This window comes from Trichechus manatus, unplaced genomic scaffold, assembly GCF_000243295.1.
Source record: "Trichechus manatus latirostris isolate Lorelei unplaced genomic scaffold, TriManLat1.0 scaffold00013, whole genome shotgun sequence".
Classification (NCBI taxonomy): Eukaryota; Metazoa; Chordata; class Mammalia; order Sirenia; family Trichechidae; genus Trichechus; species Trichechus manatus.
Window position 1 is genome coordinate 18,810,756 of NW_004443949.1, and position 144,179 is coordinate 18,954,934.

Genomic DNA, 144,179 nt, shown 5'->3' on the forward strand with positions numbered 1-144,179 from the left:
ACATTGTTGTCCAGTCGATTGCGATTCATAGCGACCCTATTAGGACAGAGTAGAACTGCCCCTTAGGGTTTCCAAGGAGCAGCTGGTGGATTTGAACCGCCAAACTTTTGATTAGCAGCTGAGCTCTTAACCACTGCGTCACCAGGCCTCCTTTTGTTACGTGGAACAAACCAATCTCTCTCTCCCTATTTCTCTCTCGTGTGTGTGTGTGTGTGTGTGTGTGTGTGTGTGTGTGTGTGTTAGCAAATTCAGTTCAAGGTAAAATAAATTTGATGTATTCCCAAAGGCTGGAAATAATCATAGTTTTAAGTGCTATTCTGGACCTCAAGATATGGTAGAGCTAAATATGTGAATTTTAGGGTATTTTTCGAATAGGGTATAGATGACATCATGAGAAAGGAAGAGATCTCCTAGAGAAAAGCCAGAGAAGAGGATGGAGAACAGAATCCTGAGGAACGCCCACATTTAATGAGGAGGTAGAGGAAGAAGAGCCAGTGGAGGGTAATGAAGAGAAATCAGAGAGGTGAGAAGATTACCAGGAGGAAATGCCGTCCCAGAGACCACAAGAGACACTCTCAGGATTAAAAAAAAAAAAAAAAAACCAAACCAAACCTGTTGCTGTTGCGTCAATTCCAACTCATAGTGACCCTATAGTACAGAGTAGAGTTGCCCCATAGGGTTTCCAAGGAGCGGCTGGTAGATTCGAACTGCTGACCTTTTGGTTAGCAGGTGAGCTCTTAATCACTATGTCCTCAGGGCTCTAGGATTAAAAGGAATGGAGGTAATTAACAGCATCATAGTTTCAAAGAAATTAAGCAATTATAAAAGCTACCATTTATAAGCAACCACTGTGCAGTACATTTAACAATATTATCTCTTTTAATCCTCACATAAACCCCATAAGGCAGTATTATCTTCATTTTGTTTATAAGGAAATATGAAGATTTGGAGAAGAACTTGCCCATGGTCACACAGTAGTTAGTGGCAGAGGGCTAGTCCGTGTGAATGCAAAACTCGTGTGGTATATGTACTATTTCCTTCCAGACTCATGGTTTCCATCTCTTTTTCGTCATCAGGATCACCAGAGAAGCTGTAGAAAAAATGCAGGTGCTGAGACCTCAGCACTGAGGATTCTGATTCTTTGGGTCTTAGTAACTGTGTGGGAGACCATGGTTGAGTCACCGTTTAACAACTGCTGATCTGTAAACCAAAGGGGTTGGACCAGATGATTAAATAAATTCAATGATGTATGACTAATGTAAGAATAGCCAATAGACTGTTTTAAAAGTACTCGTGAATTTTTTTCTTTAGAAAAATGACTTTGTAATTTCAGTAAGAGATTTCATATTCCTTTGTAGTACAGAGGCATTCATTTCAATTGTTGGAAAAGTGATATCACAGAGGAATTACTAAGTTTATTATTCTTAAACTTGAAAATCTGCAAAACATGACCTCTAGCAAATCATCTTATGTTAGCACTTTATAGTCTCAGCTAATTCACAACATAGCCCATCTCCTTTATTAATTTAGTCATTTGAATTATCATTTGCTGCAAACCACCATTTTTCTCGTCAGGAAAAGTATCTACTTCATTAAAGCAGTAAATAAGAGTAAAAACATGATCATTGGCTTTGAAATGAGTTTTCTTTTTAACTCTCTATTAAATGAAATTCTTATTCAATGTGATCTTGATTATCTTAGTGAGGTTCAAAAAATTATCTATATATACAAAACACTAATAATGTACTGCTAATTTTATTTGGAAGGAGTCCTGGTGGTTCAGTGGTTAAGTGCTTGGCTGTTGATTGAAATGTCAATGGTTCAAATCCACCAGCAGCTACGTGAGAAAAGACCTGGTGATCTACTCCCGTAAAGATTACAGCTTAGGAAACCCTATGGGGCTGTTCTACTCTGTCATATAGTGTCGCTATGAGTTGCAGTACACACAATAATAACAACGGTTTTATTTGGCATCAAGTACAATGTCTTGCGCAGAGTAGATGCTGATGCTTAGTATTATTCAATGTTTGTTCAATGACTATAGAGGAAAAGTGAAAATATTATAGTCATTATTTATATGGCATTAAAAATATTCTGACAAATTTGATTTCTGAAAATTATACTTATGATAATTATGGACAAAATATGAAATTATAATGGCACATAATGGTATTTTCCAAGTTATAGAAAAATATGAGACTTTAAATAATTTGTATTTTCCCTGTACCACCTATGAATCTCTATAACTTAATAATTTTTTTTAAAAACTACACATTTTAGTATAAGATTATGTTGTTTGTATCAATATTGCTTGTGCATGCCAACGAAACATCTTAATAATAGAATTACAAATGCTAATAATAAATACTGATTTTTCTGATAAAATGTATTATTACTTTTGGGATTGTTTTATTAAACCATGACACTTGGGATCTGTATATCTTTTACAGAAGGGACTCAAGCACTTTGCCAACACTGAATATTATTTGGGTACCAATTAGTACACATTACTAATTGACCTCCATAGCTGTACCCACCAGGCCACTTGCACTCCAGACCCCATGAGACAAAGACAGCCTTCTTGATTTCAATGACATTGAAAATAAAATCACTGTAGCTTTGCAGCGCAACTGCTACCATAAATTGACTCTTGTAGGAAAAATGAACAAAGTGTGGCCGCTGGAAAATTTAGCATCTAAAATGTACCTTTTGCGTCCAGAGTTAAGTCTAAATATTAATTATTGGGACAAGTCCTAAAATAACAGCATATTAATCACGAGAACTATCATTTACTGAGAGCTTACTGTTGTTTGACAATTTACATATATCTCATTCAATCCCTACAACAACCACTTAAGATGGGGTTTGTTAATCTTCTTTTACAGAGAGGCAGAGAGGTTAATGTTTTGTCCAAACTCATGGAGTTAACGGATGAAGTCAGAGTTTGAACCCAAATATTTCTGGCCCCAAAATCTGGCCTGTTAATCACTGTGACCTATAACTCTACAGTAATTAGTAGGACTGACTCCTATAGCTGTGAGTAGAGTGCTGTATGGAGTGATGAGAATCCCAGCCAGTTCTTCCGGCTGACCTGAGGCATCAAAAATCCTCCGGAGTAGTCTGCATTGATTTTTTTTAAATTTATTTACTTAAGGGTCTCTGGGTCATAAGATACTCTTCACATAATTGTTTTTAAAACTTAGAAGGTTCCAATCCATAAATTCTTTAATTCAACAGATGCAAATACAGACCGATTCACAGAAACGATGTTGTCTGGAAAGACATATGTTATAGATAACTGCTGAAAAGCTCTGACAGAGGTTTGAAATAAGGCATTCTTTGAGCTATTTTCTTTCAGCATTTTAAAGATGTCACTCCATTGTCTTCTGGCTTGCATAATTTCTGCTGAGCAGTGTGCTGTAATTCTTTTCTTTTTTCCTCTGTATGCGATGTGCCTTTTTCTCTCACTGCTTTCAATGATTTCCCTTTATATTTGATTTTCAGTAGTTTAAATATGATGTATTCAGATAAGTTTAAAAAAATTTTTTTTCTGCCTGTTTCTGGGAGCTTCTGTATTATTATTATTATTATTTTTTTGGTTTAATGTGTTTCATTTTTTGAAGAGTTCTTGCCCATTATCTCTTTAAATAATTGTTCTGCCCCATTCTGTCTCCCTTGTATGCCAGCCCCATCTTCCTCCCATGGACTAGTGAGCCAGGGGTAATGTCCAATCTCTTCTTGGAGACACCTGTTTTTCAGACTAGCTGGTTGACTGAAAATTCAACTCTCTGATAAACTTAAGAAAAGTTATAATTTTATAGATTATGTAGCTTTTCTTATAGGGGATGTCTTTCCAATTTTCCACATGCTAGGCTGAAGCCAATATCTCTTTGTTCTATTTTCAGAAGTTTATGAAAATTAAGATATTTCTCTTTCAGATAGGCTGGAAGACACTATGGCTATCTTATTACAACTTTTTGTTAACTCATGGAGAGGAAGTTTCAACTGGAATGTTATTCAGCATATATCATAGTTCTTTACAAATATTTCTTCAGCATAATTATTAATTTCATGTCACCAAACCTAATAGCTAGTTAAATTTTTTCTAAGAAAAACTCCAGATATTCTACATGCAGTATGGTCAAGAAAACATGATGATTGCCTTCTAGAACAACGATCTGATTTCCTCATAAAATATATTCTGTACGTAAGATCAACAAAAGTCAACAGTTAATGAGTAGTTTGATTTCCATTAGCAGTATTTTATTCCCTAACATAATACCTCCTATCAAAGGAAGAGACCACCCCTTAAGTACATCAGAAAGAAAGTTGGATTTATTACAATTATTAGTTACTATGCAAGAGAGTACAGAGTATTGTACTTATAGAATACAGTCTCTCTGAACAAAGCAAAGAACGATCTTATAGTTGCTTTTGAGGATGTGTGGAGATTAAGGATTGGCTGACTCTCAGAAGCAGAGGAGAAAACCTGAAATGCAGTGTCTTAAGATAGCAAAATGAACCCACTTTGGATTTTTGCTCATTGGCAGCTGCAGGAAAACCATTAGGCAGAGGTTTAAACGCCTGTAGGTCCAGTTCATTCTTTCCTCCCCTCACTTTCCCTGGAACAAATACCCCAAATAAATGTTACTTCACATGCTTATAGAATTGACTGATTCTACTGCTGGGCTAATTTCATTCTGAGCAAGTCACTTGGACGTGTTGCTGGGTGGATGAACACATCAACAATTGTCATGCTGTAAATGCATCATTATTTTGAAAACCAATTCAGAGTAATTATTATAATGAAAAAAATACCCTAAATGATTTTTAAAACCAGTTAAACAATTTATTTGAGGGAATTCTGTTTTTCAGACTAGGAAAAATAGTATTTTTTCCTAAATATTAATATATTAATTAATAAATAATAAATATTATTTACAAAATAGTGTTTGGAAAGAGATTGTATCTACAGGTTCAGAAGCCTTCCCTCTCAAAGAGTCATAAGGTTAAAGGGCACAGGGCTGCTAAACTAACCCGAAGAAGCCGGAGCATAAATGCAATTGCTGGTGAGAAGTTTGATAAATCAAACGCACACTAGCTGATGATGCTGTTGTTGCTGTTCGTTGCCATCAAGTCAATTCTGACTCATGGCGACCCCATGTATTACAGAGTATAACTGCTCCATAGGGTTTTCTTGGCTGTAATCTTAACAGAAGCCAATTGCCAGGACTTTGCTTCTGTGGTACCGCTAGGTGGATTCAAACCCCCAACCTTTAGGTTATTAGTCAGTGCAAACCATTTGCACCACCGAGGGACCTACTAGTCTCAAAAAATGCTCAGACTGAAATTTGTTTCAAATTTGTGTAAACACAATCACTATTTTAAATCAGAATAAAATTTATGATTGACCTATGGCTTTGTAGGACTACTTTATCAAAACAATATTGTATTATTAATAGGTTATATATATATATTATATATATATTTTTATGTGTATAACATATGTAATACATTTATAAATATATTTTCTGTTCTAAATGTTTTTTCTGTGTTCTATTTAATTTGTAAATTATCTTCTTAACACTAAATATGGAGTCCTCTTCCAGGCAAGCTACTTGAGACTTAACAGAAGATGGCTTCAACTTGATTTTGAAAAAAATGACTGTGTATAATGTTCCAGAAACAGAGGTGGCTAAGTGGCTCAGAGGTGTTTGGGCTAATATTCTGCCTAATGCAATCTGCCTGTTATCAGCACATGATCAGCTCATCTTCCTTTCAATAATGTAATATTAGTGGCTAACCCCCAGAGCTGATTGTATCACAAAGGGATTACCCCAGTCCCACTCTGGGAATTAAACCTATACACAAAGGGCAGACAGCTGGGCTTCCTGCATCAATTTGACATCAGTTATTTGCTACGTAGTTCAGTCCAATCTGCTGCCACAGGACAGAATTGTGGACGTTCTAGCTGTGTTCTAAGACCCCGTTTTTAAAATATTACAATCCCTTAGTAGGCTTTAAGTACTCAATAACATAGTTAAATGCAGAGCAACTGAGCATATACAAGGAACACATTATTTTATAAAGCTGGAAGGACTCTGGATTCTGCAAGACTTGTGTTTGTGAATCTGACAATTGCAGGCACTGAGTGGAACCTTGGCAAAGAGCTGAAATTGTCTATAATCATTCAACATGAATGCCTTTTCCCCATCTATTTCTTAACTTTTTCCATCCTGTTAATTACCTGCCAAAATTGATTCCATTTGACATCAAAATTGCAGTGAACAAAAGCCCTTATTTTTTGCTTTTACTTCCTGTTTATCTTGTAACCATTTGAACAAAAATTCATTTATGCTTTCGGTATATAATACTCAAGAAGGGAGGTTTACCAGATGTAATTCAACCTTATTTGACTTTATATACTTACATGCAAATATTAAGGCAGAGTTTTAAGATGTTTTTATTATTGCCCAGCATGAGAATCTGAACTTCTAAAATGATGCCCATTCCATAACTTTCCAAGATGCTGCATATATGCCCTTTAATCATTTTTTCAGTCCTAGTGCTTCCTTGTGAGAGCTCCTTGTCAAATGGGATTATGTATTAAAGGGGACTACATTTGAAACATCTTTCCCAAATAACATAATTTGATGATGTCTATGACGTGCCTGGCAGCTACATATGAATCTTATTTCAATTGAACTCTGCGTAAGCCTCAGAATCAGGAAATTACACAGTTTGACTTTAATCCAATCAGTCAAATTAGCCTAGTCCTAGAGGCCCAGGACCTGACAGATAATGGGTGAGACGTAAACTAAATTATGTGAAGGGTCACAACAATAATGAAAACAGAAAATTAGACTTAACAATTCTAGAAATACATGTTAAATTTAGCTTTAGATAAAAGGTAAACAGTGCATTTTTTAAAATCATAGATAAGCAAAGAAATAAATAGTGAAGAACATATAAGTCTAATAAAACTTTTTCTGGGCCTGAAAACCTTTTGAAGCTACATATCCCTAATGTTAATGTAAGCCCTGTATCAATAGAAAGACACTGAACATTTCATTTGAATTTTGTTGCAATTTTACTAACACAGGTGATGAATATGAAAATAAGTTTTTTTCTCTTAAGCTGGTTAAAAGTTTAATTTGATTTGTAATCAAGTTTGAAAGACATTCCAGAAAAAAACTCACAAATACGCCGCTCCATGACAACAACTGCATCCCACCCAGTAATATCAAGTGTGATTTGTCCTTTATTTCTCGGAATTCCTTTACTTTGTCTGGTTTGTAAGGGACGGTCCTCAATTAGTTGTGCTGTGTTTCCTCTTGCTTGGTAAGCATTTTTGGTCAAACAAGGAATGGCAGAGTTCCACAATTAGATCAAAAGATCAATCCTAATGTACCATTTTCTCCTCACCCCCCTGCTGTAATAAAGTGGCTGCAGTTCTCCAGGGGACAGCTCAAAATCCGAGGACTGATATTTCTAAATTAGCTGGCTTCCTGACCTTGCTGGTAATTGCGTTAGTTTATCAATGTTCAACACAATTTATTACTCTCCAATATATACCAAAGTGTTTATCTCTCAACACTAACAATATTAAAAAATCTAAACCATCTATTGCAGCACAAAGAGGCAACCTTTCATTAGGGAAAAACATAAATAAGTGGAAGATGTCACACAGTCTGCTTTGGCACCGGAGAGTGGCAACTCCTGAACGGAAGAGGGGAGGCTGTTTCCTTTGATTTGACAGCCTTATATTTTGTCAAGTCTGGAAGCAGAGAAATCATGTTTTGCTTCCATTCGTGTGTGATACAGGAATGAAACGATGCTCTCTGTATTACTAAAGCTATGGCTTCATTCCAAGAAAAATAAATGGCATTGATAAAGCCTCATCAAAGCATTTAAAATCATTTGAGTGCTGATAACGTCTCACTTTGAATTTAAATCTGGTGCATTTTGACTGAGAAAAGCATTAAATTCGTGAGTTCTATTTTGGGATGAAGAAAATCAACGGCACTCATCCACTACCTTCTTCTTAATCGCTCTATTACACATTCTTTAAACCTTCTGCTTGATTTGAGTAGTGACCAAGCTATGATAAAACTCAGCATATTAGATTGACTAAAAGTAATGTTGTATGAAAGTTTTGAAAAAGAAACGTTGTCTGGTTTAAACATACCGTGGACAAGGAAGTGTGCATGGCACGACCTGGCTATGAGCAATGTTATAACCTGCTCAGGGAGAAGCTGGTATGATAAAGATCGCACTGTCCAACTTTAAATAATGGGATGTCTTTTACCTATCTTACTCCGTTTTATTTTCCCCAGACCCACACTCTTCTCTAATGTTTCTTCCCAGATGATAAGAAGTTAGGAAGCATTTAGTACACATCCATTCACTCACCCATCTACGGTCTCCCATAAAACTGAGTCCCTGTGTTCTCTCCTCACCCATGAGGACTGAGTTTTGCAAGCAGCTGGTACTTGAATAAAACTGGCCTAAGCAGGGGCAGGTTAACCAGTAAGCAAAAGGTGAAACTGTGCACTACAAATCAGTAAGTAAACACAATTAAGCCCTTGCGTATCTTGCTTGTTGGGTAATCCATCCCTGGAAGGTTTGGAAGGCATTTGACGTTGTCTTCTTAAAATCTTAGAGTCTTTAAACTATAGCTCATATTATTGTTATTATTTTACTTTGTTGATAATAGGTTAATGCTCTTTCAAAAGCAGATGTATTTTAATTTCTTTTGTTCAACGGCTCATTTCAGTGTAAAGGATGAAGTTCCTTTGATAAAAGAACCATTAGATTTGGCCTCCTCTACGCAACTTACTCATGAGCTTCCCACAGCACTTTAAAATCCATATTTGGAAAACTTTATTGTTTTAATTACATACTGGAGTCATGGAAATTCTTAGTTTTTAAATGCCCTCAACTGCTCTGACATTTAGTGTTTGAATGCTATTTATGCTGCATTAACATTACCAACCTCAAATCAAGAAATCCCCAAAGTGTGCCCACTGTGTGTGTTGCTCAAGCTAAACTACACATGCAATTTATTGTATTTTAGATTCAGATTAAGCACTCATGGAGCACCTGTGATGAAACATATTCTGTTCTATGCATTTCACGTACACTCAGATCTTTTCTAATTACTTGGAAAATATAATTAATGAATTTTTATCCATGTTAATAAAACTTTACTTAGATGTTTCAATTAACGTCATATCATTTTGTTTCAAATGAATAATATTATTTTAATTCAGGTAAAAATAAAGGTTAAATCAGAGAGACATAATTTTGAGCAATAAAAATCACACATGCCACAATATAGATGGAGCTTGAAGACATTATGCTGAGTGAAATAAATCAATCACGAAGGGACAAATATTGTGTGACCTCACTTATATAAAAAGACAAGAAAAGGCAAATGTATAGAGACCAAAGTATATTAGTGGTGACCAGGGACAGGAGGGTGAGGGAAAAGGGGTGATGGAAAAATCACATTGATGCACAACCGATTATTGTAATTGCTGTCAATAAGTTGTACACCTGTAAAAAGCTGAATTGGCAAATGTTGTGTGATAGGTAGATTTACAACAAAAAAAAAAAAAAAAAAAAGTGTAGCTGCTGAGGCTGCTTATGTACAACCAAAGACCTCATGGGATTTGGTTCCTTGACGTGGAGGTTTAGGGTCATGGTTTCATGGGACATCCCAGTGTTTAGTACTTTTATTCTATCTCCTAGTTTGTTACATAGTGCCTGAGGCCTTAAAAGCTTGCAAGCGGCCATCCAAGGCGTAACAATTGGTCTCTGTTCACCTGGAGCAAAAGAGAAAGAAGAAAAGTCAGGGAATATGAGGAGGATACGGAGTATGTGGCTAATTGCCTCCATGAACAACTGCCTTCTTTGTCATGAGACCAGAAGAACTGAATGGCGCCTTGCTACCATTACTGAACATTTTGATCAAAGATTCCATAGAAGAATCCTGATCAAAAGGGGGAAAATGCAGAACAGAATTTAAATTCTCCTGGACTTCAGACTTTCTGGGGCCATGGAGGGTAGATGAACCCCTGAAACTATTGCCTGAGATTATCTTTAAACCTTAAACCAAAAATATCCCCTGAAGTTTTCTTAAAACCAACTAATAGTTTAGGTTAACTAGTAAAAAATGTCTGCTTTGAGCATTGTGCTTTTTAAAGAACCATCTATATGGTATCAGATTGGCCACAGCAACTTGAAAGATTAGGGAGCAGCGAGTGTATGTTAATGAAGAAGGGACAACTCAGAAAAGGAAGATGAGAATGGTTGCACAATCTGAAGAATGCAATCAATGTCACTAAATTGTACATGTAGAAACTGTTGAATTGGTGTATGTTTTGCTGTGTATATTCTTAACAACAACAAAATAAATAAAATTCAGAAAAAGAAAAAAGATACCTTAAAAAACTACGTATTCTATTAAAATACCAGTTTTTGTGAATATAAAAGACCTTCTGGGGAAAAAGAACATAAACATTTATTGGCTGCCTATTATATGTCCAGTGCTTTAGATGTGTTACCCACATTCCCAAAAAAGATATTAATTGAGCATTGATTTTGTGACAGGCAATGTGATATACAGGGAATATGAGGGCGACTAAGGTAACACTTCATGCATTCAAGGGGATATAGAGAAGTGAGAACACCTTTTAAAACTATGTTCTACTACATACGAAAGTAGTGAGAACATGAGTGTTACAGGAACACACCGAGGAGTTACCTGGTCCATCTTGGTTAGGAAAGTCTCCGCAGAAAAAGTAATGCTTATATGGAGGCTTCTATCTTCTATATGGAATCCATCCACTCCATTCCCTCCCTTTCTTCCTGCCTCTTCCTCCTTCCCTTTTCACTTTACTAGATTAAAAAAAATTACAAAAGTAGTATTTGATTTTTTTAAAACACATGTAACAGTATAGAGATACAGAAAGCAAAAGTTAATAAGCTCTCCATTATCTCCCCCACCAAAATAATGATAATTCCTTGCGATAACTAAAGAGAAGAGCTATTATATAATATATATAAGGAGAAGGATCTGATGATCTGTCACTATAAAAATGACAATCAAAAAAACCTTATGGGACAATTCTACCCTGTCACATGGAGTTGCTGAGTCCAAATCGACTCGATGGCCCCCAACAACAAGTATATAAATATTTCCCCTATACATATTATATATATAAGTAATATACATAGTACACATCCGTGTAAATGATACACATTGTATTTATATACAGTGAAACCTGTGAGAGTTGAAACTTGACAGGACTGCCTTGTTTTTCTGATCTTGCAAGTTTCCTGCCTTGACAGGGTGCAGTCTGACCACTTTTCTATTGCTTGTTTTAGTGGAAAATATTTGTGTTTTCCTTCTCTGACAGGTTTCTGCCTTACACAGGTTCCAGCTTTGGAAGCTTTTACTTTATATGTATGGTATCACACTATGTACATCATTTGGCCACTTATTTTTTCTGTCAAAGCTTTATCTATGAGACCACATAAAAATATTAGAAATACAAAGAAAAATTGCTTAAAATCCTGCACTGAAAACAGATCACTGTTTTCAGTTGTCCCTGTCATCTTCTTGTTCCTGCCCGATTTCTACATGATCAGTTATTATACCCTGTGAATTCCATTTTATTACTGTTTTCTTTTTACGCTCTCTCTTTTCTCCATCCTCCTTGCGATGATAACTAATGTTTACATCCTCCTCACCTTGAACACCTCCTCTACATTTTGATTCATTCTGAATCACGTTTTTCTCTGTGCTTATACTAATGAACTTATATGCATCCTAGCATATGTATTCAAACACACATATGTTGTTGTTGTTGTCAGGTGCTGTCAAGTCAGTTCTGACTCATAGCGACCCTATGTACCACAGAACGAAACACTGCCCGGTCCTACGCCATGCTCACCATCAAAACATATAGGTTTTCTTATTGTAATTTTTATTAAAATTGTATCATAATATTCTATAATGGATAAAATCAAATTCAGTCAACTATTTCTCTATGGTTGGACAATCTGGTTTCTTTTTGACACTACAAAAATATCCTACAACACACATCCTTCTACACGTGTTCTTATGTACTACAGGTTTTATTTCTGAAGAATACGTTCCCAAAATAAAGATCTTTGGCTCCAAGTATTGGTGTATTTTTTAGCTTTTATAGCAGTTGCGAGATTTCTTTAGGTTGTGGAAATATTTATCAGCAATGTATGAAGTTTCTGCTTTCTGATGTGTTCGTCAACCTTGGATGTTATTGCACTTTGTAATTTTTGTTAATATGATGGGTAAAAAGCAAGTATCTATCTCATTGTTTTAAATTTGAATTTCCTTAGCTAATGGTCAGGATAAGCATCTTTTCATATGCTTCTTATTAATTTATTTTTACAATTTGTCTATTTATAGCTGTCATGGATTGAATTGTGTCCCCCAAAAAAATGTGTGTAACAACTTGGCTAGGTCATGATTCCCAGTATTGTAAGATTGTGTAATCTGATGTGATTTCCTTATGTGTTGTAAACTCTATCACTATGATTAGATTGTATGTGATCTTCTTATGTGTTGTAAATTCTTTCACTGTGATGAGGTTATGCTGATGAGGTTTACAAGATTAGATAGTGTCTTGATCCAATCTCTTTTGAGATATAAAAGAGAGAAGTTAGCAGAGACACATGGGAACCTCACACTACCAAGAAAGCAGTGCTGGGAGCAGAGCGTGTCCTTTGGACCAGAAGTCCCTGTGCTGAGATGCTCCCAGTCCAAGGGAAGACTGATGACAAGGACATTCCTCCAGAGCCGACAGAGAGAGAGAGCCTTCTCCTGGAGCTGTTGCCCTGAATTTGGACTTGTAACCTACAGGACTGTGAGAGAATAAACTTCTCTTTGTTGAAGCCATCCACTTGTGGTATTTCTGTTACAGCAGCACAAAGTGACTAAGACAATACCCTTTGCCCATTTTTCCTTTTCTTTTATAAAATCAGTTGGTAGAAGCTCTTCCTATATCAAGGATGTTAATTTTTTCTATTGGTCAGGACTTTCAGCTGGTAACAATAGAATGCACCTAGCTGGTTTAAGCAGTCAGGAGTTTGTTGAAGGGTGTTGGGCAGTTCACAGAATCCATGAAAGATCTTGAGAAACAGGCTGGAGGCTGAGTTTCCAGAAACAGCACAAAAAATTGCATTGAAGAACTGGCCTGAGGAGAACATTCACCACTACCAACAATTGCGGCCTCTGCTGCTGCCCACCCCTGCAAAATCAGCAGCCCTCACAGAACCTGTTTCCTCAGGAGACTTACTTCTCAATCTTAAGCCTCATGCAGGTGCATATAGTTGACTGAACCCAGGTAACATGGCTGCACCCCATCTGCAGGGGAGGCTGGGAAAGTGAGTTTTCTGAGTTCTACTGTGCGAAGGCAGGATTCAGAATGTGGTAAGCTATCAAAATGCAGGGCAAGTTTTCAAGAAGAGTTTGAGCACCATGAAGACAGATATTCACTGCACCTTTTATCTGTCTTACAAGTTGTAAATATTTTCTGTACTTTCTATTTTGTCTCTTCTTATGATAATCAAAAATAGATAAACAAATTATGTTTCTCCCCCTTATGGTTTCTGGGTTTTCTATTTTGTTTAAGAAGTTCCCTCCCATTGCAAGGTGGAGATTTTAATAGTGGATTTTAATTTTAACAGTGGATTTATAGTATAGTAGAGGTTTTATTGTTGATTGTTATCACAAACTTTTTTTTACATAAACTTTAAAATAATTTTGATCAATTCTAAGAAAACAAATTGGAAGTATAGTTGAAATTGCATTAAATTTACAGGATTATTTGGTAAGGATTGACCATATTATGAGACTTGTCTTCCCTTCCAAGAATATGATGTTTCTCTATTTATTTAGTTCTTGTTTTACATCTTTATATAAGGCTTTGTGCCTCTCTTCAAACAAATCATAAGTTGCGTGTCTTTCTTGCTAAATTAATTCCTAGGTAGGTTATAGTTTTTATTGCTATTGTGAGTGGAATATTCTTCCACTTCAAATAATAATTGGTGAACAGTAGCATAGGCAAAAACAATTGACTTTTGTATATTTATCCTCTGTCAAGACACCTTTCCAATTTCTCTTATTATTATATCTTGATAGTAAGGTCTAATGGGCCAAGTAAAGACATTTCTGTGGCTCTCTTTCTAATATTTATACGAATTATTTGATATTTTTTATTTTATTAAGTGAAAATCTCCTGAACAATGCTGAATGTGGTGCAGGGTGATATAATCCTTCAGGTCTCTGCTTAACAAAAGCAACCAGAGCAATCATAGCAATGAAAACAATGATAATAATAGCAATCAGTAAGCTCACTATGTTCCAGGTACTCGCTAAATGCTTTAAACATATTATCCCATTTCACCCTCACAGTAACCCTATGAGGTAGGAACTATTATGAGGAATCTGAGGCTTAGAGAATTTAAGTAACTTTCCCAAGGTCATGGAGTCTGTATGTGGATGAGTTAGGATTTCAAACTAGGTCTTTCTGACACCAGAGCCGGTTCTCTTTAGATACCATTTGCTCTAGAAAACATTCCCAGCACAAGCATCCTTTCTCCTTTGTGTTCTTACGTACATCACACTGGGTCTATTCTAAGACCATTCTACAGTGTAACCACTTGTTCCATTCTTCATGTCCCCAAATAGTTTGTAAACTCTATAAAATTAAGGACTGTTTGTCCTTGTATTCCCAGTACCAGGCACAATACCTGGCACGTAGAAGGTATTCAATAAATACTTGATATATAACCCAGATGTTATTGGGGCCTCACTGTCCCTTGGCCATTCCTGGTCTTTGGAGGTCCAGCACTCTTTCTCTTATTCTTGTCATTAAATTAATTGGCTCTGACTCATGACAACTCCTTGAATAACAGTAAAATGCTATCAAATCCTATGTCGTTTCCATGGTTGCTAATAATTGGACAATATTGTGTTGTGCTCCATGGGGTTTTCAGTGGTTATTTTCAGAAGTAGATTGCAAAGCCTTTCTTCCTAGTCTGTCTTAGTCTGGAAGCATCACTGAAACCTGTCCACCATGGGCAACTCTGCTGGTACTTGAAATACTGGTGGCACAGCTTCCAGCATCATAGTAACACATAAGCCCCCACAGTATGACAAACTAACAGATGAGTGAAAAAAAAAAAAAAAAGAATGAACTTGTTGCCATCCAGTTAATTCCGACTCATAGCAACCCTATGAGTTGCTATGAGATGACAGATAGGCAGTGGCTTCTAATTGTAGCCCTTATTTACTCATGATCCTTTCTCTCCCTGCTCCTGCATTGTAGATTGCCATCTTGGTTAGTCCTATGTCTCATCCTTTACCATTTTCTTTCAAAAACTCCTATCTTATAATTTCAAGAGTTTATTAATTTTACTTAAGTTTTGAGGGTTTATAAGGAGGGAACATGCTACTGACTCACAGACTTCTGTCCTTTCTTTTTCCCCCTGGTTTTCCTTTTATGCTCTGCCGCCTTGAATCCTCAACTCGTGATCCTTCCTGCCATGCTCAGCATCCAAGTAGGTTTGCCTTCCTACAGCTTCATGGAATTCTGGCAATAAACATATTGCTATCCCATTAAAGTTGAATAAATGAAGGTGTAAATGAATTAATAAGTCCCCGCTGAAGGTCTGAGCTTCATCTACCTTATATTATTTCAAACCACCCCACAGAACTTTCTTTAAGGCTAAATCATTGAATATATTGATATACCACATCTGGTATAAAAATTTCTATTTTTATGGACAGTTTTGTTTAGCTATCTTTTGGGTACTGTATTATGAGAGAGAATTGTTTATTTTTTCAAAGCATATGTGTATCTGTTTTAGGCTCTGAGACTGGGGACTGTGTCCTATATGTCTTTTTTTCTGCCACATGTTTAGCAAAATGCCTTGTGCAGAGTAGGCATTCACTTAATAGCAAGTTGATTGATTGAATAATTATTCCATATATAAACACTTCTGCAGTACATTACCTGATGAGTGTCTATTTCAATATGACTATGGCTATGACCTTTGTGTAGTTCATTAGCAAATGAAAAGTATGCTCATTTCCATGGGAGGAAATGAGAATATAAAAAATGTGATTCTATTTGTAGTGCCATTACTGTCTTACTATTTGATGAAGAACAAATTCTTAACCTTTTAATGCTACCAGTTACCTATGAGTCTGAGCTCAAGGGCTACTGCATTACCAAAATCCTGGGGAGGGTAATACAATAACCCTGACCTATTTGAAGGGATAAAAATAGGCTGCAAATGGGGGAACTCATTGACCAGAATTACTCAGTAGTAGAGGAGAGGTGTTGTTTTTAGAACAAACAAGAAACGAAGCAAACAAGCCATTTTCACAGTAACATTTTGTAATCATAACAATTCCCAGTGAGAGTATCACCATTTTGCTGATAAAGACATTGAGGCTGAGAAATTTTAGGTAATTTGAGCTAAGTCATGTAAATAGTAAGAGATAGCTATTCCTGGTCTGGAGCCCGGGTGGTGCAGTGGTTAAGAGCTCGGCTGTTAACCAAAAGGTCGGCAGTTCAAATCCACCAGCTGTTCCTTGGAAACCCTATGGGGCAGTTATACTCTGTCCTATAGGGTCACTAGGAGTCTGAATTGACTCCACAGCAATGGGTTTGGTTTTTTTTGGTTTATTCCTAGTCCAATATTATGTCTCTTCCCTCCGCTCCCCATATCACCACACAATTCATTGTCACTTTCTCAGTTTTGAAATGTTTGTGGTAGGATGCCTGATGGCATGATATCCTAGTTGCTTGGGAAAAGGAAAGCAGAATTATACTGACCTGAAGTGACAGCAGAAATGGAGAAACTTGTTAAGATCATTGCACATTACTCGTTGTCTTGCATCTGATTATGTAGTTTTACTGAGCCCTTTCCGTGTGCCAGGGACTGAGCAGCCTCTTAAGGATGCAAAGATGAGAACAGCAAGCCCTCTGTCATTAAGAGGATTCCAGCTTGTGAAGGGGGAGAAGGGTCCCAGGTGGATAAGGAGAGGGACACTCCAGGTGGAGGGAAAAGCAGGCACAGAAATCACACAGGTCTTTTCATTTAGGGGCTGTGAGTGTTTCAATCAAGAGCCGTTATGAAAATGAAAGAAAGAAGAGTAAAAACGGAAATACAAGCAAAATCAAGGAGATTCTTGGTAAGTTGAGTTGAGAAATTTGGGCTTTATATATAGACAATGGCGAGAAAGGAAAGAATTTTAAGCAGGTGACTCTTGTTGTTAGTCGATTTTCGAGTCATGGCTACTTTATGTGACAGAGTAGAACTGTTCCATGGGGATTTCTTGGCTATAATCTTTACGAGATCAGATCTCCAAGTCTTTCTCCCATGGAACCACTAACTGTTGTGCCAGAGAGAGAGGAGACTCTTACAGTCAAGTTTGTGTTTTAGAAATAACTCACTGTGATATTGGAGAGGAAAAATGAATCAAGAGTAAAGAGTGGTGATGGAAGAAAGAATGGAAACAGTCTGGGTTTAGGAAGCTGTGGTTGTGAACTGGAAGCAGAAGCTACTTTAGCTTTGGCAGGTAAGCAGGGGATGGCACATTATTAGTTTTACTCAGTGATTTGGTTTGGGTTGTAGTTACGGGCAAGTTGATACATTTGATATTTTAAAGTTACTACCAGCGATTCTAGTTGTCTTCGCTTCAAAGATTAATTCAAAGCTTTCTCCAGTGATTTTTATGGCCTTCTTTGTGCTAAGGTGGTGATTTCTCTTTTTGCTAATGCCTTCTCCTTATTTGCTCCCATTGACTGTTTAAATCCTTTCCTGTCCATTTACCATTTACATCCTAACCTTCCTGTGCTTGATCCTAATGTGTTATAATTCATCATAATCTGGTCTTCACCTGGTCCTGAGTCCCTCTAATATTTCATTTTCCTCCCTTGAGGAAAGTACATCCATTTTTGGTTTCAAATGCTTATCACCTTTTGTAAATATTAAGGCAACAGTTCAATTTAATTTAAAAAAAATTATGTTTTTCTATTTCTCCTTCTGTCAGTAAATTACCTGTGTCATCTTTTAAAGCTGTATTGTCTCATAATTTTCTTCTGTGCTCCTGTTGTTCCATTTTGTTGTTCCCCAGAGGTTGTAGGGATATATATTGATATAATGAACAATGTGGAAATTAAAAAAGAAGAAGAATTTAGGGTCACAATCATACTCGATAGAGTTTACTAGTGATCTATTTCAAAATAAAACATATATTTCAGTCCTGATGAATCAAATATTTAAGAAACATCCTCTAAGTGGAGAAATATTCATGGAAAAAATCACTACTGACCCTAAGAGGCCTCTTTGAAAGATTCTAGCTGTCGATGATTTAACTTTAATTTCAGTCCCATTTCTTCTACCAGGGGTTATCATAGTGAACATTGCTCATGAGGGTTCTGGGAGTATAAATTGGGGTCAGAGATCAAAAAACATAAGAAATAATATTAGATAAAATATTAGCAGCCCTGGAAATATTCACAAAGTCATACATTATGTTAGAGCTGCCGTATTCCACGTAGGAAAATAAAAATGGGAAATTGCTCAAGCCCACTTTCTTTTTTATTACAGAAATTAAAGGACTAATTTAGAATTGTGAATTTATGTAAATAGCCATTAATACCGTTTTATTAGTTCAGGTACTCAGAGTATGAACATATAAATATAATGAGATTTTTATAGAGTCTAGTCTGCATTACTAATTTGTAATTCAGTATATGTATGTATGTGTGTATATGTATATGTGTGTGTGTGGTTAATTTTTAGAATTACAAAGATTCTCTGAGCAGCCCTTGAAGTTCATATTAAACCATGTTTATGAAAGTTACTTAGTAGATACTTTTTCTTCTTCTTCTGTACTAATCCCACCACCCATCAGTCAGTTTGTTTTACTGTGGTGGCTTGCGTGTTACTGTGAAGCTGGAATAGGCCACTGGTATTTCAAATACTAGCATCCATGGTGGATGAGTTTCAGCAGAGCTTCTAAACTGAGACAGAATAAGAAGAAAGACCTGCCAATCTGCTTACAAAAATCAGCCAAAGAAGACCTGATGGATTTCAATAGAACGTTGTCTGACTTGTTTGCTTTGGACACGTCATCAGGAGGCGTCAATCGTTGGAGGAGAACATCCTATGTGGTGAAGGAGAGGCCCAGTGAGAGTGAGGGAGACCCTCTGTGAGATGGAGTGGAACAATAATCACAATGATAGAGCTGAACATGCTGGCAATCGTGAGGATGACGCAGGAACTGACAACATTTAGTTCTGTTGTACATAAGGTGGCCAGGAGTCAGAATCAACTTGATAGCATCTATCTGTCATCTATCTATCTCTACTAATGACATCGTGGTGTAAGATAGTGCTGATGGTTACAACTATCTGTTATTTGTACCTAAGAAGCACTTTGGGACTTTCTACCATATATGCTTTGTGTTGCTTAATTTTCCCAGCTATGCAATTTAGACATTATTCCCATTTAATAGACAAGGAAAAGGAGGCTCAGGTATCTTGCCCAAGGTCACTTAAGTATGTAGTTGAAGTTGGAATAAAGTTAGTTCTGTCTGTTACTGAAGGCTGTACTCTTCTGTTAACCACAGGACGTCAGTCATAAGGAGCAGAGTGTAAACAGAGGTAGGGTATGGCCCCAATTAACTTGTTGTAAGATGGTAGCTTTTCTTACTGGGAGTATCCAAAGAATCCTGATGATAACCTGCATAGTTTCTCTCTCTATTATAACCCTGAGAATCATTATGTACATTACAAATATTTAAGATTTGGAAAAAATATAACAAACTTCGCTTTTTTGTTTTATCATCTTCTTTGAGCTTGCTTGAAAATGTTTGAGACAACTCTAGATTTGTGCCTTTACCGGTAAAAATGGAGAATAAAATCATTATTTATTCACTAAGCTTGATCAAACTGAATTGTTTAGAGAATATCCTTTTCTTATTATTTTTTAGCTTTAAAAGTTGATAAATATAATACATATATGCAAAATAGTGTAAATGAAACAATATTAGATTTAATAAAGTAAGAAAGACATTCCAACCCAGCTTACCAAAAGGGATAATACCAATCTGTTTGAAGCCCCCGTTTGCTCTTCTTCTCTTCTCCCTTCCCTAGAAGTAATCATTAGTCTGAATTTTAGATTAATCATTACCTTACTTTTCTTTATGCTTTTACCACATAAGTACGTATCCCTGTACAAATATTACATTGTTTTGTTTGTTTTTGAGCTAAACATTAGGCTTTTGAGATTCACCCACTTAAATGCTTGCAGTTACAGGGTTTTTATTTTTTATTTTTGCTGCATAGTATTTTATTAACACTATGTGTGGTATTGCTGTTGCTAACTGCTGTCATGTCGGTTCCGACTCATAGCGACCCGATGTACAACAGAAGGAAACACAACCCGGTCCTGTGCCATCCTCACAATTGTTGCTATGTTTGAGCCCGTTGTTGCAGCCATTGTGTCAATCCATTTCGTTGAGGGTTTTCCTCTTTTTTGATAACCCTCTACCTTAGCAAGTATGATGTCCTTCTCCAGAGACCAGCCCCTCCTGATAACGTGGCTAAATCTGTTCTACCTGGTGGCGCAGTGATTAAGAGCTTGGCTGTTAACCAAAAGGTCGGCAGTTTGAATCCACAGCTGCTCCTTGGAAACCCTATGGGGAGGTCTACTCTGTCCTATAGGATCTCTATGAGTCAGAATCGACTCGATGGCAATGGGTATATATTAATCAGGAGCCCTGGTTGCACAATGGTTAAACACTTAGCTGCTAACCAAAAGATCAGCAGTTAGAAGCCACCACCTGCTCTGTGGGAGAAAGATATGGCAGTCAGCTTCCCTAAAGATTGCAGCCTAGGAAACCCTATGGGCCAGTTCTACTCTGTCCTATAGGGTTGCTATGAGTCAGAATCGACTGGAAGGCAATGAATTTTTTTTAAATTATCAGTTGGCTTTTGGATTTTTTCCCAGAATTTTGCTGCTGAAAATACTACTGCTATCAACATTGTTGTACATGTCTCCTGTTGTACATATACAAGGGTTTTTCTAGAGTATTTGTGTAGGAATGGAGTTGATAGGTCACACAATATATAAATCTTCTAATTTAGTAGGTAATGCTGAATTATTTTCTAAAATGGTTGTACCAAGTTTCATTCCCACCAATCCAAGCCTTAGGTATTCTCATGTTCTTGCAGATACTTTATATTGTTATAATTCATAACTTTGCTATATGATGGATATAAGGTTATTCTCCTTGGGATTTTATTTTGTCCGACTTTGATCATCCTTATGTACCATCTACATTTCCTATTCTGGTAAAATGTCTGTCTATATCTGTTGCCCGTTTTTTTATTGAGTTGTTAATTTCCTGCTTATTATTCCTTTTATCAGCAAGTAGAAGACATGTATCTGGATACCAACGCTTTGTTACTTTGTTATTAATATACGTGTTGTCTTCCAGTTTTTGGCTTGTTTTTTCATCCTATAGTCTTTTGATAGTTCTTAATTTTCTTAACTTTAATATAGTCAAATTTATTAATATGTTTCTTTAAGCTTTGTCCATTTTGTATTCTCCTTAACCCATTTTAAATGAGCTTTAAAAAATAACAACTTTATTGAAATGCAATTCATACACCACAAAATTCATCCATTTAAAGTGTGCGATTCACTGATTTTTTGTTTATTCAGAGTTGTATAAACATCATCACTATCAAATTTTAAGATTTTTTTTCACCCTAAAAGAACCCCGGTATCCACTGGTTGTTATTCTCCAGTCCTCCCTTTTGCCAGCTCTTAGAAATCCCTAGTCTACTTTCTGTCTCTATGGATTTGCCTATTCTGGACACTTCCTATAAATGAATTCATACAGTATATGCATTTCTGCGTGTGCTTTCTTTTACTTAGCATTATCTTTTCAAGATTTATCCATATTGTATCATGACTAAATACTGAATTCCTTTTTATGGCTGAATAATATTTCATAGTATGGATATACCATATTTTGTTTTCCCATTCATCTGTTGATGGCCATTTGGGTTGGAATTGCTGGGTTATATGGTAACTCAATGAACTAACTTTTGAGGAACTGCCAAATTGTTTTCCAAGGTGGCTATGCCACTTTACATCTCTACTAGGAATGTGTAAAGGCTCCAATTTCTTCACATTCATATCAATGCTTGTTACTGCGAGTCTTTTGTCCAACTTTGATCATCCTTATGTCCTTGGTTCACCATCTACATTTCCTATTCTGATAAAATGGTTGCTATGGTCTAATACCTCAAGTATCTCAAGGCAACGAGTGGGCTGAACAGCGGTTAATAGACAGGTAGGGGAGAGGTGCAGTGCTGAGTGGCCTGCACTCTCAGAGTTTGTTACAACAAAAGATGCATGAATGTTTCCCATGGACCAGCTATGGCCTCATGTGTGAGAAAGAGATAGTTGGGTGAGAGTCTTCTTAGATCTTGTGCACTAGACCTCACTTATTGAAGCAAGAAAATATTTCAAAACTGGAGGTAGAGCTTTGGGTTCCTAGGGGCTGCTGAAGGGATTATGAATGATCAGCTAGACTAGAGATCCATCTGTCTGCATCAAGGAAAAAGTAGATGAGAGATAGGATGGAGAGAGGGAATGAAAGGAGTTTCCAAAGAATCCACAAAAATCTATGAGTGAAAGAGTCATTTTACTGAATAAGACCAATCCAATAAGAACATACTTGCTCCAATTCCCTCTCCTACCTCCCTGCAATGCATCCCCAGAGAGGTCAGCAAATCGGGAAAGAAGAAGCAGGGACAGAGAGAAGAAACTGACCACACCCCTTTCTTGCTTCCAAGCTTTCTCCCAGTAGCAGGCCCCAGTTGGAGAAGGTGAGGTGTAATGAAGATGGACGTTTTGGTGATTAAGTGGAGCGACACAATCTAAGTGCAGAACTGAGAGTACATTTAGTGACTTAAAGTGAGCAGGTTGTTGTGGTTAGTTGCCTTCAAGTCAGCTCCAACTGATGGCAACCTTATGCATAACAACAAAACATTACCTGATCCTGCACCAGCTTCATGATAGTTGGTATGCTTGAACTCATTGTTTTAGCATAGGACTTTGAATTTGCTAAGCGTGACGAGCATAGTCATAGGATTGCCCAAGTTTTTAACTAGGGGAGGGGAAAAACTTCCCCTGCAGCATTTATTTTAAAGAGTCAGTAGGAGACAAAATTGAGTTACATTGTGATTAAATCCCCCAAGTCCTGATCGTTCAATAAACACATTCATTTAATACATTTTTGCTGAGAATCTGTGTGTTAGGCACTAGGTTAGGTTGTAGGGAGAGAGGACAAACAAGATAACCACTGCTTCTCTTCTGTAGAAGCCAGTAATCTAGCGTGTAGATCAGAATACCACTGGGAAGGAGAAAGCAATTGCCCAAAATTTTCCTCAAGTCTCTGGGCAGGACACTGGCGATGATGTCTTTGGGAAATACAGCTTCAATGACTAAATTTACATGAGGGGAAAACTCAGGAAGAAGTCTAAGGTAGAAGAAGGCTGAGGTGGGAAGAAGGTTAAGGTGGTCATCTATGCCCCTGCATCTGTACATTATGCTTCTGAATACATGAAGGAAAGTAACAAATGGACTGTGGATTTATTCATTATCACTCAATGATTCAGTTAGCTTTAGCTGGATCATGAGTTAGTAAGTTGAAAATTTCAATGGAACTGTAGTGATAGAACATAAATGTAACTAATTGCTTTCTCAGAAACTAATCATATTTAATGTCAATGAGCATAGCCCTTTCCACAGATAACCATGTTTTAACTCCAAAAGTAAGAATGTTAATAGAATTAAATGAGAAACCAATAATAGTTTACTGCTGACAGATCAGTATCAGAATGAAGTGACTTGCTAGTAACTGTAAGAAGAAAAAACATTTACAAATACCTGTAATTTAGGATAATAAAAATACTAAAAGATAAAGTAAAATTTTAATAACATTGACATCATCAAAACAAATTCAGCTAGGCATGTGCTGTGTGAAACTCCTTTGGAAGTGAGTTAAATCAGAATATTACACTGATGATTTGGGCAGGATACCAAGTTACAACAATTGCTACAATCAGTGGATGTATACTAGGCCATATGCAGAATTTGAACTATCATGATTTAAAAGTATTGAGAGAGTAGATATGGAGAGAGCTAATTGTGAGGATTTCTTTCCTTTCTTCTGTTTTTTGGAGTGAGCGAGAGAGCTGTTCTACGCATTCTATCCTCTACAAAAAGGAGGGATGTCGATAAGTGCTATTTCCTAAACCCAAGCCTGAGGAGACAGGCTTCGTTAGGTCTACTCAGACTCCTTAAATACATACATCTTGTAGTTAGGAAGGCAAGAGAGATGGGCCATTGAGCTGCTTTGGGAAGCAGAGCGAAGAAGAGTGGCTGCTTGGCTGGGATAGGCCTGATCTCTGGTGTCGGTCAGATACAGGGTTTATGTATGATTCCTTTGGGCCAGATGAAGGCATCATAGGAGAGCAAGAGCTGGCACAGAGCCATTTAATATTCTACCCAGTGAAATACATGAAATCTGAGATTTGCTTTAAAATACCCCAGGGGAAAAAAGGTGAGTAGAAAAATGTTGATAATTACAGAAGCTGGATGATAGGTACATGGGGGTTCACTCTCTTATTATATCTGCTTTGGGTATATTTGCAAAGCTTAGAAAATTCTGCTCAAGAGGACCATTATAGAAAGGCAATAGGATTCCAACAGAGAGAATCTATTTGGCCTGAACCACCCAGCACACCACGGGCTGAGTGAGCCCAGCAGCTGGAGGAGTAGAATGCATTGTCCTCATCAAGGGAATTCCAGGAGAGGTACCCGATGTAGAATGTGTGGAGTACCTCATGTGGGAAAAAGTCTCCTTTAAACATTTGCTTACAGCAACCTTGCTTACTGAAAATGAAGAGGACTTGAAGCACATATTGATGAAGATCAAAGACTACAGCCTTCCCTATGAGTTACACCTCAACACAAACAGAACAAAAATCCTCACAATTGGACCAATAAGCAATATCATGATAAACAGAGAAAAGACTGAAGTTGTCAAGGATTTTGTTTTACTTGGATCCACAGTCAACACCCATGGAAGCAGCAGTCAAGAAATCAAAAGATGCATTGCATTGGGCAAATCTGCTGCAAAAGATCTCTTTAAAGTGTTAAAAAGCAATCACTTTAAGGACTAAGGTGCACCTGACCCAAGTCATGGTGTTTTCAATTGCCTCATATGTATGCAAAAGCTGGGCAATGAATAAGGAAGGCCAAAGAAGAATTGACACATTTGAATTATGGTGTTGGTGAAGAGTATTGATTATACTATAGACTGCCAAAAGAAGGAACAAATCTGTCTTGGAAGAAGTACAGCCAGAATGTTCCTTAGAAGCAAGGATGGCAAGACTTCATCTTATGTACTTTGGACTTGTTATCACGAGGGATCAGTCCCTGGAGAAGGACATCATGCTTGATAAAGTAGAGGGTCAGTGAAAAAAGAGGAAGACCCTCAACCAGAAGGATTGACACAGTGACAGCAACAATAAGCTCAAGTGTAACTACGATTGTGAGGATGGTGCAGAACTGGGCAGTGTTTTCTTTCTGTTATACATAGGGTTGCTGTGAGCCGAAACTGACTCGAGGGCACCTAACAACAACAACAAGAAACATTTGTCAGGCCCAGACATTGACAAGTCATCATCAACATCTATCCTATCCCCATTCATTTCTCCTCCCCCACTGCATAAACAAGTAGAGGGAGGAGATAAGCACATGAGAAAGAAGAAAGATTGGATACGTTAGATGAGGAATAAGAAAATAAGGTCCACGCCTCCTCCTACCCCCTCAAGTGGTTGACAAGCAGTAGGCTCTTGTTGGAGAAGCGAGAAGGTTAACTTTAAACCAGGTACAAAGTTTTGATTACTACATGGGGCTGGATAATTTTAACTACTGAACTGACAATGGATACGTGACTTAAAGACTCTTCAGGGCTTTATATTGTCTAGGTATGACCAGCAAAGTTGTGAATCTTGCCTGAGTTTTTAATCCAGTGGCAAGGGAAGAACTACCCTGTTTTTGTAGATTGAACAGTTTTAAAGAGGTAGATTGAAAACATAAAAGACGAGGAAGGTGCTTTTCATTTACGTTCCAGTCCTTCTGCTTGTGCAGTCTGTGCTACACATGTATTCTCCTCATTTGAAACACATGGCAACCCTATGAATGATCAAGGAAAGTATTACTGGCCCCATTTTACCAGTAAAAAAATTAAAATGCAAGGAAATTGAGTGACTTGCCCAGGGTCACAGCATGACTCAGTGATTGAAGCAATATTAGAACCTGGGTCTCTAGGTACTTTTCTGGCCCAGAGATTTTGCATTGTATTTCCCGAATCCAGGCCAGTCCCTAGAGATTTGGAGAAACTGAGGAATGGGGTAAAAGTGTTAAGAGACTCTTTCAGGGTAATGGAGAAGGGTTGGGGATTACACTGTGAGTTCTAGACTGTCCCTGGAACCTGGCTCTTCCAGGTACCAGGACCTTTTCACCCCTCCAGGGGTAAGACTGAGAGTTGATTCATGTTTAGAGAAAGTTGTTGGGCCCAGCAAGCCAGGTCTTTCTTTCCCAGGTCTAAATATCAGAGGAATCCTCCGGAGGTTGTGATTTTCTTCTGGAGGACTAGGATTGATCAATCAATTGCTCATGGACATCAACTGAACACCTAGTGTATTCATTATTCTGCTAGCCTCCAAAGTGTGTGTGTAGGGGGGAGAGTATACTTATGCAGTAACTCATCTCGCAAGATGGAGACTAGACATCAATTAGTTAATTCATATAGAGATAACTGTTGGATAAATAAAGGAACACTCACAATATACCATCACTGTGCTCGGTACTGGAGGATAAAAGTTAAAAAAAAAAAGGAAGAAAGTGAGAGAGACAGAGAGAGAAAGAGAAAAAAGGAAAGAAGGAAGGAAGGAAGAGAGGGATGGGGAGAGGGAGGGAGAGAGGGAGAAAGAAAATGCAGTTCCTGGCCTCAGTGGGACTTACTGTGCATGAGAGGAAACAGACATTAATGAAACAATCACACAAATTAAAGTTAAATATCAGCTGTGATAAGTGTTAAGAAGGAGAGTTCTATGGTACTATAAGAATTCAGAAGAGTGGCTTGTGCCCTAGTCAGCAGAGTCAGGGCAGGAGGCTGAAGGAAGTTAACATTCTTTCAACAAAGATTAACACAATACTTTCTGTTGGGTCAAGGAGGGAGAAGAGGTGGGTTTTAGAGACTTTTCCTCCAGAAGTGTTATCTTACTTCCCTGAGAAAAATACACTGTTAACATAAATAGAATTAAAATTGAATTAATTTCCGTGGGGAGAGCATCTTACTTTCATTGATCTAGAAACAGGAAAAACCTGAACTTAGTACTTTTATAACTTCTGTGCTTTTAATTTCTGTGGGATAAGCTCTTTGTTATGCCCTAGACTTTGAGGGAGCAGGAATTAAGACTTGGACTTAATTTCTTTTTAATGAACATTGTGACAAACAGAACCGTTAGCAGGGCTCAGCAGTGGTCTCCCCGTCCAAAGGTAGAGGAAGGGTTTTAGGGAGGCCAGGATGATTGTGAGTCAGGCATTGAACTGTCCCCCACGACAGCCTCATTTAGGGTGGAGATGACAGGGAGAGAGAATTAGGGTGCTAAAGAAAGGTGAGAGGGGACAGCAGGTCTTGGGGAAGAGTACAGAGCACAAAATGTCCCAGAGTCTCAACAGGCTGCTTGTGACCCACGGGTAAATTTTGAGTGCTGGGATCTTCATGTCTCACTCTCCTACTTATTCCCATATCCAGCACAGTGTATGGCACAATGTTGGTTTGCAACACATGTTTACTGAATGCATGATGGCATCTGAACTGTTTTAGACGGCTTGAAGCCAAAAACACATATAAAATAAGGTTATAAATAGAAAGTAAGCATGCAGAGCATACAACCAATATGTATTTATAACCAATCCAGTGGTGGTAAATCAATGCGCATCTACTTTGGTCCTTATTTTCCTTTGCAGGCTGTACATTGTCAAACCCTGATTTTTGGTTTAACGCACAGGTGAATTGGTGAGTCTTTGTCTTTCTTTTGCAATAGTGAACATGCATGACAATTTTTGGAGATTTTGAAAACCCAGCTCAGTCACCTGAGAAGGGAGGGCAGGTCAATGGGTCAGGATGGCTGCTGTCAGGTCACTGACCTTGGAAAGGAAATGGATGGGGCTGTTGTGTGGGAGGCACAGCAATACTCACTCTTCCTGCCCTCCAGGTAGAAGGAAAGAGGGGAAAGTCTGATGAAAGGAAGGGCCTGGGAGTGTCTTGTTTCTTTTTTGGTTCTGATGTTAGGAATGATGACTTAGCTCCATCCCTTTCTTTAGGACCTCTGTACATATTCATTATATTTTTAATTACTAGGTGCTGTCACAGAGTGGTAGCATTCAGTGAAGTATACTTGAACCAAGCCATCATCATTACATCAAATCAATGACTTTCTGCAATCTTTAGGAATATTCATAACTGTACTTCAGACTCGTATAAAAGGCATTGATCAAATTAGAAAAAAAACATTGCAAGAATTCCAAATGCAAATTGCAGAAATCACAGTGTAATGGTGTGAGAAAGAGAAATAAAGAACTGTTGATCTTTTGAAAGTTTGCAACAAATTTTAAAGTCCATAAATTGTTTTTTCTCTCATAAGATAATTTTGAACATCATCCCTAATGCCTAGAAAAATGCCTACCATATTTAGGTACTCAATAAATATTTGTTGAATGAATGAATAAATTTTCTGGCCCTGGCAATACTCATTCTGTGACACTGCACAAATTAATAATTATAATTACTTCCTTGTGGTAATGATGGACTAATGGAAATGACTCTTTTCTTTAAACTTTGTTTTAGGGCCAGATGTGGCTTGCTCTTTAGGGCTGAGTGGCATAGGTTGTTATTCCTTGGGGTACGTGATTTCTGTGTTATTTGCTCTTGTTTTTGTTTGTCTTGGATGGACCAGGTGGTGTGAGGCAGGGACACAGAAGGAGGCCCCACAACTTGCCTCCCTTGCTGTGCCCCAAAGGGAACCTCCAGATAAGTAGGGAGTTCCGGTTACACTGTGGTAATACAAACCCACTATAGCCCATATCACCCACTGAATATGACTAAATAGTACATAAATACATAATACTTTAAAAAGTGAACAAAGACAGACAGAACAAAAGGGCATCAAAACTTGGAGAAACAACCCATGAAGGATAGGGTTTTTTCTGCTTCTCCGTTTTCCTCTCACAGCTTTGCTTCAGTGTGGGAGGGCCGCGGTTGTGGAGCCACTTGGCAGAGTGACTAGAACTCTTGCAAAAATCCTGTCTTTCTGACCAGAAGAACCAACAAAAGGGGTATCTATGATAGAGAAGGAGATCCCCTATCTTTGTGTATGAATTCACACAAGTCTCAGACTAACCTCTAAGCTATGCGTGTGTAGTTCAGATACAAACTAGTATAGCAAATCTTAGAGAACTAGAGCAAAATCTGCACCACTGCTCACAGAAGATGAGATGGAATATGCAGTATAAACCTAAATGGGTTAATTGCCTGCTAAAACAAACTCATCAACACTCTACAGAGGACTATAACAGGACTCAGGGTTTACACAATATAACATTCTTAAGGTCCGACGTACAATCCAAAATTACTCAAATACAGAAAATCAAGAAAATTTAACCAATTCCAAAGAGGAAGGACAATCAACAGATGCCAGCCCCAAGATGATTCAGGTGTTAAACGAGTAGACAAAGACTTTAAAGCAATTATCCCTGGTGGCACAGTGATTAAGCACTTTGCTGCTAACCAAAAGGTTAGCGGTTCAAACTCACCCAGTGGCTCCACTGGAGAATGATGTAGCAGTCTGGTTCTGTAAAGATCACAACCTTGGAAAACCTATGGGTCAGTTCTACTCTGTCCTATAGGGTCACTATGAGTCAGAATTGACTCAACAGCAATGAGTAATATAACTATGATCCATGAGATAAAGGAAAACACACATTTCAGCAGAGAAACTGGAACTATAAAAGATAACCAAATGGAAATCTTAGAACTGAAAATTCAATATTTGAAGTAAATCTCTCACCGAGTCATTTCACTAGCAGAATGGAGATAAGAGATAAGAGTCAGTAAATTTAAAGATTAATCAATAGAAATTATCCAATCTGAAGAATAGAAAACAAAACAAATTTAAAAACATAGAACAGAAATTCCAGCACTTGTGGGACAATATAAAGAAGTCTAAAGTGTGTAAATGGAGTCCCAAAAGGAAAGGAGAAAGATTGGTACAGAAAAATGTTTGAAGAAACAATAGCCAAACCTAAATATGGGTAAAGACATATGTTTACAAAATCAAACTAAGTGAAAAACAAGGTAAGCTCACAGAAAACCAGGCTTAGACACATGACAATTGGACTGTTGAAAATCAGAGATAAAGTCCTAAGAGCAGCTAGAGAAAAAAACAGCACATTACATATGGGTGAACAATGATTTGAATGTCTGTGAATTTCTTATCAGAATCTATGGAGGCCAGGAAGCGATGGAATATCTTTAAAGTGCTGAAAGAAAAGAAATGTTAATCCAAAACTCTAAATCCTGTGAAAATATCCTTCCCATTGTAAGGTGAAATAAAGACATTTTTGAATGAAGGAAACTAAGAAAATTTGTCTCCAGCATACCTGTTCCATGAGAAATATTAAAAGAAGTTAATCAGGCTGAAAGGAAGTCATACTAGAGGGAAAATTTGATTTGAATAAGGGAGATCAACAGGGATTGGAAATAGCTAGATAATCATAAAAGACTATTTTTTTTCCTCCCAAGTTCTTTAAAATACACATGGCTGATCAAAGCAAAAATTGTAACATTGTTGGGTGGGATTTTTAATGTATGTATAGGAGCCCTGGTGGTGCAGTGGTTAAGAGCTTGACTGCTAACCAAAAGGTCAACAGTTTGAATCCAGCAGCCTGTCCTTGGAAACCCTATGGGGCAGTTCTACCCTGTCCTATAGGGTGGCGATGGGCCAGAATCAACTCGACAGCAACAGGTTACTTTTTTTTTTTTGTATGGCAATTATAACATAAACTTCATTTGGGGTATAAAGGGATTATGTGATTTCAAGACTTCTCCATCTTAAATGAAGCGGCACAAGAGGCAAGGCCAAGATGGCGGAATAGTCAGATGTTTCTTCCTGTTGTCTCTCTTACAACAAAGACCCAAAAAAACAAGCTAATCGATTATATATACAATCTAGGAACCCTAATCATCAAAGACAAAGCTGAAGAATTGGACTGGGTGGCAGGGGGAAAGAGAGGCAACTCAAAAACAGCGGAGAAGTACTGATTGCGAGATTGCCAGCACCCTGCTGGCTGAGTCTGCGCAGCACACGTGGGCTGAGGCAAGCAGCATCATTCAAAGACGAGCATCACCACATTGGGTGTAGCCAACAGCAGCAAATCTACACACAACTCCAGAACGAAGTAGGGGCGACACCAGACCTGCAAAAGTTAAGTGCAAGCTTGTAACCTACCATGTGGGAGCAAAATAACCCCTCCTCCCAGAGCTTCACAGCAGAGAAGGTCTTCCTTCCCCTCACCCAACCCCTACCTCGCTCCAGTCTGACACCAGTCTGGCAGTATTCAACAACTGCCATGCCCCCGAAGCCAGGAACTTAGGGCTCTCTGCTCCCACACCCGTCTTGCAGACACTTTGCCCAGCAACTGGCATAAGGGATCAAAGGATTTGCAGCACCTGTCACCCCTGCCCAGACCTGTGTGGGCCGATTCGACACTGCACACCCTCGTTAGCATAAAATAGCATGGCATACACCTGAAGCCCATTTTCAACTGCAGCAGCCAAGGGGGAGCTGCAGATTTGACACCTCCCTCTCCCCTAAGCAGTAGCCTCACCCACTGACACTGGGAGCCTGAGGGTTGATGGTACTACCCACTTCAACTAACTACCCATGACAGGGAACTGAGAATAAGTGGTGCCTCCCAGTCCCTCCAGTTGACAGCACCAGGTGCCCACTACATGCTTTAGGGGACAGGGACATGGCCCCACCTAGGCACCTGGGGACAGCTGTCAGCTCCCTGCCTTGCTCTACACATAGCCTCCTACTGCAGCCAGATGCCTGTGCCGGCTCTGAACACCCTGCCCACCTAGGACTATAGGTGAGAGTCTGCATCACACACTTGGTGACTGATGATCTGGACACCTATGTCATACCTCCACAAGAAAAGTGAACAGACTCCTGGGCTCACACACCTAGTAGCTGCCCTGACCACCTGGAGACAGGACATAAGAGCTTCAAAGATGCCAACAACCAAAATAGCTCACACACCCAGCCTACTTGGACATATCAAAACAAAACAAAACAAAAAATTAGGATGCAGTAATCAAACATACAATAAATAAATACAATGACTTATTGATGCCTTGGAGACAACAGTCAATATCAAATCACATGAAGAAGCAGGTCAAGACGGCTCCAGCAAGTGACCAAAATAAAGAACTAGGAAACCTTCCAGAGGAAGATAAAGTAATGGAACTATCTGTGAAAGAATTCAAAAGACTAATATATCAAGCTCTCCAAGAGATCAGGAAGGAGATCAGACGAAACTCAGACCAATCCAAGGAACACACAGACAAAGCAATAAAGGAATTCAGAAAAACAAGACAAGAACAAAATGAAAAAAATTAACAGGCTGATAGAAACCACACAGAGACAACTAGAAATCCAAAAGATTAACAATAGAATTTCAGAATTAGACAACTCAATAAAAGGTCATAGGAACAGAATTGAGACAGTGGAAGTCAGAATTAGTGAGACTGAAGATAAATCCTTTGAAACCAATTTATTTGAGGAAAAATTAAAAAAAGTAATTAAAAAGAATGAAGAAAGCCTAAGAATTATGTGGGACACTATTAAGAGGAAAAACTTAAAAGTGATCAGAGTACCAGAATGGGGGGGGGGTAACAGAAAACACAGACAAAATTGTTGCAGATTTGCTGGCAGAAAACTTCCCTGTTATCATGAAAGATGAGAAGAAATCTATCCAAGAAGCTCAACAAACTCCATACAGGGTAGACCTCAAAAGAAAGTCACCAAGACATATCATAATCACACTTGCCAACATCAAAAACAAAGAATCTTGAGAGCAGCTAGGATAAACGAAAAATCACGTACAAAGGAGAACCAGTAAGACTAAGCTCTGACTACTCAGCAGAAACCACACAGACAAGAACGCAATGGGATGACATATATAAAGTCTTGAAGGAAAAAAATTTCCAGTCAAGAATTATATATCCAGCAAAACTGTCTGTCAAATATGATGGTGAAATTAGGGCATTTCCAGATAAACAGAAGTTAAGGGAATTTGTAAAAACCAAACCAAAATTACAAGAGATATTAAAGGGAGTCCTCTGGTTAGAGAACTAACAGTATCAGACAACAATCCAAGACAAGAATACAGCACAGATCAAGCAGTTATTAACCCAGATAGGGAATTCGCAAAGACAAATCTAAGCTAAAAGACTAAAAATAGGGAACCAGAGATGTCAATATGTAAACGATAACATCAAAACAAAAAAGAAGGAATAAACAGTGTAGTCATAGAACTTCCATATGGAGAGGAAGTTAAAGTCATGTTAAGAAATAGAAAATTAGTTTAAACTTAGAAAAATGAAGGTAAACTTCAAGGTAACCACAAAGAAAGCTAACAAATCTACTCATCAAAATAAAAAAGAAGAAAAACATGCTCAGCAAACACAAAATCAGCAATAATGGAAACGATGAAAAAATACATAAAGAAAAACGACTCAGCACAGAAAATTAAATGGAACAAAGAAACTGTCAACATAACAAACCAACAAAAAACAACATCAAAATGTCAGCAGTAAACTCATACCTATCAATAATTACAGTGAATGTAAATGGCCTAAATGCACCAATAAAGAGACAGAGAGTGGCAGATTGGATAAAAAAACACCATCTGTCTATATTCTGTCTACAAGAGACACACCTTAGACACAAAGATACAAACAAACTAAAACTCAAAGGATGAAAAAAAATATATCAAGCAAATAACAACCAAAAAAGAGCAGGAGTGGCAATATTAATCTCTGACAAAATAGACTTTAAAGCAAAATCCACTACAAAGGATAAGGAAGGACACTATATAATGATTAAAGGGTCAATACACCAGCAGGGCATAACCATAATAAATATATATGCACCCAATGACAGGGCTCCAAAATATATAAAACAAACTCTTACAGCATTGAAAAGAGAAATAGTTCCACAATAATAGTAGGAGAGTTCAACACACTACTTTCAGTGAAGGACAGAACATCTAGATACTCAATAAAGATATGGAAGATCTAAATGCCAAAATCAATCAACTTGACCTCACAGACATATACAGAACACTCCACCCAACAGCAGCAAAGTATACATTCTTTTCCAAACACATGGAACATTCTCCAGAATAGATCACATTTTAAGCCACAAAGCGAGCCTTAACAGAATCCAAAACACTGAAATATTACAAAGAATCTTTTCTGACCATAATGCCATAAATGAAGTGGCACAATATTAACTTTATGTAGGCTGTGAAATGTTACGTATGTATATTGTAATCCCCAGAGATCCCCTAAAAAGTAAATTAAAGAGATTTAGATAAAAATCAATAGATAAATTAAAATGGAATACTAAAAAAACTGTTCAAATAAGTGAAGGCATAAAAGAAGGCACGGAGAAACAATATACAGAGGGAACAAACAGAAAACAAATAATCGTTGACCTAAACTCAACCATATCAATAAGTATATTAAATGTTAATGACTGAAACACTAAAATTAAAAGGCAGAGTTTGATAGAGTGAATGAAAAAGCAAGACCCTACTGCATACTGCCTACAAAAGACTCACATTAAATACGAGAACACTGATAGGTTGAAAGCAAATGGATTGAAAAATATATGTATATAGAAATAGTAAACATGTATAGGCTAGAGTAGCTTTTTAAAATACCAGAGTAAATAGATTTCAAGACTCAGAGTATTATCAGAGATAAAGAGAGATACTGTATCACGATAAAAAGGACAATTCATCAGGAAGACGTAACAATTACAAGTAGGTATGCATCTAATAATAGAGACTAAAGCCACCCTCAAATCACTGGGTCACCTTGGCAAGGCCACACTAAGTCTGCTTCGTCCCTATGACGCATCCTCAGTGTGGCTTCTGTGATACACAATACATGTGGTCCCTGAGTGACAGTTGAGTCTAGCATAACGTTAGGTGGGCTGATGTTCTCTCACCATTGACTATCCAACATCTGAAGGACATTTTTTCCAAGGCATTGTTAGTTTCTAGACATTAATTTCTTTCCAGGAGATAATCATTTCTTCCAAGTAGTAGAAGGAATGAGAGCAATAAGAAATAGTCAACTTCTCAGTTTTAATTTTCCAGGTATTTTATTAAAGTGATAACTACAAATACAATGAAGATAATTCTTCAGAGAAATTAAAATTAAATATAATAAATAAATACCCATCTACCTTAGCTTTGATTTGGGTTTTTCTGCATTGTCTTATAAATTTAGCAGGCTTTTCTTTTTGGCAGAATACCATGCCTAGTGGCAAATAGCTAACCTCATACAACTGGAAAATGATCTCCAGGCAAATGTCAGGGAAGCAGCATGAATAAAGTAAGGTGCTTCTGGGATTAAGCAGTACCCAAATAGTCTGCAATGAAACGTATTCCCCATTCCATGAAGGAAGTAACCTGTATCTCAGGACTTTATTGTTAATAGTTGTGATTTTTTTCAACATGCCTAAGTACATACACAGGATTTTCACATGTAATGAGAATGATGGAAGTAATAATAAATGTTGGGAGTGGATGTAACTGTAGCTGAAAGGGTGATTTTATTACATGGGAAAGGATACTATTGGCTAGAGCCAATTCATTAGACTTCTCTGGCAGTCTGTTATTATTATTATTTCTAGCCCTACCTAGATTTCATTCTTTTAGATAAAACATGCATTTCAGCTTTGGAGTTTGATTGCCTTATGGGCATAAAGCTTTGCATATTTACTGCCCATGAATCATACCAGTATGTGAAATCCAGAGAAGATTCAATTTTTCCTGCTAGATGCACCTCCAGCTGTTTAATTAAAATATGTATTATTAATAAAACTATATTTAAGTCATATTTTTTACAGATATGACTGAAACATTAGGTGCAAATTGTTTCATACTTTCATAGTAATTTGCTTTTAACGTTTTGTGCCTTAATCAAGGTAGCATACGAGCTGAAGGTTTGTGGTACTGCAGGCTTCTCAATACTGTAGTGAAGTTGAGAAAAACAAATTGAAGGTGGTGATTAATGAAAAGACACATTTACTTTTGAGAGAGACGTCAGAGTTTATTGCAAACGGGATTTGTACTCAGTAGGAAAGTGCAATAGAGGAAATAGCAGGCAAGAACATTTAGCCCTTATTTCAGTACACAGCAACGGCATTTTCTATTTGCATGACAGCTTTTTTTGTTTCTGAACCAAAGCAGTGCTTCACCTGGCCACGTGCCTTTAGATGTCACAGTTGTTCTTCCACTGAACGACTTCAGTTCCGTGCTTTCAAAATTCCCCACTTTGTAGGAATCTTGTATCAACAGTAATGCTGATTAGAGGCACTGTAGCTTACTTACATAATTCTTGGCAAAGTATTGATGCAAAATAATTTTATTAAAACAGGTGACCAGGGTGACAATTGAAGGACTCTATTAGACATTCCATGTTGTTGTTGTTAGGTGCCATTGAGTCGATTTTGACTCTTAGCAACCCCACGTGATAGAGTCGAATTGTCCCATAGGGTTTCCCAGGCTATAGTATTTACAGAAGCAGATCACCAGGTCTTTTTCCCACAGAGCCACTGGGTGGGTTTGAACTTCCAACCTGTCGGTTAGCAGCCTATGGAATTTATTATTTCAAATGATGTAATTTCCAAACTCCTGTATTTGTAATAAATGGTGATGGGGAGTGGGGCAGAGGAAGCAGAAAGAGAAGTTAGTATCTAATGAATTCCTACTATGTGCTAGGCAGTATGCTAGCCTGTTGGCCATTTACGTTACTTAATCCTCACAACAAAGCTGCAAGAGAAGAAATGCTCCTCTCATGTGTTTCACAGGACGAAATGTAAGCTCTGAGGAGTTATGTGACTGACCCAGGTTCATAGCTTCATGGTCGTAAATGACTGAGTCTGGGTTTAAACTCTTGGCGTTTTAACGTCAAAGCTCAAGTGAGCCCCCTGTATATTCTTTTGCATATTGGGCCTCTACAAACACATAGATTTGTTATGTCTATCCCTAACTAATTATATTAATTTTCCCCCTCAAGTTCTCCAAACAGTCACTACAACTTCTGTCCCTTACGCTTTGGTACTCTAGTCCTTTCTCAACCCTTCCGTTCAACCACTGCTGTCTGTCTCCACCCACGTATGGAAATCTCAAGTTACACTTCACCTTGGCGGGGTGAGAATGTGCCCTCTATTTTGACATGTTCTTCAACAGAGAACCTTATCTCTTTCCTCCTAGTGAATATTTTACATTAAATTCCATTTTAATAGCTCTTTGCTAAGTGGCCTAACTGCAAGAATTTCATTTTTTGAAGTAATTTATTTGTGACCTCTAGAGCCTATTATAGAACTCAGAGTAATGAAATCTCTTTCTGTACTGTGAAATGAGCTAGATGCCAAGTCTTAAGGTGCAGTTTTTTTTGGTTGGAAGTTATCTGCCCAACTAATAAAAGCAGACATTTAGCATGTTTCCTTTCCTCAGGAGATGTGTGTATACCTATATGTGCGTATATATATATATATATATATATATATTTGTTGTTAGCGTTGTTAGGTGCTGCTGAGCTGGTTCTGACTCACAGCGACCCTATGTACAATATAAGGAAACACCACCCTGTTCTGTGCCATCCTCACAATCACTGTAATGCTTGAGCCCGTTGTTGCAGTCATTGTGTCAATCCATCTCATTGAGGGGCTTCCTCTTTTTCACTGACCCTCTGCTTTTACCAAGCTTGATGTCCTTCTCCAGGGACTGATTCCTCCTGATAACATGTCCAAAATATGTGAGATGTAGTCTCGCCATCCTTGCTTCTAAGGAGCACTCTGGTTGTACTTCTTTCAAGACAGATTTGTTTGTTCTTTTGGCAGTCCATGGTGTATTCGGTATTCTTTGCCAACATCACAATTCAAAGATGTCAATTCTTCTTTGGTCCTCTTAATTCATCATTCAACTTTTGCATGCATATGAGGCAATTGAAAACACCATGGCTTGAGTCAGGCGCACCTTAGTCTTCAAGGTGATATCTTTGCTTTTCAACACTTTAAAGAGGTCTTTTGCAGCAGATTTGCCCAATGCAATGTGTCTTTTGATTTCTTGATTGCTGCTTCCATGGGTGTTGATTGTGGATTCAAGTAAAATGAAATCCTCAGACAACTTCAATCTTTTCTCCATAATGTTGCTTATTGGTTCAGTTGTGAGGAATTTTGTTGTCTTTATGTTGAAGTATAATCCATACCGAAGGCTGTGGTCTTTGATCTTCGTCAGTAAGTGCTTCAAGTCCTCTTCACTTCCAGCAAGCAACATTGTGTCATCTGCATAATTTAAGTTGTTAATGAGTCTTCCTCCAATCCTGATGCCCCATTCTTCTTCATATAGTCCAGCTTCTCGGATTACTTGCTCAGCATACAGATTGAATAAGTATGGCATGGTTCTGATTCCATGATATCCTCTTAGGTGTCATTGGAAAGTTCTCCTTCAAGAAGAAGTAACAGCTGGGAGCTGACTTAGGCCATAGAACACACATCCTCATTGAAACATTTTTGCCATTGAGTAGAAACCTCTTCTAACACTGAGTTCACATTACAGAGATACTTAAATATGCCTTTTTGCCTTCAATTTTCCCATTTTTCTACACTAACTATAGAAAATGAACCAAGCCTCATTTTGCTGCCAGAAAAATGGGTGCTTTTCTCTTTTCCCCAACCAGTGAGAGAGTTGATGTTTGTTTCAAATAACGACAATGACCATGCTTGAAACCAAGTGAAGCCAAGACAAATCAGTTCTAATTTTCAATAATTGCAAAAGAAAGTCCAGGCAAAGAAACAGAAAATGCCCAAAGCCCAGCACAATCTAAATTCCAAGAACTAAGTACCAGATTCCTCCATCTGCTTTTGTAGGGAGCTGATGAGTTTCTGTGCACCGTACATTTAAAAAATGTTGTCTTTCACTGAGCATCTCTAGGGAGAATTCCATCAGCTTCCCAGAGGAGGTGAAGCTTCTTAACCCCTCAGAGTTCTTGGCATGAAAATTAACCAAACTCCAAAAGCCCGTAGTGCTCTGGAAAACAAACAAAACTTCTCGAAGGGGCTTATTATTTGCAACACTCAAATTCCAAAACACATGTACATACACGTAAACACACACACACACACACCACACACTTATACATATATCAAAGTATGATAAGCTATCTTGAAAATTTTGTAACTAGACCCCCAAAGCAGTGTGATCTCCCTAAAGCTAGTCTAAAATATAAAAGGTAGACAAGACCTAAAACAAATAACAATTGACCGGGCACCAGAGTTGCACAAGCATTAGTCTTCAAAGAAGTAAAGCCTGGGAGGAAATAAACTAGCGAAAGCCCGCAGCTTTGGCAGGAACGGGTAATGGAGAGGCCCTTTGTAGAGCGGCAGCTGTTAAAACAACAATCACAGCAGATGCTCCACTTGAGCAGGGCTTGGACTCTGAAAATATTGTTGGGTTGCATGATTTTTTTCCCCCAAGGTACCGCATACATTTTCTGAATCAGGAGAACCTCATGGCAGCAAGGTGACTGAGATCTGTTAAACAAACTATTATCTGATGCTTTTACATGGAAACTTATTTATAATTATCATTCTAGTTTTAGAGAAAGTTCAACAAACCTCATTTATGGGCAAAAGTGAATGAAATAAGACATTGAAAATTTACTTGAGTGAGTTTCATCAGTTTTGCTTTCAAAATTACATAGGATTAAATAAAAAATTTCAAGTGCTGTAATCACCTTTTTACTTTGTCAATCCTATGAGGTGGAACCATGTTCTTCCTGCTCCATCTCTGGCTGTCCTTTCAAGTACCTACTCTAGTGGTATATACTGAGAAAGCAAGCAGCAAACAGACATTATAATGTTAACTTTCATCCCTGTCTTCTTTCCGGTCTGATGGCTGCCGTTCTTTTTCAGACTGGAATTAAAACAAACAAACAAACAAATGTAATTTTTGCTAGCGCTTATCCTGAGGGACTTTTTCAGAGAGCTCTACCTGCTGTTGGCAAGGGCCTTGCAAGAGATGCCCCAGTTCAAATCCTACATCTACTAATGTCTACTGATGTTTAAGTACCTATGTTGTTCTTTTTCTTTTCCTTCTTTAGAATTGCTATGGGCAATGCAATTGAAAAGTTGATTAATTACTTGTGAACTTGTTTTAGATACTTTACAAAAATCTAGAGACATTTATGGTCTTTTCCAATGCACTTCATGTGCAACTACCACCCGCCTGTCCGTGGAGGCTACAGCTTGCTATGATGCTGAACAGGTTTCAGTGGAGCTTCCAGGCTACGAAGGACTGGGAAGAAAAGCCTGGCGATCTACTTCTGAGAATCAGCCAATAAAAACTCTATGGATTACAATGGTCTGATCTGTGACTGATCATGCAGACGGAGCGGGACCAGGCGGTGTTTCGTTCTGTTGTACATGGGGTCACCGTGAGTTGGGGGCAATTCAACAGCAGCTAACAACAACAGTACGTTTTATTTTCATGCTTTTGTCTGTTTCCTTTTTCCTCCCTTCCTATCTTTCGTTTTATTGAGGTGTTTGTTGTTGTTTTATTTTGTTTTGCTTTTTCTCCCTCTCTTGCTTTGAAAGCTATATATTCAATCTCTATTTTTGTAATTACCCTAAATTTTTACTATAGTTGATGGAATAATATTTAATAATAGTCAACATGAGAAACTATTTTGTTCTGTAAGCCTTCATCTTAAGTGAGAATAACAGCACAATTGGAAGAGCGTAGTCAATGTCACTGAACTGTGTATGTAGAAATTTTTGTAACGGTGTATCTTTGGCTATGTGTATTTTCACCAAAAAAAAAAAAGGTTGAGAAGTTAGAGGGTTGATATGTTGTGGGGTTGTTAACCAATGTCATAAAACAACACGTGTACTACTGTTTCATGAGAAACTATTTGTTCTGTAAGCCTTCACCTGAAGTACAATAAAATACTGAAAAAAAAAAAAAAAAGTCAACAGCTCTATCCTCTTCTTGAACAAGGTTCTTAGAGTCTTAACTCCCATCAACTCCTGACATATTTTATGTAATTGTTGTCCAGTATTTTAGTTTCACCTTGTTTATAATGCCTTAAAGAGACTTTATTATTATTATAAATAGTACCCTTTGATTTTAAAAGAGTTATTATTTGTGTGGACTCACCTACACTTTTTTACCAATTCCTTTGCTCATCATTTTTCCTTGCACGCCACTCTTTCCTTCACAGTTTGAAGGAAACTTTTAAAATAGAAGTACATTTTCTAATTTGTGTGCTTATGTATTTTATTTGTTTTTAGTGATGGATTGTGAGTGGTAAAATTTGCAGTTTTTCTTTGTCTTAAAGTATCTTTAAGGAGCCGTGGTGGCTCAATGGATAAGCACTCAGCTGCTAACCAAAAGGTTGGCGGTTCAAACCCACCCAGCAGCTCCATGAGAGAAAGACCTGGTGATCTGCTTCCATAAAGATTACAGCCAGTAAAACCCTACGGGGCAGTTCTACTCTGTCACCGTGGGGTCACTATGAGTCGGAATCAACTCAGCAGCGCCTAACAACAACAAAGTATTTTTATTTTTCTTTATTTGCACATAATGTATTTTTCTGGCTATAGAATTCTAAGTTGACAGGTCTTTTCACTAACTAGTTGAGAATATGATTTCAAAGTCTTTTGTCTTCTGGCAGTATAATGTTTCCTGGCTTTTTTAATGCGTAATTTTTTTTTCTTCTGTTATAGTGTTGGAGTCCTGGTAACGCAGTGGTTAAGAGTACGGATGGAAACCAAAAGGTCGACAGTTGAAATCCACCAGCGGCTCCTTGGGAACCCTACGGGGCAGTTCTATTCTGTCCTATAGGGTCACTGTGAGTCGGAATTCACCCGACGGCAATGAGTTTTGAGGTTGTAGTATAGGTTTGCTTCTAGAAGTTCCATTTTGTTGTTACTTTAATCTGCTTATTTTTAGTTATTATTTGCCCCGACTTCATTGAGTTTGTTATGTTATGTACTTATTATTTTAAGTGTACTTTTAATTTTTTCTCCTTCAAATTATTTTATTTGTAGTGCCATTTCATATTTGTTATATCTGCTGATGTTCCCTCATGGTAGTTAACTTTCTTATTTTTGTTTCTTTTAATTTATACTCATGTTTGCTAAGGAAATTTTTTTTTTTTAACTTTCTTGGCGAGTTCCACGTGTCTTGGGTTGTATATGTTTTCCTATGGGCAATTTGCCAGGACCCTGGAGGTCTTCATTTCTCAGCTTGGGATTCTCATAGCACAGAAAAGTGTAAATTTAGCCCTCCACATCAGTGCTTGGTTGGATTTTTCATTTTGTAAGATTTTTTTCCTTCCTAAAGCCAGCCAAGCAATCTTGCTTGCTCCTTCTGCAAGCCAGTGGGCGGAGTCTTTCTACGCCTCTGTATTAACTGAGTAGGTTTTTAAGGATCCTGGCTTTATGAAAGGAGCCCTGGAGGTACAGTGGTTAAGAGCTACGGCTGCTAACCAAACGGCCAGCAGTTCAAATCCACCAGCTGCTCCTTGGAAACCCTATGGGTCAGTTCTACTCTGTCCTGTAGGGTTGCTATGAGTCAGAATTGACTTGATAGCAATGGGTTTGATTTTGTTTTGTTTGTTTGTTTTGGCTTTATGAAAAGGAACTAGACTGATGAATGGAGAGACTCTGCTGTGGTTTTTCAAAGAGCTGTGTGGGTTTGGGGGGTGGCAGTGTCAGATGTGAGTTTATTGATTTCAAATGTAGGTTTGTGGGACACTCTTAGAAGGTGAAGTATACCTGGTTCCTGTGAGTACTGCTGTGTTGGTTACCTACGTAACAGTCATCCTCCCCTTCTTTCTTGCTAACAGAATTTCAATTTTATTTGCACTGCAGTGTTGAGAATCCAAGCCTTTTGTCCTGCTCAGACCACTGCTCTGTAAGTATCAGACGATTGGAACTGAAGTAGCTGTCTTTCTACCCGAGTGCAAGGCATTGACACTGCCCCAGCTCCCTGACTTCACTGAGCTCTTGAGCCAGCTCTGCAACCCTTCACCTCCAGATTGCTTTTTCTGTGAGATAATTAAATGCTTTTCATTTTTTAAGCTTTTATTAGTTGGGTTTTCTGATATTTGTGGCCAAGTGCATCCTTATACATACCAAAAAAATCCATTGCCATCGAGTCAATTCCAACTCATAGCAACCCTATAGGACAGAGCAGAACTGCCCCATAGGGTGTCCAAGGAGCAGCTGGTGGATTTGAACTTCCAACCTTTTGGTTAGCAGCTGAACTCTTAACCACTGTGCCATCAGGGCTCCATCCTTATACACACAGTGCATGGGAAATCCTAATTACATCACTAAATAAGTTTATGTGGAAATTTTTTGGCTTCTTAAATGCACCATTGTTTTAAAAAAATCCAATTCTCCTTCTTATTTGCTTGGAAACTGGTTGAGACATCGGAAACAAATTGATTAGCAATTTTGACTCTCCTAGTCAGCTGGCACTGGGTAGCGTTAAGCTTGCCGTCTTTGTAACATAGCATTTTTTTTCCCATGTAGTATAATGGACCATAGAGGAACTTGGATGAAATCATCTGACTAAAAATGAAAAGAATTTTTTTTTCACATTCTCAAGTCCCTCTACCAATTTTTTTAAAAGTATTAAGAGTTGTTAAAATACGCAGAGTGCTCCAGAGCCACAATATCCAGTCAAGTTGTGGTGTGGGGAGTATGCAGTCAATACCAGTTTGCCTTTGAGGTAGTATGCCTTCTCATTTAAATCCATATGGGACAATCCCTTTCTCTGAGAAACCTGATTATAGAGATGAGCAATTGTGTTTGTCTGTCAACCACGTCCTTCAATTGGCTCAAACTGCCAATCATCAGTCAGGTTTGCTGAAGAAGACTGGACCTGAAAACAATGAAAGCTAGAATGACCTTTGCCTAACCCACACTACACTTATAGCTAGTGTGTTCTCTGTATCTAATTGTTAGTATTTAAAAATTCATGGCTTGAATGGGATTCAGGGTTATGTCTTGGCTTATTTGTGTCACCCCATGCCCCATGCTCCATGAAAATCCTCTCTGAGTTACATGTAACAGTTATCAAGAGGTGACTCAGTCTTCTTTTCTCCAGGGAAGTTATCATAATTATACTCACCTTACCATAAACAGTTTCTCTATCAATCAAAAAGTATTCCAAAGCCACAGGGAACAGCATCTTCCATGAAAATCTCTTCACATTTTTTGCATCTTGCCTTACTGAAGGAGCCTGAAATTTGAACACAGTGTCAATTCAAAGTTGCTCCACCCTGTATGTCTTCACTCATTCAGTAATCAGCTTAAGAAATTTTACAGTTTTGCAAGGATGCTTATCCATATTTAGTTGAGGGTTCAGAAAGCTGATCAGCAGATCTTTATTTTTAAGGTGTGATTGATAGCCTACCAATGTTGTTATTAGTTGCCACTGAGTCAGCTCTGACTCATGACAACCCCATGTACAACAGAACAAACCGTTGCCTGGTCCTGCGCCATCTTCACAGTCATTGGTATGCTCGAGTCCATTGTCATGGCCACTGAGTATTTTGAGTGCCTTCCAACTAGGAGCGTCATCTTCCAGCACTAGGTTGGTATGAAATGGCTCTGCAGCCAAAGCTCTCCAGCAGCTGCTGCTTTTACAAAGGAACAGTCCAGTGACAAGATGATTTCACCTCAGCTCCCAAGCAGTAAATTATTTTATTTTCATCAAACAGGTATTCAATCCCCTCTAGTTGCTGTGGGAAGGAACGCTGGTGGTGACTGGGAGAACAAAGGCTGGGTTGCATGTTCAGGCTGATAAATGCTTTTGGGTGTAGAGATGAACAGACGGTTGTGGCACCACACGGCTATCCTCTAGAACTAGTAAAGCAGGCGCCAGCATTTTGCAAAGTGTATTAGAGAAAATTAAAGCTTATTGGAGAAAAGAAATATTTTCTTGGAAACTGATTGATATAGACGAAGTACTTAATGATAGCACTTTGAACAAGTGCATTAGCAAAAACTAAGTAATGTCTGTAGTAGGTGATAAGAAGGTAAGAAATAGATATGCCTGTGTAGACCAGTTAGGGACAAGGAGCAGTTTGGTGCCCACAAAAGAGCACTTATATGAGACTAAAACTGGCCAAGGGTTACCAGCCATTCTTTCTGAGGAAGAACAGGAAACTAGCCTCAGACTCCACCACATATGTTTCCTGTTCTGTGTATTTACACTGTAAGTGAAGTATAATTATCATCAAGAGTGTGGATTTACTTTAGAGTAAGAGAAATACAATTATCACTATGAAGTGTGTGTTTCATCATCTTGCCATCTTCACATGTTGTTGTTATTGGGTACCATCAAGTAGATTCTAACTCATAGTGATATAGTAACAAGTAAAAGATCATCCAGGTATGGTTTAGAGAGTTATCTGGGTTGCAGGTGATTCTGATCAGCTAAGTGGTGATTCAGCAGGAAATGAAATACTAAATCTTACAAAAGTCTTAAGACTTATTAGGTCTTATTTTAATTAGCCTGGGCTACATTTCTAGCTGTCTGTTACTATACAGTCTTTGGGTGGTGCAAATGGTTAAGGCTAACTGAGAGGCTGGAGGTTTGAATCCCCTCAGAGATACATCAGAAGAAAGGCCTGGTGATCTACTTCCAAAAAATCAGCAGATTGAAAACCCTATGGAGTAGTCCTACTCTGACACACATGGAGTCACCATGAATCAGAATGGACTTGTTGGAAGCTAGTTTCTGGTAACTACCCAACTGTATATAGCAGCACATCTCTGTCCTGTATTTATGCAGTTAAACATCTTCCTCTTCAGTTTTAATATCTGTTGATGAATTGCTATTTCTTTTATCATTACTTCATTCAACTAACACTTTTTGAGGACCTATTATAGGCCTGGGATTCCAATATCTATATATCTATATCTACTTCTACATCTATAAATATTATATCCAAAGGATTCCATGATCCAATGTGGGAGACAAAAATTCACAAGTAATTATGCTACAGGGACATACATGCTGATTAAGGTATGAGGAGGATGAGGGGAAGCTTCTCAGAGGAAATGACATTTACGCCTTACTCTGAATAATGACGAGTTTTTAAGAACAAGGAAAAGGAAAGGCACTGAGGAAGAGGGAAACATATTGGAGGCATGACTGGGGAGTTGGAAGTAGCTTATTCTGGCTAAGGTGTTGGCTGCCTATGATGGATGCTATGCTAGAAGGTAGGTGTCTTAGGCTGGGTGCTCTAGAGAACCAAAATCAGTGAAACATGCATATATATATATATATATATACACACGTATGTATATATATAGAGAGAGATTGATTTATATCAAGGAAATGGCTCATGTGTTTGTAGAGGCTGGAAGGTCCCAAGTCCACTGGTCAGGCTGGAGTCTTCTCCTGACTTACGTAGCTGCAGCAGCTGGCAAACCTAAGATCAGCAGGCCAGAGAACAGGCCTCTGGCTCACAGGCTGTGGAGGCTGATGAATTCCAAGACTGGCAGATAAGATGGCAGGTCACTGGCTCACAGGCTGCAGAGGCTGTTGAATCCCAAGACTGGCAGGTAAGCTGCTATCTCAAGTCCTAAGAACTGGAGGTCAGAATGAGGAGCTAGCTGCAGGATCCAGAGGGAGAAAAAGCCAACAAGCTTTGCCTGGAAGTCCCTATATATTGGATGCAGGCCACACCTCCAAGGAAACTCCCTTTCAGCTGATTGGCTGGTCATAGCAGATCTCCTCACAGAGGTAATTACACTATATCAGATCTCATTATGGAGATGATTACATCATTACATAGCTGCCAAACTACATAACTGCCAAACCACTGAGAATCATTGCCCAGTCAAGTTGGCACACAACCTTAACCATCAGAATAGGTCAGTAAGACTCCTGAAGTGTGCTTTGTAGATGAGGTTGTGGTATTTGGACTTTTGTTATGGATGATGGAGAGTCCCTGAAGGCATTTGAGCAGAGAAAAGACATACTTTTATTTGTTCTTTAGAGAGCTATCTCTAAAGAGAGTGTGGAAAATGGATCAGAGCTGTAGCAAGCAGACAAGTTAAGAAGGTTTTCTAATTGCCCAGTGGTGTCACTAGGGTTGGTGTCACCCAGTGCAGTAACTCAAGATGTCACCCCCCCACCGTGGACGAGGCCAGCCAGTGCACCCTCCCCGGTGGGCAAAGTGCACCCTGACAAGCAAGTGACAGGGGAGGGATGACAAGTTACTGTGCTGGGTGATGGCCCCTCCTTCAACAACGTTAGCTCACTTCGCCACTGCCACCACTGAGAACCCTGGGGTCATTTTTGTGTCACTCCCTCTGACAGTCTCAGGGGTGCTCTCTGAACCCTCCCTCTGCCCCCCCGCCCCAGTAATGCCACTGTAATTGCCCAGACAAAAGATAAAGACTTAAAGGAAGAGAGTGGAAATACGGCTGTCCTAGCTGCCGTCAGGAGACCCTGGATGGTGCAAACAGTTAAGGTGCTTGGCTGTTAACAGAAAAGTTGAAGGTTTAAGTTCACCCAGACATGCCTCAGAAGAAAGGCCTGGTGATCCACTTTTAAAAAATCAGTCATTGCAAACCCTATGGAGCATAGTTCTACTCTGAGACACGTGGGGTCTCCATGAGTCGGAGTCAACTCAACGGCAACTGGTGGTAGTGGTAAGCTGCCATCACCCAGCATCTTAGGCTGCAGGTGATAAATACTAAGTATTACTTTCTCCTCCTCCACTGGATCAAGATTTTCTTAAATGCAAGGACTGTGTTTTATTCATCTTTCTATGATTAATAACGTGTGATCCATGATGTAATGACAAAACAGCTTTTTTGAATCGGAAATCCTTAAGTTCATATTACCCCTCTATAGCTTAATAGATGGGTAGTCTCGGCTACATCATTTTACCTTCTCATCCATAAATGGTGACAATAATATCTGTTTTGCAGAGTAAGGGCAATAATGTAAGTACAGGGCACAAAGTTGGACTTTTCTATATAAAGATATCATTACTTCTGGAGACTTACAACGTGCTTAGGAAAATACAACATGCACATACATAATTCTTAATATGGTCATAAATATGGTAAACCCTATGAGTAAACTGGAATACGTATTAGGAAATTTATAGGAAAACCACTGCCCTTTTTGCACACTTTGCTATTCTCTAGAGCTCCCTTTTGTCCAGTTTTTTCCACAGAAAAAAAATGCCTTCTCCCTTCATCCCCGCTTGCCCAAATGCCACCTATCCCTCATTTCCAAGTGCAAAAGTCACCACCACCTCACCCAGCTGAAGGGCTCTCTCCTTCTTCTGCCCCTCTGTGGCACTTCCCAGCTCCTTTCCTATGGTGCTTCCCACTTTCTACCTTGTCTTAGACAGATACTGAAGAATAAGACAGATATTTAAGATATTTATTACCTCACAGCTCTATAACCTCAAACGGCCTTTTCTCAGTCCTCCCTTTTCATGTTCTCATGGTGCCTAGTGTAGTTATCAATCACATAGTACTTTTTCATGAGAGGAAACAATTCAGCTGGCTTGAGGAGTGGATAAGAGATGAGTGGGGAGGGCCAGAGAGAGGGTATTTCAGAATTGGTGGAGGTCACAGTGTAGGGATCTCGGTCATGCCGAGCCAAGGGCTGACGAGAGAAGAAGCAAAGTGTGTCTGGGGGTGGTGGGTGTCAGGGACAATGTTCCTGGGGAGGAAAAATGGGAGGAGATTTCTTTATATTAGCTGAGAAAGATTGTGAGAGACTGGAATGGAGATTGAAATGTTTGGACTCTGTTGTTAGGTGCTGTCGAGTCGGTTCCTACTCATAGCGACCTTGCTATGTACAACAGAACGAAACATTGCCCCATCCTGCAACATCCTCATGGTCGTTGTTATGCTTGAGCCCATTGTTGCAGCCACTGTGTCAATCCATCTTGTTGAGGGTCTTCCTCTTTTTTGCTGATCCTCTACTTTACTAAGGATGATGTCCTTCTCCAGGGACTAGTCCCTCCTGATAACATGTCCCTCCTGATAATATGAGTCAGAATTGACTGGATGGTACCTAACAACAACACCAAAATGTTCTCGATTCCTATACTGAATTCTCACGGTGCATGTATCTGAAAGTGGACCATCAGTGGGGAGGGAGGGATGTAAAGTGGGAACAACTAAACCATGTGTGATTATTCCTGGACCTGGTCCAAGTGCTTCAGTATTTCTTTAGCACTTATATTCTGGGGGTGCTAAACATGGACTTACCCATCTTTACAAAGTCCAATTGGAATAGGAGGATTAAAAAATACTTTTTATTTCCACTTTGTAGATGGGACCAACAGGGCTACTGAGAGTCAGAAATTATCCTCAATTCCCTTGAGCCTCTGTTTCTAGAACTCAGATCTTCCACATATGAGGGAGGGAGATTACTTTTGGGGGTATTAAAAATTTATAACACAGCTCTCATTTTAAGAACAAATTCCCTTTTTCGACATTGGTTGTCTCCAGGAAAATGCTCCTTAGGCGTAGGGGTGGGGTGAACTTTTCCTTAACAAGCAGTTACTTCACCAGAAATTTTCCTGAATAGTCTCCAACTCTAATAGTCCCTGCTGACTGCTATAAATTGTGCCTCAGTACATAAAACTATTTTTGGTAGTTTTATTTTAACATTGTGCTTATAAATGAAGTAGTACATGAAATGAAGTCTATTAGCAAAAGAGTGTGGATTGGGAAGGAATGCTTGAATTTTAAACAAATATTCTTTCTATTAACAGTTGAGAGACAACTTAGTGATTTTAATTTCTCGACATTGGGAAAGGCATTGGGAAGAAAATGAAATGTTGAATCCATGTTGTCCCGATTAAGTTTTGCCAGTATGTCATTTTCCTCTGTTTTATCTATTAATCAAATTCAAAAATTTCTTAAGTCTTTCTCTAAAAAATGCTCGAATGAAGGTTTTTTCTAAGACAAAAAGAAATAATTTTCAGGTATTACCAAACTACCCATAAAAATGTCCACTTACTTTCTTTTTGCTGTGAGAAGATTTCATTTGCTTTTCTGTTTACTTTTTGCAAAGAATTTGAGGCAGCTAAGAAACCCTGTGGGGCAGTTCTACTGTGTCATATAGGGTTGCTATGAGTTGGAATTGACTCGATAGTACACAAAAATGATAACAGTCAATATTGTTGTTGCCATCAAGTCGATTTTTGACTCATCGCGACCCCATGTGACAGAGTAGAACTCTTCCATAGGGTTTTCTAGACTGTAAATTTATTTTTTTTATTGTACTTTAGGTGAAGGTTTACAGAACAAATATTTTCTCATTAAACAGTCAGTACACATATTGTTTTATGACATTGGTTAACAATCCCACGACATGTCAACATGCTCCCTTCTCAGCCTTGGAGGACTCTTTTTTGTTTTGATGAAAATATACACAGCCAAAGATACACCATTTCAAAAATTTCTACATGTACAATTCAGTGACGTCGATTACATTCTTCCAGTTGTGCTGCTATTCTCACTTTAGATGAAGGTTTACAGAACAAAATAGTGTCTCATTAAACAGTTAGTACACATATTGCCCTATGACAATGGTTAAGAACCCCACTACATGTCAACACTGTCCATACTTAACCTGGGGTTCCCTATCACCAGCTTTCCTGTCCCCTCCTGCCTTCTAGTCCTTGTCCCTGGACTGCTGTGCCTCATTAGTCCCATTTTGTTTTATGGGGCTGTCCAATCCCCGGCTGAACGGTGAACCTCGGGAGTGACATCACCACTGAGCTAAAAGGGTGTCTGGGGGCCATCCTCTTGGGGTTTCGCCAGTCTCTGTCAGGCCATAAATCTGGTCTTTTTTGTGTGTGTTAGAATTTTGTTCTACATCCTTCTCCAGCTCTGTCCAGAACCCTCTGTTGTGATGCCGGTCAGAGCTGTAATTTTTACAGAAGCAGATCACCAGATCTTTCTCCCATGGAGCCATTAAAAAGTTTCCAACTGCCAACTTCTGATTCGCGGTCGAGCCCTTCACTATTCCACCACCAGGGCTCCCTAGTCTATATTAGAGACTAAATTTATAGTTTTCGCCCTTCACTTTTTGTTTTTAAAGACTTGGAAGTGGCTGGGGCATTCATGCAGGAAGTAGAGCGGATGCTATTGAAGTTGATCGTATGCAGTGGGGAGGAGAGGAACCTTTTTCTATTTGAGAACTTGCTCTTTTAAACTACACAGAGCAGAAATGTGGGCACACTTGAGAATACTAGATCATATATTTTGATAAAACAGTGTCTGTAGAAAGCAGGCAAAACTGTCTCTACCCTTTTAACATTTTAAATCAGGAGATTGTGTGGTAAGAACGTTACTTTGGATGTCAGGTGGCCTGGGGGCTGTTACGTTGTTGTTATATGCTGTCAAGTCGGTTCTGACTCACAGTGACCTCAGAGTAGAATTGCCCCACAGGGCTTCCAAGGAGCAGCTGGTGAATTCAAACTGCCAACTTTTTGGTTAGTAGCCTTAACCACTGCGTCAGTCCTGACCTAATCACACCTGATGGCTCTTAGAAGTTTTTCTCTCTCTCCCTGGTTCTTCGTTTCCTCTGTAAAATGAAGGGGTTGGATTCAATGATCTTCTATGAACCTTTTCACTTTTAAAAGATTCTAGGAATCTCTGGTTTCAGGAGAGCTGGATCCCTTCAGAATGTTCCCTTTTCAATTAAACCACCAGCTGAGAGCCATTTATGATTCAGAGGAAAGATCCTGGACGTTTTCAGGTAAAGCAAGTTTTGGACATAGTCTGAGAAATCTGCATAGATGAAGCAGTTTGACTCACGCCGTTATAAACATAACTAAATTTACAGGAGCAAGAGGGAAACTGTTTAGCTGGGAAGATCCATCCAGATTTGTTTGGTTATGTTTCACAGTGTTTGCAAGCAAATTCAAATTCTAAACAACATATTAAGTTTTAGAATCTAGGTTTATGCCTGGTAAAGAACACCGTCACTATTAGCGAGCTGCTTTCCATCAGAGAAATGGCGCTCTCTCCTCTCTGAGTGTTTGCTATTTTCAAAGACGCAGCTGCTGGAATTTTGAAACGGGTCAAACTGCTTTTAACCTGGCTGCTGTTATTCAATTCTATCAATTCTTCATTTTCTATTAGCAGAAAATCTGTTTCATGACTTCAATATATAAAAGGTAGAAAGATCACAAAGCAGCCCCGCAGCAGATAAATATTGACCGAATGGAACACACACGCCACTGAGAGTTAGAATAACTTGGACTTTTGCTCTGGGACCAGGCTAGGAAATGTGGAGACTCTCCATGCCTCAGTTACACTTCTCAATTTATCTCACTCATTTCCAGTTTTGTTTAGTAAACATCTACTTTTCCTTAGATTGTTTTATCCCCTTAACCTTTATAAATGACAATTAAGTCCATCTAGCCTGTCAATAACATGTCATTTATTTGTTGCTACAGCTGAGCCTGACCTTCATTGATTTTATTGGAGTAATTTGCTGGAAATGATTTTTTAATGTTAGATTTATTACCGAGGCACTTCATTGGCAGATAATTGAAGTAAATGGTAATTTTTTTTTTCAATCCAAGTGCAAGAAATGCAGGAAAGGGTTATATTATTTTCAAAGGTTATTTGCTGTTGGGATAGATATACTGTACATGATGCTATACACTTCACAAATTTACACACATAAATTGTTTTTGAGTGGTGAACTCCCCCCCCCCCCCATTTTTCTGGCTTTTCCTTAAGGATAGCTGAGGTAGCAATAGAAGCTGGTAGTGAATTAGCATTCAGAAATGACGTTGCAAATGCTATTAGAAATATACATAAATCTATCAAGTAACTATAATAACACCCCTTACATAATGAGCCTTGCTCTTTTGATTTGATTGCAGGTTCAGTCATGAATATGCGGATGTTGCATAGTTTATTTTTGCTTTTTACAGTTATTTTATTCCCCAGTATAAGTGTTAATGCAGGTTCTATCATATTGTGCTTTTGGCTGTCCAAAAGCTTTGATTGATTGCCCAATACAGTGGAGGAGATACTGAGTCATGTATTTTACATTTTGAAAAGTGTTTGTGAATTTATAGCTCTTTCCTTGATGTGCTGTTGCATTCCAATGTTAGCAGAGCTGATGTGCTCATTATTCTGGAAATGGTTTCTGATTTGAAATAAAGGGATGGGAAACTCAAATTTAAAGCTGAACTCAACTTTAAATATTCACAAATGAAATGTGCTGCTTTTCATGCTAAATAATGATACATTGTTGCATAGGAGAATTTCCAATATATTGGCAATAGTTAAGGGAAAGTGGAGCAGAACTTAAGCCGTATTCATTAAATGAGCACATCTATTTTTTAATCTCTTGGGAGCTGGATCAAAGCAACTCATCTTTTAATCAGAGGCAAGGGCAATACCGGACCAGAATACTTTGGAAAAGTTTTCTAATCACAGCAATTTCTCCATTCATATTCAAATGGATCTTGGCTCGCAATTGTTTTGTAGCAAAAGAAAAATAACGTAAAAACTAAGATTTTAAGTTTTTTTTTTAACATGTCTTATATAGTTAAAAGATTTTAGGAAAGATATCTTTATTGTCAGTTTATAAATTAAAACTATGACAATATGTGTGGATATTGATGATGAAATCATTCCCACTCATGTTACCAATGACTTCCTCTCCTATCCTGTATTTTTGGAGTCAGCTTCAGCATCAACTTCAGTGAAAAGCAGATAGATACCACACCATGAGGTTTCGAAAATTCAAAGTGGCTGCATCTTGAAAGGCAGTTGTGCAGAGGGTTAGTAATACTGCTCCAAAGACTATTCATCTAATAAAGCTCAGCAAAGGTAGAGTCTGCTTTCCAATTAAGAGCCCCAGTGCCACAATCTCAGAGCCAGGAGAATAAGCAGACAACAGTGTCTTTCTCAAAAGCCTGGACTCTGAGATTCAATTTTAATTTAAACAGAAAGTATGGGAAAGAAACTGCAGCTACCTGAGGGAGAAACTTCTTGCTTTTCAGTTGCCACGCTTCCTTCCCTGGCTCTGTTTCTGTCACTATTATTGATATAAAGAATCCATCAACATATTTTTATGGGTAATTCAGAAAGGCTGACCTTTCCTTCACAGGTACAAATAGGTAGTTCTTCAGAGGCTGTAACTGAATGACAAGATAATTCTATCCATTTAATATTGAAGTGATGTTGATAATATCATTCCTCTCATGTTGGAAACAGGACAGTGTGGAGGCCCTTTCTGCCTCAACCTGCTCTCCCCTGCGTGATGGATTTTCCCTCTGACTAATCGCTGTCACATTAACCCGCACTATTTCATCCTTCCGAGCTGTCAAGATAATGACGATAATCCAAGTGGCTCATTGTAGGTAAAGGAAATTATATGAGCAAAGTAATATCATAAAACAGTGTTTAAATATTTTAATTTCATTTGTCAGGGCTGCCCCAACACTTCATTACACATATAACCATCTCTCATCAGTGGAATTAGTGCATTATTCATTACTGTTAATTATTTTCACATAATGGCTGCCCTGATATATTTAACCTCCACATTATATCTCAGATAATGGGTCTGTAAAATTGAATTGTGTGAAGAGGGGAGTTCTAAAGCTCATTTGCAGAACATCAAAGAACAAAGAAGAGGAAAAGAATTCTAAATGGGACATTTTGCCCAGCTGGGGCCAAGCATTTGTTTCTGTCTGATTTGCATACAGAAAATAGGTGGTGTAGAAGTGGCTTAATACCGTATAGGCTGTCGGCTCCTATTATACAACCAGTTAGGATTGGTTACTATCACGAACATAGGAAACAACTTGAGAATTACAGCATGGAAAAATGGAACATTTAAGAGAGTACTCTTACATAATACAGGGAAAATGAAACTTCCTTTTGGGGGCCATAAGTAATGGGGAAAGAAAGGAGGGGGGGAGGAGCGGGTGCTATTGAGTTACAGATTAATTTTAGATTTTTATGAATAAGTTTAATAATAGGCATTAAGTTTTAAAAACAGTCAGAGCAAAAGATAACCGTAGCAAACCATTTACATTTTAGCATTCATTGCTCTTGTGGCTAGGACAAAATTTACCACTTATACTTATGATAGCACTTTCTCAGAAACTTAAAGACTTGCAACATTCACGCCAACAAAACATTAATTTAAAGTCACCAGCACCCCATGAATGGTCCCCAGTTTGCAACTATGGCCAAGTTTTTATAATTTAATTCTGCATGATTGTACACTGCTTTTCTTTTAGAGAGCATTTGACAAGTTTAATGATCCAATTAGCAATGTCCAAACACATCTTTAGGCCAGTTTTTTTTTCTTTCTTTCACTTTTCAGTGTAGTAAACTGTAACAAAATAGCCAAGTGAAATTGGTAGAATCTGAGTCAAAATCTCCTAATTGTGGAATATGTGAACCCTGGTGGTGAAGTGGTTAAGAGCGCAAGCTGCTAACCAAAAGGTTGGCAGTCGAATCCGCAGCTGCTTCCTGGAAACTCTATGGGGCAGTTCTACTCTGTCCTATAGGGCGCTATGGTTTGGAATTGACTTGACGGCAATGGGTTTGGTTTTTTGGTTATATTTTGAAAGCTCTGCGAGTAATTCTGAGGGGCTTCCTGTGTTCAGAAGCCTGGCCTTAGGAGTCCAGGGAGTATGTGGCTCATGGTAGGCTCACAGGCTCCCTTTGTTTATTTTGAGTGACTCCCTCACTTTTGAACAGGCACAGTAGGCTCTGCCTTGGGTGAGCCGCTGATGACAGACACCACATCTTCCTGGCTTTCTTTCCTGTTATAGAGACCAGTGTAGATAATTACTCCATAAGTTTGTTAAATTTAGCTTTGCCTTTCCCAGATTGTCATTGGTATAATTATACTACCATTAATTTCTTCAAACCCGTACATTTTCTTCTTTTGTATTATTCTTTAAATCAAGTCCCGTGAGTGAGATTCATAATTTTTATGCTCTAGTTACATATTGTCAAGTAGCTTTCCAAGAGTTGTACAATTAATGCAACTATAACCTGTTGCTGTCAAGTCTCTTTCAACTCAACATATGGGGTCCTATTTTTTCATGAATTAGGAAAGTACCATCCCTGAATACCCACCACAAGAATAGACCCAGTTGGTGGGAAATTAAATAGAAGAGAAGTTCATCTCCACCACTACCTCCCCTCTTGTTCTCACTCATTACATACCATGGGATGGTGTTTTCCTATAGCATCAATCCATCACATTATTACATATGAAATAAAGTCTGAACTTTAGCACTGGGTTTTCAAATCTTTCTACTACTGTTTTTTCTTTTTTTTACCTTTACCTACCTTTTAGATTCTAAATCTATTACCTAATGTCCTATTTATTTATTTAACGTTTATTGAGCTTCTATTATGTACCAGTGAGATGTGGGAAATAAACAGAAGCAGTCCCTGTCTTCAAGGAGCTCACAGCGCAGTCAGCCCCCTCCTTCTGGAATAGCGCTATATTCTCCTCCTTTGAGAGTCTTGCTCAGTCTGCTCATTCTAGTGAATATTCTTTGTTGTTGTTGTTTGCCATGCAGTTGATTCCAACTCATAGCAACCTGATAGGACAAAGTAGAACTGCCCCATAGGGTTTCCTAGGCTGTAATCTTTACGAGTGTAGATTGTCAGGTCTTTTTCTCCCACAGAGCGCCTGGTGGGTTCAAACCCTGACCTTTTGGTTAACAGCTGAGTGCTTAACCATTGTGCCACCAGGGCACCTGTGGGTATTCTTAGACCTTAGATATTCCTTCAAAACACTTGGACTCCCATTCAAGCCCTGCTTTCTTTAATAAGCCTTCCCTATTCACTACACCCTTATTGGAATTAATTGCTATTTCAAACATCCCCAGACAATGGTGTTTTTATCTCAATTATGGCATTTGATCTTTATGTACTTCCTGATAGAGTTATTTATATAGGCTTCTGTCTCCTCTACCAGATATAACATTTGTGATGATAATATTAGGTCTTACTCAACTTTGTTTTCCCATAGTGCATAACAAGACCCATGTCAAGAGCTGAGTAAACATTTGTAGTTTTTATTTTTCTGTTCATTTGTTGGAAAACTCTAGGTCCAGGATCTTAATCAGCTCCTCCAGTATAGAGTCACAATCGCCATGACTTTTGCCATTCTCAAATTTATGTTGTTACTGAGACTGTAGGTGTTTTCTGGCTTCTATGTGAACAAAGGTCAGTATTCAGTAGGTGCTCAATAAGGGCTCTTGAATGACAGTCTAAAAGGGTGGCATTAAATCTACGTAGAGAATCTGCAATAGCATTTATTATCTACCCTGTCTGTCATATATTTTGGGTTTTCTGCAATTAAGATAAGGGCATAAAATATTAATTAACTAGTTGTCACCTGATGCATCCTGCTTACTAAACCAGTTCTGTGATTGAAAATCTTGCTTTAGTACCATGTAACTTGTTCATTTACATTGACTCCTGTTTTTATCATTTGTTAAAAAGCTTATTTCACAACTGCCAAGGGGAAAGAGATTTTTTTTTTTGGCTATTTCCATTAAGTATTAATAAAATATCCTGTAATACAGATCTCCTTTACCTGGTTCATCTGGGAGTTGTTTGGAAGAGATCCATTTATTTCACTTAAAGTCTGTTACATCCTTCCATTTCCGTGGCAAATCCCAGGGCACCACCAGGGCCCAGAAAGGTTGGTGTTCATTTGTTTAGAGACTTAAGAAAGATTACTCGTCACTGTTGGTGTCAGGATGTGTCAAAGGCAGGTCCATCTTTTATTTTTACTTAGCAACCCTAAGAATGAAGGCAATCTGATGTTTCTAATGAAAGTGACTTTTATAAACAAGTCATCTCCCTCTGCTTGCTTGACAAAATACCAAACCAATCCTACAGAAAATTGGGAAGCTGAAGAAGTTTGATTTTAGTCCTTGCCCTGGATTGTTTCAGAGCCACTTTGCCTGCTTGGAAAGCTGCCGTTCTTGTGAGACTTGTCTGTTCCTTCCTTCTGGCCTCTCTGTTGTTCTTAGGCGCCCTCTAGTCAGCTCCGACACAGAGTGACCTTACGTATTACAGAATGAAACGTTGCCTGGTACTGCACCATCCTCAAAATAGTAGGTATATTTGAGTCCATTGTTGCAGCCCACTGTGTCAATCCATCTCATTGAGGGCCTTCTTCTTTTTCCACTGACCCTCTACTTCACCAAGCGTGATGTCTTTCCCCAGCGATTGGTCCCTCAACATGTCCAAAGTAAGAGAAACGAAGTTTTGCCAGCCTCACTTCTAAGGAGCATTCCAGCTGTACTTCATCCAATACAGATTTGTTTGTTCTTTTGGCCGTCCATGCTATATTCAATATTCTTCATCAACACCATAACTCAAATGCATCAACATCAATTCTTCTTCAGCCTTCCTTTTTCATTGTCCAACTTTTGTGTGTGTATGAGGCGATTGAAAAGACCCTGGCTTAGATAGGTCAGGTGCACCTTAGTCACTAAAGCGACATCTTTGCTTTTTAACACTTTAAAGAGGTTGTTTGCAACAGATTTGCCGCTCTACACAGGCCTAAACTCTGGCTTCATTCTAGAGCTAGCTGTCTGCCCTGCCCCACGTTTCTCAGATCCTTGCCAACAAGGAGCAGATAGCTAATATTTCCTGATCTCTTACTATGGCCCTGTAACTGTGCCAAGTACTTAATGGATATTATGTTATCAGTCCTCAAAACAATCCCATGAAGTAAGTATGATTATTATCTTAATTTTACTAATAAAGTAACTGAGCCTCAGTGAGTTTAAGGGACTTGCCCAAGGTCACACCACTAGTGTGGCAGATGATAATTTCTAAAGGTGGTTGATATAATCTCTCTCATCCTTCATGCTCTTCTACAATGTAACCTTGCTACTTCTTCTATTAAGGGTTCAAGTCTGCATTCCTTCCCCTTGAATCTGGATGGATTTATGACTACTTTAACAGAGTATGACAGATGTGACTCTTTTTTACTTCTGAGGCTGAATCACAAAAAAAAAGGCAACTTCTGTCTTAATTGCTAGAACATTTGGGCTTGGAGTCCTGGCCTGCCGTGTAAGAAGTCTGATTACCTTGGAGCTGCCATGTTGTAAAGAAGCCAAGTCACATGGAAAGGCTATGTGTCGGTGCTCTGGTAGGTGGTCCTAGTGTTTGGGTCATTTCATCCCCCAGCACCAAGCATTTTGGGCCCTCCGGACCAGCTTATCTGTCAGCTGGGAACCACTGAGTAACATTAGTCCATGTACAAAAAGCATAAGAATCGTCCAGATGAGCACTTCCAAAAATCCTTGACCCACAGAGTCTATGAGTAAAATAAAATGGTTGTTTTTCAGTGGTAGAATTCTCACTGTCCAAGCAGGAGACCTGGGTTTGATTCCCAGCCAGTGCATCTCATGTACCGCCTGTCTGTCAGTGGAGGCTTGCATGTTTCTATGATGCTAAACAGGTTTCAGCACAGTTTCCCGACTAAGATGGACTAGGAAAAAAAGCCTAGTGATCTGCTTCTGAAAATCAGCCAGTGAAAACCCTATGGATCACAACAATCTGATTCCAAAGCAATCATGAGGATGGTGCAGGACCAGGCAGCATTTCATTCTGTTTTTCATGGGGTCGCCTTGAGTCGAGGCCAACTCCACAGCAGTTAACAATAACAGCAAGTTCTGGAGTAATTTGTTGTATTGCAAAAGAAACTGAAACAGCTAGTAAGTGATAGAACCAGAATTTAAGCCTGAGTATTCTGACTACTGAGTTCCCACACTAATCACTATACTCTAAGATAAACCAGGAATAATCTGTGTCATGCTTTCTGCAAGCATTTTTATATAAGAACCCCGACTTAACCACAAGGGCTGAATTTCTAATGGTGAACTGTCTGGCACCAGTGGGGTTCCTCAGATCTAATCAAATTACCATCACCTATTTCACACCTGAGGAGCATCAGCACTGGTCAGTGAATACTGAATATAATTCATTTTCTGTTTATTAGAAGACACATATTTCTGAAGTTTTTATTGGAGTATAACACAATACATAAAAATGCACACATCAAAAGTTCAAGTTTCTGTAAATTATCATAAAATGAATAAACACCTCCATGTAATCATCACCCAAGGCGAGAAACAGAATATTTCCAGCCCCAGGAGCTGTCCTCGAGCCACCTCCTTATCACTCTCTCTTCCTCCTCCTCATAGGTAACCACTATCTTGACTTTGAATACCATAGATTAGTTTTGGCTCCTTTTGGAGTTCAGGTAAAAGGAATTATATAACAGGTATTTCTGGGGGTCAGGCTTCTTTTGCTCAACTTTATGTTTGTGAAATCGATCCGTGTTGTTGCAAAGTAGTTGTAGTTCTTATGTACTTGTTATTCTTATGTACTTGTTAATGATAATCGATGGAATGACGATATCACAATTTATTCATCCAGTCTACTAATGACAGACATTTGGGTTAGAAAAAACATTACATATATTTTAAAAGTTATTTCTTGTCCAGTCACAAATATAGAAGGAATGTAAAATATGATGTATTACCACAAAATAAAATATAATTTCGATCCGTTTACTTCCCACAGTCCAAAAAAGAATAAAATTAGATGAGCAAAAGCTAAGTGTTCACAGACCTGAGAGGATCTGTTAGAATGTAGGCTGACTCGACTTGAGGGGGGCTGAGATTAGGACTGCCAGGGATGTGGGGGATGGGAGTGGAGCCTGGGAGGGTTAGGGACAGGCCCCCATGATTGCAACCAGGTAGTTCAAGACCTGGGTTCAAGGTGGATTTGCCGACACAGTGAAGGTAAAGATAGCATTCATTGGTACAGATGGAGGAACAGTTTTTGGCAAAGTCTTTGTGATGGGTGGTACTTGTTGTCAGGCAGTGCTGTGGTTCTGATAATAAGCAACTTATTATAAGACTCATACCAGAAACTGCAGGCGTGAGACAATGGCTCCCAGTGACAATACTATGGTGACAGGGGTCTAGGGAGAGCTAGAAAGAATCTCAGAGCCTTAGCCTAGGTGGCTGCAGGCTCGATGTAGCTCTCTAATCCTAGAGGTCATCTGGAATACTAAGCTAGGAAAAGAAAGCAAAATAGGGTAGGAGGGAAGGAATAGTGGAACCTGGAGATTAAGCGGATGCCCAAAGTTCATCTCTCACAATGAATCTGCAGTAAGATTTAGTTCCATATGTTACTCCTTGACTTCCTGCTCTCGTCAAAGTTGGCTCAGGAAATGGAGAGGTCTGGGGCTGCCTCTGAAGCCCAAGTAGCTCCAGCAGAGAACAGATCGGGTGGCAAATACAGGTGAAACGGACTGGGAGCTTATAGTGTTGGCACATTTTTGTACAAGTGAGGGCCTAGTTATGAGCCAATGCACTGGAAATCCATGGATCATGCCAGAGTCTCAAACACTGAGATAGATGGACGGTGATGATAAGAGGTACCACAATATTTATCATTTCTAAAAGTTGATAAAGGGTGTGTTGTTAATCCTGATGCTACTGCTTGATCTCTTATTGATGAAGGGTCTATACAACTCTAAGTTAGCCAAGGGTGGTGGTAAATAATCTTGCCTATACATAGAATTATCTGGGGAGCTTTTAGAAAAAATGAGTGTGGAGCAATGAAATTGGAATCTGGTGTAGGGGCTGGTTATTGGGCTGGAGCCCATGTAGGAGGAGTTTGTAACCCTACCCCAGGTGATTCTATTTTCTAGCCTGGGCTGAGAACCACTCCCCAAGGAGGTTTGGATTCCCTATGATCTAACTGAGTTCTGCTGGCACAGTGGTTAAGAGCTAAGGCATGCTACAACTGCTAACCAGAAGGTTGGCAGTTCAACTCCACCAGCTGCTCCTTGGAAACTGTATGAGGTGGTTCTACTCTGTCCTATAAGGTAACTATGAGTGGGAATTGATTTGACAGCAGTGGTTTTAGTTTTTTTATAATCTAACTACTTGTGGTAACTGAAAAGGAGTCCCTGGGTGGGTGGTTCAAAGAAATGTCTGGCCATCTGCTTCTGAAATGTCACAGCCATGAAAACCCTATGGAGCACAGTTCTACTCTGCAATACCTGAAGTCAGAATTGACTCTATGGCAACTGCTTTGGTTTTTGGTTTGATAATTAAAAGAAATAAAGTATAATCTAAGAAAGGCAGAATTAATATTCGACACATATGCACCAATATGGAAACCCTGGTGGTGTAGTGGTTAAGTGCTAAGGCTGCTAACTAAAAGGTAGACAGTTCAAATCCACTAGGCTGTCCTTGGAAACTATGGGGCAGTTCTACTCTGTCCTATAGGGTCGCTATGAGTTGGAATCGACTCGAGGGCAGCGGGTTTGGTTTTTTTTTTGGTTTATGCACAAATATAGCCATGTTGATTGTTAGAAGACATAAAATATTTCTGTGATACATCGTTAAATACCTGCTTCGCTAAGTCTCACTCTACCCCCAGCATGCCCCTTCCCTGCTATGACTATTTTGGCCTCTTTTCTTGGTTCCCCCTACCCCCATGATCCAGCATCTAAAAGGTTAAAGCTTCCACGGATGATCCCCACTCCCCCCACCCCCACCCTCCCAGCAACCTCTCAGCATTGCAGCATTATTTCTGATTGGTTGGTGCTCAGGCTGTGCAAGCTGTTAATATTTTGATTGTAACTCTTTCGGCTTAGAAAACATATGAAGTGTAGGTAGAATTGTAACTTTTGTTGTAAGTTTACCTAAAACTTTATTGCTGACCTCTCCAATGAGAGAAATAGATTCTTGCTTTTCTTTGCCTTTGGCTTTTACCTATTGTGTAAATTGGGTTGGAATGAAGAGTGGCAAATAAAAATAAAACTTAGCTGGGAGTCAGGAGACCTGGGTTCTGGTTTTAGAGATGCCCTGAGTAACTGCTCTCACGCAGGTCGTCTACAAAACGACAGAAGGAATGGTCTCTTGTCACACTCAGTGTTCTTTATCTTCCTTGTCCTCTAGTCTCCATGGCAAGTGGTGAGAACAAGTGTGTGTCTATCGGTGCGTATGTGTGTGTGTGTACATGCACACACACGTGCATTGTCCATAATATTATACATATGGAGTAAGACCTGCTCAGAGGGGTGAGAAAAGTTGACAATGTTAAGATAAGAATTTGGAAAGCTTCAAGAGCCCCCCTTTTTTGCGATAGCTAAAATTACATATAGATTCACTTAACACCCCCCCTTGTCAATTATATATATTCTTTTAATTTCTAACACTTAGGATTTTAAAGTGTTTGTCACAGCAGTACTTTGAACAACAAAGGGTGGAGGGGAGACAGACAAATGTTACCTGGATTGTCTCATTTCACCAATGAGGCAATACTTGTGACCCTCTAGAGCTGCAGGTCTAAACGCAGATTTCCCGCTCTGATTCAACTCTGTGAGAACTGGCTTGTGAATAAATTGGTCCAATTTGCCTCTAATTACAAAGATATGAGACACATTTTTCTTCTACTAAGCCCTGGGAAGTATAGGATTAGACTTTGATTTAGAGAAAATAGACCGCAAAACACCTCTACTGCCTTGCACATAGTTTGTGCTCAATACATATTTAATAATTAATTATTTGATAGCAGTAGATCTTTTGGCCTGACAAATTCTAACATTGCTTTGAATCTTTACTCTGTCCAAGTAGCTGTTAAGATATAAGATCGACCATGAATTAAGTAGCAACACTTCAAAAAGGCAGGGTTGGCCTATGGTCAGGAGTCAGACTATATGTAGAAAATGCAGGATAAAACCCTTGCAATCCAGCTCTCTCAAGAAGACAGGTTTGCTTTTCAACTGATATAATACACCTCTTCTTCAACCACATTTTCCCCTATCCTGATAGGTAACATTTTTAAATCTTCCTTTCACTATAAATTGCTCATATGTGTCTAAGGCCACTTCATAGTCCATTCAAAAAATTCAGCTCAAAGACACCTAATCCATTTCTTCTAAACAATGAACCTCGTTTGACTGTAGGAAATAAAAAAAAAACCCCACAACATATTGAAGAATCTTCTAGGGAGGCTTTGAACACTGCTCAGGGAAAGGGCACCTTCAGGGAATGAGGAAGTACTTTGAAAACCCTGAGGGGCTTTGTAGCCAGGATTGACCTTATAACCTCCCAACTGTTTTTTGCAAACAAAATCTTTCAAGCTTCATCTAAAAGACTGGTGAGGAACAATTTGAAGAGTGAGGTTTTCCTTTGTGTCTGATTATAGAACTCAGCAGTTCTAACCTTTTTGTTCTATTATATTTCTGATCTAAATACGGAATTATTTATTATCAGAAAATGGTGATATTCAGATCACAAGTCTCCTTAGAACACTGACTTTGATCCCCAACCATAAGTAGAGATTGAGGGAGGAGAAGGCTACTTATTTGGAGACAATTCTAAGATTCACTCTTAGAAGTCACCTTTCCAGGCAGAAGGCACTCAGGACTCTGGTCACTGAAAATTAAACTGTCTTACCACTTCTTGATCTCAATTTGTATTTGTAATGCACATTTCCCCAGTACCTTTACGTTTCATTTTTCCACCTGGATGGAATTTCTTCTCCATGCCAAGAAATAAATTCATTTACTACAAGTTTTAATTCAATGGGAGTTTTTGACAAGGTCACTAAGGAATTAGCTTATGTTCTTCCATCAGTGTCTCCTGGGAAGAATTTAGGGAGTGTTCATGACACAACAGAACAAACTCTCCTGGGATGAGCATGTTACACAGTGCTTCACTCTTCTCCCAGGTGGAACTGGGGCGCCATCTGCTAAAATTAAACCCCAAAGACGCTGACAATCTTAAATAAAGGAGCTGGGGAAAGTGTCATTTAAAAGCAACATCTAACACTCTTGGAATACTGTTTTGGAGGCAGACTGTTTCTGTGTTCTGGGAAAATCACCCAGATAGGACCTTTGGATTTTCAAATGTCAAACGAAGACCCTCTTCTGAAACAGAGCTAGCGGCTAAGTAGAGCCAAACTGCTCTGGGTGGTAACTTAAAGTTGCCTCTGGGGTAGACTGTTGGGTCTCTGCAAGTTATATTTCCTTCAGAGAAATGTTCTTTGTCTTAGTACATTGTTGAGTCTTCTTTGTGCCTGTTTGGGGGTGGAGGTGGGTGGTAAAGGGGAAGGAAGGAAGGATGGGAGGGAAGGAGCGGGAGAGAGAAGGAGAGCAGTGCTGTATTAAAACAAAATACCATAACTGATGTTTACAGTTATGACCTTAGCTCAGCAAGAAATACGTTCAGTGTTCTCCATTTAAGAAGTCAGGAAAACTTGACATACGTTAGAAAGAGTCTACCTAGAATTAGAAAGAACTTTGGAAACTCGAGGGATAAACATTAAGCTATATGGGAGAAAAATATCTAAAAAGAATAGTGTATTCCCTAACTGTTTTCGCATGACTGAGGTTTTCACTCTTGTGGATTTCTGTGAGAGCATCTCTATAGTATTTATGCATACAGTCTACGCCTGGGCTGCTCAATACAGTGGCTATTCAACACTTGAAATGTATTTATTTTAATTAATTTAAATTTAAATTTCAAAGCTGATTCTTGATCCAGTTATTGGAAAGCTTTCACATATGTCTGGTACAACTTATCCAACATAAATTATTAGAAATCTAAATACCGACTATTTCCCATGAAAATTTAGCATCTGACTTGAATGTGCTACAAGTGTGAACTACACACTAGATTTCAAAGACCTGAAATAAAGTACAAAAAATGATGTAAAATGATCACATTAATAATTTTTATATTGATTACAAGTCAAAATGATCATGTTTTGAATATATTGGGTTAAATTACATATTACAATTAATTTCACCTCTTTTTACTTTTTTCAATGTGGCCAGTTGAAAATTTTAAATTACATATGCAATTTATTTTGGATTTCTACCAGACAGCACTGTCTAGAACACCCTAGTGAGGGAAGTCACCATTTTCCCACCTGCATTTGAAGAGTGAGAGCGATTAGACCGTAGAGAATGTGTTGCATAGCGAGTTAATGGGAGTGATACAATTAAATCCTTAGTCCTGATATTCTAGCTTTTGGCTCATCCTATTGAACTGTGATGCCGTAATAACTCTTAATGGAATCAAATCCCCCTTGAGATATCTCTAAACCCGCATTATTTGCCTAATGTGAATTCTGATATCTGCGAAAAGACCAATAGCCAAAGCAATCAATTGGAACCTCCAGGTGGTAGGGCCCTCATCCTCCACAGACTGCAAGACTGAAGGGGTGGCTGAGCACCAGCAGTTCAATCAAACACACACACCCTGATGACCCTTTGAGAAAAAGTCAATAAGAGCCAGGATCTACTCTTTGTACATCTACAAAGTCCCCACATGACCAAAGTGAATGGCAGCAAGACCAAATTGTTTGTTGTAGATGAGAAAAAACACCACCACCACCACCGTGATTTTATCCCACTTTCCTTTCTGGTGGTCGGGAAACCCTACTAGTGACTTTTAGTCATAACTATATTATAAAAATTCAGTATTCTCTCTGATAATGCTATAGCCAAATATTTGTCCACTTTTCCTGTGTCATGTCGTAAGTGTGACAAATATAAGCAGATCTGTACCTGTTGCCATCGAGTCAATTCTGACTCATAGCGACCCTGTAAGACAGAGTAGAGCTGCCCCATAGGGTTTCCAAGGAGCTGCTGGTGGATTTGAACTGCTGTTTGGTTAGCAGCTGAATGCTTAACCACTGCACCACCAGGGCTCACCATGAATTGGAGTTGACTCCACAGCAACGGATTTGGTTAAATATAAGCAGAGACACCATTAAATGTATTCCAAATTTTACAAAGAGACAAATTGCACATGCTATTCATAATCAAAATAATAATAACTAATTAAGACCAAACCAGTTACTGTCCAGTTGATTCTGACTCATGGTGACCCCATGTATGTCAGAGTAGAACTGTGCTCCATAGGGTTTTCAGTGGCTGATATTTTGGAGGTAGATCATCAGGACTTTCTTGTGAGGTGACTCTGGGAGAACTCGAACTTCCAACCTTTTGATTAGCAGCCAATTGCGTTAACCATTTGCACTACCCAGGGACTCCAATAACTAATTAGGTGCCACAAAATCATACAAAGAATATTAACATAGCATGAATTTTCCATGTAAAGAAACTACTCCATACATTTCTACTTAAAGCCTTCGTTCAGCTTTTTAATACTACTGTATTTTTAGGCAAATAACACACCGTTTCTGCATTTATTTGCCAACTGTGCCCTCCCCCTGTTAGGTATTTTCTTAAGTGCACTATGCTAACTTGTTTTTATAGTAACTTCTGGAAGAGAATTGACATGGTGGCACTTGTGAGGGTGCCTCACGGGGGGGGGGGGGAGGGTGTGGCCGGCAAACAAACGCAGAAGATGCACGTTATTTGTGTAAAATTACAGTATATTAAGACCAAAGCAAAAAACCAAACCTGTTGCCACTGACTCAATGCTGACTCATAGTGACATATAGGGGTAATTTTAATTATGCTTGAGTTTGTAGCTGTCTCTCAAAAACAAACCAAAACTGTCAGTATCATGTTTGTTAGTAGGAGTTATTGCTTAGAAATCTTTTTCCAAAACTTCCTTTCTATTATGTAACTTTCGCATGGGGAAAAATAGATATATGGTGGGAACACTAGAATGTCCAAGCAACTTTCATAATTTTTTTCCTCCTCTTTCAATTTGTCTTTCCTACATGTTAGGCAGTACAAGGATGCTGGAAGCAATGAATGGTAGAAGAAGTACCATTTCTCTCCCTCCCCAGTGACAGTTCATCCCAAGGTAGTTACGACTGTGAAAGAATGGAAGCTGCAGGAATGGGAAGGTGAGGAGGTTTGAGTTCCGATTAATTTGTTGAGAGAAAATAGAGAACAAAACATGACCAAGAATCATATGAGCCAAGAATCACTTAAAAATATAATATCATACAAGGATATTTATTTTAAAATAACTTTTACTGGTTTTAAAAATAACAAATGCTCATCTTGAATTTATTTGTAAAATACAGAGACATATAAAGAAGAAAATAAGAATCATTGATAAGTTCCACTTAGAAAACCACTGTTGACATTTTATGGTATTTTCTTTTAACCTTTTTTCTTTGCTTTTATATGCAAAATATAATGTGTGTGTCCTTTACTGAAAAGAGATCAGAGTCTATATACAGTTTTACATCCTGCTTTTTTTCACTATACATATCATGAGCATTTTCCCTGTGTTATAAAACATTTCTTGAACATATAGTTTTTATTTGTTACATTTTATTCTATTCCATGGAATTCTATAATTCAACCTTCTTCTATACAACATACCACTTTTAAGTTAAAGAGTGCCTTCCATTTGGAATGCTTTGCTCAGCCAATGGTATCTAATTAACAAATGAACTTCACTGAAGCATTGGTTTTATGTAGCAGTCCTCCATATAGTCTCTACAAACCCATTCAGAGGGTAAGTTGGTGGCTGAGATTCAGGTGGCTACATCAGCTGGGGATGAAAAAAACTAAGCCTCCATAGTGGGGACTCAAATTTTAAGTCTCTTTGGTAGGATGTAAAATAAATCTTACCTGCTACATATCAGGAGCCCTGGTGGCTCAGTGGTTAAGAGGTCAGCTGATAACCAAAAGGTTGGCATTTCGAATCCACCAGCTGCTCCTTGGAAGCCCTACGGGGCTGTTCTACTCTGTCCTGTAGAGTTGCTATGAGTTGGAATTGACTCAACGGCAATGGGTTTGGTTTTTTTTGGCCACATATCAAGCCTCAAAGTCTTTCTTCAGGAGACTCTGGATTATCTATCTGCCAATTCTTTTCCTTTTCAAACTCCCATGATGGAATAACCCCTACATCTGCATCATAAGTTTCCCAGTTTACTTTCTTACCGCATTCAAACCAACTCCCCAGATTCTACCTCAACCTAAATGGTTTCCCAAATCCCTGAAATAGTGGTGAAGTTTGCTAAAATGAAGATCTTATAATTTTCCTTGTCACCACACAAAATCAATTTTCTCTTGATATTCCCGGTGTAAATGTTTTGCTAGATTCATATATTTCTTTAATGTGTCTCTATTTTGGAGCATTTTAATGTTTTGCTTCTGCTGCTTCAGCAAAGATGGGGTCTACATACCATACAGTGGAGAAATTTGTGCTACAAATTTGTGCTCTGAGTGGCTGTGTGTATGTGCCTGCACCAATAGCTCCTTTTAAGTCTTTTTCCTCATTTTTCTTCCCCTCAGATATCCTTTATAGTGATGGTTTCACATGTTCCCTTTGGGTTCAAGTTCATCCTGTGAAGTCCTCTTTGTGTTGGAACTCAGCAGGGGTGAGGTTGGAGGTAAGGGTGGGCATTAACGTTGGAGCCAAGCTTGGACTGAAAAGGAAATACCTTCCTTAATTCAGGAAGCATTTCAGGACACTGAATGTTCCACTCTGGAATGATTATTTGCCTGGTCGGTCTCACCATAGGATCCAATCACTGTTGATTGATGTCGGTTGAAGTTGTTGAATGAATTTATTAAACCTCTGCGATGGACATTCTATGCTGTGCCTGGGTTGCTAGCAAGAAGGAACTGGGAGACAGCTCTAAGATACAGTTATTGTCTGCAGGGAGTTTACAATATATAAATATATATAAAATATAAATACAATATATAAATATATATAAAAATATGTAAGGTTCATCCAGGAGAACAATATGTGCATCATTTATGAATGAAAAATATCCCTAATATAGAAAGAAAAGAATCTCTACACATTAAATATAAAAAAAGTGCAGAAACTACAAAAGGCAGCTATTACTAGAAGAAATACAAATGGACAATGAAGAGACTTTACTAACAGAAAAAAGCACAATGAAAACAACTGTGAGATACGATTTTTCACCTTACCCCAACCCTGAGCCTAACCCTTTTGTCTTGGTAAATATTAAAAAGATTGATAATATTCAATGCTGTTAAAGGTGTGGGGAAACAGATGTTCAAATATATTAATCGTGGGAGAATGACTTGCAAAACATATGGGGAAAGCAAACTGGAGGTGTCATTAATAATTAAATTTTGCAAAATAACCTTTAACTCTGCAGTCCTACTCGGGAATCTACTGAGAGATAAAAGCACTAGCACAAAAGGACATAGAAAATATATTTATTGCAACATTGGTTATCAGGATAGAATAAATGGCAACAAGCCAAATACCCAGAAATAGGGAAATGACTGAATACATGGTGGGACAGCTATAAATGGAATACTATGCAGCTATTAAGAAAAATTAAGTTGCATCTGTCTGTATGTTGCTTAAAAAAAAAATAGTTACAGAATAAAATGTATAGTAAGTAGGAAAATACCGTCATGTATTTTAGAGTATATGTTTATGTTTTGTAGGAACATTAGAAATGGTGTAGATAAGACATGATGGGGGAAGAATGGAGAGCACTGGTTTTCAGTCTTTCTGGAGAGTAAAAAAATGACTTGATATTGACTCACCAAAACCAACCAACCCATTGCTGTCCCGTTGATTCTGACTCATAGCGACCTATAGGAAGGAGGAGGACTGCTTCATAGGGTTTTCAAGGAGTGGCTGGTGGATTCGAACTGTTGATCTTTTTGGTTAGCAGCCAAGCTCTTAACACTGCACCACCAGAGCTCAGATATTGACTCAACCAATGAGAAATTACTGGAACTTTTAATATGCATGGAGCTGTACCAGATCCTGGGGGAAACAATAGATATATGAGATGTGGTTTACTGACTTCCAAATAGACTTTAAGGTTAGTTGGGAGGAAAACAAACATACATAAAAGAGCATGAACAGGACAGAACAGCGTACAATACATGGTAGGCTGTATGGTGTAGACTCTAGGTGCTATGGAAGTTCAGAGGAGAAACTGATCTAGAAGAATAGAGAGGAGCTGGTTTTGGTGAAAAAGGACTTGAGTTGTGTCCACTGTTGCATTCTTTTCATTTCTCTCTATTCTCTGCCTTGCTTTACCTAGACTTTCACTGCTGTGCATCTGACTTGGCATATATCCTTGACTCATCTTTGTTACTTCTTGCTTAGTATTTTGGATCTGAGTAACTTGGACCCCAGTACTTGCGAAAGGTCCCTTTGAAGGAAGCAGCTGACCCCTTTCCTCAGTCTTAGTCCCTCAGAGTAAGCATTAGATGGACTTTAGCCACCTATCCAAGTTCAGTCGGTTGTCAATCTTTATTGACATGGATAAGCTTGACAAGTAACGTAACATTTTGTCCTCATGGCTCATCTGCAGGTTGGGAGTTCAGGTCAAGAACCTATAGGGCTTATTTAATTCTTTACTCATAGGCTGTTAAAATGAACAATGGTGAACCATGCTGGTTGAATTTTGCCATTTTATATACAGCTCATTATGATTGCATAGACCGAGCTTCAATTAAGTAATTTTCTCTGCAGTGGGAGGGGGCTCCATTTTGTGAGTGAATTTGAATGTCTGCATAGATCAGCATTATTGTTAATCACATCTGCACTTACATATATTTATATACACACTCACAAGTGCAAAGATGCAGTTTCAAACTTAATTAAAAATAGAAAGCAACCTAAAGTGTACTAGTATTTCCCCTGACTTCAGCATGATCTACCACTTTGACAGAATTTCATAAATCTCCCGCAATAGAAAATTCTACTGCACAGAACCATTTTATGCAGCAATATAGGTACTTAAAATATTCAACAACTTTCATCATGTTTTGCCTCTTGGTACATGGGATTTTTATGTATTTAATAGTTACATACGTTATATATTTTAAACAGTATTTTTTACTAATGGTCCCCCACCGTACATTTTTCTGAAACTCTAACATCTGTGTTTTGTTCCTACAGCTTATGACGATAATCTAAAATTGAGCACATCCAACCACGGAGGATGGATTAGTGGCCATTTTTTAAGGTGGCTGAATCCAATGACAAAGGCGTCACAAGTCTTCAGGTCCTGGTGACAGAAATGCTTCCCCCTTCACGTTTTGAAGGGCAATTCCTGATCTGGCGGCGAAGAGGCTGCGGCTTCTGCGGTTGCCAAGTTTGCAGCAGGTACTCAGAAACTCAGAGGAGAGGAACCGTCGGCAATGTTCATTTGTTATTTATTTATAAACTTGCCGTGCCACATCATGTAAAATTAATACCTTTAATGGGCTCCTGCCTCAGTTGCTTGAAGGATGGGCTCTCACCAGCCAAGGCCACCCACTGACTCCCGGGCAGTGTTGCTGTGTGTTTGCTTTTGGCTGCTAGCTTCGTTGTGTTACCTGCTAAAGTAAGTCATCCTTGTGCTCAGCTGGTCAGCAAAGGTCTGTCCCGTTACAGAGAACGTTAAAGAAGTAGAATCTTCAGGGCCTTCACGGCTGAAGAGACAAGTGATTCCTTTGGAGCATGAATTCCTTTCTCTATCTGGTTAATGAAGAGATTTACTCCAACATTCATTTATTATAAATTGGGGAGACGGCTTCTCCCTTGTGGAGCACCATGGGCCAGCATCCAGAGGGTCCCTTTCCTGTAAGAGTTCATAAATAATCAACGGTTACAATGAAAAGGTTTTGTAAGCATTATCTTTTCCTGTCACAAAAATTCCCTCCTGCTTCCAAGGGAAGACCAGTGTAATTTGCAGACAAAGATTCTGGAATCAAAGCTTTATGCATAGAGAGAGGATGTAAGTGCTTTGGGATTTTGAAGAAAGATCTCGCCTTCCACCTACCCACCTCAAATCTACCCCACTGCTCCTGCTTCTAGGAGCCTTGGTGGCACAAAGGTTAAGCGTTCAGCTGCTAGCAGAAGGGTTGGTGCTTGGAACTCATCCAGTGGCTCCATGGGAGAAAGACCTGGCAATCTGCTCTCGTAAAGATTACAGCCTAGAAAACTCTATGCGACAGTTCTACTCTGTCACATGGGGCCGCTGTGAGTCGAAAATTGACTCAAAGGCACCTAACAACAGCAAGCTCCTGCCTCAGTGCCTACAGTTTAGTCTCATTTTACAACATTATTCAAATACAAATGATGTGTAGAAAAGGAGAACACATAAGCCATTCAACAAACACTTGTAGGCTTATGACGTGCTGAGTATTGCACTTGTTAGATACATAGGAACCTCTAAAACAAGGCCTGGCAATCTACTTTTGAAAAAGCAGCTACTTAAAATCCTATGGAGCACAATTCTACTCTGACACACGTTAGAATCCACTCAATGGAAACTGGTTTTTCTCATAGTCACAATACAAGCTTCAGTATCCTTGCCTATAAAAAGAGGAAAATAACAATAGGGTCTTTCTCATAGCACTGTTGTGAAGATTAAGTACGATAATAATCTGTGTAAAGCATTTGTCCAGACTCATAGCAAATTCCTAATTATTGATAACTATTGTTGTCTGAACATCCTTCAGAGAAAGATCTACTTATCAGACTATATGTGAGTTACCCATGAAGGCCTGAGGATTGAGGCATTGAGCACAGGTTGATGTACACGGTGGGATGGCAGGTGGAATGGCAGGTAGAGGAGAGTAAGAGGGCTGGAGCTGGTGCGTCTTCCCAGAGTGAGAGCTAGGCCTGGAAGCTGTAGAGCGACGCCCAGAGAGGACTGGAGAAGAGGAAGAGGAATGAAGATGGAGGGTAAGCAATCCTTCCCAAAGCAGCACCTGAGATGAATATTTACTTTTTAACAGTTTTGTGTTTATTTTAGTTAATGCCAGTAATTAATTCTGCCTCTCTTTCCATTTACTGTGATCATATAAAGTGGGTCTATTTAAAGACAAATATTAAATAAATAATCCCGCTGCCATCAAGTTGATTCTGACTCATGGCGACCCTATAGGACAGAGTAGAACTGCCCCATAGGGTTTCCCAGGGGTGAGTGGTGGACTCAAACTGCCGGCCTGTTGGTTAACAGCCGAGCTCTCAACCATTGTGCCACCAGGGCTCCAAATAAATAATAGTGCAGGCAATATGTGGTAGTGGATGTAGCAAAAGAAGTTGTGAACATAGTACTTAAGTATCTGTATTCAGGGACATGTGACCCTAAAGAATATGGCTTTCTCAAGGGTGAGGACCTCATCTGAAGCATGTTTTTATCCCTGGTACACAGTGCTGGTACGCAGTGCTTGGCATAGTGGATGCTCAAAAGATGTTTGTTTCACCAAACCCCGTGGTGCTCAGTGAACACTGAGTTTTAGCATCAAGCCTGGTGTGCCCCTGTTATCTTAGAGTTATCTCTTGCCCTCCCTACCTCTCTTTAGGGGCATTTCCACTAACAATCTGAATTCTACACTCCTAGATGGTGCTTAATATGTACTTGCCAAATTTACATTGAATGTATGAAGGAGGCATGTGATGCTGTGTATAGTATTCGACAGGGACCGGAATAAAATGATTAGGAGCATGGGCTTATAGTCAGTGAGATCTGGTTCAAATTCCTGTTCTTCATGTTTATAGCCATTTAACCTTCAGTGATTCATTTAATCACTCTAACACTCAGGTTGCTCATCCTGTAAAGTAGGGATCTGATAATAACAGTACTGAACTAATATACCTGTTAGGAACACTAACCCATTGCCGAGTCGATTCCGACTCATAGTGACCCTACAGGACAGAGCTGAATTGCCACATAGGGTTTCCCAGGAGCGGCTGGTGGACTTGAACTGCTAACCTTTTGTTAGCAGCCGAACTCTTAACCACTGCACCACCAGGGCTCCATTATAAACACTAAGTATTATAAATGATGGAAAGCACTTGGCATAGGGCTTGTTAGGAAAAAAAAAACAAACCATTGTCATCGAGTTGATTCCAACTCATGGTGACCCTATAGGACAGAGTAGAAGTGCCCTACAGGGTTTCCAAGGCTGTGATCTTTATCATACAGGAGCCCTGGTGGCACAGAGTTAAGTGCTTGGCTGCAACAGCATGGATCATGACAAGTTATGGATCACATTGCAAAGAATGAGAATTCCAGAACCCTTAATTTGGCTCATGTGGAACTTGTACATAGACCAAGAGGCAGTCGTTCAAACAGAACAAGGCGATACTGCGTGGTTTAAAATTGGAAAGGTGTGCGTCAAGGTTGTATCCTTTCACCCTACTTATCCAGTCTGTATGCCGAGCAAATAATCAACTGAGAAGCTGGACTATATGAAGAAAAACGAGGCACAACATCTGATATGCAGATGACACAACCTTCCTTGCTAAAAATGAAGAGGACTGGAAGCACTTACTGATGAAGATCAAAGACTGTATAGCCTTCAGTATGGATTACACCTCAACACAAAGAAAACAAAAATCACCAAAACTGGACCAATAAGCAACATCTTGATAAACAGAGACAATACTGAAGTTGTCAAGGATTTCATTTTACTTGGATCCACAATCAATGCCCATGGAAGCAACAGTCAAGAAATCAAATGATGCATTGAATTGGGCATATCTGCTGCAAAAGACTTCTTTAAAGTGTTAAAAAGCAAAGATGTGACTTTGGGGACTAAGGTGTGCCTGACCCAAACCATGGTCTTTTCAATTGCCTCATATGCATGTGAAAACTGGACACTGAAAAAGGAAGACTGAAGAAGAATTGACACGTTTGAATTATGGTGTTGGTGAAGATGATTGAATATACTATGGACTGCCAGAAGAACCAACAAATCAGTCCTGGAAGAAGTACAACCTGAATGCTCCTTGGAAGCAAGAATGGTGAAACTTCATCTCGCTTACTTTGCACATTCTGTCAGGAAGGATTGATCCCTGGAGAAGGACGTGATGCTTGGTAAAGTAGAGGGTTATCGAAAAAGAGGAAGATCCTCAATGAGATGGATTGCCACAGTGGCTGCAACAATGAGCTCAGATATACCTACTACTGAGGATGGCACAGGACTGGGCAATGTTTCATTCTGTTACACATGGAGTCACTGTGAGTTAGAACTGGCTCAACTACACGTAACAACAATAACAGCAATCTTTACGGGAGCAGACTGCAACATCTTTCTCCTGCAGAGTGGCTGGTGGGTTCGAACTGCCAATCTTTCAGTTAGCAGCTAAGCACTTAACCACTGTACCACCAAGTTCCTTGTTAGAAAGAAAGGATGTAATAAATATTAGTTATATTAGGAGTCCGTGGGTGGCACAAATGGTTAAGTGCTCGAATCTACTCAGAGGTGCTTTGGAAGAAAGTGATCTACTTCCAAAAGATCACAGCCATTGAAAACACTGTGGAGCAGTTCTACTCTAATACACATGAAATTGCCATCTGTTAGAATTGACTCAGCTGCAACTGTACTTATTGTTAACACACTTAGTATCACACTTGTTATTGATCATCAGAGGCATGTTGTTTTTCAGAGACACAGTGCACAGTCTAAGACTTTTTGGGGAGATAGTGCAGGGTTCAGCCGTTGCCTAGCACAGGGCTTGGCACTTTAGCCTTCGCTAAATAAATGAATGAAGGAATAAACGTTGGAAAAGGAAATGGAGTGAGCATCCCATCCCAGGATTAGCTGCTATAGCTAATTTTAGGTGATTTGAAGACTTTCTGGCATATGTGTTTTAATATGCTTTATAGGCAAGCTGGCTTGTGTTTGTTAAGACAGAAGTAAATGGCCACCCTCTTTTTAAAGGGTGATAAGCTGTCAACATGCACCTCAGCCAACATCACCTTTGATTTTTGCATTCTCAAGGGATTTTAGGTGAAACCAGGACAGGGGTGAGGAACCTCATAAGAAAAAAGCACTAAAGGCCATACAGGGTCTGGCAATTATAATATAGCTCACTGGTGTTATTAACTTTGGAATCCGAGAAGCTGAATTATTTTATTCACCCAAGAAATGCAATAATTTCCTCTAAATATGCTGCTTCAAGAATAACGTTGTTCATAAGATATGAAGCACAATTTATGAATTAAAAAGGCGAGGTGAAGATCCACCCCGTGAATTCACCAGCTGCCATTAAAGTGGGTATGAGATCCATCACCATCCGAAGGTTCAGCTTTCCTATGATGAATTTTCCTAATTAATCAATGAGACTGGATAGGGTGGTGGATTGCTCGGTTTTAATCTACATTGAAGATGGGGGTGACAGGCCTGAGGCTGAAGGCCTAGCAGTGTGCAGCCAGCCAAGAATGGATTAATGCTGCTTAATTTCCCCAGTGAGGGCCTGACTAATATCTTGATTTTTTTTAAAGCATGCTGATCTAAAAGAGTTAACTAATGAGACTTCGGAGACCTGAGCCTACAAAGAAGGTGTAGAATTTGGGGTATCTTTGCTAAGTTGGACTCAGTGAGTTCTGGAAATTAGTCAGATGATTCATTTTCCTGTTTGTTCTATCATATTATAAGAATGTACGTTCTTGCTGAAATAACATAGGTTTTGAGGGTCACATTGCGCCTTTACCTAAAACCCTTTAATGGTTCTCCTTTGACTTCAGGATATTGTTCAGCCTTCTTGAATGTGATCTTGTCTCTCTTGCTCCATCCTATTTCTTACTGCTCCCCCTCTCATTCCTAAGATCCAACCCTCTGACTTGCCTCAAATTCTCTGGATAGGCCAAACACTCTTCTCCCTGAGTTTGCATTTGCTATTGAACCAACTTCTGTTGAATTGATTCCAACTCATGACAACCCCACGTACGTCCAAGTAGAACTGTGCTCCATAGGGTTTTCAATGGCTGATGTTTTGGAAGTAGATCACCAGGCCTTTTATCCCAGGTACTCTGGGTGGACTAGGACCTCCAACCTTTTGCTTAGCAGCCGAGCACATTAACCATTTGCACCGCTCAGGGACTCCAGATAGCTCTTAGCTCTTCCACTGTTCTTCGCCCAGCTAGCCTAGCCGATCCTCTGGAAAGCCCCTCTCAATCTCATCGGACAGGACAGGACGAGGCTCCCCTTCTTCATACCCTCAAACCCTCCTCTTCATATCCCCATTACATGAAACTCATAAAATGTATCGCTGTTGCCTTTTTATTTGTCTGTATCCTCTGCTAGGGTAAGGACTCTGTCTTATACATACTGTGTATCCCCAGCAGAGTTGCCTGACCCAGGAGAAGTGCTCAATAATATTTGGCGAAATAACTTACATCTGTGAACTGTCAGGCTGAGTCTACAAAATAAACAGACAATGGGTCTATTTCTAGTGCTAGGATATTACATACATATAAAATGGATATCAAATGCTAGCAGCAGCAACAATAGCAACAAACTCCACGGGGTTCGTTGACTTAAGATTTATAAGCCTTCCTTACTTCAATAAATTAGAAAAGTACTATGAATTTTTCTAGATGCAGAGGGGGAATGGACGCTCGATTGACCACAGGGGCCCTGAGATCTCCTAGGAAATGTACTGATGACAGACTTTGGGAACTGACAGGTCAATGGGTGTGGTGCTTACCTGATGTTGTTGCCATCGAGTCACTTGCAACTTATGGCGACCCCATGTGCGCCGAGTAGATCTGCTTCATAGAGTTTTCAAGGCTATGATCTTTCAGAAACAGATCAACAAGCCTGTCTTCAGAGGCGCCTCTAGGTAGGTTTGAACCACCAACCTGCTGGCTAGTAGTCAAATACTTAGCCATTTGCACCACCCAGGTACTCCTACCTATAGAGACCCATTTCACCACAATAGGAAGATCTGCCTTTAGATCTCGATGCTTACCTTGACTGGTCTCTGAGCCAATCATCATCTGTAACACTCACCTCTATCTTCACTTCTTTTCCTTCCTTTGCTCTTGGTGATCTTCAGCCATTAGATGGAACACTAGCTGCTCTGCACACCACGTGTTGCCCACCCTGCTGAGGGAGAACACGCAAGCTTCAAGTACCATGGCTGGTTCTCTCTTACCTACCGGCAGACTTGGCTGCTCGTCCAGATGTCGGCTTAAACTCTTCATGCCCTGAGCAAGAGGAGAAAGGGGATTCTTTGTGTCAGCCTGAAGGTGATGCTTGGAATGGTGCCTGCAGGGTTCCAACATCTTACTGGCATTTTCCCAGTTTGCTTGGTGGTTGTTAGATGTCTTGATGGCTGGTGGTTAAAACAAATATTTACAAGTCACCACTTTTATTTATTTATATATAAATATATTTTTCACTTATAGAATTTAATTTGTTTCTTTAAAAGATGTAATGAAAAGCAAGACTATTGACCTTTCACTGTTAAGTAGCTTAACACTGGAAGAAATGATTGTGGTCCATGTATGAAGATTATAAAGGCTGCGTATAGGTTAATTTGCAAGACTTTTTTTTTTTTTAAAGTTCCCCTCTGGTTTTTCCTTCATAGTCATTCTTGACCATGAGTTAATGTTTAGTGCTTGATTCTAGCAAGTATTTTGCTTGATTTATTTTGGTTGCTAAGTAAGGAGAGCCACCTTTATCTGGGTGGTTCAAAATCATGATTCTCTTGTGGGCTGTTCTCATCTTGGCCTTGCCAGCAGATGGGATTACACCTAAAATAAGTCTAGCTTCTTGCCTACCAGTTTGCTGTTCAAATCCTCCTTTAGAGTAGGATGAAAGGCTAGGATTTGAAATCTTCTTTGCAGTTTCTGTGATTACTTGTTCTCGAGGTTTCCAGATCTGAAATGCACAGCGACCCGCAAATGCAGAGCCTGCCACACCCAGTCCCACAGCTATCAAACTCCTTGCTAGTCCCAGCTGCACGTCAGCATCTGGCTGTCTGGCCGGGGGCAGGAATACTTGGCACAGTGCAGCCCCTCACCAGCAGTGGGGACGCCACCACGGGCAGCCATGGCAATGACACCACTTTTATTTTATAAAACAAGATTTCACCAGTGAATACTGATACATATTTGTAATCTGATAGACATGCTAAGTTCTAAGTGTTAATTTGAATCAAATTCTAACTGCACTGAAGAAAACGCACTTCAGGAATGAATACCTATTCATTATTAGGTATTTTTTTTCTGTTAGAGACAGTCAGGATTTCCAGGAACAGAGTTATTGAGGGCTAGGGAGTTTGCAGAGCTGGCAGCGTCCTCGGTCAACACCTGGTGCGTCAGTGGAGAAAAGGTACAGACTCTGTGGCATGAAGTAAAAAGCCCCTTACAATCTGGCAGAGAGCCTGGGTAGTGCAAACAGTTAATGCTGTCGGTTGCTAAACAAAATGTTGGAGGTTGGAGTCCATCCAGGGGCACCTGGGAAGAAAGGCCTGGTAATCTACTTCAGAAAAATTAGCCATTGAAAACCCTATGGAGCACAGTTCTACTCTGACACACATGAGGTTGCCATAAATTGGAATCAACTCAATGGCAACTGGTGGTTATGATCGGGCGCTCAGCTGCTTCTCCAGTCTTATGGGTGAATGTTTCCTCCTTTAACTCACTAACTTACCTGTTAAGCCTAAGTGCAGCATCCCCTCCCTGGTGTCCCTTCTGTGCACTCTCATAGGACCCTGTGAGGATCTTCAACACAGTATATGTGTATTTACGTTCCTGCCTTATGCAGTGGATTGTATACTGTCTTGAGAGCAGGGGCTGTGCCTTATTTATTTTTGAATCCTCAGAAATTAGAGCATTCCCTGCCTCAAAATTAGCACTGACCAAATGCATTTGTAAAAGATTAATGAACAGGAATATAATACTACTTTTAGTTCAACAATAGATTGCTGTATATTAAGGCTTTAATAATATTTGAATATCTAATCATCACATATTTATAAATTAAAGTACAATTTTTACTATAATATTTTTTAAAATTACAAAAGCTTTTATAAAATAGAGGGGAGGAAAAAGTCACCCGCATTCCTATTTTTAATTCTCCTTTTAGCAGTATTTTTGAATACTTTCCCAGATGAATTTCAGAAGAGTTTTGTCAAATTTGCTCTCTAAACACTCCCACTGAGACTGGAAATGCATTAAACTTATAACAGATTTAGGAAGAACTGTCATGTTTATAGTATTTCGTCTTCCCGTTAGAGACGCGACTGTTCCTGCCAGTTAGGCAAGCCTTTTTTAGACTTCTGGAATGTTTGGAAGTTTTCTTCAGTAAGATTATCCCAAAGTATTTTGCTTTTCACTTTTTTTTTACCTACTAAATATATAATAGCTTTGAGCTCTGCTTAAAAATATCCACGGCCTCTTGTGTTCAGTACGTGTCCCCAGTAACCTAGCTATTGAAGGACAAAGTCTTGTACTTCTGCTCCTTCTCTAATCTCCAGTCTCCTTGTGGAGGTTCCAGGACTCCTGAGGAAAGTGGGGAAGCTGTGGGAATCCATGCCTTATTGGATCACCAGGGACGGATTATCCAATAGGCAAGGTAAGCCTGGTGCTTACCTTGCTTACCAGATCATCTGTGGTGAACAATTTCGTGTGGATTTCACCACCTCAAACCCATTTTACCACATCTAAGATGTGGTGAAACCCACGTGAAATTGTTCACTACAGATTAGTAGATAAGCACAAGTAAGTCTGTGCTTACCTTGCTTACTGGGTCACCCGCCCTTCAGGGATTGTAAATTTGGAAAGAGGCTTTGATTCTGTAGCAAGGTTTTATGGGATTGAGAGAGAGACAGATGCCAGCCATACCTAGAAGCAGACTCTTTGATGTGGTGAAAAAAAAAGTGAAATTGTTCACTACAGATGAGCCCCGTGCCTACCTTGCTGATTGGATAATCCTCCCCTGCTCATCACCACTCTGTTGTATGTACATTGGAGACCAATATCAGTTTGTGAGATTCTTTTTCTGTGCTTCTGGCCTTGTCGAAGGCAAGGGAAGAGTCTATAATGGGATGATCTTATTAGATAAGAAATGACTGGTCTCTTTCTCTTATTTACAGGGCTGGGAAATAACTCTGGATAAAGATTGAGCGAAACTTGGTGTCCCAGCTTTGATTGTCTACTCTATTGTCTTTTCTTCTAAAGCTTTCTGTGGTGTTTAGATTTCTGCAGTGTATAAATCTGAGTTTATTTTTATTTTAAATAAAGGATCCACTCCACTAAACAAATTCAGTTTCTCAGGCAAGTGCAGTGATGTGGTTGTCAACTCTTCCTTAAAAGATCTTAAGAGGCTATGGCTCAGATATGTTTTTTGAAGGAAGCTACTGAGCCCAGCCTAAACCGCCAGCTTACAGAACCATGAACAAATACATGTTTGTAATTTTAAGTAACTTGAATTTTGGGGTGGTTTGTTATGCAGCAATAGCTAAATGATGCACTCTCTTTATTTTCAACTACCTGCCATAGTCTATGAGAAGAAGAATAAGTCAGTACTTGGAGAATATTGCTGTTGTTGGGTGCTGTCGAGTCAGTTCTGACTCATAGCAACCCTATAGGACAGAGTAGAACTGTCCTATAGGGTTTCCAAGGAGCGGCTGGTGGATTCAAACTGCTGACCTTTTAGTTTGCACTGTAGCGCCTAACCACTGCACCACCAGGGCTCCACTTGGAGAATAGTAGTCATTTAATCGATGTTTGTTGACTAAATAATTGAATGAATGTACTAATAAATAAATAAATGAATGAAACAGTATAGTCTGTATATTTTTTCTTATTCAAATTCCAGGTTTAAAAACGCTCGTTTTAGTACTTTCAATGTTGTTTTTTCTCGTCTGCCTCTGTATCCCCTGGTGCATCTCTCTCTAACAGCAACAATTGCAGTTATTTATGCGTGTGTTTCATTACACTCTGAGCAACTAGAAAGCCAGAACTGGTTACTAGTCATCTCTTTATCCTTAGTGCTCATATACTCAGCGCACCAAAAAGTTGATTCGGGGGAATTTTAAAAGCATATCTGAAGTTTTGTCCTTTGGAAACTATATGAAGAGATTCTACACCCTGACTGAAAATTAAAATTATCTAAAGAGTTTTTAAAACAGATCCAGTCACACTTTTAAAACAGATCAGTCACACTTTGGGCCAAGTAATTCAAAATCTCTGAAGGGTAGGACCAGGCAATACTAATGTGCAGCTAGGGTTGAGAACCTCTGGGTTCGAATATCTCAAAAAGTTTACTAGTATTAGTGTGTGAGAATTGATCCTCACCAGCAACAAGCAGGATTTGTTAATGAATCATTTGAAATCACGAAATATTTTCACTAAATATTATAACGCAACACACTAAGTGTTGCGTTATAATATGAATACCATGTCTCCGTGTAAAAGCGTAGGACAATTCATTACAAAATTGTGTGGCTTACTATTTGACATAGAGTTGTCTTTCTTTTAATTTTTTAATCAATTAAAGCTATAAAATATTTCTTGCAAATTTTTTGGGACAAATAACCCATTTCGTTTTTCTGTTTTATTTTCAGTCAAGAATTTAAAGACATTTCAGTGTTTACCCCTGAGTGTTAATTTTGAGTATTTAAAATGCTCATTAAAAAAAAAAAATTAAAGACCTCATTTAGAACAAACCACTCAAGACTGCCTCTCATATAAATATTTTACAAACTCAAAGTCTCAACTTGACAATATTAAGCTTGGTATTCTTATTTCTTAAACAATCAAAACGTATTTATAGACTGATTTTTATCATGCTTATTTTTTCCATTTGAATACACTATGATTAAAAACGTCACAGCCTTGGTTACATTATGTATTTTGAGAAATAACCAACAATGTGCCTAGTGATTAAATATTCAAGTTTGCAATTATTTTGTAACTTTTGTTCTGCTCTTTGCTCACTCTAAAAAATTATCATAAAATTTTGAAAGATGTCCTCAGTGTAGAATATGTCCATAAAATATTAAATATTCAATTTTCCTCTATCATGGCTTGAAAAATTCATAATTACATGATGATCCACATAATAACTCATTCTGAAAAGTCATATATGGCACTCCCTCTGTGACTGAGTTAATAATTTACTGCTGTGTGGGATTTTCGCTCTGCACTGTTAGTCTTGGGAACATTTATTAAGCAAATGTTCATTTGCAAAGATCAGGATGTGAATGAAGAGGGTAAGAATTTAATGAGGAGTGACAGACAGGTGAACTGATTCCATATAGAACTTTAGTAGAAGGAAAAGCAGAGAGCTTTATCTTTCGTAGCCTTGAAAGACACCCGGAATGAAATATAGAAGAGAGTCCAATAGACGGATAAATCAAGGCAATTGAGGAATACAACTCAGGCCATTTGAGAAGATGCTTCTGAATGTGACTCTTTATACAGCAGAGAGGATGCTGACTTTTTATCCAAGTCACCAAATGCTTCCAAAAAGAGTATGTCAGGCCTTTTTCCTTTTTTTTTTTTTGCATTTCTAATTTTCATTGATAATGGCTTGAGTGACCAAAGCATGCAATTGAATGATAAACAAAAAGAGAAATTTCCGTAAGACTGGTTGTTTTAGGGCTTAGAATTGGTTACAGAGACTTTTGGGAAATTCATGTTGCTTAAATGAAGCCCTAAAATTGTTATCTAACACCTAGAAATAAACCTTAGAAATTAATAATCCATATTCTCTTATTTGGATCAGTTCTGTAGAGATTTAAGTAATGTGAATGAAACAGTTTCTGTTTGATTTATTGGATAATGTTATGATGTGGATAATTGTGACTTCACATTCATATTGCCTTGGACTGATGTTGGACTTTTCAATGCACTGGTGGACCACCAGGAGAAGTCATTGGATGGGACTAAGAAGGGAAATTGTCCAGTTACCTTATTATTATCATTATTTTCACTGACACATGTTGAGGATTGACAAAAAGGTTACAGAGCCCATGCATAGATGACCTGTGTGCCATCTTAAGTTCTCTTTAAAATATGGTATGGGTTAAATAAATGCAGAAATATATAACAGTAAAATAAATTTACATATAAAACCATACCACATACATATGTCTGAAATTTTTTCAAGTCCCAAAATTATTGAAAATTTTTCTGTAGTCACCATTCAGTTGTTACATTTGTAACGATAAGCTATGAGAACCCGGGTGGGCCACCAAGGAGGATGCAAACAGAGATACATTTGGTTGATTTGTTTCCTGTTAAAAGCAAAGGTTATATTTGATGATCTTGATAAGACCCTGTGCTCTTGAAAAACAGGGAAAGTAAAAATCCTCCCACCCTTTTGTGTTCCAGGAAAGTTTATTGCAAAGAACTTGCCCTATGACTTAGATAAGACTCCTGGATTCACCGTGTTTACCTACCACAAGGCCAGACACAGACTCTTCAAATTCTAGTCTTTTTTTCATAAACTATTAGCTGCACCGTTTGTCCCCAGTGACCAAGCTGGACAAAATGTCCGCTAACTTGACTTGACCAAATTTTAGTCAGGATTCTCTCCTCTTTAGGCCTTTAAACTTTGATCCACTCTCAGCCTGAGCCAGCATGTAAATGCAGAATTGTTGTTGGGTGCTGTGGAGTCAATTCTGACTCATAGCAGCCCCATGTGACAGAGTAGAACTGCCTCATAGGGTTTCCTAGGCTCTAATCTTTCCGAGAGAAGGTTGCCAGTTCTTTTTCCCAAGGACTGCTGGGTGGGTTGCAACTAACAGCATTTTGGTTAGCAGCCAAGCGCTGAACCATTGTGCCAACAGGGCTCCTTAATGGCCCTAGCCGAAAAGAGAATTGGCTGAACTCAGAGAAAGACATTCCTGCTCAACTGCCTTATCACACCACCTCATTCAGCTTCCCCACACATCATTTAGCTTCCCCACACCTGATTCTTTCTAGCCTTGTTTAACCAGTTACCATTGAGTTGATTTTGACCCATGGTGAGTCCATGTATGTCATAAGAGAACTGTGCTCCATAGGGTTTTTGATGGTTGATTTTTCAAAGTAGATCACAGGCCTTTCTTCCGAGGTGCCTCAGGGTGTACTTGAACCGCCAACCTTTCAGGTAACAGTAGAGCACATTGACAGTTTGCACCACCCAGGGACAGCCTTGTTTACTCCTCTCTATAAAAGAAAATCCCTTTCTACCTAACCTTTGAGATGCCCATTGCTCTGGGTGTTCTCCCTGTTTCAGTAGTCTCCTATATCGTAATAGTCTTTTCAAATAAAGTGTTTCCTTACCAGATTTGTTTTTTATTTGACAACCTCAGAGTCTTATCTAGTGCTAGATCTTTATTTAAACAGTCATGTGATCCTGCCCAATATTTATAATTGTTCCTAATAATAATTCTTTATACTTTACAGTACATTTCAATTTAAATATTTGATATATATTATCAAAATTGCTTTGATTAGATAGTGAAAGTCTTAATAATTCCATTTTTGAGATAAAGAAACTTAGGTACAGAATGGTATACTTATCCAAGGGATACAGATTTAAAAGTAAGATAGGAGATGAACTGAGGTTTCTTTCTTTCTTTTTTTAAAAATTTTTTATTGTGCATTACGTGAAAGTTTACAGAGCAAATTAGTTTCCCATAAAGTGTTCCATAACATTGGTTTCATTCCCCACAATGTATAAGCATTCTCCCTATTTCCATCCTAGATTCCCCGTTTCCTTTCATCCAGATTGTCTATCTCTTCCTGCCTTCTCATCTTTGCTGTTGGGCAAATGTCGCTCTTTTGATCTCATATAATTGATTGTTCTAAGAAGCACATTCCTCTCGGGTGTTATTGTTCATTTTATGGGCCTGTCTATGATTTGGCTGAAAAGTGGTCTCTGGAAATGGCTTCAGTTCCAGTTCAGAAGGGTGCCTTAGGGCCATAGTCTCAGGGATTCCTCCAGTCTCTGTCAGACCATTAAGTCTGGTCTTTTTTGTGACTTGATTTTCTGTGCTACAATTTCTTCTCCCATGCTGTCTTGGGACCATCTGCTGTGATTCCAGTCAGAGCTGTCAGTACTGGGTGCTGGGCACCATCTAGTTCTTCTGGTCTCAAGGTCATGTAGGCTGTGGTTCATGTAGTCCATTAGTCCTTTGGACTAATTGCTTCCTTGAGTCTTTGGTTTTCTTCACTCTCCTTTGCTCTGGACGGTAAGAGACCAATAGATATACCTCAGATGGCTGCTTACAAGCTTTTAAGACCTAGACACTATTCATCAAAAAAGGATACAGAACTTTATCTTTATGAACAATATTGTGCCAGTTGATGTAGATGACCCCTAAGTCTATGGTCCTTTGCCTTTGAGCCTAGACACTTCATCCCTCGAGGTGTTTGATTATGTCTAAGAAATTGCCCTGAATGTGGCCCTTGTGTGCTCTCTTGTTATGCTAATATATAAGCAGCACCTACAGCTATGTATGTAGAAATATCCACTACCAAACCTGTATCTGCATGTGGGTGTGTGAACTGAGGCTTCTAATTGCAAATTATATTTTCTTTTCTCTAGTTCATGCATTTTTTTCTTAGTTACTTCATGTCATTCGTGGATTGGATCTGTTGCTTGTGATAAGGAAGCAAGTTTTACCTGCATTCTCATGTCATCTCTTAAATGATATAGTGCATATAAAGCACTCAGGCCATAAATGTTACCCATGACCACCACCACCACCACCACCACCACCGCCATCATCATCATCATTGAGGTTTCTTCCTTAACCACTATTAACTTCCCTATGCCTCAGTTTCAACCTTAAGATTCCTTGTTGGTTGACTTGTCTAAAGAGCAAGTAGCCTGAATGGGGGGTACTAGGGTACTATAACTGAAAGAGAAATAGAGCCAGTAGACTCTGGTTAAAGTCCTGCTTTGCCATTGACTATCTGTGTGACCTTAACCATATCACAATAATTCTGAATTTGTATGTTCAACTGTGAAAATCTACATCACAGATTAGAAAATCTTTTCAGAGTTCGTATAGCTTTGAAATTCCATGGTTCAAGAGCAATGCTGGTGTTTCTGTTGTCGACAGGGCAATTCTAAAGTCTTTTTTTTCTTTTCATTGTTCCATTTATTCTTTTAGGGATGTATACCGATGGGTTCTTCAGGTCTAATATTTTGTTTTAATTCTTCTTATCCATATGAAGAGGCCATGGATTGTTGAATTTGAGCACTTATTCTGAAGATTGGCCATAAATATTTGTCCTAAAATGTATCTTTAGATTTCCCTTTTATTACAGGGAGATTTTTGCAATTTTGGCCCATAATAAATATCAGAAATTTCCCTCCTGTGAAGTTCCTTGGGGCTTCAGATTTACTTGAGGGCTTCAGATTTATTTCTAACTCAGATCTAGTTTCTTAAGCCAGGTTGTTGCTGTTTTATAGAGACTAATTTTTTTTTTTTTTTCCAGTAGCATATTTCACAGGTATTTTGAATTGAACAAGGAGCCAGTGTTCAATTTTAAAGTCCTGTTGTTATGGGCCCTTGAGTTGAGTCTGACTCATAGCAACCCCATGTGACAGAGTAAAACTGCACCATAGGGTTTTCTAGGCTGTAATCTTTATGGGGAGCCCTGGTGGCACAGTGTTTAAGAGCTTGGCTGTTAACCTGAAGGTAGGCAATTTGAATTAACCAGCTGCTCCTCAACAGCAATGGGTTTGGTTTTAGTTTAATCTTTATGGAAGCAGATTGCCAGGTCTTTCTTCTGCAGAGCTGCTGGGTGGGTTCAAACAATCAGCCTTTTGGTTAACAGCCAAAGTGTTTAACCGTTGTGACACCAGGGCTCCTTTGAATGCCCTAAACCCATTGCCATTGAGTCGAACTGCCCTATAGAATTTCCAAGGAGCGGCTGGTGAACTCTAACTGCTGACCTTTTGGGTAGCAGCCAAGCTCTTAACGACTGAGCCACTAGGGCTCCTTGACTGCCCTAGAGGGATGAAATATATCGATTGCTCTTTTCCTTTTTCTCCTCTGGATTTGTCCTCATTCTTTCTCAGTCTTCACTTTTCAATAACATAAAATCTAAGTTCTAGCCTGTCCTGAGGGGCCCTGGTGGTGCAGTGTTTAAACGCTTGTCTGCTAACCAAAAGATTGGCGGTCTGAATCCACCAGCCGCTCCCCGGAAACCCTATGGAGCAGTTCTGCTCTGTCCTATGGGGTCACTGTGAGCCGGAATCGACTTGACGACAATGGGTTTTAGCCTGTCCTTGCTGAAACCCATACAATACCAATGGTGAATTTATTTGTGTTCACTACAACAAGTCCCGTGCCAAGAACGACTCAATTTTAAAGACTGATACAGACTGGAAAAGGATTTATAACCAAGTTCTTTGTTTCATAATCTGTCAATTTCCTCATCAAAAATATTAGTTACCAAGGTCTAAATGAGGTCACTTGTGAACGCCAGGGAGAAATACAGTACTGAATGGTCTACCCTAGGTAATTCCCCTGACTATAAATTTCAAGATGACGTAAGACAGAATTTTAATCATAGCGCTGAAAAACCCCAAACTGTTTCTCTAACTAAAAGAATAAAGATAGTTAAAGCAATAATAACAATAACAGTGGATGTTAGAGAAAAATACTTGTCAGATATCAACTAAAACAAGTTCATCATTAATAACTGGGTATGCATTCTTGCATGGTAATATCAATAGCATGAATATGTATATATAAAATACATACATCTATGCAAACACATCATTAAAAGTTGCCAACAATACAAAGTATAAGATTTTGTAACTGCAATGAAAATATTTTGTAGGATATGAAAACTGGAGGCTCCACCAAATTGCTCAAAAATTATTTGGTTAAAGGGTAAATACACCTTGTACATCATAATGAAAGTCTTATAGGTAGGGGTGGAGATTAACACTTCAGGCTGTCTACAGAATATTAATAAAATTCAATATATTTTCTAAAAGGTATAATTTATATTTTGTGGAAATGAGACCCTTTTCTAATAAAATTCTTCTGTCCTTCATTCTGTTCATATAATTTTGCTATAAATCATCCTGTAGGAATTTTTCCCCCTAAATATTCATCTCAGGGAGAACCTATTTAAATAAGCCCTCTTAGCAAGATCTTTCAGAATTAAAATTGCACCATGAGCGATACTTCATCCACTATGTTTCCTCTTATAGGATTTTCTTACGCTTAAAATAATATTTTTGTTGAATTACGTTACGCTAAAATTGTTGATCTGAGGTGATTTTGATAGTAAAGAAACACTGTGTAACAAAGATCACAAATTATCTTTAGCCTTTTTAATTGCTCTGCCTCTGAGTCTGCACAGTTGAGCTTGTTTCTTCTCCCCATCTACAGACATAGTGAGAAAAACCTAAGGGCATTATTCTCAGCTTCACCACAAAGAAAGAATAAGGAAGAAGAAAAATTGCTGCCGGATATGCTAGGTTTCCTTGGTTTCTGGTAAACTAGAACATTTGCTCTCTCATCATCATTTGAAACTAATTTTACTTTACTGTCTGGTAGCCATTAAAAGAAATTATTTTATTTCTGATATGAATATAATAAGTAATTTGATTTCTTAGGATGTGGGGTACAATATGAAGAGTAGATCAATGTATCAGGTATTCATACAAACATGTACGCACGCACGCACGCACGCACGCACGCACGCACGCACGCACGCACGCACGCACGCACGCACGCACGCACGCACGCACGCACGCACGCACGCACGCACCATGGTTGCCAGCTCTGTGCAAGGTCTCTCATACTGGGGGAGGTCCCTTGAGGGTCTTCTAGGAGGGTTCTGTGGGTTAGACAAACTGAGTCTTCTGAGCTCAGAGAAGGTTTTTGATGCTATAATTAGCAAAACTCTAGCTTTGTCAAGTAGGAAGTGCTTGACGAATATTCACACGCTTTAATTCATCTGCATCTTCCATCTGCCCTATGGGTAAGGCGAAGCAGGATTCATCACCCTCATTTTATAAATGGAAACTGAGATTTAGACAGGCTGTGTGACTTCCTGCCTTTCCAAGATTACACAGTTCACAAGCTTTGTTTTCTGATGCAGTCTAGGACACCTGTTAACTCATCTTTGTATCCTCCTGGGCTCCCAAGAATCCTCATATGCTCAGCATCAAGCATCTCTGTGGTGTCAAACAGGAGATGAACCAGGGAAGCCAAGATGAGTCAGTTTAAATGTATATATTTATTGCTCATTTTGGATTACATGTGGAAGCAGTAGTGTGCGTAACCTCCACAAGTCTTTGCAAATGTTGTTGCTGTGTGCCGTCAAGTCGATTCTGACTCAGTTACCCCAAGTAATAGGGTACAACTGCCCCTTTGGGTTTCCCAGGCTGTCATCTTTACAGAAGATCACCAGGTCTTTTCTCCAGTGGAGCGGTTGATAGGTTCGAACTGCCGACCTTTCAGTTAGCAGCGGAGCGCTTAACCATTGTTCAACCAGAGCTCCAGGCACCCATCAAACCCACCATGTGAAACATGGAGCATCATGGGCTGTAGAATAAACATGTCTGAGAACAGAAATCATCACTGTCCTTTAAGTTTGTGACTTCCAAAACCTTTTACTTTCCTAGAAAAGACAATGGACTAAAGGGTGGATGGAGTCCTCCAGCGTAGCTCGCAAATATCTAACGCCAACGTTAATGATTGTTGTCAGTCACCATCCAGTCAGCTCCTCCAACTCATGGCGACCTTACGTATAATAGAACGAAACGTTGCCCAGTCCTGTGCCATCTTCATGGTCATTGGTATGCTTGAGTCCAATACTAATCATTAGCTGATGCTAACTACGGTAAAGCCTTCGAAAGCCGGAACCTGCGTAAGGTGGAAATCTGTCAGAGAAGGAAAACCCAAATAGTTTCCACTAACAGAGACTGATAGAAAAGTGGTAAGACTGCACCCTGTCAAAACCAGAAAACTTGAAACACCAGGAAAAACAAGGCAGTCCCGTTGAGTTCCGGGTCTCACAGGTTTCACTGATTAATTATAAAATGTAGTATAGTATTTATTGAGTGCTTATTACGAGTCAGACATGCTGTGCAAAAGATTTGTGCACAAATCAATTCGTTTAATCCTCATAGCAATGCTATTGTTATTACTATGATCTATGAAACCCTGGTGGTGTAGTGGTTAAGCGCTATGGCTGCTAACCAGAAGGTCGGCAGTTCAAATCCACCAGGCCCTCCTTGGAAACCCTCCGGGGCAGTTCTACCCTGTCCTATACGGTCGCTATGAGTTGGAATTAACTTGATGGCATCAGACTTTTTTTTTTTTTTTTTTTTTTAGGGTTATTGCTTTTTTTTTTTTTTTTTTTATTACAGTCTAGACGACATCAATAGACTTAATGGGTGAAAAGTATAAGGAAGCAGACTGCATCTCTACATATAAAAATGTGAGCTATTTCACCACGGAATATGGTACCTTAAAATGTGAGCTGAAATTATCCAAGGTAGGATAAGTCTCTTGGTCAAGGCTGAACTAGAAGGGATCTAAGCATCTATGTTCTAAGAAACAATTTATTAACAGTTTTAGTATCTATTCATTCGTGGGTTTCCCCCTGAAATTAAAGAAGCTAAACAACTTACTCAAGGGCACGTGTCTGTAAGTGGTGAGTTCTATGCCTGTGAGGTTAACTGAACTAGGCAGAGGTGCTATTGCTTGTTACTCAGAGTGTGGGTCTTTGGACCGGCAACAGCAGCATCACCTGGAAGCTTGCTGGAAATGCAGACTCCTGGCCCTACTCCAGAGGTACTAGGGTCAAATTTGCATTCACAAGATCCCCAGATGTTTCATTAAAGTATGAGAAGTAATAAGCTAGATACTTAGCACCACCAGTTGCCTTCGAGTCTACCCCAACTCATGGCAACCCCATGTGTATCAGCATAGAACTGTGCTCCATAGGGTTTCAGTGGCTGATTTTTCAGAAGTAGATTGCCAGGCCTTTCTTCCGAGGCACCTCTGGGTGGACTTAAACAGCCAACCTTTCGGTTAGCAGCCAAGTACATTAACTATTTGCAGCACTCAGGGACTCAGCTAGATACTTAGGACACTCTCAAACCAGTAAAACTTCCAAGTGGATGGAGAGAGCTCAGACAAGGAGGCTTTAGAGTTGCCTCAACCAGACCCACTTCTGTTCAGACTCCTGCCTGACTTTCTACCAGGACAAGAAACCAAAACCTCAGAGTAAACTCAGTGCGTTTATTTTGGGCTAAAATCAGTGGTGTCCATAATGTTATATGGATACATTAAGTATCCTATTTCCTCTTCCTATATTCCTACAGTTCAGTTTTCCTCCTCCCTTCTTTTTCTCCAGCTTTCATCTTTTTGTTTTACTCCTTTTTTTTTACAAATTAGCATGTAAATCCATTCTTCTCCAGCCAAACGATTCTGTTGAAATGGGATAGTACATTTTATGAGAGGATTTGTGTCACAGGCATTCTGAAAAAAGGTGTCAACAGCATGCAGCAGCATGGACCTGAACAATTAAAACACTGATTTACTCCAAAGTGTCCTGTTTTTTGCTGTGAGGAAGTTTTAGGACGGGCCATCCGGTGTTTAGTCTTGAGAAGCCGAAACAAAAGAAGTTCCCTGACATTACAAAGGTGTTTCGTTTAGGAACCTGGCAAGCATAAAAAATAGGAGCTTCAATTTGCAAAGGTATTAGAGAAATGTTAGAGATGTCATTATTATATTGTATTATATTAGTCAAATATATATGTGTGTTTGTGTATATATGTATGTATAAGAGGTTAATATATGTCTATCTGTCTATAATCTATTATATCTCTATTATCTATCTATCTGTCTATGTTAGTCAGGAGCCATCTTAATTGTCCTTTTTGAGGTGGGAAAAACAAATACTGTGACAAATTCCATGTGCTAGCAGACAAGGGAAATGCAAATTATCACCATTGTTCATTTCCAAGGCACCATTCTTGGTTATAAAACCCACTCAAAGAGCATATTAGCAAAACAGTGTATTTAAAAGTACTCATTAAACAAAAACGCAGAATCTCTATAATGATTTAGACACGTGATACTATGATTTTATTTCTAGTGGAACAATATAGGAATTGATGAGCTCGTGGGGCTCCTTAAATCTTTGGTGGGGAGGAAGTTCCTGGGGGGAGTACTATGGTTACCTAGCTGAACCTAAAATCTGCCCAGTATTTGTGTCCTTGAGCTCTTTAATAAGCTATAGCAGCAGTCTTTCTAATTGAATACACTCCTTTGTCAGTATCAATAAATACTTAACCTTTTGAAGCCAAAATGGACGTCTGAAGTAAACAATGAAACATCCCTTAATTCCCTCAGAAGGCTTAGACTCTGAAATTGTTTGCACAATACTGGAACTTAATTTCTAAGCATTATTGTCTTCACCCCTGATATTTTGACCCTATCCTTGCCAGAAAGCCATGAAACACCTTCAGACTGAAAACTAAATATAAATAAAACCATCAAGTTTTACATACCTGCATATATAATCCACGTTGGGTTTAACTTTATTGAATAATTTTTAATTCTATTCTAGGTCTACTGAAGAATTCTATTTTTACCACAGATTCAAAGCTATCCAGCATTACTTTTCTTAATTAAACTGGGCTGCTCTTACAATTCAAAAAGCTTCTTTTCTTTTTTCTTTTTTTCCTGCTTAAATTAAACTCCCTGTGCAAGGCAGTGACCAAAACAAATAATCTATGACCTACAAACAAGACACTTGTGTTCCCTGAAGAATTACGTTCTTGTTTCCTCTAGGTTATACATCTTTGAACCTCTCTTTGCTGTAACGACCTTCTGGTGCTCATTAGCATGCTGATTACCATTAACACAGCTATAATGCAGCAATTTTCTTGGTGTATGTCGAGGAGAAAGGCTCATCTGAATGCAGTCAGGGGACAAAATTAACTACATAAATCTACAGCGCAAACTGGATCTCGTCTAACTTTCCACGCGTCGTCTTTCCTCTCCTAGTTGTGACATCATCATCTAGATTCCCACTGACGGCTTAATAAGTATCTCAGGGTCTCATATTTAATTTCCTTTCATCTCCATATATTACATTTCAACTTAATTTCAGGAGTGCCTGATCACCTTATTACCATGTCTCATAATATATATTTACCTTAAATCTTTTTAGTTATATAGCCTTTAATGGCTCAGTTATGAGATTTATATCTACTTTACTTTGTACATCTTTTTTTTCACATTTATATCTTTTAAAAAAAATATTGGCTAATAGAGTAGGATTTAAATACTCACATGCACGTGGATCCATTTATGGAGCTAAGAACAAGATTGAGATATGTGAGCCGTATGTAAGTATTTTAGGAGGGGGTCATAAATATTACTATTTTGCAAGATAGAATTATATGAATATTCATGAAAGGAAGTGATGTTTTAGTGGTGAGGACAATGGTGAAAGAGATCTGGATTTTCTTTTTGCCACTGTCACAGACATTCAATGGTTCTTTGACAGCAGCAAACTCTGAGGGTGAACTGAAGTTTGCGGACTCTCAGCTGACAGCTTGTGAGGCTGGTAGGAAAACTTGTATGACCCTCTACAATTCTTATTCTGGATTCTTCTTTTGAGGTTGGTATTTTAAATATTATAGCCAATGGAAAAAAAATGGCATCAAGAAACTCATGAAATTTTATTTCCTTGAAGCTTATGTAACTGGAATTATGAGGGATGTGGCAGAATCAAAATCACTATTAAAATAAAACAAGACATGGTATGATTACAAAATTCACAGTATGAATAACCACTCTAAAAAAGGAAGAAAAAACTATGCATTTTATAAGAGAATAGACTAACATTCAGATTATATTCTTTGAAAACGAGCTGTGGCCATTTCTATTTTTAAAATATGAAATAAATTCTTCTATGCTTTTCCAGTTTTGAGAAAGTGGATTGAGAACCACTCATTTGCTACCTCAGGGTGATTAAACTTGACTGGATGAGTAGACTCCTAGAACTTCCAAACACTTCTAAGCATGTCGGGAGCTGAGGAAAGGGTGGGACAAGGAGAAATAAACCCGTCTGCCACTTCTCATAATATACAGTGATTCATTCTATATTAGCAACAAGGACAAAGTGCAGTGGGTGCCCACAGAAGGGAGAAATTAATTCTGACTTTTGCTCATGGGAATAAAATTGAGGAATATGGTAGATGGGATGTAGGGTAGTGTCAAGGAAAGAGGAAGAATTGAGTTTTAAAGATGGGGCAGAATTTCATTAGACTGAGAGAATAAAAGGAGAGAGCCCATTCTTCTCACTTTGACTATTACAATTACAGAAATAGATCGTTTAATGTGAGAACTTCAGTGATCTCTTCTCCACTGCTCACCCCTCCAATGTACCAATGGCAGGAAGCACCTCATTTCCCTGTATCCCTGACCTGTTTGCAGGAGAGATGATAAGCCACTAGGTGTGCAACTACGTTGCTAATGCAACAAATGATGAACTGGTTTAATATTTCCAATTTGCAATTTTATGTACAAATAAAAAACTGTAAAATAATAAAGCAAAAGAGAAATTCATATTTATCGTTACTCCAACGTAAAATATTTGAATTTAGTATACATGAGCATTATACTTTCTAAAAGTTGCCTCAATAAGACTTAAGTTCTGCTTTCAATATGGCTCTTTAAGTGAATCTTGTAATGGTCATTGCTCTAGAAACAATTGCTTAATGTTCACTGAACCTAATTCTCTGTGTGGAATCCATCCCTCCTGCATTTATATTCTCAAGGCATCATTTCGTTAATAAAAGCAGTAACCTCAAAAGGTTCATGCAGCCTCCCAGCATTGCCAACTGATTCCCAAGGAGAAATTTATTATGTCAAGTAAAATAGTTCAACAAATGCCTATGGTATTCTATACCCTGTCCAGAACACACAAGTAGCATGCTCTGCAATGAAGAAAAGTATACAGATTTGCTGCACAGCAATCAGAAATGGTTTGCACCGAATTAAAAAAATATGTAACCCGGCGTATCTGGTGTATGTCTGGATTGTGGATGTTCAGCTGTAAACAGATAAATATAGCTATAGATAGAGTCATTCAATTATTCATTCATTCATTCAACATCCAACAGCTATCTGTTGGATTTCTGTCTACTATATTCCAATCACTCTGCTAAATACTTGAGTTATAAAGGCACACAATGAACATCTCACCTTGAGAGATGCAGCATAGTATTACAGAAAAAAAAAAAATGCTGGCTCTGGTAGTTCAACAGCGGTGCTAATTTGATAAAATTTCATAACCTCTCTGAGAGCCCATTTCCTCCGTTGTAAACTGAAGATAATGCTCCCTGAATTTTAGATTATTAGATAATAAAATAAGGTAGTATAAATAAAATCACCTAGCATAGAAGGTCCCTGATAAACATCAGGGGCTGAATAAATATTAGTGTCATGTCTCCCTTTCCCTACCCTTTCCCTGCTAAAACCTCACAACGGTAGGAGCAGATTAGAGAGTGGGGCCAGGAGAAATAAACCATCACGCTACCTGTCATACTGCATCCTGGTTCATACTGTGTTAGCAATATAAACAAAGTGCTGTGGATACTCATAGAAGGGAGAAATTAATTTTGGTTCTGCCCTGTGGGAGTCGTGAGAGACACGGCAGAGGGCTGTGGAGCAGTGTCTAGGAAGGAGGAGATATTTGAATTGGGTTTTGAGGATGGAGTAGAATTACCCCAGGCTGAGAAGATGGGAAAGACCTTCCAGCTGAGCAAAGACATGAATGGATGATCAGGCACAGTTCACTTGGGGGAATTTACGTAATGTGACTGTAAGCTCCTATCAAAGGAATTTGAACACACTCAAAGAGATTTGCTTTTTTCCTCCTAAAGCTCCTCTAATATCTCATCTTCTCATCTTACTACCGTATCATCTACAGGTAAGGAAAACATACACCATATGTCATCAAGTACAAATCAGGAAGACTGCAGCACGCTGGGGTTTGGAGTTGCAGATATAAATAGCTTCACAGGGGCTTCCAAATACGAGAAGGCATTTGCAGCAGGCCCAGGCTGCTGTGTGGTCCCACAGAGCCTCTGAGCAGCTGTTATTTTACATTTTGAAAGGAATGGGTGTTTGTTAAGGAAAATTCTTTTGCACATAGTCTCTAATGATGAAAATTCCTTTTCTATATTAAAAAAAAAACCAAAACTTTCATCCCACAAATAGAGATTAAAATGATAGAGCCACATATGTTCATATTTTTCTTTCTTAAAAACAAAACAAAACAAAACAAAATAGAACCCTCCTCTATTTTATTTTTACATTGCTATTGCGTGTCCACTTTAAAAACTACTAAATACAGATGGACAAAGGAGAACAAAATAAAAGTCACCCATAATCCTATGACCTGATGATATCTAATGTTTAAATTCTAGGGGAGTGTACACTCATTTATTTTTATTTTATACACATGGTATTTTACTTTTGTATGTATATAATTTTTAATCTGTGTTTACCATTTAAAATATCATGAACACCTTTTATCGGAAATACTATTTTCTCCAAGTACCGTAATGGCTGTTTAGTACTTTTGTGTAGGGTTGTGCCATGATTTGCTTTTACCAATTTCATATTGTTGTTCATTTAGCTTGTGTTTGAGGTTTCTTTTTTTTTTTTGGGGAAATTCTGTAATAGTCTCTCATAGTTTGTCAGTTTTGCATATATTAATATTTGTTAGGCTACATTTCTAGAAGTGGAATATTTCAATTTAAGATATATTCATTTTAAAGGCATTTGATACGTGTTACAAGTTGCTGATCACAAAGGGTGTACCGATATAAAATTTTACCAAAATTTTATGAGAATGTCTAGGTCCCTCTCTCTTTTCCAACACTGAGTACTAGTAATTTTTTTAATTGCCTATTGAGCACTCCTTTAAAGAATATGTTTTAACAAGAGCGACCACTTGAGCTTTAAAAGGGGGAGAACTAAGGAGAAAAGAAAGAGATAGAAAGAAGGGCTTGAGAGTCCAAGGATAGCTTATGTTTTTGTCTGGGGATAGCCCTGAGTTGCAAAATGTGTATTCTGTATTTTATCCAAGAGGTCATGACCTGCATATTTGGTTTTATCAAAGTAAAAACAAAAAAAAAAAAAAAAAAACTTTGGAAACTTTCCCGATCTTTTTATTTCTCTACAAACGCCCTTCCTTCTCATTGGAGTTTCCTCCTGTACTGCAGCAATCGGGGCGAGTAACGGGGTTCACACTTGGGCATCTCTGCAAGGGGTGTCCACATCCTCTCCAGAGAACCCTGTGAAATGGGATCACCAGATGCTTGTCACATGGGCACAATTACCTGTTGGATTTTGGAGATGCTAGTTTTTTACTCATTTGATGACAGAAAGAAATTGGAGAATATTTACAAGATAGATTAGTGAGGTGACCATGGATATAAAGCCAACAAAAGGGCTTTTTTTTTTTTAAATAGTGTTTTCAGGGAATGCCACCTTACTCTCATAATTCACTAAATCACAAACCTGCAGCCTAGTATTAAGAAAGGGCTACTGTCTCGAGGTTGCCTTAAGCTGTAAACAGTATTTGCAGTATGGTTAAGAACAACTGGTTTATGAGACAGAGAGACCTGAATTAATATCCAGTTCTGTCATTTACCAGCTTGGTAAATTTGGCAAGTGACTTAACCTTGTCATATCTTGGTTTCTCATCTATAAACTAGGGATGCCAAAAGCCCTCCCCACTCCCCAAAGGGTATGAGGATTAAATGACAATTCTATAAAGTAGTTGGTAAAACGTCTGGCTCATAGTAAAAAAAAAAAAAAAAAAAACCATTGCCATCAAGTCGACTCATAGTGACCCTATAGGACAGAGTAGAACTCTCCCATAGGATTTCCAAGGAGCAGCTGGCGTATTTGAACTGCCAACCTTTTGGTTAGCAGCCATAGCTCTTAACCAGTGCACCATCAGGGCTCATAGTAAGTGGTCAATACATAGTAGCTATAGTTGTAGCCATCTGAGAGCAGGATAGCCTAAGTTTCTCATGAGTTAACGTTGTATGAAATAAAGGGGCTATACTCTATCAACACTTCCTTTATAGTTTTCAAAAGCCCAGAAACAATAAAGGGGAGGAGTAGACACACTCAAAACAGTTAAGATCTCACACACAGTAAAGATATAATGTAGGTCATCGTCCTGCTACTTTGCTGAGATTCCTTTTAGCCCATTTCAAACAGAAAATTAATCTTGGTTGGGGCAGGATTTATTCCGGGGATATAACATAGCTATGAAGTTAAAGGTAGTATTATTTACTGATTTATGTTTAGGACAGGACTTAACTCTTACAGTGTTCTTGGACCGAGGTCAAAAACAGCACCTTTCTTTTCCCAGGGAACAGGTAAGAAGATATCAGCTAAACAAATAAATTTAAATTAGGCTCTATCTATTGGTATCTTGAGAAAGTGAGAAATCTGGCCCAATGACAAATCAGATCCTAGAAAATGCATCAGATGCAAATACTATCTAACAAGAGTCTGGAAACAATTGATAAACAATTCGATGATATCTATGTCTAGATTAATGAATCAAGGTTAGTGAAGATGGTGTAATGAATGGCTAGATACCAAGCTGTCTTGCTTTATCCTTTTATCTTCCCCCAGAGGCTAGAAGGATTCATACCCATAGACACTCAAGAGCTACTCATTTCTAAGAAATTCAAGTGCATTGGATATCATTTTATTGCCAAGTTTTTAATACAAATGCAATATTTCAGCATAGGGAGAGTTGGGTTTAATGTGTGTACCAACTAGTTTAATGTTTAATTTCAGGAACTGTCCGTTGTCCCAGTCAAGAATCTCTTCTCCAAAGATGGTAGGCTAACCTTGTATCAGGCCAATTCCAGAGATGGCTACTTCAAGTGTGTAGTAAACCATCCATGTTCCAACCAACACCTAAGGGAATGCTCATTAACTTAGTGAATGTCAGGAATGGGTTTTTATTAGTGAAATTAGTGATTTGCTATTTAGCGTGTTTAGTGGACTGTTACTGTGAAGTTAAAAATATTCAAAATACGTGAGTTGGCGAGAAAACTAAACCAAACCCACTGCCATCAAGTCAATTCCGACTTACAGCTACCCTGTAGGACAGGGTAGAACTGCTTCATGACGTGTCCAAGGCTGTAATCTTTACAGAAGCAGACTGCCACATCTTTCTTCTGTGGAGCAGCTGGTAGGTTCAAACCGCCAACTTCAAAGTTGATTATATTGTCATGTAAGCTCCCTGGTGGTGCAAGGTTAAGCCCTCAGCTGTTAACATGAAGTTTGGTAGTTTGAATCCACCCAGGGGCTCCTGGGAAAAAGACCTGGTGATCTGCTCCCGTAAAGATTATAGCCTAGAAAACTCTGAGGGGCAGTTCTACTCTGTCACAGAGGCTTGCTATGAGCCAAAATCAACTCCACGGCACCCACCGACATGAATTGTATACAGTAACAGTAACCAACACATTCTTTGTCACTAAAGAAGGACTGAAATTGATTGATTTCTTTAAGAGAAAATTGCATTAAAGAAATAAATAGAAACCTGGCTTAGCAGGGAATATTTGGTTGTTTTAAAATCTATTTCAGGTAAAGGCATGGATATTTGACGTCTTAACTCATCCCCTCTGCCTGCCCTTTATATCTTGGTGATCAGTTAATAAGATGTGTGAGTTGGATTTTCTTTTCAAATATTTCTGAGAGCTCTATTCTTTCTCCATTGTTCCAGAGGTGGCCCTGCCCCATGGGGATTCCCACATGTAGGTCTGTGCCCCTGCTGATCTGCTCCTTCACACTGGAATGTGGGCTGCCCTCCTTCCCCCCAGACAAGACAAAATTTGAGCTCACTCCTGTGTCAACCTTCACCGGGTTCCTTGATCTTCCACACCTCTGCCTCCAACAGCCGTGGCGTTCGTTCAGTGCGTAGTTTTGAACACCTGCAGGTGTCTGCCACTGTTAGGAGCATTTATAGTCTTTATCACAGGATTTTGCACTTAATTCAGATAGAAATTGATTAAGCTGGTTTTATTGTGTAATTTGCTGTTGTTAGCTTCCAGAAGAAAGGAAGCAAGTCTCCTGGCTTTCCTGTGACCACTATTTTAACACGTTAGGACAGTTTTCAGTATTTTGGGGAAGCCCCTACTTGTTCAGAAGTGTTGATTTGGAGCAGATTATGTAGATTACGCTACAATTCCTGACTAACATTGCCGTGATATTTAAGGAGCCCTGGTGGCGCAGTGGTTAAGAGCTTGGCTGCTAACCAAAAAGTCAGCAGTTTGAAGCCATCAGTCTCTTCTTCGAAACCCTATGAGGCAGTTCTATTCTGTCCTATAGGGTCACGATGAGTTGGAATCAACTCGACAGCCATGGGATTGGTTTTTGCGGATATGATATTTAATTAAAGGAGCCCTAGTGGTGCAGTGGTTAAGTGCTCAGCTGCTAACCAAAAGGTTTGCAGTTCAAACCTACTAGCTGCTCTGCAGGAGAAAGATATGGCAATCTGCTTCCATAAAGATTTCAGCCTTGGAAACCGTATGGGGCAGTTCTACTCTGTCCTATAGGGTTGCTATGAGTCAGAACTGACTTGATGGCACACAACAATATGATATTTAATTTTAAAAAACTCAGATATTGTGTTCTCTTTCTTTTCTTTGACTGTATTAGACTCCCTGACATTTAGATATGATGTATGTGTAATATATTGCCTTCAATTTTCCTTAAAGGAAACGTTGGTAAAGAGGGAGAAATGGCTTTTCCCATAATCACAAATGCTGTGGTGCAGAGACAGAACCTGGAACATTTACTAAAACTGGGATTGTGGCCAAGAGAAGGGAAGAAAAACGGGCGTAGTGTTGGTCATAATGGGAATCTGGTGGGGATAAAAGGACAGCTCTTTTCTAATAATAATGATTATTTTTATGGCGACCATTTACTGAAGGTTTAACATGTGTATAAGTCCCTGGATACTGCAAACAATTTGTACTCGACTATTAACCTAAGGGTTGGTGGCTCAAACCCACCTAGTGGCATCATGGAAGAAAGGCCTGGCGATCTTCTTCCATAAAGATTACAGCCAAGAAAACCCTACAGAACAGTTCTACTTTGTAACACCTTGGGTGGCCATGAGTCTGAATCGACTCAATGGCAAAGCATTTAGTTTTTTTTGTTTTGTTTTTTTTTAGTTTAACATATGTAAAGCAATGTGATAACCTCTTTCAGTGCAGATTCTGATTTAGTTCTTTAAAAACCCTTGAGACCCAACCCGTTGCCGTCGAGTTGATTCTGACTCATAGCAACATAGTTATTACTACCTTCATTTTACAGAAGAGAAAACTGGGACTCAGAGATGTTAAGTAACCTGTCTTGAGTGGTAGCAATCAAATTCAAGTCTTTCAGATCCTAAAACCTGTAACTATGCTACACAGCGTACCAGTAACACTCTTCCAAGCTTTCCAGACTTTCTTTATCTTTTCAAGAATACAGACTTCTCTTTACTTTTGAGACAATTCTGTACAATTTTGCCCACACCTTTTTCTGTATTTTATATTCTCTCAGTGTTTTGATTACTGCTTCTGCTGATACTTTCAAAGACTCTGTAACCCAGGAATAAAGTATTTTCTTTTTTCAAATGAGAAATCCATGCATATGATAGAAATATTAGAAAACATGGACAAGCAAAAGAAAAAAGAATCACTAATAATACCATCACTCGGAAGACGTTTGTTGTTGTGTGCCATGGAGTCAATTCTGACTCATAGGAACCCTACAGGACAGAGTAGAACTATCCCACAGGGCTTCCTAGGCTGAAATCTTTATGGAAGCAGATCACCAGGCCTTTCCTCCTGTGGAGAGACTAGTGGGTTCCAATCACAACTTGCAGGTAACAGCTGAGCGCTTAACCATTGCATCGTCAGGGCTCCTTCACTCAGAAGACATTACTGTTAAATTTTTAGAATATGTATCTTTTAGACTTTTAGATAATGCATATATAGTAACAAAATAGAATCACAGTATGGGTACTATTTTACAACCTGTCTCTTATTAACAACATATTATGAACATATTTCCAGGTCATTAAATACAAACATGTGTAATATATAGTCTTAATTTAAGAATTATACTTGGTTTCAACCTGACTCTCACCACCCCCCAGCTCCCGCCTAACTACTCCCAGGACTCTTAAATCTTACAAAACCCTGTTGTGGGATATGTATGACATTGGTATGCAAGAGAAAATAAAAGTTGATTGTCAAATGTATCTGTGCTATTATCCCCAAGCACTGTTTGGATAGGAACTGTGGTGTTTTCAACAAAAGTTTTGACACGACTTGAAAGTCAGCTTCCTTTGCTGATCACAGATGGCATAACTGACGCCATTTGATGCTGTTGTTGTATAAATGTTGTTACATTTTGTTCTACGAATGGGGTCAGTAAGGTCATAGATAGAAGTCCAGGCACTTTGGCAGCAGTAAAATCAAAGCTGCTCTGTTTCGTTATCAGTAAGCTCTAGAGCCCACACTTAGCCTCAACTCTGTGTTCACATTTTGGTAAGAACGTCTCCAACAAATGGATGTTAACTATTTTCTATCTGATAGAAGTTTCCAGTAGAGCATTCCTCCTTCAAAATGAGAGAATTATAAACACTGTCAATGAAAGGTTTCATTAATTTATTTCTCAGATATCAATGCTATTCTACTATGCCACTTTCTTCTCTTTGTGCACGTGATGGTTATGAGCGTTTATCTTCGGTAGTCAATTTTCAAATTATGTGTGTCCACATTGTAAGTGTTTTGAAATCACATTTTTTTGGGGGTGGTGGTGGGGAATGCTCAAATGAGACAGGTAACGTTACAAGTTAAAAAAAAAAAGCAGAAACAAACTCCAAATTAAACTGAAAATACCAATGAGAATTCAAAGTTTTTATCCCCTAACTTAAAAGGAAAGCAAAGGCACTTGGTAGATCTTGTCTTTTGCTAGTGTTCAGTCTCTCAGTCCCTCCTCGGTGATATGAACCAAGAGTCACTAGAGGGAAACAAGAAGTTGAAACATATCAATGCATCAAAGTGTGGGAAGGTGAGTCTCAGCTTTTCCCGTGTGGAGGTGTTTTGATTTCACGTGGATTTGCTTATTTTTTCTCTTACCTGGACCTTCAGAGCCTAAAACTGAAAATGCAGAAGATCTTGACTGTAATTCGAAATTACTCCTTCAGAGGTAACCATTTAGCACAGTCTAGGACATTCACGGAAACCCTGGTGGTATGGTGGTTAAGAGCTACGGCTGTTAACCAAAAACGTTGGCAGTTCGAATCCACCAGGTGTTACTTGGAAACTCTATGGGGCAGTTCTACTCTGTCCTGTAGGGTTGCTAGGAGTTGGAATCGACTCGACAGCAATGGGTTTAGCGCCCTCACACTCAAAGCTATCTCCGATGGCCAGTTTTGTTATTTATCTGTTTGTTTTTAATTTCTATGGACTGATATTTCCGTAAAATATAAAATCATGCTCTTGGTTGTCATGGCAATGCCAAATTGCTCTAAAAGTTGTTAAACACTCAGTTTCTGTACCAATAACAAACAGTTTGAGTAGAACTGGCTTAGTGGACTAAATTGTTTAGGGTTGTTTTAGAATTAAATAAGATATTAGGTGCTAAACAGCTTTGATTAAAAATGCTTTGGGCGTTGTACATAACCTGATGGGAAAATTTGCAACCTGCTCATTTGGTGCCTGGAAACAACTTCAGTGCATCTGTTTTCAATGAATTATGGAAATTCATTTCTTAACTGAGTTGCTGGAAGGAACCAGTAATTACATGTAACATAAAACTAAGAATACACACATGTAATAAAGACATAATAGATACACGTGAGGGGGCACTGGTGGTTTAGTGGCAGAATTCTTAACCTTCCACACAGGAGATCTGGGTCCGATTCAAGCCAATGCACCTCATGCACAATCACCACCTATCTGTCAATGGAGACTTGCATGTTGCTATGATGCTGAACAGGTTTCAGCAGAGCTTCCAGACTAAGATGGACTAGGAAGAAAGGCCTGATAATCTACTTCCAAAAATCAACCAGTGAAAACTCTAGGGATCACAATGACCTTATCCACAACCAATCATGGTTGGGCTGGGCAGGGCCAGGCAACTTTTGTTCTGTTGTGCATAGGGTTTCCATGAGTTGGGGGCCAACTCAATTGCAGCTATCACCACACCAAAAACAACAGGTATGTGTGACTCTTAGTAAGGATTTGTGCAAGAACCGTACCTGACTAGGTCTATAGGACATGAGATTGACCTTGTCTCCTTTCAAATTCTTGTAGGCTTACTCAACAGAAAATTGAATTTCCCACTCAGGAAGGACCTTGAGGGATCCTGATTATGCTTACCTTAGGCAGGTATCTAATTTTTCTCCTAATTGTGAGGCAAGGGCCAGTGGAAAGGGAGTGGTATGGCTTTATTACAGTTTACAATGGGAAACATGTTTGTTTTAATTGCAAAAACTCTAAAGCATCTGAAAACTTTTTGAATCCATATCAAAGACATGGTTATAAATTCGTAAAATGTGTGTAGTTATGTTGCTCCCAGGGTGTTAGGCTTCTGCGTGCCATCACATTTTCCCTTCCCAACTTCCATGGCGTTTTACAAACAGACAGGAAGTTTGCCCAAGCTGAATCAGAAGAAAAGAGGTGTGCAGAACCAATCCAAAGGCATCAGCAGCCAAACAGATGTGCTAAGAGTGATGGTTCTGATGTTAGAAGACACCTGGCTATTGCCGTCCAGAGTCAGGGAAACTGTACCCAGAGAGTTGCTTTGGAAATGAGTCAAATGATCCATGATGGGAAAAACTGATTTATTCATCTAAATTTAGGCAGGAGGCACTGAAACTACCCCTACTCATCAACGTTTATGCAAGACCATTATAATATTTCCACATTATCTCTCCCTTTATTAATTCATCCAGCAGTCTATTTGCTTTTTGGCCCAATGCAGCCCATTGAGCAGACATCTTAATTGAGCTGTTCATAATGAAGCCTAGATCTTTTTCGAGAGAGGTGCCAGCTAATTCCGAGCCCATCAGACCCATTAGTGTGTGGGAACTTTAAATGGTCTTTTTCAATATGCATTACTTTGCAATGAACTACTTGGGAGTGCATGGGCCATGCATAACCTGATCAGTTTCTTTTTTAATTTCTTCAGGAATACGACAGGATCATCCAGTCTTTCAGCTAGCCTTAAAAATAATCTTGTGATCGCATGGCTGAACTGGTTAGCCAAATTTCAGGTCTCCTTTCTTTTAGGACTTTCAATTTCAGAGCTTGTCTGGATATCAAAACCCTAAGGTTTTTATTTCAAGCCAAAGTTATATTTGAAGTCTTTTTGCTTTTTTTATTTCAAAAATATCTACCTGGAAAAAGCCTCAGGCATTACAAATCTCCAAAGAATGAAAGAAATCAGAATGCATATGCCTCATAATGAAATCCCATGTAGAGGAAATACGTTTCAAACATTCAGCCAGAATACTGGATTCCATAATGGAAACCACATCAAATAATTCTGCATATATTTGAATATCACATCTAGCAAAGCACTGATTTTGTTTATATTCTATGCTTTAAAATTTATTGAAATGAGTGGGAGTTTTCTTCTAATCCTCCCTCAGTAATCTTGGGAATTTAAGACTGGAAGGAATCTCTAGGGTCCATCCTGCCAATATAAAACAAAAAACAAAAAAACAAACCCTTTGCCATCGAGTCAATTCTAACTCACAGCAACCCTATAGGACAGAGTAGAAATGCCCCATAGGTTTTCCAAGGAGTAGCTGGTGGATTTGAACCACTGACCTTTTTGTTAGCAGCCGAGTTCTTAACTATTGCACCACCAGGGCTCCATCCTGCCTATACAAACAAACAAACAAATAAAACCCGCTGCCATCGAGTTGATTCCGACTCATAGCGACCAGAGTAGAACTGCCCCATAGGGTTTCCAAGGAGCGCCTGGTGGATTCAAGCTGCCAACCTTTTGGTTAGCAGCTGTAGTTCTTAACCACTATGCCATCAGAGTTTCCCATCCTGTCAAGAGATAGGCTTAATTTAAGCCTTTCTGGGTAAATGGACATCTAATAGTTTCTAAAAGAGAGAGAATTACGTTCTGTGGGAGTTTATTTAGGTAATGACACCTATGTTTTTCTTTATCTGTATCTTTAAAAATATGAAATGAAAATCAGTCATAATGTTTGATTCTCTAGAATGTGGAATATTTAATTAAAAGGTTAACCTACTAATCAAACTTACTTTTGTCTTAACCTTGACTTGAGAATATTTCAGAGACACAGAAAATAAATGAATGTGTGGTAATTCAAGGTTTTTCAAAATATCATGGAGGCAAATTCTTATTCTATGTGGAGAAACAAAATTGGGCTACGTCTCTACTTCCTCCCTGTCCTCCACTCTCACCCGTATATCCCTAACACCAGCTTAAGTTATTGTGCTTTGCCTCACTTTCATAAAATAATATACAATGAAGAAAGTAAATTCTGAGTAGTGATGCCTTTGATTTGGTTAATTCTGATTGACTTAGGATCTCAGTATAATATTAATAGTAGTAGTGGCAACAATATGCATCACTACCCATAATGATATGAAACAATACGTATATCTGTATATAAAATAATACATATATTTGTATTTCGAGAGTAACTTTTTCCAGGTGATAGGTCCCCACGACCAATAATGCCAGGAGTCCAAATGTACTTCACCAAATTCAGAGATTCCTCTCTGGAATCCCTAGTGGATTGTGATGACCAAGGTTGATCAGATGAGATGGGCAAAGATTTCTCTTGGCTGATAGAAGCAGATCATCATGGAAGAGGCTGCATAGGCCCGGCTCACTATTATTTCCTCCCCATTGCTAATCACCACGTTATCTCATGATCTTGCCTTTCCCTCCAGTTCTAGTCTCCACAAAAGTTTTAAGATTAACCGATGTTCCTCCTTGGAGGGTGGAAAACAAGTGATAATGATCTGAGGATGAAAAACCGAACAAAGCACCCATCTTGTGAAAAGAAAACCAGGATGTCGCCAGATAACCCCCAAGAATACCAGTAAAAGATTAACTCATCTGAGATATGAACACCTCAAGGGGGAACTAACACAAACTTCTAAGACCTATAATCCTGTCCCTGTAAAAGCCTTCAGCCGATTTCCAGTGGGGGAGATGGGTTTTTTGGAGGCATCTATTCGCCTCTGTCTCCTATATATCGATATATAATAAACCTCTTGCTGCTCATCTCACCCCTGTCACAGAATTGGCTATTGCGGCAGGTGGCTCCAATCCGCATTATTGCGGTAACAATCACGCTCAACTGGCTATTTAATAAATGATTTTAGTGATGATGATACCAGTTTTACCCGTTGTGAGCATCACCATTTTTACAGTCAACTTTGGCATGCAGTTTACCTACTTATATCTTTCTGGTGTCATTGATTTGTGTAGATCCCTGGGTCCCCTCAAACTCCCTGCGGAATGAGTGACACTCACTGGTAACCAGGGTCAGTGAAGAGGAGCTAGCAACAAAAAACATATAAAATGACCTCTCCATGATTTAATTATTTAGATACATCTCTAGGGTATAGACAATACCCATGCATTAAGAATCCACGAAAATATATGCAAAAAGAAAATATACATTTTTCTCTGATGACACTTTTGTGCAGTTCTCCCCAATTCAAAATTACAGAATTAAAATGAGATAGGACCTAAGAATTCATCAGTTCAAAAGTAAAGACAAATAGGTAACACTTTACCTCAGATAAACCAGAGATATTTACCTATTTGTGTTTCATGTGTGTCAAAAAATTATTTCTTAATGTATCTTGTTAACAACTCTTACAGAAATGTGAGTTATTAATATACCTTGGGAACAAAATGTATCAACATGGAAAATAGCCATTGCCATAGAAAGCTGAATGTCCAATGCCTATGTGGGGTTAGGCGGAAAAAGACACAAGTTGTCTAATCACTTTCTTCTTTGGTCCAAACCAGTTGCTTTTGAGTCAATTACGCTCATGACGACCCCATGTGGTCAGAGTAGAACTATGCTCTCGTTTTCAATGGCCAATTTTTCGGTAGTAGATCACCAGACCTTTCTTCCAAGCAGTCTCAGGATGGACTTGAACCTCCAACCTTTCTGTAAGCAGCTGAGTGTGTTAACTGTTTGCACAACCCAGGGACTCCTTTTGGTCCAAAGATCCTAATTATTACACTTGAAATATCTGAGTAGTCCCAGAGTAAGCTGTCATACACCTAACTCAGCACAAACGTCTGCAAAGTAACCTACAGTAACATATATTTCATACATAGTGAGATAAAGTAGCTAGTCTAATCTAACAAAATTAAAATTGTGGAAAGGAAAATGGGGAGTGAAGAGAGTGGATTTAACGTAGTGCTGTTGTTGTTGATTGCTGTTGAGATGATTCTGACTCATGGCGACCCCCCTGTGTGCAGTGTAGGACTGTACGCCATAGAGTTTTCAAGGCTGTGAACTTTCGGAAGCAGATCACTAGGCCTGTCTTACGAGGTGAAACTAGGTGGATAGGAACTGATAACTTTTAGGCTAGTAGTCGAGGACTTAACCATTTGGGCAAGAACTAAAGGAATGTCATAAAAACATCTTCAAATTGGAAAAGGCATTTTCTCACGTCTATAATCTAGTTAGGATTTGCTTATTAGGAAAGAAGGCAAAAGCTGATCAGATAAGTATAATGGAGGTATTATTTCAATACCAACCTGTGTGCATATGTGGCTAAATTTTTTCAATCAACTTTATTGACGTATAACTTACGTATAAGAAAATAAACACGTTAAGTGTAGAGTTCAGTGAGTTTTGAAAATACAGGCCACTAGGTAACCCCTCCACAATCCAAATATAGAACATTTCCTTTTACCTTCAGACCCTTTCCTTCATTGCAGGCAGCATCTAGAGCAGACTTAATACCTGCTTTGAAATAAAAAGCAATAAACTATAATCTCTTTAAGTGGAGTTTTGTTGAACTCAACTAGTGGCTCTGCAGGAGAAAGACATGGTGATCTTCTTCCATAAAGATTTATTGTTGTTGGTGTGTGCTTTCAAGTCGATTCCATAAAGATTACAGCCAAGAAAACCCTATGGGGCAGTTCTACTCTGTCACACGGGGTCACTATGAGTTGCAAGTGACTCAATGGCACCTAACAACAACTACAAGTTTCAACAGAGGCTATTGGCTGAGGAAGAGATTTTAGTCTCAAAAGCTTGGGCATTTGAGTACGTTTCAGTTAGTCAAACCATAGACTTGGGAAGAATGCTGGATGAGCTTTCTCCATGAATCTTTTCCTGTTTTAGGCTTGCTAAAAATTCCGTGGTCTGTGGAGATGGAGGTGGATCAGAAAAGCAAAGATTTATTCACTTTTCTCCAGTATTGTGGAGCACTAGAGTAGTAAAAATATAGCTTTCCAGCACACAGGGACAGTTCCTCAAATCTTCAGCAGCCCCTGGAGTGGTGTGGGAAGGCATCCAAAAGCTCTCCATCACTCCAAACAGGGAAAGTGTTGCCAGAGAGAAAGCTGTGGGCCTGAAGTGGAGAATGGAGTGCACATCCCATTAGCTGGAGATCAAGGGAGATTCAGACATCAGTAGTGGATGCCAACATGAAGAGGCGTTGTCAGCCCCATATCAGGAGTCCCTCTCCTCCTTTCTTTCCCAATAGACTACCTTTGATATAAGCTCCCCAGAACTTAGATGAACTCTGGGGAGAATGGAGATGGGGAAATTTTGAATATCAGAAAACACCCATTTGCCTGAGTTTCACTAAAATTAAGTTCTCTAGAACCAGGTGGAGAAAAGATAGATTAGGTTGATTTGGAGAAAAATAAAATCACATTCTGAGAAATTTGTACCTACTACATAAGCAAAATAAATAAACCCAATATCATATTAGAAACTAAGATCAGTAATGAATGAAGCTTGTTCAACCATATTGAGAAACTGCATTCGTATGGCATCTGAGACTTGACAAGACTTGACCTTTTATGTACATAATCTCATTTGGGCCTCTCAACAACCTGCCAAGTAAGCAAGACAAAGACCCTTCATTTACATGTAGTTATAGACAGCCACGAAATACCCACCCTGAATATTCATTGATTCAATTCAACCTAGAAATCAGTGGAATGCCACTACTTTTCACCAACTTGACATCCCATTTTTCCTGGAGTACATTCCCTAGGAGGCTGTGAGTGATATGGAGCAGGGTCATAAATGCATCATCAAGGGTAGAAACATGATATGACCATAGTGTGGCTATACCTATAAACAGAAGTGGGAGTGGTGGGTAATATGTGGGGTGTGGAGGCAAAAAGAGCAGAGTGAGGCCTTGAACATTTACGTTAGTGTTGCAGAAAGGAAGGAGAGCTCAAGTTAGTATCCTAAGTTAGTCATACCTTAACCCCTGCAAGTGATGATTTAGAGGATATGAAGCAGGAACAAAAGGTCCATAGCTGGAAGAGCCCTGGTTATCAAACCCATGAGTATGCTAAGGTATCTTTAGCCCTCATTGGTGGTGAGTAAGAGCCTGGAGAAGGCAGGAAAAGGGCTTGGAGAAATGAAACTGGGTGTCAGAGACTGCTCCTTGCACTGAGGATCCAAAGGAATATGGCGACCCTAAACTATGGTGACCTTAAGCTTGGTCTCAGGAGCCCTGGTAGAGCAAACGGTTAAGCGCTTGACTGCTAACCGGAAGGTTGGTGGCTAGAACCCATTCAGAGGCTCTGGGGGAGAAAGACCTGGCAATCTGCTTCCGTAAACATTATAGCCAACAAAATCTTATGGGGAAGTTCTACTCTGTCACATGGGGTTGCTATGAGTCGATATGGACTTGATGGCACCTAACAACAAGCTTGGTCTACAGCTGAATAAGTCTAAGCATACAGACTGCACAAAGCATTTATAATCCAGGGAGCAGTTGATATCAAAGTTTGACAGGTGACATGAATTCATCCACAGCAGGGTCCCAGCCACTGGCCAAAATGTGGAGATTTCATTCAAGCAGCTTAGGGATTAGAACAAAGTTTCAGTTGCAGCTTCTGCGGGAGGCCTTGAAGGAAACAAAGCAGAAATCCAGTCTGTGGGCTAGGCCAAAGCAGAGGAAAGCAGGGAAGGATTAACAGAGATGAGGTCTATGGTAGTAGGGCCCCCTTCCATGCCACTGTGGGCTGAGGCTGCTGATCACCTTCGGTCATGGTCAGGATGACTGTGGAACTTGAGGGGCCTAGAGCACAGATAGGAGCTCTGGTGGCACTGTGGATAAGCACTTGGCTGCTAACCAAAAGGCTGGTGGTTTGAACCCACCAGCTGCTATGTGGGAGAAAGATGTGGCAGTCTGCTTCCGTATAGATTACAGCCTTGGAAACCCTATGGGGCAATTCTACACTGTTCTATAGGGTCACTATGAGTCGGAATCAACTCAACAGCAACGGGTTTTGTTTTTATGGTAGAGTACAGATGGATGCTCTCAGTGATGCTAGAGAAAACGGTTTCAACATCATGGTACCCATACAGTGTGGAGTTTAAGTCAGAATGTCAGAGAAGGCCTAGCCTGACAAAATGTACTAATTATCCATTAGACATACTGCTGAAGCATGAAAGCTAATTGGAAAACACTGCCTTGACCAGTGTTTTCATTTAAAAAAAAATTAAAAAATCTAAATTTTAACCAGACAGCTAAAGAGTTTTCATAGTAATTTGTAATTTTAACAGAGTTTAAGGCATAAAAGGGGGCACTGGTGGTTCAGTGGTAGAATTCTCAACTCCCATGCGGGAGAATGGGTTTGATTCTCAGCCAGGGTACCTCAAGCATAGCCACCACCCATCTGTCAGTGGAGGCTTGCATGTTGCTATGATGCAGAACAGGTTTCAGGCTAAGATGGACAGGGAAGAAAGGCCTGGTGATCTCCATCCAAAAATCAGCCAATGAACCCCTATGGATCACAATGGTTCAATCCTATTGTGCACTGGGTCACCATGAGCTGGGGGCTGAGTTGGTGGTAGCTAACAATAAACTAAGGCTAACAAGGCATAGAAAACATTTTTCTACATAAACGGTAGTAAAAGTGCCATTTTCCAAAACCAGACTCAGGAATTAAAAAAATAAAAAATACCAGTTGCCGTAGAATCCATTCTGACTCATGGCGACCCTACGTGCTTTAAAGTAGAACTAGGCTCCATAAGGTTTTCAGAGCTGTGACCATTTGGAAGCAGATCACCACGCCTTTCTTCCAAGGTCAGTCCCATGATTTCAATTTTGCCAATAACTCCTTAAATCCTGTCAGCCAATTTTGACAGGGCCCTGAGAGGGTCATTCAGCAGTGTCATGGATTGAATTGTGTCCCCCAAAAATATCTGTCAACTTGGCTTCATCATGATTCCCAGTATTGTACGATTGTCTACCATTTTGTCATCTGATGCGATTTCCTTGCGTGTTGTAAATCCTATCTCTATGATGTTGATGAAATGGATTAGCAGCAGTTATATCAATGAGATCTACAAGATTAGATAGTGTCTTAAGTCAGTATCTTTTGAGATACAAAAGAGGGAAGAGAGCAGAGAGACATGGGGACCTCAGACCACCAAGAAAGCAGCGCCAGGAGCAGTGCGTGTCCCTTGGACCTGGGGTTCCTGTATGGAGAAGCTCCTAGTCCAAGGGAAGATTGATGACAAGGACCTTCCTCCAGAGCTGACAGAGAAAGCCTTCCCCTGGAGCTGATGCCCTGAATTTGGTCTTAGCCTATTAGACTGTGAGAAAATACATTTTTGCTTGTTAAAGCCATCCACCTGTGGTATTTCTGTTACAGCAGCACTAGATGACTAAGACAAGGAGCAACTTTTTTTTTTTTCCCCTTGCTTTCTGTTTTCTTGGAGAGAGTTCAGTCTCCATATGCACAGGGAAAAAAAGTATAAATCATGGAAGAATAGGAGCCAACTCTTACATATCTATAATACCTATAGCATCTAGTAGAGTCACCGAATGGCATTAGGGCCCCCCAAAACACTAGATGATTCATCTTTAAGTTATTTATTCCACTTTTTTAGAGCATTTGAACCAGCTTTTCTTTATAACTGTTTTATTAACATACATGCCTTACTAAAATGGGAGGAGGGAACGGTTTCCTTTCATTATCAACATAACGATAATAATAGGGAAAAAAGAACACCTATTAAATGTGTGCTATATGCTAGGTACTCTTTGAGGTGCTTTACAGGATTATCTATTGAGTTTTCATGGCAAACCTTTGAGGTAGGTATTATTATTATCCCCATTTTACCAGAATCTAGAGAAACATGTACTCACAGAATTTGAGATTTGAAAGACAAACCTATTAACAAACACATATCCCTGTTTTCCACTCAGCCCTCATGCCACATCAGTGTCTCATGTGAATAGGTACTGAGGTCCAGACTGCTTAAGTCAGTTGCCAAGGGCGTGCTTCTTTATATGACAGACCTGGGATACAGCTAGGTCATTTCACATTCATTTATCTTCCAACTACATTGTGCCTTCTCTTAATCATAATTAAGAAAGAAAAGTAGCACCTCTTACAAATACAAATGTATAGAAAGAAGTGTGGCACAACCAGCAGGGATAAGTAAATAAAATGTTCATAATATGGGAGCTGACAATTAGATAGATGTATTTTATACATGTTGCCTTTAACAACACATCAGCAAATGAAATAAAGGAGTTCACAGAGATCCCAAATCCTCGAAAGCTTACCAGACTTTCCTGCTGACCGAGTTTGTGTCAGTGGTTTGGAGCCACTTTGATCTCAGCTCCTGCAAGGGATCAGAAGAAAGAAGGCACCTATTAAAATTTCATAGGTCATAATTAATGATCCTGCTCATAAAATTGCTTCTAATATCTCTGACTGTAGATAGACAGCTTACCTTCAGGGAGAATTTTCTTTGCAGCAATATGGGAGATCATAAATTGGCCTGGTTCAGTAATTTAGTGGGTCTTGGAGAGCTCAAACCTCTCCCTAAACTGACAATTCCAAAATAAGTTTACTGCTACAAGAAATTGAGAGCTTGCAGTATACCTTCTTTATAAATTCACTACCATAGCCTGAGGTTTTGAAAATTCAAGGAAACTTTGGATTTCCAACAAACCCTGTGGAATGCGGTTCTACTCTGCACACATGGAGTCGCTGTGAGTTGGAATCAACTCCACAACTAACAACAGCAGCAAAGTTGCTGTTTTCCCGCTTCCATGGCCTTGTATCAGTCTGTCACGCCTCCACAGCTATATCATCCGTCTCTCCAGCAAGAGAAAAGTCTGCTGCTTTTGTGCCCTGTGCATGCAGCGCTGTGTGAGGAACACTGCCTACCTCAACATTCCTGGGACGATTGAAGTCCTGCCTCTCACATACTTGGTCCTCTTCCTTTCTTTTTTACTCTGCCTCAACACTCATGGAAGCAGCAGTCAGGAAATCAAATGACATATTGCATTGGGCAAATCTTCTGCAAAAGACCTCTTTAAAGTGTGGGAAGGCAAAGATGTCACTTTGAGGACTAAGGTGTGCCTGACCCAAGCTATGATATTTTCAATCGCCTCATATGCATGCAAAAGCTGATCTATGAATAAGGAATACCAAAGAAGAATTGATGCCTTTGAATCATAGTGTTGGCGAAGAATATTGAATATACCATGGTCTGCTAGAAGAACAAACAAGTCTGTCTCAGAAGAGGTATAGCCAGAGTGCTCCTTAGAAGTGAGGATGGTGAGACTTCGTCTCACATACTTTGGACATGTTATCAGGAGGGACCAGTTCCTGGAGAAGGTCATCATGCTTGGTAAGGTACAGGGTCAGCGAAAAAGAGGAAGACCTTTGACAAGATGGATTAACACAGTGGCTGCAACAATGGGCTCAAACATAACAATGATTGTGAGGATGGCATAGGATCGGGCAGTGTTTCCTTCTCTTATAAATAGGGTCTCTATGAGTCGGAACCAACTCAACGGTACCTAACAACAGCTACCATTCTGTCTCAGAAAAATTCCCCTATTCCTTAATTGTCAGTGGGCAAGAGAGTCAAAAAAGGTGTTTCGTTGTCATGATAACTTCCTTCTGTCTCTCTGAGTGTTCTTTGGTGTCTCCTCCACTGTCGGAGGATATGACACACATGACTGATTTGTTCATTTGAGTGTGCTTCATCAATGCATATGAATTTTAATATTTACTCCTGGAATGCATAATTAGAAAGATAAATCTATTAGAAGTAAAACGTTCACATTTTAAGTTTACACAATCAGGCCCATTGACCCATTTGGCATTTTGGATTGTTTGCATGGATTCTCTTCCATGGGGGATTGCTGACTGATCCTAGCATTTTATCTGAAATAGTTTTACATCCTTCACAGACTTTTTGATGGCAATGCAATAAAAGTCATTAGTTGGCAGGAATGAAAGCCATTAAACTTGCTTTAAATAATAGACTCAAATGGCACACCATACCAAAAATGTTGACTTGGTTTTCCCAGACCTCGTGGAAATAGGTTAAAGGGGAGGAAGGGAAGGTTGTTAAGTACAAAGTTGAAGATATAATTTACACTTGGTTATTAACTTAACCAATGTTGTCAATAGTGTATTTTTCCTTTGCCTTCGCACTAGCTGGAAATGGTGAAATTATCTCCAATCCAATCAACTGGCACCTGCCATTCATAGTGTGAATAATAAATATGGTGCTTAAAACTTCATAGAATAACCCATCTCCCATAGACTTTGAATAGTCACCACTTGGAAATTACATCTCAAGAAACCAGAATCAAATACAACACATCGACCTAAAGTGGGGAAGGGTCAATAGCCCATTAGCAGTTCCCCAGAGAATTTGTGTTATAAGTGACCTTCCCTTTCTGCTGCCACTCTTACCCAACTGCATCAAAGCTGCTTGGGGAAGAGACAAACTAATCACTTGCATATACTAAATTTGCTGCAGGCCATTGTGTGATAAATTGTCCAATTTCACTAAGCAAGGTGGCTAGGAAAAAAGAAAGAAAATTCAGTCTCACAGAATATGAAGTCATTGCGTGGTCAGATCTTCAGCTGTCGTACAGGGCTAACAAAGTCTACATTTTCTGGCAATCTCTGCAGCCTTGCTGCATGTATGGTGTATGGAGTATTTGACTGTTATGATGATGCCTTCATACTATTTAGAAAACAGCTGCCAGATGAGTATCCCTGGCTAGAAAGGCTTGAATTTTTACAATGGACTTAATGTCATCTCATTGATTTGGCGGTTACATTTTTATAATTTTAATCTTTGAAGAAACCAAAGAATGAAATATGATTCCCAAGACTGAGATCAATTTGGAGTTTACTATATAACTAGTCAACCTGACAACTTATGAAATAGCTTTCATTGGCTTTAAAGATATGAACAATATTTTGGGTTACAGCAGGTTAGGTATTGGATATGATGACATAATAAATTCTATTGACTAATTTGAACAGCCACAGGTAGTCTGGGTAAATTCTTGTGGTATTTTGGCTGGTATACGCAGGCAGCCCCCAAAACAAATTTAAACTTGACTTTGGTTGCTGATTTTGACACAGTGTTTCTAAGAAGTGATGTCAAGGATACTACTTTTTCTCTTGGCCATTTCTGAACAAACGGTAGGGGGAGTGCATTCTTAGCTCCAGAGAGTCTCTTTCTCATTGGACTTGCTTAAAGGGACCTCTTTTCCTCTGGGACCCGATATATTCATGAGTAATCAGAATTCTCATTAACGTGGTTTACCTGACTATAGGAAAAATGCATATAAACTGCAATTCATTACAATTTTTACGTTTACATGAATAATTTGGAAGGTCACATAATTAAAATACTCAAAAAGAACCAAGTTTATTATTTACTTCTCTATTTATTATTTTATTAATTTTGGAAGACTTTTAAACAGTTATCAGCTCTTTTTTTACATATAGCCAATTCTTATGTGGTAACTATGTTCTGGAGCCCTAGTGGCACAGTGGTTAAGTTCGTGGCTGCTAACTGAAAGCTTGGTGGTTCAACCCACGAGCTGCTCCATGGGAGAAAGATGTGGCATTCTGCTTCCGTAAAGATTTACAGCCTTGGAAACCCTATGGTGTAATTCTACTCTGTCTTACAGGGTTGCTATGAGTCAGAATCAACTTGACGGTAACAGGTTTGGTTTGTTTTTTGTTGTTCTAGAAGCAATAGTCAAGAAATCAAAGGACACATTGCATTGGGCAATCTGCTGCAAAAGACCTCTTCAAAGTTGAGCAAAGATATCACTTTGATGACAAGGTGTGCCTGCCCTATATGCATGCAAAAGCTGGACAATTAAAAAGGAAGACAGAAAAAGAATTGATACATTTTAATCATGGTGTTGGCAATGAATATTGAGTATACCACGGACTACTAGAAGAACAAACAAATCAGTCTTAGAAAAATACAACCAGAATGCTCCTCAGAAGCAAGAATGGCGAGACTTCAGCTAGCTTACTTTGGACATGTCATCAGGAAAGACCAATCACTAGAAAAGGACATCAAGTTTGGTAAAGCAGAGGGTCAATGAAAGTGAGGGAAACTCAATGAGATGAATTGACACAATAGCCACAATGGACTCCAACGTACCAACAATCATGAAGATGGCACAGGAGTGGGCAACATTTTGTTCTGTTGTACATAAGGTCACCATGAGTCGGAGCCAACTGGACAGCAGTGAATAATAACATGTAAAGTTGCTGTGAACACTGAATTAGCCAATATTGAACCACTCCTCCTAGGGGAAATACAAGGTTAGGTTTCTGTGAGCCTCTGGTCACAACATTTTCATCAACAAATCAATACATAACCTTGTTTTATGTGTGTTTAAAGATGTCTTATTCAATATATATTTTTGATTCAACAACATTGAACTCACAATAAACAGACTATAACTCATGCCTGAACGAAGCTTGTCTAACACACTTTCTCCACAGGGCACGTCATAGCCTTCTTACGCTTAGGAGCACCAGACGGTATTTCAGCACTTGAGGCCATTTTAAACAGTGGAATTAACAAAAAGCACAAAATGGGAAAAATATGGCACTAATAAACTGTGAAAAGGACATTTTTTCACAGTATGAGAGCTGAAACAAGAAGGCAGAGTATCACCTTCTTCGACTTCAGCCAGGAAAGTATATGTCCAGAGACTCAAATTTTTTGCCACTCTTCACATGCGCACAAATGATCACAAAAATACTACCAGTGCTGATTTTGAGGTTGCCAGTAAATTTTCGTGAGTAGGTGAATTTACAAACAGGAAGTATGTGAATAATGAGGATCTATGGTGGCGCAGTGGTTAAAGTGTTCAGCTGCTAACCAAAAGATTGGCAGTTCAAACCCATCAGCCGCTACATGGGAGAAAGATGTAGTAGTCTGCTTCCATAAAAATTATAGCCTTGGAAACCCTATGGGGCAGTTTTACCCTGTCATATAGGGTGGCTGTGAGTCAGAATTGACTCAGCAGCAGTGGGTTTTAATTTTTCTTAAATTGTATTTTCTGTTCCTTGCCATCCCCTGATCTCCTTGCCCCGGCTTCCAGGTCTCGTCACACAGTGTTGATGAATTTGTAAAGAAAAAAAAAGTCTCTAATGCCTTCACATTAACAAGAACACAGATAAATCCCCAACTAAAAAAGTATATTCTTTTAAAGTTCAAGCTGACTCAAAAGAGCAAGAGGAAAATTCGTTGAGGTGTTTTCTTCTTCTTTAGAAAATAAACCCATCGGCATCAAGTTGATTCTGACTCATGGCGACCCTATCGGACAGAGCAGAGCTGCCCCATAGGGTTTCCAAGGAATAAAGACCCTATATTCTAGGACTAAGGAGCCCTGGTGGTACAATGGTAAAGCACTCAGCTGCTAACTGAAAGGCTGGCATTTCGAACTTACCCAGCAGCTCCGCAGGAGACAGATGTGGCAATCTGCTCCTGTAAAGATTACAGCCTTGGGAACGCTATGAGGCAATTCTACTCTGTCATATAGGATAGCTATGAGTCAGAATTGACTCGAGAGCGCGCGACAACAATTCTAGGACTCAGAAGCTTTTATTTGGAGAGAAAATTTTCAATGGTCAGTTTTCTAAAAAATCACCTGATAAATACATTAGCAACTAAAAACAAACCATAGACAAAACAATATCTGAAAGCACACATTTCTTCCCCAAATTAAGTAAAATTCCATTGTAAAATATGATTGTATCAATGTGCAAGTAATGCTTCAAAGTTATGTTTACTTGCTTGCAAGCAAAAATGTCTATACTTAGAATTTCATAACTAAATCAAATTATAGGGGTTTTTTTGCTTGTCTATTTGACGTCTTCTTAAAACTTTTTTTTGTTTGCTATGTAATACAATAAATCCTTAAGTTGTGATGAGCCATATGAGAATGAGATATTATTTTCCTTTTTCACAAGTCAAGGAATAGAACTTTTAGGTCTTCTTTGCTCCAAATCCAAGGTTTTATCTATCAATATATAGTGCCACTTCAAAATAGCTAATGTTTTTAAAGCCAGGAGCATTCTGTGTATTCATCATTTCTCATCAAATAATGAGAACTGCCACAGAAATGCCTAGCTTTTAAGATTCCATAGTGGAATTAAATAAGCTGAAGACAAAGCAGAAAATAGTAATCCTAAAGACAGAAGAAGAAAAATGAACATAGCTTTGCTTGTTTCTGCTGAGAAGCCAATTTGTAGTCCTCTCTTTGAACCAGAGTGTTCCTCCAAAGCTGTCTGTTGCCAGCGGTTGCCCTGGAATCTTCAGCCTTGGCGGCAGGACTATTGGAGAGTTGAGTACATCCACCAGTCTGAATGATGGAGAAACACCGCTATCTTGCTCTCTGATCATCAGAGGTGGTTCCCAGGCCATCATGACAAATACTCGGTAAACCAAAGCTCAATATCCATGGCAGAGGGGATGAAACCAAGTTGTGAGGACATTTGCCCAAGTTGGCAGAATCAAAATTAACCTCCAGGTCTCTGACATCTAGACTAAAGATTGGGTTCAGGGCTCTTCTGAGGTGATGCCTTTTAAAACTTTGCAGGCAGCACTAGCTAGGCTGATTTTCTGAAGAACATTCTTTCTATCTCTACTCAAAGTACCTCACCAAATGATCTTAAAGTGTTTTAGGCAGAACTCAGACTCATAATGCTTAGGGTATAGGTAGTGAGAGGAAAGCACAGAGAAATTGCCTCTTGTCTTACAACAAAGAAGCTATAGAGTAGGAACAGTGACCAAGCCTTAAGAGAAAGACCCCCACAGCGAAGAAATCATAATGGATTGAAGAGGAGCTAAGACTTGTAAAGATCTTAGAAAGATGGAACTGTGGAATTATTTCTGGAACAACCGTTGATTCCAAAAAGTACTTCCCTAAGAAGTAACAAATCTTGACATTCAAGAAGTCTTTCTGTTAAAACCATCACAGCCTAGAGAAACTACCAAGCATGTTCCAGATGCCTGGGTTAAGACTAAATTTAGGAAATCCGTTTAAAAAGAAGGAACAAGTCATGAATAAAGGAACTCTTTCTGAAAGAAAAAAACATTCTAGGTATATTTAGAATATTCATTAGTAAGTTGGCAATTTAAGACTTTTTATTTGATGTCATCCTGCTAATGCTCCTGAAAAAGAAAACAAACAAGATTTTATGAAATCTAATATGTAAACAGTTTCTGTTGCCATAGAACCTAGAAAATTTTCATTTGTATTATTAATATGTAGAGATGGTTATTTAATACAGTTGCTTCCTACCATCCAGTGAAGAAGCCATTGGAGTCATGATCCTTTTAAGCAGAAGAGGAAGGTGAAGCCTGATGAGCTCAGATAATTTCTCCTTCGAATCAAAATTGAGTCCCTGATGGAGCTGGGATAAACCACAGATCCTTACTCAAATGAAGTATTTATACTTTTTAAAGATTTTAAATAAAAAAATTTTTTTTGCTTCTCTCCACAGTATTCATTAGTTCTAATCATATTATGGTCCCTATGTAGCTATTTTAAAGTGAAATTAAAAGGCAGCCCAGCTTTGGAGGGGAAGAGTTATTGAAAGAGGTGTCTGGAGAGCCATTTAAAATTTTCAAGTAAAAAAAAAAAGAAAGAAAAGAGAGAGACAGAGAGGAGTGCGTGTGTGAGCTGTTCTTTTCCTTTTAAAAATTAAGAAATCAAATATAGAAATAGTCTAATTTACATTAATGATCTGCAATCTACGAAACAATTTTTAACCATTTTAAAGTGAAAGGCTGGTGATTATGTGGGTGAGTAGATGGCAATAATTACCATAAATCTTTGAAAGCTGTGGATGTGCTAGGTAATGGTATATGAAAATGAGATTGGCGAGGTTCCTGGCCTGAGAACTTTCATAAGCAGGGCCTAAGCCATCATTCTGAGCACTTGAGAAGGTGGAACTTACTCTTTCTCCTGGTCCTGACACTTGAAAGTTTGGCCTTTTTCTTCCTGAACTCCCAACCACTCGTGTGCACATTGTATGGTATATACAGCTAGTTCCCAAAAAGAGGTCCCCTCCTTAACTTCCCAGGGGGAGTAGGGCAAAGGGCATTTCAGAAATGGGAATGCTAGATATGCAAAATATGCAAAGACGTCACTTGGTTGACTAAGGTGCACCTGATCCAAGCCATTGTCTTTTCAAGCACCTTATATGCATGCAAAAGTGGGACAATGAAAATGGAAGACAAAAGAAGAATTGATGCATTTGAACTGTGGTGTTGGCAAAGAATACTGAATATATGCTAGACTGCCATCAGAATGACCAAATCAGTCTTAGAAGAAATATAACCAGAATGTTCCTTAGAAGTGAGGATGGTGAGACTGGCTCACTTACTTAGGACAGGTAATCTGGGAAGACCAATCCCTAGAAAAGGACATCACGTTTAGTAAAGGGCCAATGAAAACAAGGGAAACCCTCAATGAGATGGATTGACACAAATAGGCACCACGATGGACTCAAACCTACCAACGATCATGAAGATGGCATAGGTCCAGGCTATGTTTGGTTCTGAGTTGGAGCCAACCTGATGGCAACTAACAACAACAGATACGTATGATAAAACCCTTGTGGAGTTGCAATGCTACTAAAACCAAAAAAAAAAAAAAAAAAAAACACATTGCCATCACGTCAATTCTGACTCATAGTGACCCTATAGGACAGAGTAGAACTGCCCCATAAGGTTTCCAAGGAGCGGCTGGTGGATTCCAACTGCAGACCCTTTGGTTAGCAGCTGAACTCTTAACCACTACACCACCAGGGCCCCTGCAACTCTCCTAGGTGGAGAAATTGACCTTTGGTATTGCTTGGGATCTGTAGTTTTTTTTCCCCCTAATTCATGTCACAAAAGCGTGAAGTGACTTCAACTGTTAAAATTCTGTTCTCTTTTCCTGTAAGGCACAGTTCTTCTTAGAGAGATAAATATTCTTGCTTCCTGGGGCTTGAGGTACTAAAAATGATGGGTGGAGGCATGGAAGATGGAGGTGGAGAGGGAGATATGCCAAACCCAACAGTGATTAGAACCAATTCCAGCTCATATGCAGAGGGAGGACTAACTTGCACCTAAGGGATTTCGGTAGGAAGCAGCAGAGGCAGCCATGAGTTGTATCAATTGCCTAGGAAAATGCTTTGGATTAGGGATCTGATTGAAAAATAGTCTACCTGCCTTGTTTCCCAGTTCTATATCCCATATCACCATTGGGAAAGAACCCCTCGTGGCAATTCACATGTAAAGTACAGTCAAAAACAAACTGATTTTAAACATATTCAGTGACACTCTAAAATATGCCATGAACAAGGTTTCTTCCATCCCTTACCTATTGCTGAGTTTAGGACATTTAAGTGCAATGAAAAGTATGTTCGATTGTGCTGCAATAAATAGCATGTTTCTCAATAATTTTAATACCTCAACCATAGCCCCAAGTCTCTTAGGATAAACAGTTAATGGAAATTATGGGTGAATGTCATATTTTAAGGGAGGTCCGTAGCATGGATTTGGTTTTATCTGACAGGTCAACATTCTGCAAAAAAATTTAATTTTCAACCTCATTTTTAAACATAAACATGTATTTTTTTAAAAGTCTGAAGAGAATTGGGTCTAGCAATGCCATTATGTGTTATACGTATTAGAGAAGGCGCATGGCAGGTACTCAGAGAGTTTTAGAGGAAATTAGAATGCTACAAATGATTCCCTTTCTTGAACCCTGAAAAATTCCACTTTGATTAAGCACTGGTGGAATTGTTACTAAAAACTTCTTTGCACATTGTATATAAAGAGCTCAGCCCAGCCTGTATCAACTTTATGCTCCAATAAACAAGACAATAATGACAAATTATCAAAGCAGGCCTCAGATGTGACCCTCAATTGGGAGAGCAGCAATTTAATGAAGACAAAAGCTAGGTGAAAGCTGCTAATATCATTTACTGATAAACAGATTTTCTCGAGAGGCTCCTAGCTGAATCCCCTAAGGACCCATAAACCTGCATAATTCCATTTAAAATATTGTGCAATTCACTAAATTAGTCTTTGAACATCCTTACTATCCAATTACAGAGCCCCAGCATGGACAGAATAATGAAATTTTTCAAACTGTGGAATGCATGTGGTCTTAACAAACTTATGACAAACACCAAAATTAGCTTTCAATTTTGAGGCCAGTGAAGCTCCCTTTAATACCTCATTCGGAGTGGCAACAATAAAACACTATTGCAGGGCTAAGCAGAACAGAGGAAAGATAAATCTTGACTTACTCAGAATTCTGAACACGGTCTACCTCCAGGAAAAAACAAAATCATAGGAAGTTGAATGATGTTTTTGCACTGGCAAGCTATTTGGTCGCTTAAAATCTAGTAAAAGCTTTACTGAATAAAGGGTACAAATACCTCCTGGACAGTTCTATCTTCCAGGCAGGCAGAAAAAGGCAAGAGTTTGAGGAAGTGAAATTTATTTCTGTTCAAGCATTGCAAGCTGCATTATTAAAGTCATTTGTCATGGTTTGAATATTTCTGCCTGATTCACCGTTAAATTGGCCTTCTAATTACCAAGTTTGTCATGAAAAGTGGTCTGGCTGTTTCATTCACCAGAAAAACTTCAATTCTTTAATCATCACTTGCTTCATGCCTAGACAAAAAATAATCTATATATTTTTTTCTGCAAACCTCAAAATAAATGATGTCAACACAATTATGCTTAAATTATCACATAGCTATAGATGTTTAAAATGTTAGTAAGTTTTCAGAAAATGCCATTTTGAGTTATCATCTCATCCTTACAGAGGAACTTGCCAACATTAACCTATTGTCTCATTAGATAATTCAGTTTTACTATTGTCTACATAACGCCTTGCGGTGGTTTCAGAACCAACAGGTACCAACTGTAATCTCTTTTAAAAATAATTTATTGTATTTTTTGCTGCTTTTGTTGAAAATATACACAGCAGAACATACACCAATCCAACAACTTCTACAGAGTCTCTGTGAGTCAGAATCCACTTGATGGCACACAACGAACAACAAAAATTCAGTGACATTGATTACATTTTTCAAGTTGTGCAACCATTCTCACCTTCCTTTTCCTAATTGTTTCTGCCCAATTAATATAAACTCATTGCCCCCTAAGCTTCCTATTTAACCTTTTGAGTTGCGGTTGTCAGTTTGATCCCATACAGGTAATTTTTAAAAGAGCACAATGCTCAAGGCAGACATTCATTACTAATTAAACTAAACTATTGTTTATTTTAAACTACACAGTATAGCCTCCCCCACCCCCCACCCCCATTTAAGATTATCTCAGGACAATAGTTTCAAGGGTTCATCCAGGCTCATTGGCTCCAGAAAGTCTGAATTCCACAAGAATTTGTAATTTTTCCCCCTTTAAGCTTAATGTCTCAGGAGAGTTATTTCTGTTTCTCACTTTGTCTGGTTCCTTACTTGCTATATGTAACTCTTTGCCAAGAATAGGATCTGAAGTCCATGGCTTCTTTGAGAAATGACATTATTAACCAGTTGTTTATGGCTTGTCCATACTTTAAGGTAGACAAGGATGGGTAAGTGTGACTTTCAATGAAATCAGTTCAGTATCTTTCCTTCTATATTTCATTTTTATTGGTTATGATAACAGTAAACATGCACTCAAATTTTAAACTACACAGTATAGATTTCCCCAGTGCTTGGGGGGCAGGAGACTAATCTACTAACATTGTTTAAAAAAAAAACAACAACAACTCCAACAAAGGCTTAGTCATACAACCACATTTGGGAAACATCCATATAGCAAAGCAGAGACTAACAAAACTGTTTTGACCCTAAGCACATCAAATTGTGAGTGGTCTTACATTTCATTTCACAGATTAGGAAACTAAAACATAGAGGGGTTTTTAAGTTGCCCTAAGGTCATACAGCTAATAAAAGGCCGAACCAGAATTTGACTCACTGTCAATCATACCCTCTAGAGCACGTGATGTAACCATCTCCCTGTATGCATGGTTACTTAGTACAGTGACCAACATGAGTGTGTGTATCAATCTCTGAACCATTCAATTTTTATGTTTAGACTATCTTTGCAAAATGTATACATTTTAAAGAAGTTGCTCGTGATATTTTCATTTCAGATCTCAAAGAAAGAGAGCAACGTTTTAGCTGTCCCGAAGACAAGTGACATTAAATCTGGAGAACTTAAAAACAAACAAACAAACCCATTGCCATCAAGTTGATTCTGACTCATAGCGACCCTATAGGACGAGTAGAACTGCCCCATAGGGCTTCCACAGAGCAGCTGGTGGATTCAAACTGCTGACCTTTTGGTTAGGGGTTGAGCTCTTAACCACTATTGGGATTGATATACTAGCGTCTTATGATCACCCTTATAAGCCAAAAAAACAAAAACAAAAACCTGTTGCAAACTAACCAGCACATCTTGTCACCCTTGTGTACTTTCAAGTAGATTCCAACTCATAGTGACCTATAGAGCCTATAGTATTAGCACACTCCTATTCTGGATCTCTCTTTCTTGATTCATTACCCACTTATTCTGAATTATAACCTGCAGTAGATTCCTAAAAAAGGGAGAGGAGAGGTAAAATTTTTGGAGTCTTTGTATGTCTCTCTCTCTCACTCTCTCTCTCTCTCTATATATATATATACTTTACCCTCAGACCCAATTAAGAAATTAGAGAATATAAGATTATGGGTTTAAAGTTATTTTGCCTTAGAATTGTAAAAGCAATTTTCCCATCTTTTCTAATTTCGAATGTTACTTTTGGGAAATCCGATGCCATTCTGATTCTTTGTTCTTTGCATGTAAAGGGTTGTTTTTTTTTTTAATCTTTCACTTTCTTTTCTTTCTTGAAGTGCTTAAGATTTTGTGTTTATCCTCGATGCTCTAAAAATTCATGATTACGTGTCGTGGATGTGCTTTCGTTGTGTCTTTTTTTTTTTCTTTCTTTTTCCATTTATTTGGTTGGATACTCATAATACTCAATATAATCTGAAGACAAATACACTTCAGTCCTGAATGCTTGTCTTGTGTTATTTCTTAGACAATTTCCTTTGTCTCATTTCTCTTATTCTTTCTAGGCTTTCTATTAATAAAATATTGTAACTTCTGAATTGACTACTTTCTTTGTCATTCTTCTATTTTCCATTTCTTTATTTTTTGATATGTTTTCTGGGAAATTTTCTTATATTTATCTATTGGTTTTTCTATTAAATTATTATTTTAGCTATCCTATTCTTAATTTAGGCTAGCTCATTCTTGTTCTCTGATTATTCCTTCTCACAACATCCCATTCGTGTGTTATGAACCCAACACCTTTTCTTGTCTAAGAATGTTATTCTTTTAAAATTTTTTTTTCTACTTTCTGCACTGTCTCTGATTTTTTTAATATGATTGTTTTATATACTTTTTCATGTTGGAGGTTTACTCAACAGGTTCATCTGTTGATCCTTTGCTGCTTGTTAGCATTTATAAATGAGGTATTAAAATGTAGTTTGGTGGCTCCATAACTGTGGATGGGATTTGTCCACTGAAAGATTTCACTGTAGGCTCATCATGAAGTAAGTTGACTTTTTCATTGGAAGATCTCTAAATGTCAGTACATAGAAGTATTTTCTCTGGGTTGATTCAGTTTCCCCAGAGAAGATTCTTTAAATTTTGTGCTTGTAGATTGGCAGCAGCATTCTACAAGCCTACTTTATCTTTTTTTTTTTTTTAAATAATATTTTATTGTATTTTCGGTGAAAGTTTACACAGCAAATTAGGTTCCCATTTAACTGTTTCTATACAAACTGTTAAGTAACATTGATGACATTTTTCACAATGTGTCAATATTTTCATTGTTTCCATTCTAGTTGTTCCATTTCCAGTAATCTAGTTTCCTTGCCCCCCTTACCTTTTCGTCTTTGCTTAGTAAATGTTGACCATTTAGCCTTACATAGATGATTTTTTTAAAGGAGCGCAGTACTCATGGGTGATATTCTTTATTTCATGAGCCAATCTGTTATTCAGCTGAAAGGTGACGTCCAGGAGTAGTTTCAGTTCAAAGTTTAAAAGATCTCTTGGGCGATAGTTTTAGTGGTCCTCTAGTCTCAATTGGTCCAGTGAGTCTGGACTTCTTTAAGAATTGAGTTCTGTTCTACATTTTTCACCCATTCTATCAGGATCCATCTTTTGTGGCCCTGATCAGAACAGTCTATAGTGGTTGCCAGGCACCATCTAGTTCTTCTGGTTTCAGGGTAAATGAGGCTGCGGTTCATGTAGAAGTCTGCGGTTCATGTAGAAGTCTGCTTTATCTTAATCGAATTACCCTTTCAACCCCATACCTTGACTCTGGCCACTTCTGTGCCTGTTGTACCTAAATCTGGAGACTTTCTGCTCAGTTTCTTCCAGAAAACAAAAGTCTATTCTTCTTGAGTGATTGGAGAACCTGTTGCCATCAAGTTGATTCCGACTCATGGTGACTCCATGTGTGCAGAGTCGAACTGCTCTATAGGGTTTTCAAGACTGTGACTTTTTGGAAGCAGATTGCCGGGCCTTTTTCTAAGGTGCATGTGGGTGGGTTCTAACCACCAACCTTTCAGTTAGTAGTCAAGTACTTAACCATTTGCACCACACACAGACTCCGGTAGAGAAGAGAGGGATTCAGTCACTGTGCATAGACTTTAAGCCCAATCATGTCTTTTTGGCTTTGTACTTGAGCCTCATCAGGTACCTGAGATCTCCAAGTGCAGAACCTCTCAGGGGGTTATGGGACAAATTGGCTCACCTGTGTTGCTGCCTCACCTCTGCTAGCATTTATGTTGTAATTTTCTCCACTCTATTAAATCAGCTACTACCCCTCCATCTGCTTTCCATCTCTCAAAAATCTATTGAAAACTCCCTTTGAGATTTTACAGTTTTCAATCCCAGTGGAACCTATGTATGCTCTAAAAAAACAGCTCTTTGTCTGATTACTAAACAACGCAATGGGATGGATATCTGCTAATGCCCAAATGCCAGCAATTGTTTCAGAAGCTACTGAAAATCCAGAGACTAGGCAAAAATCCAAATCAGAGATCTGGAGCCAAGGAATGCTTCTAGCTTCACAAGATACCTGCCAAAGGATCAAAGCAGGCGCCTCCAGCAAGTGGGAGGCTGGTGATCTTGAATCAGAAAACAAACTGAGAAAAAAGTGATGAGATTATAGAGAAAAAAATTTTTTTAAGTAAAACATAGACTTGCAGTGTTAGCAGTTGACACTTAAAAAAAAAATTAAATGATGAGCTTGTGGTTTTAATATCACGGCTGTGAATCTCAGAATCTTTTTATCATATTTAAGGAATTATTCATTCATCTTTCAGGAATACATTAGAACAGGAGAGTTTTCCCATAGGCAAAAGCATTATACATATTTGCAAATAGCTTACATAATGATATGAATACTATGCATGGGAATGTTTTGATGAAAAGTAGAAACAATGCAACAATCTCCATTCCGTTTCATTAGCTATTGAACTCACAAATAAAGGCAGTTTTCTTTGTTGTTTATGCTATTTCAAAGCTTAAAAGGGGTAGTATTTAGAATTCAGTAACTCGTTGTAGAAAAGGAAGCTGACAGCCAAGGAAAATGTTTGTCTCTTACTACAACATATTTCATTTCACACTCATATTTCTAGTCACTCTTTTTAGTAAATTTTATTTAAACTGTCTGTGTATTCAAGAAATAAGACCCTTTTTTAAAATTGACCTTTGAAGTATCTTTAGCGTATCATTGAGAGAAAATAAAACTGTGAGTCTCAGCAGCAAGTGCCAAATAAATCGTTCTCTTCTTATTTACCTTTTTATGGTCAACTCACATCTAAAGATTTTATTTCTACAGCAGAAGCTGAAATGTAATGATCAATTAGGAATTAGCTGTCACATGTAAAAAAAAAAAAAAAAATTCCCTAACGTTTAGCGCCAGCTTTGCATCGACATAGGAATTCCCCTTTCATTATACCCCAGTCCCTGGCAGCTTATCATGGCCATTGTTTAATATGTGCTCTGTTTTTACAAATGACACTTGTACAGGCCTCTTGGGACTGCAGATAGAAGCCAGGCCCCTTTCTTTCCCTTGTGTCAATTCTTTTGTGAACCTTTATAATTAGCCACTTAACAAATTGAGGGAAATGAACCTTCAGCTGCAAAGTATATCCTAAAGTTAAGTCAACCATATGACAGGCAAAACCGATACATGAGAATCTCCTTAACTCAAGTGTTGAGTTGCCTCAAGGGTTAAAGAGGCATTCTGCCAGCAAGAGCCTGAAAGAGAATTTTTAGAAGTGATGTTGTTGATGGTTCACTATCCAAATGCCTGTTAGCCTTTCTAAGAAAACAGCACACACCCTAGAAAAACCACACATCGCAAAGCATTATGGCTACTATTTTTGCAACTCTTTCGTTTTGCAGGAGAAAAATGTCAAAAGTCTGATTTTAAAAGAAACCAGATCCCTAGGTCCCCAGCTTGCAGATGAAATAAACTGTAAAGAAATACAGCTCACATCTTCTGGGCTGAAGTATTTAAGTACAGAAAATGACATCATGTCTATTTAGATGTTAATGAATTTGTTTTCAGAATCTGTAATAGGAAGCTTAAGAGCAGGGTGCTATCATCACGAACTCTTCTCTTTTTATTATTAATTAGACTTCTAAATGTGCATGTAAATGTACCTCAGAGAACATGGATTAAAAAGTTGCATATGCATAAGAGATCATTTCAAATTCATTTTCCAACAAAAACTTCAACTTTGATATTTTCTCATGTTCTCATTTACACCACATTAACATATCTTTTGTATTTAATTTCTAAATTCCATTCTGTTCATTCTATCAAGGTATTTACTTTGGGGAACTGTCTGATATCTTAATCCCCAGTTCAATAGCTAACCATCAAGTATTATCAATTTAATGTATCCTATTATTCATCGATGATTTTTTTTCAAGTTATACGTATATTGCCTCTAATGTGTATAATTAAATTTATCTGGTTTAATGACATATCCAAATCAAAAATATATTATGATATTTTTACACCGAGATTGGGAGATACAAATGGAGTCTTTGTTCAATGAGAGTTTGAAATATTATACTATTAGAAGGTAAGAAATGTTAAGATGCCGTAACGTATTAAGATGCCACAGTCCTTTATAGCTAGAGAGTAATAAAATGGAGCACAATAATACTTCCACAGTGGTCAGTGACAAAATAAGAGTGATCTCACTTCGCCTAAGCATAAAGTGTTATTGTAAATAAAAATTTTATTTTTATTATAATATATAGCTCAAATATCCTTAATTAGAGGGTTACATAGCAACGTTGAGGTCCCTAGGTAGCACAAACAATTTGCGCTCAACCACTAACCAAAAAGTTGGCAGTTCGAACCCACTCAGTGGTATCACAAAAGGAAGGCCTGGTGATCTGCTTCCATCAAGATTACGAGCAAGAAAAACCTATGGAGCAGTTCTACTCTGTAACACATGGGGTCACCATGAGTCAGAATTCACTCAACGGCAATGGATATGGCAACATACCGTTGGTTTTATTGACTACTGAATTTACTACAGTCTACTGAAGTTGCATTTGACATTGCTCAATCAAGGCTGCGTCTTTACAAGATCTGTTAACTCATCTGTGCCTACCTCTTTGCCTGATGTAGTAGTGACAGCAAATCCTTATTATATCACTAACTATATGCCAGGCACTGCTATAGGCACTTTATATACATTAACTCATTTAATCCTCACTGCGACCCTATGAGATAGATATTCTTCTCATCTCCACTTCACTGATGAGAAAACTGAGACCAGTGAGGATAAGGCAACATGGGCAGCAAGTGGCAGAACTTGGATGTGACCATGGCAGCCTGGCTTCAGAGCCTGTGATCTTGTCCAGCAGGTTATGGGGACTCATTTCCCTGGCTTATCAATTGTCTCATTCTGTTGACCAAAATGACTAGTTTTTTATTATCACATAACTAACTCAAGAAACTCCTTCAGTAGTCTCCCTGGTTAGAAGTATTTTGATTTGCCAGAAACCTTCTTTCCTGAATCGCTGATAGGTTGAGATGTGTATTATTCATGGCTGAAGTCAGCTAGTATTAAAGTGACATATAATTTATTATGTCAGTGGGACACTTTTAAGAGAGAAAGTGGGCACTATTGATAATTACACACCTGGACAACAGACTAAAACTGGGACTATCCCAGGCAAATCTAGGCATAAAGTCACCCTAAACTAGAGGCTACTGGTAAAGTATCTCAGAGTCTGGAAGCTCAGCTTCCTTATGATGCAGACAAGAGAGCAGCTTCAAATCTTGTTGCTTCTCCCATTGCCCTTGCAAAATGGGAGCAAATAACATACGCAGATGGAGTCACCTCACTGACCTACTTTATATATCAGAACTGGATTTTAAAATCAGTTTGCAAGTCCTAGCTAGGTCTGTCTTTTAGACTCTGACTAGTCACTCTGGTGACTCTGGCCACTCTTAGAAGTAGTCTTTATCTTCCCAGATTACCAATGGGAAAATAGCCAACAACCTTTACAAGGTAAGGGACTCAATAGGAGTTAGTTCTTTGGGTAGCTGATGCTATCTTCTCATTACTACCTCCACCATCCATTATTCAGTTGTCATGCTTGCACAGTTGCCTTAGTCTCTTAGTATCTTCATAATCATTAGGTAACAAGCGATACTAAGCAGCATTCCTCCCAACTCACTGAACCTCTTATGGCTTAGCACAACACATAGCACACGTTGTTAGTTGCCATCCAGTCAGCTCCAACTCATGGCGACCTTATGTATCACAGAACAAAACGTTGACATTCCTGCACCATCTTCAAGGACTTCAAGCTCTTTCCCAGTCATATCTGAGTTCCTTCCAACCGAGGGGGCTCATCGTCCAGCATTATATTGGACAATGTTCTGTTGTGATCCATAAGGTTTTCATTGGCTGATTTTTGGAAGTAGATCACAGACCTTTCTTCTAGTCTGTCTTAGTCTGGAAGCTTCACTGAAACCTGTTCACCACAGGTGCCCCTGCTGGTATTTGAAATACCAGTGACATGGCTTCCATCATTATAGCCACACTCAAGCCACCACAGTACAACAAACTGACAGACAGGTGCTAGACACGACACCTACACCTGTGGCTGTCGAGTCAGATCCAACTCATGGCAACCCTATGTGTTACAGAGTAGAACTGCGCTCCAGAGAGTTCTCTTGGCTATGACCTTTTGGAAGCAGATCACTAGGCTTTTCTTCCACAGAGCCGCTGTGTGGGTTTGAACCACTAACCTTTAGGTTAGCTGCCAATCATCAACCACTTGCGCCACCCAAGGACCTTGGACATGAGACATAAACCAAAAAACAAAAACAAATAAAAACATTGCCGTCAAGTCGATTCTGACTCATAGCGACCGTCAAGTCAATTCCGACTCATAGCGACCCTATGGGACAAAGTAGAACTGCCCCAAAGGGTTTTCAAGGAGGGGATGGTGGAGTCAAACTGCTGACCTTTTGGTTAGCAGCCGAGATCTTAACCACTGCATCTGCAGGGCTCCAGACATAAAATATATATAAAAAAATAAATAAACCCGTTGCTGTCGAGTCGATTCAGACCCATAGTGACCCTATAACAACCCTATAGGACAGGGTAGAACTGCCCCATAGGGTTTCCAAGGAGCTCCTGGTGGATTCGAACTGCTGACCTTTTGGTTAGCAGCCGTAGCTCTTAACCACTATGCCACCAGGGTTTCCAGACATAATACATAGTAGCTACTTAATCCAGATTGCTGAATTAATGAATGAATGAATAAACAGGAGACTGTTGCCTCTTTGCCAATTCTAGTAGCAGTAACACACTAAACTGCTAACGTGATTATAGGTAGTGTTTTCACAACCCTTCGTGTTTTAGGGAATAGGGTATAAAATATTCTAACAAAGTCATGTTGCCTATAAAAATACAAAATCCACAATCTTTGTGCCTGGGGGCCTATTAGAATAGATTAATTACGGTGGTATGGCTGCTAAGACGCCTATAATTTGATGATAATGTTCCTCAGGTTCAAAATGTTGTTGCAACTTTGACTGTTTGAGTAAGGAAACGTGCAATTCCTCAAACATGTGAGACTGCCTAGGTAGGGTGTTTCATCCTCTGAACTTTCATTGGTTCTTCCATGATTAGAATGCCCTTTGTCCCCATTCCATTCATCTAAGACCTGCCTTCTCTTGGGGGTTGGGTCTGGCTCGAGTCTAACTTCTTTTGTGATCCTTTCCTCCACCACAATCCATGATAAACCCTCACGCACCTGAATCCTTAGCACATACTGTCTGTTCTGTTCTAAATGACACAGCATGTACTCCTTGAGTTGGCAAGCACATTTTTTTACATAATAAATTATATAAGAAGGTTTTTACAGATCAGTTTGTGTATCGTTTTTTGCTCCTGTTTGCTGAGAAATATTTATATGTGTTGAGGAATTAATTCTAAGACTTGTTTTCATTGTAATATACTATTATATAGCAAAGTTTTAGGGGAGAAAAGTTTTAGCTCTTACCAACTTTCTCTCTCAGACGCTATGTGTATCTGCCCAGGAGAACCTAATGATTGTGAATATCCAAATAGGCTTAGATTGGTAATAAGAATATTAAGAAAAGGCATGATGACTTAAATATTGCAATTTTCTTATTAATAATACTATGTGATTGAACAATTTACATGTGTGTGGATTTATATAGTTTATTTCCATTAATGGGTGAAAGGACATATGCATAACTAATATATTTATTATATTAATAAATACATAGATGCAATTGTGCATAGCAATCCAAAGCAGCATATGTGCTGCTAATCAGAATGATATGGATAATAAGTGATATAAGATTTCAGGTAAGTGATAACTCATTGCTATTTAGTTGATTCAGGCTCATAGTGACACTATAGGACAGGGTAGGGCTGACCTGTAGAGTTTCCAAGGCTATAAATCTTTACAGAGGCAGACTGCCACATCTTTCTCCCAAGGAATGGCTGGTGGGTTCGAACCACCAACCTTTTGGTTAGCAGCTGAGCACTTAACCACTGTGCCACCAGGGCTCCTGGGTAAGTGATAGATCACTATAAATTTTACAGTTCTTTCCTAGAACTAAAGCAAACCCATAATGGTCTAACAGCTTTTTCCAAATATCCACTTAATGATATGAAAATGAATCGCTTTATATTGAGTATAGTGCAATAAAAGAGCCCTGGTGGTGTAATGGAAACCCTGGTGGTGTAGTGGGTAAGAGCTATGGCTGCTAACCAAAAGGTCAGCAGTTCGAATCTACCAGGTGCTCCTTGGAAACTCAATGGGGCAGTTCTATTCTGTCCTATAGGGTGGCTTTGGGCTGGAATTGACTCGACAGCAATGGGTTTGGTTTGGTGGTGCAACAGTTAAGCATTTAACTGCTAACTGAAAGGTTGGTGGTTCAAACCACCCAGAGGCTCCGTAGGAGAAAGATCTGGCAATCTGCTTCTGTAAAGATTACCCGACCTGTTGCCGTCAAGTCAATTCCAACTCATAGCGACCCAATAGGATAGACTAGAACTGCCCCACCGGGTTTCCAAGGCTGAAAATCTTCATGGAAACAGACTCACATCTTTCTTCGGTAGAGCTGCTCGGAGGTTCGAACCACCGACCTTTCAGTTAGCAGCCAATGCTTAACCACTGTGCCACCAGGGCTCCCTTTCCATAAAGACTGCAGCCTGGGAAACCCTATGCGGCAGTTCTACTCTGTCACATGGGTTACTACGAGTCGAAAATCAACACAATGACATCTAACCATAACAGCAACATAATGCAATAAACACAGTCTAGTGTTCTAGAGGATTTAAAGTGACCCTGTGTGAGTCCAGCAGATACCAGGAATCAAGTGAAAATAATGATTTTTTTTCTTGGTTTTCCAGCTCTGCTAAGTGAGAAGGAATAGAATGATAAACTGAGGCACAAGGATGCATGTTATTTTCACAAAGGTCACACCGGGAGGTTTCCTGATTGTCTTTGTCTTCTAGTGCTGCTGTAACAGAAATACCACAAGTGGATGGCTTTAACAAAGAGAAATTTATTTTCTCACAGCCTAGTAGGCTACAAGTCCAAATTCAGGGTGTCAGCTCCAGGGGAAAGCTTATTCTTTCTGTTGGCCTTCTCATCAATGTTCCCCCGAACTAGGAGCTTCTCTGCGCAGGGACCCCAGGTCCAAAGGACTAGCTCTGCTCCCAGTGCTTCTTTCTTGATGGTATGAGGTCCCCAACTCTCTGCTTACTTCCCTTTGCTTTTATCTCTTGTAAGATAAAAGGTGGTCCAGGCCACACCCTAGGGAAACTCCCTTTACATTGGATCAGGTATGTGACCTTAGTAAGGTGTTATACAATCCCACCCAAATCTTCTTTAACATAAAATTACAATCACAAAATGGAGGACAACCACAAAATACTGGGAATCATGGCCCAGCCAAATGGATACACACATTTTTGGGGGGACATAATTCAATCCATGACACTGATTCTTAGCTCGGTGTTTTCTTCTTTAGCATGTTACATATGGATTTAAATTTTTTAATAGGCGAGGTGCACAGGGGACATCAGCAGGATGATGAGCCCCCAGGTTTGCCCTCCTAGGTCACCTGTATTGTAACTGTTCTTGATCGGCAATATCGGAACATCATTTCCAGGTGAAAATACCCTGATGATGTTGTTATTGCCAGGTGCCATGGAGTCAGCCCCCAACTCATGGCAGCCGCGGGCACAACAGAATGAAAGGCTGCTTGATCCTGCGTCATCCCCATGATCATTTGGGGATCAGGCTGTTGTGATCCATAGGGTTTTCATTGGCTGACTTTTAGAAGTAGATCACCAGGCCTTTCCTCCTAGTCTGTCTCAGTCTGGAAGCTCCACTGAAACCTGTTATGCATCATAGCAACACGTAAGCCCCCACTGACCAACAGGTGGTGCGGTGGCTGTTCATGAGGTACATTGGCTGGAAGTGAAGCCAGGTTTTCTGCATGGCGGGCAAGAATTTTACCACTGAACCACCAATGCAAGCCAATGTTATTTCAGTCCTTCTCATATCAGTTCCATAATACTTTTAACTAGGTACTCACTAAATATTTACTGTAGCTGCTATGAAGAATGAATATTAAGAAAATAAATGATTTTATAAGGTGTGTGTGAAAAGCTTTATCTTCACTTCTAATAACTTCCTTTTCTGAGTGAGGCTTCAGCGGGCAGGGAGAACCTCTGCAGCCTGGTCACACAGAGAGGCTGTCTTTTGTGTTGGCATGTATAGGACTTGGATGTGCAGAGCAGTCACATTAATACAAATGAATAATATATCCAAGGTATTGCATCTCCATGGGAAAAACCGGATGCAGGAATGTGTCACTATTACACTGTGTCCACATAGCAGTTTCACAAATTCTTTTGTCAATTTTCCACATCATTCTTCCTGGTGACAAGTTGAGATTTTAAGCACATGGTTCTTAACTAGATGGTCGTGATGAATAGAAACAAATTAGACATATTACTCTATGTAGCAGGCAGTATTGACCTATTCTAAAATGCATTATTGGACCAATTTCAAAACAGAAGAATCAAAGTAATTGATTGGTGGCTGAGGGAATGCTCCCATCAATAGCTAAAAGTATTTTGAACTCTGTATGCAGTTAAGAGAACCTAATTGAAGTCACATAAGCATGCTTTAGATACAACAAAAACAAAGAAAATATTCCTAAGGGCAAATTTTAAAGCTACATAACACTGATATTTCATTCAAATAAAAATTAAAAGTCCTCATTTATATTTAAATAAAATATTACATTTTCATCTTTTAAAATAATTTGTAAAATTAGCTATTTCTCATCTTGAGAAATATGTATTTTAGAACAGTTTTCCAACATGAGTTTTGAAGAACAATAACAAATATCTAGGCTCAATTACAGATTGCCAAAAGTTTAAGAATGTAAAATTTTGAGGAATAATTTTGCCATCCTCTACAAGAATAACTACTTTAAATCTAGATTTTGTATAAAATATGCTAAAGAAATCTTTGTTTCTCATTTCTATTGCTTTTTCAACTACCATATCCTTGAAATATTGTGATATCTATAATTTCCTTAAGGAGCTCTGGCAGTGTAGTGCTTAACTGCAGTTAACCGCTAACCAAAAAGTTGGCGGTTCAAACCCACCAGCCACTCCACGGGAGAACGATGTGACAGTCTGCTTCCATAAAGATTACAGCCTTAGAAATCCTATGGGGCAGTCCTACTCTGTCCTATAGGGTTGCTATGAGTCGGAATCGACTTGATGGCAAGGAGTGTGTTTTATTTCTTTAAATATGTAATTTCCTTAGGATGCTCAAATTACTTTGGCTTTAAGTGTTACGAAGAGCGAGTAAATGATTCATCCTTTCTTGAGACTGAAGCTAACAGAAGGAAAAATGAAGGCACATCTTCTGCCTGTATATGTCCTGTCTTTTATGTGCCCAGACACAGCATAGTCTGGAGAGTTTGAGAAATGAAATTAAGCTTCACATGAACTGCTTCTGACTTTCAGGAAAATTTCCCTCTGATGAAAAGTCTCTGGTTACTGCTGTGGACACCTTGCTTCTCAATTGCCCCCTGTGCCATTTTGTTGGTTGACAGTTACTCACCTCCCTTAAGCAGATTTGGGGACCCACCGAGCACGTAGCAGCACAACTGACAAATTAGTCTATTTGCTGATCTCTTCAAGCTCAGTGCAAACTGATGGAAGTCATCCAAACTGTTCTTCTCCACCCTTCACTTAACAAGCATAATAATAAATGAATATTTAAACTAGCTGCAAATATATTAAGTGAAAACAAATAGGTTTCATTTGTAACAAGTGCACACAGGTTAATTAACAAGAAGGAGCTTTTGTGTTGAAACAAGGCTCCCTGATGCTTTTCGGGCAGGTGCCGTTAAGGGCCAATCGAGCTCTCTAGGATAATTACGCAGTGCCAGCGTGCTCTTCTGTTTGTTAACAAAGTGCTGCCCGCAATTTGTCTAAACCTATAAACCATCATCTGTGATCCTCAGCAGCAATTAAGTGACAAACATCTCCTCATCAGAGACTTGGGAAAACAAAAGAGACATGGTAGCATTTAAGGAGCCAGATGGATATTTTTGTCCATCAACTTTGAACGCCTTTCTTTCAATATCAGATCACTGAACAGAAACATATTTGGTACTACGTGAAAGGTGAAGCACGTTGGTATTTTTTAAAGGCAAATTAAAATGGGCACATTGAATAATTGAAGCAGTGCATATTTGGACAGACTTTGGTTCTAAGATCTTGGAGTACTTAGCAAACCTCACAGAACAGTATGAAGACCTAACCCTTCTCCTGATAGCACTGTTGAGTCACTTTTCTCCTACTCTTCTAGCTTTGTTGCTGTTAGCTACCATCGAGTCAGCCCCCCGACTCATGGTGACCCATGCACAATAGGATCAGACTATTGTGATTTGCAGCATTTTCACTGGTTGATTTTTGAAGGTAGATCACCAGGCCTTTCCTCCTAGCCTGTCTTAGTCTGGAAAGGTCACTGAAACGTGTTCCGCATCCCAGCAATATGAAAGTTTCCACTGACGGATGAGCGGTGGTTGTGCGTAAGGTGCATGGGCCAGGAATCAAACCCAAGTCTCCTTCTTGGAAGGCGATAATTCTACAGCTGAACCACCACTGCCCTCTCTTCTAGCTGATGTTGTTGTTGGGTGCCGTTGAGTCAATTCAAACTCATAGCGACCCCATGTGACAGAGTAGAACAGCCCCATAGCGTTTTCTTGGCGGTAATCTTTATGGAAGCAGATCACCAGGTCTTTCTCCCATGGAGCTGCTGGGTGGGTTTGAACCCTCACTTTTTTGATGAGCAGCCAAGCACTTAAGTATTGTGCCACTAGGGCTCCTTTATTCTTCTAACTACCCACCCACATTTGAGGAGAGGCTGTGGAGAGGCTGGTGAGAGTTCTCTCACAGTACGAGGGTGAGAAGTCTAACCATCATGCAGCCCTTTCTCCAGGGCATAAGTTACTAATTAGTTCTACAAAAACAAAACAAAACAAAAAACTTCAGCTTATTACTGAAAATCATATGTCAGCACACAAAAAAAGTAATTTTAGACCAAGATATCTCCTTCTATAGCAAAGTAATTGATCTAGAAGTTTTGAGGATGTAATATTTAAAATGCTTCCATAAGCATAGTAATAGTTCCAGGAGCTAGAAACCTTGCAAAGGCACTAGTGAGTTAGTTCTATTAATAGCCTGATTGGGAGAGTCTCCAAAACTTGCAGAGGCTCTTGTTTTTATAGTTGAGGATCTTCTGGGCATTTAGCTGCCTACATTAAACAATGTTATCTAACTGGTTTGCATAATTGGTAGAGCTTAAGAGGCTATTCCATAACATTAAAAAATACAATTATAAATGTATGAGTTTCCCTCAGTTAGAAGATCCTTTCTTCCCCCCTCCAATACCAAAATAACGGCATTTATATTTGTTTTCATGAAATGCGAGAAGCTACTTGCTCAGTGTGTTTTAATGTAGTATTAGATCAACAGCTGTCTTGAAAGAACAAAATCAGCCCAGGGCCAAACACGCAGACAGACCTAATTAAGCACTCCAGAGTAAGAAAAGCGCCCGGAAAACTACAACGGACATGACCCCGGCTTTGGGCTTCACCGCGTTTCTCTATACCTTGGCCACTTTCCTCTGGATTTATTATTATTATTTTTAATAAATTATTTAAACATGGCTATCTCACATCTACGATTAGTTTTCAAAGAATCGGCAACAAGAGAAAATAATCACAAGTTAAACAGCTTGAGAACGGCTCCAGTTTTGGCAGAACGTTAAAGGCCCGACTCCCTCTATCAGACCTGTCCTCTGGCGGTGGCTTCCTGAGTTCCCTTTTGTTTTAAGTCTCTTAGATTCAGTATACAACAGCTTAAACCCCTGTCTCTAACAGGGAGTACATGCATACCTTAGAGGGTAGCTTTGCTTCATTACCTGCCTATGTTTCTTTTTTCTAAATAGATGGAAACTGATGATCATAATTTCAATAGAAGAAAAAAAAAATGCTTATCAAGAATGGGAATTTTTTTCATTATTATTAACCAGTTAAAAACCAGTTGTTGACTCGATTTCAGCTCACAGTGACCTCATTTGTCTGTGTGGAACTGTGCCCTACAAGGTTTTCATGGTTGATTTTTCAAATGCAGATCTCCAGGCCTTTTTTCCGAGGTGTTCCCAATCTTTTGGTTACCATTAACTGTGTGCATCACCCAGGGACATAACAATTTATTGGAAAAAACAAAAAAAGAAAATACTAGCACCAGTGGCTATTGCAAAAAATGTGAAGTGCTTAACTGTTTTATCCCAGTTATCCTTCCCACAACTGTACTCAGTCCTGTCCTAGCATGGAATGGCCTCCAAAAATCACCATATACAAGGAAAAAAACAAACCAAACCCATTGCCCTTGAGTTGATTCCAAGTCGTAGTGACCCTATAGGACAGAGTAGAACTGCCATATAGGGTTTCCAAGGAGCAGTTGGTGGATTTGAACTGCCGACCTTTTGATTAGCAGCCAAAAACTCTTAAGCACTGAGCCACTGTATACTGAAAGGTTATTCTTAACCTCAGAACTATTCAGCTGGACTGGACATCAAGATATCATCAAATTCATCCTTTTAACCCCAGCTATGGCTACACCCTGCTGAAACTCATCATACTGTAATATAATATAATGTTGTAGTTAGGTGCCATCGAGTGGATTCCGACTCATAGCAACCCCATGTGACGGAGAAGAACTGCCCTGTAGGGTTTTCTTAGTTGTGATCTTTAGGGAGCAGATTTCCAGGTCTTTCTCCCATGGAGCCACTGGATGAGTTCGAACAGCCAGCCTTAGGTTAGCAGCCAAGTGCTTAATCATTGCACCACCAAACTCATTGCCATCGAGTCAATTCTGACTCATAGCGACCCTATAGAACAGAGTAGAACTGGCCTATATAGCCCAGCTGCTAACCTAAGGGTTGGCAGTTCTGATCCACCAGTTGCTCCCTGGAAACCCTATAAGGCAATTCTACTCTGTCCTATAGGGTTGCTATGAGTCGCAATCGACTCAACAGCAATGGGTTGACTCTTTATGGAAGTAGACAGCCATGTCTTTC

General features: G+C 39.0%; 1 pseudogene; it reads right to left on the bottom strand.

Annotated features, from left to right (window-relative positions):
* Positions 1–79,847: 79,847 nt before the first annotated feature.
* On the bottom strand, positions 79,848–80,384 carry LOC101354810 (dnaJ homolog subfamily C member 15 pseudogene; annotated as a pseudogene).
* Between the last annotated feature and the right edge of the window lie 63,795 nt (positions 80,385–144,179).